This window comes from Mytilus trossulus, chromosome 14 (assembly GCF_036588685.1).
Source record: "Mytilus trossulus isolate FHL-02 chromosome 14, PNRI_Mtr1.1.1.hap1, whole genome shotgun sequence".
Taxonomy (NCBI): domain Eukaryota; kingdom Metazoa; phylum Mollusca; class Bivalvia; order Mytilida; family Mytilidae; genus Mytilus; species Mytilus trossulus.
The window spans coordinates 35,296,464-35,440,642 of record NC_086386.1 but is presented as its reverse complement, the minus strand read 5'-3'; the positions used below and the strand labels follow the sequence as shown (position 1 = coordinate 35,440,642).

The window sequence follows — 144,179 nt, the reverse complement described above, 5'->3', positions numbered from 1 at the left end:
AGCTTTTCTGCTCTATTTTACTAGATTTGATCGCCGTTTCTGTATCTTTATACTTCTCTTCATATACTCCTTTGGCAATTGTGCTTGCTTCATTCAGTTCGTTGATTGTTCTCATAAATAAATCAAAACTGCGTTCGGTATTTACAGAAAATTCAACACATTCATCTGCAATTGTTCCTATTTTCTTCAATGTCATAGGAATGAGCAAATCCACTTCGTCATTCGTTCCAATAGCCATTATTTTAAGTAATGTCTGAACGTGAATGTCAAGGTTAGAAGTGTGTAACCTTATGCTATCCATATTGATATGGGCGTCATTAAAAGCATCTGATCCCAGATTACCTAATTGAACTAACGATGCTCTGAAGGAATTTGGATATTTCAAATATTTAAAACCGTCTTTAGGAGCATTTTCAAGTAATGTGAAATCACTTTCTGTAGCTATTAACATAAGGTTACCAATTAATGCAATAGATGTAGGTGCTGATGTCAGTAAGATGTCCAAGTTTGAGTAAGGTGCTATCTCATTTTCTGCTATTTCCTTGGCTTGTTTTCTTACATCTCTTGTACCGGCATCTGCTATTGATGGCAAACTCCATAAATCCTATAACCATTATAACATGTATAAATATTAGATTATCTTACAGACAAGTGAACCGTTTCACCTATTTGAAAGACAATACAATACAAAAGCCATCTTAATGAAATAAATGCTTTGGTCCTTCAAAACCGGAAATAAAAAAATAATACTATAAACGGCGACAATAGACGTTCAATGCTGAAAACACAGGGTGCGCTATGTGATTGTAATAAGTAACATAACTTTTAAGGACCAAGAACCGTAAAAAGTAATGTGTTGGCGCAAAAGAGAATAAAAAATACAATTATTCAATAACTTGACCTTTTTTTCTTATTTATAATGGGAAAAAAATTATATGATCAAATTAAATTGATAACGGAGAGGCCTTCGGACAAGTTATGTATGAAAACAGGAAAGACATAAACAAAGATCTGTATTTGTATTCACAATATTTATATATATATATTTATGAAATTATACATTAAGACACTAAGATTATGAATAAATAATATCTTACCAAATAGTGCGTTCATAAACTATTAGGTAAACTAATAGGAGGGATACTTAAGAATTGAATGCTTCTATTTAAACTTCATTGGGGTGTAAAAGCGTTGACCGAAGTATATTTAAAATGTGCGCACGGTCAACCCTTTTACAACCATATGAAGTTACAAAAAGAAGTATTCAATACTTATAATTACATTTTTTTTAGCTATGATCATGAAAACACGAATTTTGTAATTGTTTTATTTAATTCACCTGTGCACTTTATTGTGGGACCACGTGTAATCATGAATGGAATGTTTTATTGTGGGATGCAATTACTTTAGGAATAACACGTGATGTTCAGTTAGCCAATCAGAATAAAGTATTATGATGAAACATACATCTAATGTAATTATCAAGTTATAATCTGTACACTTAGTAAGTTGTTATAGCAAAAATATGCAATGAAGATATTGTTACGTTAAAAAAATCCATTCATTGTACCTTGGACTATTAAGCCGTATTCACATAAAACGCCATGTACAGCAAACATGTTTACAATTAGGTTAATTTAATGTATACTGGTCTTCAACTAAATTTGTTCACATCTATACACCTGGTTTAATTACCTGTACATACGATTTGTGTACACTATATGTTCATTACATAAAATCACATTTAAATTTCTAGGACAACTTTTCCAGCAGTTAGGGAATAACCATTAGACTTCAAAAGAGAGCTAAAGGAGGGTATTTTTTTTCATTAAAAATATTCTGATCCCCAATTTGATCAAAAAATAATCTGGTGAAGAAGATGACAAACAAAATATTCTGAATCCATATTTTCCCATACTTAATAGTATCAAATATTGAAATTGTTTTGATTAATAGCGTTGAAAAACTAACGCACCCCTTTTTGCAGTTCAATGGTTTCTCCTTTATGAAAGCCATTATGGCTGAAAAAAAATAAAAACAGTTCGTGCAAATTAATGTGTTCTTTTTTAATTTCTAAGTGGATTTTACTGGATCTTTGATAAGAGCAAAACAATACAGTTTACATTTCTAAAGTAATGCATTAATGAGGAAGTCGTTGATTCAGGAAAAAACAGTGGCAAATATTTCTGTGTACGTCCAGTCGATTCGGGAAGACATTTTCTAATGAATAAATAAGTGTTTTGGCAATGATGATGCTTTGAGATCTTAATAAGGGGTTAATTATTCTGCCTTAACCTTGTATTTATAACAAAGCAATATATTAAGTTAAGACAAATAATTCTGTAAAGAACGTTATAATTAATTGTTATAGAAAGAAACTTAATTTAAAAAAAGGTTCTTTTTTAAATATACGTGGTAAAATAAACGTTCTTAACACCTTGTTTTGTGTACACTTAACCAACTTATGGCCTACATTGACTTTCGACTGCATTTAAATTCAACATGATACAGCTGCATGTCAACATTGAGTTTAATCGATGGTAACGTAATTGTGTGTAATTTACGTGTTGTAAAATTATACTAACACAACACCAAGTTAGGTCAGTGTCAACTCTTCATTATACTTAGTATAATATTCTCAGATTGTACAGTCCCCATGTTCACACGAAAACAACATGAAGTGGAAACTTCAATCAATCCATAATCACAACTGCCGATAAATAATGGTGAAATTATTTATTATCAAATTAGACTACTGTTATCAGAAACAACATATACACCATTTGAAATAATTGGTTTGAAAGTTAGCAATTTAGTCACACACTTCTCCAAATTAATACCTGGATTTCACCGTCGGAAAAGCTGGTTAGTTAAAATCAGAGAAACACCTCTGATATAGACAATATGATAGAATTATCATATGGCTTTCAACTAAGACTTTGATATTCACGACCCTATTAAAACTATTTAAAAATTTATACATGGCCATACAAGTGCGAGGTTTGGCATGCAACAAAACCAGGTCCGACCTACCATGTTTTCCTTTAAAAATGCCCTATACCAAGTCAGGAATATGGCTATTGTTATATTATAGTTCGTGTCTGTGTGTATTACATTTTAACGTTGTGTCGTTTGTTTTCTCTTATTTTTTTAGTGTAAATAAGACGTGTCACGGTACTTGTCTATCCCAAATTAATTCTAAATATAGAATACTTTTAGAAAGAAAAACTATATGAAAGCTTAGACGTGTCACGGTACTTGTCTATCCCAAATTCATTCTAAATATAGAATATTTTTAGAAAGAAAAACTATATGAAAGCTTAGTTTGGACAATTAAATAGCAATTCAAAATAAACAGTTCCCCTTCAGCATGGAAACGACTATAATACACCTATATAAACTGATAAACTCAATTTTGTCACAACATCATTAAATAAACTCATTATAGATACCAGGACTAAATTTAGTATACATCAGACGCGCGTTTCGTCTACAAAAGACTCATCAGTGACGCTCGAATCCAAAAAAGTTAAAAAGGCCAAATAAAGTACGAAGTTGAAGAGCATTGATGACCAAAATTCCTAAAAGTTTTGCAAGTGAAGTTTTATAGGATTGTAAGTATGTTTTATTCTATCACCTTGCACTTTCATGACTTGGCTGTGGTTTTCTACATCAGTTATTTCAAATTTCTGACCAGTTGAACAATTTGATTTTATAAAGCAAATTGCAATTTGGTCAAAATTTTGAATGAGTTGCAATTGGTGGAGAGCAACACTAACAGTCAAGTCACTGTAATGATGAAATTGAATTGAAAAGGATAGAAATGAAGATCGTATATTAATTCACGTCAAAAAGATCCATTTACACTCTGGAGAAGACCAAATTCAAAATTATTTGTTTTTTTCGGTGAATTGTGTCCGTGTTAGAAATCATCGTCGACATTGCTTATATCAACGATATATACATAAGTTTTTCATGGGTTTCATCAACGAATAAAATCGATATTTCACTATGTCATATTTAAAATTGAAAATGGAAATAAGTACTGTGTCAAAGAGACAACAACCTGACCATAGAAAAAACAACAGCAGAAGGTCACCAACAGGTCTTCAATGTAGCGAGAAATTCCCACACCCGGAGGCGTCCTTCAGCTGGCCCCTAAATAAATATATACTTGTTCAGTGATAATGAACGCCATACTATTTCCAAATTGTACACAAAAAACTAAAATTAAAATAATACAAGACTAACAAAGGCCAGAGGCTCCTGACTTGGGATAGGGGCAAAAATGCGGCGGGGTTAAACATGTTTGTGACATCTGAACCCTCCCCCTATACCTCTAGCCAATGTAGAAAAGTAAACGCATAACAAATACGCGCATTAAAATTCAGTTCAAGAGAAGTCCGAGTCTGATGTAAAACAAAATGACAATAATACATAAATAACAACAGACTACTAGCAGTTGTATATATATATATTTTTATCAATATTGGATCGACACCCTGTCGACATCATCGATATCGATAATATAGACATTACGATTGGTTTGAAAATGGATGAATCTTACGCATTTAACCAATCGTTCCGAGGTGTATTTTTATTCCAATCTTTAATGTCAAATATTGCTCGCTTTGATATCGGAGGTCGACGGTTCTGAGCAAGTACGACTTTGATAAAGCTACGATTGCTAATAATGGAGTTGAAAACCGACAAACAAAAGCAAAAGAAACTAATTGTTAGGTTTTTATTATTATCATGCGTCATTAAGAATCCTAACCACACGCCTATCAGTGCGTATCGGCAAAGAATAAGTCCAAAAGTCATTCAAAGTTTGTTCTAAATTATTAGTTTAGTAATCAAATATTGATAAAAGACAAAAACCAACAGTTCAAACTTCGGTACGTGCATAATTACTAATATAGTTTCAACATTTCTTTTAGAATACAGTCTTGCTTTGAAATAATTAGGTTTTATCATTCCTGAGGCAGATGATAACAGAATATCGTCTAAGACGCACGACATTTATAAAGTGATAATAAGTATACAAATTTCACATCTATGAATCCTAAATGATTCCTCAAAGGTATTTCCGTTGGTTTACACGTTATAAAAAGCGCAAGTTACCAAAACGACTTTTTGTAAGCAAAACCATATATAAAACTATCGGTGTCATTATGATCGATTCGTGTGCTATTTGCAAACATTGGATTTTTAATTCCATGCAATTGAAGTTGAGAAAAGTACAGAGCAGTATTAATATTTTAAAGAATTTAAATCTTGGAAAATATATAGATAAAATACTTTTTTCTAGAAATGTCATTTACATTTTGAAGCCGTAGCGTGAGAGAACATGACGTGATAATATTGTACACTCTAAAGCTGAAGATAGTTCTGCGAGAGAACCTGACTTGATTAAATTGTACACTCTAAAGCTGAAGATAGTTCTGTGAGAGAACATGACGTGATTATATTGTACACTCTAAAGCTGAAGATAGTTCTGCGAGAGAACATGACTTGATTATAATGTACACTCTAAAGCTGAAGATAGTTCTGTGAGAGAACATGACGTGATTATAATGTACACTCTCAAGCTGAAGATAGTTCTGTGAGAGAACATGACGTGATTATATTGTACACTCTAAAGCTGAAGATAGTTCTGTGAGAGAACATGACGTGATTATATTGTACACTCTAAAGCTGAAGATAGTTCTGTGAGAGAACATGACGTGATTATAATGTACACTCTAAAGCTGAAGATAGTTCTGTGAGAGAACATGACGTGATTATATTGTACACTCTAAAGCTGAAGATAGTTCTACGAGAGAACATGACGTGATTATATTGTACACTCTAAAGCTGAAGATAGTTCTGCGAGAGAACATGACTTGATTATATTGTAGACTCTAAAGCTGAAGATAGTTCTGTGAGAGAACATGACGTGATTATATTGTACACTCTAAGCTGAAGATAGTTCTGCGAGAGAACATGACTTGATTATAATGTACACTCTAAAGCTGAAGATAGTTCTGTGAGAGAACATGACGTGATTATATTGTACACTCTAAAGCTGAAGATAGTTCTGTGAGAGAACATGACGTGATTATATTGTACACTCTAAAGCTGAAGATAGTTCTGCGAGAGAACATGACTTGATTATAATGTACACTCTAAAGCTGAAGATAGTTCTGTGAGAGAACATGACGTGATTATATTGTACACTCTAAAGCTGAAGAGAGTTCTGTTCCGTTTACGCTTAAACTTTTAATATCATCTCATTTAAATGAAATGTGAGATAAACGTGTTGTTTCATTTTGATTCTAAAGCATAAATTGGGCATTTACTGATTTCAGCAAGTCAATATGGGAGCTTACTCAACGAAACCACATTTCACCTTTTGAGTGTAAATAGCAACGGTTACAATGACTAAGATTGTCATTCATATGGTAAATATAAATAGGAACGATCTGACAAAAAAAATCTACTGTTAATTTGCATTTTTGTCCTGTTTTAAAAGTTTTGACAGTTAGACTGATTGATGTAAGATAAACATTATTTCCGAATACTTTGCATTAATGTATAACTTAGTCTATTTTTATCTGTATATGTTATGTAAATGATTTTTGAAAAAAGATATTTTTAAAGTAATATTGTAAATCAAAATTGGTAAGTGTTTGGAATGAGAATGAGGATCACAAATTCTTCTACATGTTATTTCTTCTTTTACAAGGCAGCTAAATTACAAACTTTACTTCGGACTTGTGGAAAGCTTGTGAGTTCATCGTCCCTGTTTAGAGGAAAAACTATTATCACTAGATAAAATTGGTTCAATTCATTATACGTTACTTTCATTTATATTCCCTTGAATTCTACTTATATTTTCATCTGCTTATGTTTAATCCAAAGTTTTCGGTACCCATAATGAAATCAAACTTGCCAATTATATTTTATTCCAATTTGCAGTATCTCACATAGTAAAAAGATGTCTACCTAATTATGGTTTATATAACTGAAATAAGAATGCTACCTTACCTGTAAATTGGAGTAATATATACAGCTGCAATGATGTGAAAGAAAACAGTCGCATACATTTTTTTCTGAAACAAAATAAAACAAAAACGTTTAATCAAAGTACATGAACTGAACAAAATTATACGAGAAAATGAGGATTTTTCAATTTTCTTCGAAAAGGTTATGTATTAATTCTGCATCATATGAATGCAAACACAAGTCGCCCAGTAGTAGTTTTTAATAACCAATTAGGATACCGAATGTCTGTTGAAATTCACCAGTTTCTACACAAGGAAAACCTGTAGCAAGTCAGAAATGTGACAGTTTCCCATTCGTTTGTTATGTTTGAGCTTTGATATTGCTATTTTATAAAGAATTTCCGTTTTGAATTTTCTTTTGAGTTTCTTCTTTTTGGTATCTAACTCTTGTGTCCACTAACACAACACATATGTTGTCAATCAAAATATCCAGAATTTCGGGGATATCATATCAGACGTGTTTGCTACGGGAATCAGAGCAATTTTTATTTTTCATGACCTACTATTTCGCACGTTTCTCGTTTTTGAAGCAATAATCCTGATTGATGAGACGAAGTAGTAATACACTTGTTTGCAATAAACTCTTATCACAGAAGTAGCTAAAAAATTAGGATATAATAAGAGGGTGATCAAAACATCAGTCGATGTAAATATACCCCCCCCCCCCAATAAAAACACAAAAAAAGTTTTAACGACGATTTCCTGTTTTATTTCATATTTAGAGATTTAAAAAGAAGTATTAAAAGTTAGGTACATCATTATTTCCCCTGTAACCTGTATATTATCATTTTTCGAGGGTCGACCTAGTTGTGAGGCATACCTTATCTGAGATACGTCAATTTAAGTAGTAACCATTTGATAGAACCTTGTTAGGTCACGTTTATACTGTGATAAAACAAAGCATGGCCCAAGATATTCGGTGGTCTAATTTTAGGACAAGTTCGAAGTAGAGGGTGTTTGAAAATATCCTCAGATAACTAAAAAATATTTTATTTTGCGAAACGATTTTTACTTGATAATCTGATTATGTGTACATAGAAACATTTCGGGTCAATTCAAAACTGGTAAAAAACTTTGACAAAACCAAGAATAGACACGCTTATGCAAGTAAACACATTATACAGTCACCGCAATCAATTTACAAGTTTGACCGATGTTTCATCTTTTCAGTTGAAACTTCATTATAATGGCTAAATTTATTGGTCAAATGCGCCATCATATCCCCAAAAGAGGCTAAATAAAAAGTTGCGTACATATAAATTCAGATGCGGCCAGACCATTGTCTTGAAGGTCAATAATATATCGGTGATAGGATTTTTTTGACAAAATTAAGGCAAACTGACCGTTTATATACAATATTCAGTTTTTGTAATCGTTTAGGACACAAAAATCCTCCATAATATTTCATCTTATCCATTCAATTTTTCAAATATGATCAATAACAATTATTAGGTCGTTATGAAATAAAAAATATAAACTTCATTTAAATCAAACAAATTTGGCAGCTGGTAATGAACTTATTATGTTGTAAATCAAGGCACTCTATACTTCCTACAACATGTTTAATATGGGAGGAACCTTATATACAGCTTATGCCACTATGAGTCGTATATGTCTTCAATCGGAACTACGAAAAATGCGCGAACAATTAGTCATCTGAAATGAATAACATAATGTCAGTTATAGCACTAGAGAGCAATTTTATGACAAAAAAACACCTGCAATTTAATGATGTACAAAAATTGCTAAAAAAAATAAATGCTCCGCAGATTGGCAGAAAGGTTTATCGAATTTTCTGAAACTACGAACAAAAATCTGAGTACTGCTGTGAACATAACATGGAATTTACTCTTAACCGTAACGTAAGCTCCATAATAGCGCAACTCAGGTGTGGCATTCTTCCACTCAGGTAAGAAACTGGTCGTGTTTTAGGTGAAGACGAAGATGACCGTTTGTGTAAAATGTGTAGTGATAACTGTGTGGAAAACGAATTTCACTTCCTCATAAACTGTAACTTTTACATCAATCTGCGACTGCAACATTTCTCACAATTAGACAATGTATGTATAATATCAAATGAAGAACAGTTTGTATATTTACTATGTCAACATCCGCGAAAAACTGCTAATTCTAATATGACGTGCTTCTTTCGCTTTGTGACTAAACCCATGATCTATATCCAATAAAATTTGTTTGTACATGCGTATATTGATTTCTGCAGAATAATGAATTGTATCAAATTGGCATGCATTTAATATATTTCATTAACTTAAAACACTTTCAAACTCTTAAATGATGCACATGTTGTTACTTATTCATTTATAATGTCTGTAATGTGTTGTAAATGGAAATCGACATATTTGACCTAGATACGACAGCCGTTCATTCTGGCTGTTGAAACTCCTTCCTCTGAAAAAATCACATTGCCACTCGTTTGCTTTTTTACAAACTAAAAAGGGAGGTTCATGGAAGAGCTTACACACACGCTGTACACCTACATACATCGGACATAGATATTCCCTTAATTGTCCTAATCAAAATCGAAATAATTGATTCACGCAATACTTTATTGTAGTTTTAACATGGATAGGTATTATATTCGTGTTATTTTAGCTCTCACTATCGCCCTGCCAAAAATAATCACGAATATAACGCCTACCCATGTAAAAACTATAATAAAGTATAGCTTGCATTTAAAAAAAAATACATATTGCAAGCTTTCAGTATGATACAAAACAGATCTTTATTTTAATTAGATTGATTTGTGTATATAAGTGCAAACCAATCAATTAAAAATCACCAATACGCAACATAACAGAATTCAAATAGTCATCAATGAAACAAGAAAAATAGAAATGTAACTTTTCTGACAAAAACGTTGACAAAAGAATAGGAGACAATTAGTAATTTTTCTATATTTTAATATTTTGATAATAACCCACGACTCACTGGTTATTCCTGATATCAGTATTATATCACTTGGTTTTTGAAATTCATGTCAAATATTGGCAATACCATCTTTCAAGAGAGCTTGATAAAAGTGTCCATAACAACCGTTATTTAGAATCAAATCTTAGACAACTAAAAAGCAATTTCGATGATATGTCCATGCGTTCCAAAATTGATATATTGAATGTGCACTGTCATGTGTGTTGACGCTATTATATATCAAAACGTCATCGATGAAATGAGTTGTTTGTCATTGATAAGTTAATAGATATAAGAAGATGTGGTATGAGTGCTAATGTATCATCTCTCCATCCAAATCACAATTTGTGAAGGTAAACCATTATAGGTCAAAGTACGGTCTTCATCAAAGAGCCTGAGGTGTCTGATAAACTATACATACAGGTTTGGGAAAGACAAGATAATCTGGTTAAAAGGGTCGCTTGTCAGGGTGCGAGAACCAAGACAATGTTAGGAAACCGGTAGAAGCGGACTTTTCTGTTTACTTATCTGAATAACAACAACAAAAACATATAATTTTGTTTTATATCTTTTAATATTTAGTAAAACCTGTCATTCTTTTTCTGATTTTGGGATAAAAATGGTAATACTGAACGGAAGACATGCAGAATACAATTTTTTTTTTCTCTCTTCATCAAGTTTGATAATTCACCTTTTTGTGAGGTCTTTTTATTTATAAGCAAGGACTTCATTGAAGTAGTGGACGTTAAACTTACTAGTATTTGGTCTTATTAAAACTTTTTTTTTCAAGCGTCACTTATGAGTCTTTTGTAGCAGATGAATACACTTATCATTGTATAAATTTCGATATATATGAAAACAATAAATAAACAATCAATTATACGCAAACACCAGTCTAAAGCAGGTTTAATCCACCATTTTCTACATAACAAAATGCTTTTATGAAGTCAGGAATATGAGAGTTGATTACATCCGTTTGATTTGTTTGAGCTTTTAATTTTTTAATTTGATGAGGGACTTTCCGTTTTGAATTTTCCTCGGCGGTAGGTATTTTTGTACTTTTATTTTTTACACATATGCAAGGAAACTGAAATATGAGCTGTCCGAACCCAACCAAAAACACGGCACAATCTCTGGTGCTCCAAAGTCATTGGCAGATTCAGTTCCAAGTAAATGCATAATCGTCGATAACTTTTATTCGGCTATGTCACAATCAAAGGTAAAAAAGGAAATAGGCGTTACGACAATATGACATTATCTGTGGTCATCTGTGACAAGAAGTTTTCTTAAAGTAAAACTAACTCATGATGGCGTTCATTAAACCTTTGCAGGAATGGCTTCAACTTAACCATTTAGTCTATAAGAATCAAAACTGCAACCCTTTATCAAAACAATCATGGTTTGAAACTTGTGGAATATCGTTTCTAGTAGGAAATATGGTACATAGAAAAAAGTGCATAATTAGGTAGCTGATGTAACTCTTTTGTCGTAGGGTTTTGTGATTTAGAGACCGTAATTGCGATTATTTTTTTTTATATGTTAGCCAAGATATGAGCAAACCTAATTACATCTTGTCCATTATTTATAGTTTAAAAGGATAAAGCGTACAATAGTTATCAAAGGTACAAGGATTATAATTTAGTACACCAGACGCGCGTTTTGTCTACATAAGACTCATCAGTGACGCTCATATCAAAATATTCATAAAGCCAAACAAATGCAAAGTTTAAGAGCTTTAAGGATTCCAAGTTCCAAAAATTAGTGCCAAATACGGCTAAGGTAATCTATGTATGGGATAAGAAAATCCGTAGTTTTTCGAAAAATTCAAAGTTTTGTAAACAGGAAATTTATAAAATAGTTATCAAAAGGTACCAGGATTATAATTTAGTACGCAAGACGCGCGTTTCGTCTACATAATACTCATCAGTGACGCTCATATCAAAATATTTATTAAGCCAAATAAGTAAAAAGTTGAAGAGCATTGAGGATCCAAAATTCCAAAAAAGTTGTGCCAAATACTGCTAAGGTAATCTATGCCTGGGATAAGAAAATCCTTAGTGTTTCGAACAATTTAAAGTTTTGTAAACAGGAAATTTGTAAAAATGACTACATTATTGATATTCATGTCAACACCGAAGTGTTGACTACTGGGCTGTGAAAATGATACAATATATTCATACTTCTTAACATTTAAAAAAAAAGAAAATGCAAATTTCTTTTAATTTAATTCATTCTGATAACCTCTCGTATAAAGCCTGCCTCATATGAATAACAGATACCCAAATTAGGTTAGAGGAAAAAATATAAATCGGAGAACCTGGTGACATAATCTTTATTATGAGAAATGAATGATCTAGTAACTTCATTTTTGTCTATCCCGTATCCAGGAAAAAGTGTTTCAAACTTATATTATTGGTCAAGATTTAGCGTAAGACCATAATTTCAGTAATTTATATTTTTAAGGAAATTCCTCTTTATCTATGATGATAATGCCTTTTCTGTAAAATTCTCGTGAAAATGAATTTACTTTTAAATTGTTTTTTTAATGAGATGATTTTATTATAAAATAATATTATTCATTTCTGTAATCAGTAATCCATTATCAAATTCCTTTTTTGTTTCTTGACAGGTATTTCTTATAATTTTGAAACAAATTATTTTTTGGGGGGTTATAATTGTTGCTCGATTGTTTCATTTTATTTTATTTTGGCTATTCTTCTTTATTCTGTAAACTCATCTAGACCCATATATCTTAAGGCAAATAAGATGTATCTGAGAAGACAATAAGTGATGTTGTAGACTGCCATTTCTTGTGATCTGTTTTTATTTCACACACTGTTTTTACGTGTCCATTGATATCTTTTCGTCATTTTAATGAACAATTGTATAATAAAACATATTCTGCAAGAACATGTTGAAGTTCTATTCATATGTATGTAGTACTCTAAAGTTCGATGGTACTCTAAAGTGCGATGGTCACGTTAAAGTGCGATGGTCACGCTAAAGTGCGATGGCCTACGCTACAGTACGATGATTGATTGTTTGCTTAGATACGATGGTATATCACGCTGAAGTGCGATGGATCAAATGGCTAAAAACGAGAAAGAACGTGGATGTAAAAAAAAGTCTTTTTGCAAAAGCTAGAAAGCTAAATAGTGGAAGATATCAGCAAGTAAAAGCAAGGGAATTGTGCAAATAATGATACAAGCAAAAAAATTAGCACAAAACATCATTATTACATGCTTTTTTAAGAAAAAAACTACTGGCCATAACAAAATTCATTTTTTTTAAATGGCCACCACCTTTTCTATAATGGCTATTTTTTTCTGTTTGAAATACTTATTTTCCGGAAAACATTTTTTTAACTTCTATGAGTAAAAAATATTCTCAGGTTTGTACGGGGACATGCAAAGAAAAAAGAATATATTGTGCGCACAACTTAAATATATTGAGCGCACAAAATAATATAATGTGCGCTTGATTAAAACTGACGTGGAAAGGTAACACCCGGCCACCGAAAGCTTTATTTTGAAGCCAAGGTGGTCGTGTGGTCTTGCGGGACGGCTACAGTGCAGGCGCTTTGTTGTAAAGATATTTCAGTAGGATGGTTTCGAATCCCGGCGAGGGAAGAAAAAAAATTTGCGGGGCAACTTTACAGATCTAACTTTGTCGGGTTGATGTTTAGACGAGTTGTATAAACATTATGTACACAGCTTGGTATCACCATCACTGCTGGTGATCCGATGGATAAATCTGTTGTAGAGTTGTCACTGACTCAGACGTACTTATAATTATAATTATTTTCTGTGACTGTATCTTACATTAATTTGTAGGATCCTTTACTATAGATAATTTAGCTGATCTATAAAAATAACATCTCCAGGCCTTATATAACATGTACTGTAGTACATCGCTAGATTAAAACTGATGTGGAAAGGTAACACCCGGCCACCGAAAGCTTCATATTGAAGCCCAGGTGGTCGTGTAGTCTAGCGGAACGGCAACAGTGCAATATCATTTGAAGATTGATGGAAATACCTTAGATATATAGATCCGATATTCTAATAACTTAAAAACATAGGTATCATTAAATGGGGTTTCCAGAACAGCTGTAGATGACACATATCTATATCAATATGTATCTGTATATTAGAATTTTAATTGTATGAACAGTATGCAGTGGTGTGTAATTATCATTATTTCATTTTGCGTAGTTTGAAGTCACTCACAACTGTTAATTAAAAAAAGAAAAAGTACATCTACTTGACCTTGTAAAACGGCATGAGTTTTTCTGATTTTTGTGTGTGTGACTATTTCTGTGATATTTCTGCTGATATTGAGGTGCAACCTTTTTGCACTTAGCAATGCCTGACCTTTTGCTAATGTTATTGTTAATGATGTCAATACTATTAAAACAATACCTTTTATGATATATTATAATGGCATTTTCACAAAGATTACTTTTACATGAAATAAAATGGCTTAATGTTTATTTTTGTAATTTGATATATTTCTGGCGAAATGGAAGGGGGGACGGAATGACAAACAATTGAGCAGCCGACTGGTGAGTTTTCCTAATGTTTCATATACTGTTTGGGAATATGTAATATCTATAAGCTTACTGTTTACTTGTCTTCTTTTTTTATGCCCCAATCGTAGCGGAGGGGCTTTAAGTTTTACTCTTGTCCGACTGTGCTTGATTTTTCATTTCCTTTCTCTAACTTAAGTTTGCCTGAACCAAATGTTATGAAACTTATACACAATGCTTATTTCCACAATATACAGGTCAAATTTGAATTTTAGTATCGTCACTTCTACTGTTCTAGAGTTATGCCCTTAACAAATAGTACGGCTAAATTTTTCCTTTTTTTACAAATAACAATTAAGTAATTTAAAAAAAAGTGAGTTATCTTCCTTAATCCATGATTATAGTTGACTCAACTACAATCAATGCTTTATACAATGCAATGTTTAATTTTGCCTTCCACTGATAAATTAAAAGCAATTTTTGACATTCATTTCTAAAATTATTTTAAGTTGTCTTGAAAATTGGAGTTATCTTTCCTTGTCCAACAGTAGTTGAATCAACTACAACCATTGCTCTATACAATGCACTATTCATTTTTACTTCCTACCGATAAATTGAAGCAATCCTCACCATTCAATGCTTACAAGCACTTTGATAACCATTCTAGGAATATGCCCCTTAACAAAAAAAAACCAATGCTGAATTTGTCCTTAACGTTCTCAAATAAATGTAATGAAATATATATATATATATATATATATAATGCTTTTAACACAAAACTCAGTCTAAGTTAAATTTTTGGAAGGGTCACTTTTACAGTTCTTGAGTTATGTTTCTTTATAGTGTTATGTGCTGGCGGGGGCATCATCTGTGTCACTTTGGTCACATTTCCTTTTTATTTCCTATTTTTTTTACAAAAAAAATTTACATTTTAGCTTCTGATCCTGCTTCGGACAATGGATGCATGCTAGGGATATAAAAGGATTCTGTTTATTATCTTTTTCAAAATAATTTCTGAACTAAACAGAAACTTCGTCTTGAGATTTGAATATTTTTTGTTGTTAAACATTTATACATTTTACATAAAATAGTACTTTCAAGTGTTATGCATATTTATCAATAATATATTATTTTAGTGTCTGGTATATTTCAATTTTACATTTTTGTGGTGTGTCAGTTATGGGCATCATTTTCCAAAGTCAGTATCTGTGTATATACAAACATCAACTATATTGTATCTATATGTAGTTTATGTATTTGTAAAAAAATATGTAAGAAGAATGTTCCACAGTGAAGTTCATCATTTTAAGGCAAGATCAATTTTCATTGGTGTTAATCAGGTTAAAAAAAATATTGTGTTAAGAATAGTTTCAGGCTTGATATTCCCTGTTTCAAGATCAAAAGATCAATAGGTTATTTCATTGTTTTAGCTACAAATGAAAATAATGCCACATCATTGGTCAAATTTTCATTGGTTGGGATGAAATTAGCCAATCACAACAGTTTGGCAAATGCTTCTACAAATATTACCCAGAATACTGTCAATACATCCGTTTTTAAAATGATAGATTGCATATTTTGAAGGTTATACTGAGGAAAAATTGTAAATAAATGTTTAAAAGCAGTTATAGCTCCAGTCTGTTCCATGAAATCACTAAAACATTTGAACTTGAACATTTTTGTAAGTAGCAGTGAAAAAAACTTTGACATTTTTGACTGGATTATCCAAGAACTTAAATTATTTTCACAGAAATAAAGAAATGTACATTCCCCCCCTTCCAAAACCATCCTTCAACGATTTTCAAGTTTTCATACAACATTTTGGAAGCAAACTTTACAAACAACTGACATTGGCAATTTTGTAATATGTCTTATTTCACACATTTTGGTTGGTCTAACTGTATGCTGTTTTGTAATACCAAAGATTTCCTCCCGCCTAAACCATTGGTGTCAAAAATTATTTTCAGCCAAAAAAGTCATACACGACATTTTAGAAGCCCAGCGACGTTATGTTTTTATTCAAAGCATTAGTTCTGATATGTTGAACATACTATTCTCACAGTAAGATCTTAGATGACTTACAATATCTTAAAGTTATTTATTTAATAGGAAACAAAAAAGCTTTTGTACATTTTTGACAACCTAATGAATAATTTAATAGAAAATATGCTTCACATCACATATTTGATTGATTTTCAAATTGTATTAATATTTTTTGGGGTCCTAAGCTAATTGCATAGAAATCTTAAGAATGATTCAACATCCTTTAAAGATGACAGTGGAAAGAAAACCAGCAACAGATTTATTTTTAATCCGATTTCGATAATGAACTATTTGTGACTGAAAATTCATGTGTATTTATCTTATTCATATAGTTTTATAAAAAGGCCACTCTTTCTCTCCTGTAATTTATAAAGCAAATATTAAACTTTATTAATCTGACAGTTTTTATGCTTTATAAGAGAAAAGGTATTCATAAATTTACAAGTACATAAAAATTTCTATATATATATAATTTTCAACAGTGTACTGAAAGAAAAACTATTATTATTTTAGGATGTTTGCTGCTAATGTTTCAAAATAAATTACTTTTCATAAAACTAGTTTATATTGATAGAGGGTTATTTGAGGAATCAAAAAAGCATCAATGTGCTTGTTTTCAAGATATTAGCCATTGGAATTTTGGCGAGAAAATGTTTTCTCTTGATTTTCGATAGCTTTATGATTGACCAGTTAAAGTTCTCAAAAACTATTAAAAAACAAATAAGATTTTATAAGACTTTTACCAATGGCTTATAATTATACAGGTAAAAGATTTATAAAAAATAAAAATTGGGGTTCATGGGCAAAATTTTTAAAGCATTCAAATGGATAAAACCAGAGGATTTCGGAAATTTGACAAAAATTCAAAAACATGACAAGCAGACATCCTTAAGAACAAATGGCAATAATGAAGTATCTGTAAAGAATTTCAATTTTCATAAGTTATAGGGCAACATATTGGGTCTTGTCATACCTATGTGTATATCTAGATGTAAAACTGCAACTGAAATAAATAAATATTAAAGAAGAGTCTCGGAAAACAGGGTATTTCTCAGGTTGTTTTTTTCTTGACCTGAATATGTTTTTTTGTACATTACAGTATTGGAAATTTGCTTTTCCCAGAATGGTGACTCTAAAAAAAAGATACTGAAGGTACAGTCAAGCATATTGGGAAATTTAATTAAAAATGTGTACTGAAAACTGGAGAGTCTCAGAGGCTATGGATATGTTGAATCTGATTATATTTATTAGAGCTGATTTTATTTTTTCAAAAAGTTGAAAGGTCAAGGTAGCAACAGGTTGTTATTAGAGATTATGAAGCCAAGTAATATGGGGTGTTGGAATGCTATGTATGAAAAGAAAACTGAATCTGCTTTCTTCCTTACGTATGTTATTGTTGTGATAAATGCTCATGTTTTATTGTCAGAATGCAATTATTCTGTTCCATTTATGTTAACATTTTTTAAATATTAATTTTGTTTGTTCATTTTATTTAATTTTCTTCCAGAATTTTTATGATTTTTACATTTACTGTGTGTGATGAATTTATTGGTAAAGGTAGCATAATTTGGAGGGGAAAAGAACTTTCTATATTTAATTTTTATAATAAGAATCTTGTTGATTGAAGCTTTAAAAGAAAGTATTGTAGATGGTTATCTGTTACAAAGTATCATTATTTCTACACCTTTGATTGCTTGAAAGAGCATAACTATAATTATAATAGTGTTATTGGTTTTTAGGGAGCTTTTTTAAAATATGGAGACAAACTTTTTCATTTGTTTAAAATTTGACCTGCAGATTATTGTTATTTGTTACAAAGATTCCAGAATAATAAATATTGTCAATGAAAATATATTGTTTTTATAATAAAGCCCTACTTTGTTGGTGTTAGTTTTCTAATGCTAGACTTTTTGGCTTGAGTTACTGTTCTTTTCTGATATATTTGTGTATTTCTAAGATGATAGAATTTATAACACAATGTTCACCGATGTGCGAGGTTTAGCTAGCAATAAAACAAGGTTGAATCCATCATTTTCTACATAAGAAAATGTCTATATCAAGTCAAGAATATGACAGTTATTAAATTAAATCAAAATGAATCCTGAATTGAAGCCAGAATTGTTTAAACATTCATCATAGATATACAACACAACTGACTTTAAAATTTCAAACAAACAAACAAATAAATATAAACACAAGACACCAACAATTTCTTTGTTTTGGTGATTTATAGTACAGTATAGTGAAACATTTTGACATACAAACAAGTTCTTGAAAAAATTACAAATTAAGTATGATATCTATACAATGGTATTACTTTAGGTGTAATATGGTCAAATTATAGTACGTCATATCTAGGTGCATACAAAAAAGGGTTGTAAAAATATTCCTGTAATTTTTACAGTTGAAGGTAACTTATTCTACATTTTATTGCAGTTTAAAAAAATTCTTGGTCCTAAAGGTATGTCTTGGGTGTTTCAAAGCACCATTATTTTATTCTATTTGGGGTTTCTATAGAATATTTTGGAAACTAGGTTACATGGTTACCAAAGCTAGCACGCAGGTAAAAAAAAAGAGCTGACAATTTGATTAGTAAACTTTTAGTGATGGTTATTTTCTTATATGCAATGAAATATTAAGTGAAAGGTTGTCTATTGTGCTAAACAAGAAAAAGTTTTACTCATGCCAAGTATTTTTTTTATTTAAAACAAAGATAAATTCTGCACAATTTTTTGAAAAATTCATATATAACATAAACTGAGATGGGAATTACACCTATATAAAAACCACACTAAGAAAACCTCATGCATCATTGCAACTCGGTACCTACCCACATCAAGAGCACAAAATACCCTGTACATGAAAGCTGGAAGACGTACAAATACAGTAACCTCAAGAGTCAAGCAATTAAAATGAACATAATAGTACAAAGCCAAAAAAATGTTGATAAAAAATAATGTAAATAAAACGATACACATTGTAAGTACCTACAATACAGGACTTTAAACCATCTAGTAATATTGTAAAGTTGACCCTGAATATTTATTTATGAAGTCTTCTTACCGCCCTTTGACCTTTTCTTTTATCAAAAGGGCGAGACGTTCTTTTACAAAACCCTGGCTATTTCTTTTTTTTGCCCAGAAATCGGTGACGTTTTAAAAAGTATGAGTAATAGCTGCAAAATATCGAATATTGTATGATTTGAGGAATTTGTCGCACCAATTTTGTTTCCATACACTTGTGAAGTTGGGTTAATGCTGCTAAGAAAAAGAAGATTTATAAAAAAAGATATGAAATATTGTCTCGTTTGTCTTTGATTCGGGTACTGAAATAAGCGTTATATTCAAATTTGAGGTATTCTAAAAATAAGGCGCAGAAACCTGCGTTTGTGGGTCAACAAACATTACTATGTTTAGTTACTTTTATTTCTTTGAGATCACAAACATATTCTAATGGTTTCTGATGGTGTATAAATATAACAATACCGGTCTAACTTTAAACACACAGAAATGAATGACAAAACACAAAAATATTGATAAAACTAAATATGTAAAAAAAATAAAAAAATATTTTAAGCGATGCCAAAACTGCCTGTTTTCCAAGATCGCTGGATCAACTTTGAGTGCAAATGATTTTACCTCATCACTCTTCAGCATTTTTGTTTTGTGTGATGACATTTTTAATTTTTTCGCAACTTCATGGAACACGTTTAACAAAGGTTCTACAGAGATAACCTCACTACTCTCGCTTAAAAGTATCTTTGTAATTCTTACAAGTGTAGAACTAATATGAAGATAATCCCCTAAATTCATACGATTTTCGTTAAGTAGTTTTTGAATATATTTAAGATCGGCTACACTTGCAGTCTGCACCTTTCGTTCATGTTCATGAAAAAACAGAGTGTTTTTTAAACTCTCAATATTGGACCGTAACTCTACAAACTCCCGTTTCCTATTGTCAAGATATTTTTGATGATGCATATAATCATCCCATGCAATATCCTTTTCACGCCTGGCTCTTTCAATTTCATCACTCAATCCAGACAAATATGAGTAAATTCCACCAATTATAGGAATTGCATTAAATCCACTTTCTCCTTCTCTTTTCTTATGATAATATTCGTCATCTGCTCGGTCTTTGATCCACTTAGCATTTTTATGTTCTTTGTGTGCAATTTGAAGATAAATTTGTGCATTTTCAATTTCATCTTTTTTTTGTTTGATGTTTAAAGTAGTTTTTTCAATTTCCACTTCTAAATTCCTGATTATGTCCGATAAAACTTTTTCTTCAGATATTGACTTTTCAAATTTTTGGTTAGCATTCGATCTTAGTACCGATAAATTAGTGTCTGCTTTTTCAAAACCCTTATAAGCTTTAAGTACCAAATCATATATATTTTGCATTTCATTTTTGGTTAATTGCGCGTCGGATTCAATATAACCATTAGAAAGTATTGTATATGCCATCAAAAGTTCAAGGATTCCAGTATTAACATATGGTGTCACGTGAACATTTATACTAGAATCATAGTGTACCACAGATGCCTCCATTGCCCTTGCATCAAATTCCCACTTTACTTCTATCTGTGTCTCCTTATCTGAAACAAAAAAACAATTGCAACATATTTGTGTTTCATCGTTAAAAGGATTCTCCTATCTCCAGGTAATTGTTATATTTTGATGACTAAGGTGACTTACGTGTAGTCACAAGACTTGTATCATTCTGTTCCCTTGTGCAGACTGTATGAGAAACTGAGGAGGTTTCAATTAGTCCTTACGTAAAATTTAAATTGACGCCGCGTTCCAGAGAGGGATATAAAAGGCTTCTTTTTAAGTGAATAATTTGTTGTTACAGCATTTAAATTATTTCATTTACTTATAACTATATAAGTAGTTCATAGGAAAGTGTTCTATCTTAGCAGAATATAAGAAATAAGGAGAAAAAAGAACCTCCCAAAAACACTAAGTATGGCTTGTTCTGTCAACTAAATATTCATGGTAGAGTCCTATTTCAAGTAAATTTTTTCATAAAATGTGTTTTGGAGACTAAATCTACTCAGAATATTTATTTTTTTGTAATATTTCACTTAAATAGCAAGAGATTTTAACACATGAGATAACTTATAAGGTCAAAGGTGTATGTACAGCTTCCAATATAAGTAGGTGTAATACCACCATTGATTTCCATCTATTGCACTTTTAAAAAAATTCTGCAGAAATTACTTGTTTCAAATTAAGAAATACTTGGCATGAGTGAAGTTTTATCCTGTCCAGAAGTAAAAAAAAGAATTCACGTAACATTTCATTGCATATATGGAAATAACCATCACTGGAAGTTAACCAAACAAATTTCTCCCCTTATTTAACTTGTGTACAAGATTTAGTAACCATGTAACCTCAAGTTTAGAAAACATTCTATAGAACATGTAGAAACTCTCAAGAAAAAATTTATGGTGCTTTGAAAAACACTAGATATATGTTTATGAAACAGATTTTTTTTTCTGCATTAAATGTAAAATTAATAACATACAACTGTCAAATTCAATGGAATATATTTGCTCGACCTATTTTCGTATACAACCAGATGTGACGTACCATGATTTGTGACGTTGTTTTATTGTTGCTCCTAACGAATCGTTGCATTTTACATGTACGGTTCAAACTAATGCTTGTCAGATAATGCGACATAAACCAGATCTGACCAGGTTATTTTAATAAACGTAAAAGAACACAACTCCAATAAGAATAAATACAAAGCTAGTGATGAGGCAAAACAAGTTGTTAGTTTCTTTAACAACAGATATGTACTTTTTTTGTTTACAAATTGTAAGTATTTTTATCTGTACCAATTGTACCCTTTTAATAGTAGACTTGTGTATGTATTGTTTTGAATAACAGAGTTTGACCAGACTCAGTACAGAGTCCTATACAATCCTTTTAAAAGAAAAAAAGAACTGTTGGTGATAGTTTTGCCTTAATTAATCCATTTTGTAATCCTGTTGAAATTGCCCAAGGAACTAACATACCCAAAATACATTGTAGACATCTTTTAATGTCTTTTCTGGATTTTGATACATTTCATTTTTACACAGTCACTGGAAAATCTGATCAATTATTTGTTAGAAATGTACTTTGCTATTGTTACTTTCTTTTCAGTTTAGGATAACAATGTCCCTTTAAATTATTTTCCTGTATATATAAATGTTTTGGTAGTCTTTTTCTGTCAAGGTAATGTCAATTTGCTTTTGTTTATATCTTTGATAAGTATCCCTTTTGGTATCGTTCGCCTCTTTGTTTTAAAAATTTGAGAGATATCCCCGAGTGTGAACTTATATTCTAGATTTTAATGAATGAAAACGGTGTATTACTTAGCGATAGAGTATTATGTCATCCTTTATTTTGGGCAACACATAACTTGAAGTCTTATTTTAGTCTTCCATTAAGATAATACAGTATGTTATTTTCGCTTGGCGGATGAATGAAAGTCGCGAATATAAATTCTGCCAATCTTTTTGCATGTTTTCTGTACTTTCTAATAGGTAATGCGTTTTGTAAACGATCTATTCTTTTTTCAAGTCTGTAGGTCAATAACGGTAAAGGTTAGTTACAACTAAAAGTGACTGTCACGTGTGTATGTCCTTATCAATTTGTGTCAAATAGATTAAGAGTGTAATGTACATGTACTCTATCAGATAATTACCCAAATTAATAAATCTCAAATAACATAAGAATATGTTATAGATAATGCATATTTTAAGGTTTTTCTTGTCGTAGAACACACCGAGGGGTGTCAGGATTGATCAAATGAAAGACCGACCGGAGGGAGGTCTTTCTTTGAACAATCCTGATACCCTGAGGTGTGTTCTACGTCAAGAAAAACCGTAAAATATGCATTATCTGACTTATATACCGTCAAAAAAATATTAATTTCATAAAGATTTGTAAAATTTAGTATCCTACATGTCCTATTTTACCGACAACTCTAAAGTGGGATATTCCTTTCTAATGCGTTCAGGTTTTAATACGCCCCGCGGCTCATTTACAAAGTGAAATAAAACTCACTAAATAATTTAGATATAAACCTTTTAAAAATTATTTTCCATACACAATAAAAAAATATTACTTTAACAGCATGAAGTAAGACACAAATATAATGTTACAATCCGATAACGGTGTATGACAAATACAAGACACATTGTAAGTACTTGGCTTATGGAAAAGGGGGAAGGGGTATGTTTTTTTCTTCTATTTTCTATCGCGGAAAAGTGGTTATTTTTTTAACAATTTTACTTAAATCGAATGAAAAATTCAGAAAGTTTGTCTTTTGAATAGCAATACATTTTATTAAAAGATAATCAGGATATAATTATATACCCTCCGAACCCGACCCTTTCGTGAGTCACGTTAATGATATTCAATAGAATATAAGATTATCTTATTAGTTGATCATTTGGTAGAGTTAAAGGTATACATACATTTTAAAAAGTTAAGAACTGACACGAAGACGAATATAAATACATGTAGGTCACAGTTTGATTTCCTATTCAGTGTGTATCGTTCTGAACATGCATGAAATATTTGCCACTGGACGTTAAGCAAGCAACTAAAAATCAAACAACCTATTCAGTTTGACTCAATAAGATTTTCAAAATCTTACACACGAATATGTTAAATCTGGATTTATTTTATGAAAGTCTACATTAAAATTCATCTGACATAAATGATAATGTTTCTTTATTGTAGCGATAAATTAACGAAACTTCACGTTATTTGTCTCTAAAATTAAAATGCGGGACTACAATGACGGTTTCTTTTACACCTTTTGAACTTTAAAAAATAAATTTCCAAATCGGCAACAAAAAACTATTAGACGAATAAAGTAAATCATAGATTGCATGTTTATCAAGGAAAATAATGACCTCACACAGGTCATTATTCTATGCCATGGAGCATATATCATTGAAACATGGTATCTTCCGGGTTGATTCTGAAAAAGAATGACCTGTCGTTCTGAAAGAAAATAACTCCATATAGGTATATAAAAGTCACTCTTGATAATTTTATAAGATAATTAGTAAGTACATTAAAAGTCGGGTCAAGATAATTGCTTTTCAACATTTTTTATTCAACGAATTTATTATCAGTAAAGATATTTAATTTCGATTCAAGCATTCACCAAAATAAAAACCGCAAATGTTTTCCTGTACTTTGTTCCCATTTAACCGTGAAATTTAAACCCTAAAAAATAACCCGCTATACGGTGTTTAGATTTACCTATAAAAAACTTATTGCATACAGTTATAAAATTATTATGATATAAGCGATGATGATTATAAAACCTGTTAAAATAGATTCAATATGATAAAAATTCTTAGTGGTGATCAAACAATTGGGGAATTATTAATATTGTCTTATCCGGTACTGTTTTTTATGAACTAAAAGATAATTAAGTATGTATTGCTATATGTTTTGAGCATTCATTGCTATGCTCCTTGTTGAAACTGAATTTTTGACTTTAGACAATGTCATGTTTTCCCCATACTATTCGAAGCAGTCTACTAATTTTCATATCTTGTGTTATCGACTAAGAAGAGACAAATAAAGGTTACAAAGAGAACTTGAGGGAATTGCGTGCTAAGGGGGATAAAAATGGGCGCATCAACATGATATGTGTTTCTATGCATGCATCACCAGCAATTCAAACTAGACGCAATCAAAACATCTCATACTAGAATAGGACATATAAGGTAAAGTAATTGACCAAACGACTATATTGGTATCTAAGGATCCAAGGCAGTAAATAGTTATTAATGAGTTGAGTATTACCAATGTTTTTTCAGCTGATCGGGCGGACCTCACGCTTTAATTTGCATAAGGACAATCTATTTGAAGATGTGTGTGATAGGGATGATTGCCGTTATAAGTATTACTGATTTCTAATCAATTATCAGTATCATTAAAGGAATTTACAAAAGAATGACTGGACACTTCATTGATGAGTTTATCTTTAATATCTAGATGGACTTGTTAATATTGAGCAAACCGGTTAACTCCGCCCAGTCAAGTGAAATGAATCTAGTAATAAGAGACATTAATAAAGTGTAAATTTCAGTCATTCTATCTCTCATAATTCTATTTGCACTCATAGCAGAAGATGTTAAACATATAGAGACAACTAGTCTCATCCTGTTTGAGTTCATACACTTCCTCATTATAAGTTTCTCCCTCATCGATTTATCAAACTTGAACATTGGTAAACGATTGTTTCTTAATATTTCTTATCGCGTAAAATGGTTTACACGTATTATTCCTCTCTATAACACTATACCATCCGCCAGATATAAAAAAGTGGTATACACGTATTATTCTTCTCTATAAAACTAGACCATCCGCCAGATATAAAAAAAATCCAGAATAAAAAAACACAAAGGTCATGAAAACGTTCAAATAATTTTTCTTAGATACATGTAGACTTAGAATTTTTAACTATTTTATACGATAGAAATGATCCCTTTATTGCGTATTACTTTCGACACAACGTTGTCTTTGTCTTAATCTCCGAAAAGCAAAGCCAAAAACTCAAGCTTACTTCTTATTGGTAAAAAGGGGTATTTATGTCGTATCAATATGTAACTTTAATCGTTTACATGTTTTTTTAATAGTGTAAGGTTTATTTCGATGAAATAAAAATTTGAAAGAACAAATATCTCATTGAACAAACTTTTTTTCGAGGGTAAAAAAAAGTTATTCTGCATTAAGTTAATCCCAATCTCTATCGATGCAATATTGGTTGTCCAAGTGGCAGATAAGAAAAATCATTACCAGGCTTAATCATTCCATGCCACAGACCTATATTAGTATTAAGATTCAAAATCAAACGACTATTGACATTTCTATTTGGTTCTTGTTAGTATATATCTTACAGCGGTGTGAAATTAAAAAAAAACCACCACACTGAAATTCCTGTTTATTTTAAGATCGACCATTTACAAGTTTTTTTTTTATAGCAGTCTAACATTTCTGCAACAATGATGAAAATATCAATTTTGTATATTCGATGCAAATGTAAAGTCTTCTAGACGAAGTGAATTTAAAACGATTGCTAAACATACAAACTAGCAGTAAGTGTCATCGTCACTTTTCAAATTAGTTTTAACATGTGTTAGTTCATTTAGTTTTCTCTCAACTTTTGCTAGACGTTCCTGTCTTTTTTTCATTACGATTTTGCTTATTTCGTTTAAGGCATTTTGGCAATTTTCATTCAGCTCTTCTCTCTTCTCATTGATTTTCGTTTGTTCGGTCTTGGGATCTAAAGCAGCCAGTCCACCCAAAGCGTTCATCTGATCTAGTAAATGCTTTTCCGATATTTCTACGTAGGTTGATGCTATTTCGTGAACTGCATACGATAATGCACTCACTTTTAACATACTTTCAGAAACAAGTTTACGCGTTACAGCCGGCAAATCATTGTTCTTCAATTTCAGTTTTGTTCCTATGTTTGAATGTTCTATCAAGGTATTCACATTGACATAAAAATTCATTTTTATCATTTTTGATATCGTTTTAAAAAATCTCACAACTCTTCCCCATTCTTCACGAACATTTTGTATGGCTTCAATACCTTTTATTAAAGTTTTTCTGATTTCTTCAAAGTCAACCTTTTCAACCTTAAATTTAGCTAAATCCTTAAGGGTATCTTCCATTCGGGCATTATTTCTTCGAAGATTTTGAAACATTTCCTCCTGCTTTTTTCTTGAACCTTGCAACACTTCCTGTGCAGAATCGACTTTAATATGAGCTTTTATTAACTCGTTATGCACTAAACTAGAACTAAACATTGATTTGTGCCAACTCATACGAGGACCTCTACTATGCAAAAAAGTATCTGCCTCTGTAACAAATCGTTCTGACATACTTAATGCATCTTCTACTGCCATGATTAATGTTTTTATTCTGTCGTCATTAAGTTTCAAGTCTTTTTGTAATGCTATAAGTCGTTCGCACAACCGTATTGAATCTTCACAAATTTGTATGGCTCTCATATGAACCTCAGATTGCATTTGATCTCTATTTATGTTCCTTAGATTTAATTTAAGACTTTCTTTTGCAGAGCGCACTGAATCAATTTCGTTCCAGTTGGGTGTTTTGTCCCCTATTCCAAGTCGAGATGTCGCGACATCCACTAATGTTTGCACATGTCTATTTATTTCCCCAGCAAATCTGTAGGCCCGTTTGTTTGCTCGATCTTCTGGCGTTTCGGCTTCTTCTCTTGTCGTTTGAATTTCCTCAAACATTTCATCCCAATGACCACGAAAAATTGTTTTAGCTACACCCATAAATCCGTCAACGAGAGATAATCCGAGCAATTTAGTACTAGATGGCATTTCATCCAAGGTTTCCTCAAAATCATTCTGCATGTCTTTTATTTCTTTTTTCAGATCCTCTATCTGTTGTTTCATGGTTTCCCTTTCTGATATTGAGCTTTCCTGCTCTATTTCACTAGATTTGATAGCAGTTTCGGTATCTTTATATTTTTCTTCATATACTCCTTTAGCAATAGTGCTTGCTTCATTCAGTTCGCTGATTGTTTTCATGAATAAATCAAAACTGCTTTCGGTATTTACAGAAAGTTCCAAACATTCATCTGCGATTTTTTCTATTTTCTTCAGTGTCATTGGAACAAGTAATTCCAATTCGTCATTCGTGCCATCTTTCATTATTTCAAATAATGTCTTAACATGACTATCAAGGTTGGTAGTGAGTAACCTTATGCTATCCATATTCATATGTGCGTCATTAAACGCATCCCATCCCATATTACTCAACTGAACCAATGAAGCCCTGAAGGAACTTGGATATTTCAAATATTTAAAACCGTCTTTCGGAGCATTTTCAAGTAATGTAAAATCACTTTCGGTCGCTATCAGCATTAAATGACCAATTAAAGCAATAGATGTAGGTGCTGATGTCAGTAGGCTGTCCCACTTTGAATAAGGAGCTATCTCAGTTTCTGCTATTTCCTTGGCTTGTTTTCTAATATCACTCTTATCGCATGTATCTGCTTCTGATGAAGAACTCCCATTGATCCTATAACCATTATAACATGAATGAATAGCAATTTATATTGGAGACCAGTAAATAATTTCGCTTGATTGAAATACAAAATAATGCTAAGAAAGCTTTTCTCAACATCTCATATAAACCATTTGAGTAAAATTGATTATACAGTTCTCAATTTCTTCCCATACTTTCCAAATTAATATCTGTATTTTGCGGTCGGAAATGCAGGTAAGTTAAAAAGAGAGAAACACATGTCATATAAAATGTGATAAAGTCAACATATGTTTAAACTTAGTGTTTGATAGTCACAACCCTTCTTAAACTATCTAAATTTATCAATTTTTGTTCTTAAATTATATTGATTAATCATAAATACCTACATGGTCCATGCTTTGGTTGATTTGATTAAATACAAATCACTTTGAGTTTGAAAAGGATAGAAAAGAAGAGCGTATATTAATTCACGACAAAAAGATCCATTTACATTCTTGGGGAAGACCAAATTCAAAAGAAAAGATCGGTTATCAGTGAATTATTTTTTTTTTGCTTTCAAACTAGGAGATGTACTACTAGTATATCATTTTTTTAATTCGGTTTATATACACTTATTCAGAATAAATGTCAATAATATCAAGGGTATATACATGAGGTATTTGATGGGTTTCGTCAACGAATAAAACAGATATTTCACTATATCATGTTTGTATATTTTCATCAATATTGGTTCGATATCCAGTCGAGTATATAGACATCACGATTGGTTTGAACATGGATAAACCTTACGCATTTAAGCAACGATCGTTGCGTTGTGTATTCGACTCCAATCTTTAATGACACACTTTGCTCGATTTGTAATCAGAGGTCGAGGGCTCTGTACTTGCATAATTACTAATATATTTTCAACATTTCTTTCAGAATACTGTCTTGCTCTGAAATAATTAGGTTTTAGCATTCTTGATGCAAGTGATAACAGAAAATCGCCTAAGACGCACGATATTTAGAAAGTGATAATAAGTATACAAATTTCACACCTGTGAATTCTAAATGGTCCTTCAAAGTTATTTCCATTGGTTTACAAGTAATAAAAAGAGCATGTCACCAAAACTACTTTTTGCAAAAACCCATATAAAACTATCGGTGTCATTTTATCGATTTATGTGCTAGATGCAAGCATTGGATACTCGGACAAACAAATACAGTAGAGCTTGGATCAATATATAATATAAAATAATTTTCCTAGAAATGTCATAAATGATTTTACAGCCGTAGCGTGACAGAACTCATCGTGATACGAAAGTACACTCTAAAGCTGAAGGTTGTTCTGTTACATTTACGCCTAATTTTTTGATAACAACTCGTTAAAATGAAAAATTAAGATCAAGGTGTTGTTTACTTTCGATTCTGAAGCATAAATTAACAGGGCAATATGGGACTTACTCATAGAAACTACATTTCACCTAGGTATTTGATTGTAAATAATAACCAATGACTAGTATTGTCATACTTATGGTACATATATATATATAAAAAGGCAACAGTAGTATACTGCTGTTCAAAACTCGTAAATCCATGGACAAAAAACAAAATCGGGGTAACAAACTAAAACTGAAGGAAACACATTAAATATAAGAGGAGAACAACGACACACCATGAAAATGTAACACACACAGAAACGGACTATGCATTAGACAAAATCCAATGAGAATAACAAATATAACATCAAAACCAAATGCACGAATTTGGGTTAGAAAAGTACCGTGACACGTCTTTAAGCATATTGGAAAGATCTAACAAAACAATCTTCTTTTATTTGCATTTTTTTTTATTTTGACAGGGAGACTGATTGATATAAAATAATCATTGAAACCCTTTGTATTGATGTATAACTGTTTTTGTCTCCTAATGTGTATTCCAAAGCTTTTCGGTACTCATAAAGAAGTCAAACTTGCCAACTATTTTTTTTTTCTAATTTGCTTTATCTTAAATAGTAACAGATGACTGCACAATTTATGTTAACTGAACATAAGAATATATACCTTACCTGTAAATTGGAGTAATATATATAGCTGCAATGATGTGAAAGAAAACAGTCGCATACATTTTTGTCTGAAACAAAATATACAAAAAATTCAATCAAAGAACATAAACTGAACAAAATTGATAAAAATTAGTAAATATTTTTATTTGTGTTTTCAGGAAGGTTTGATATTAATTCTGCTTAATAAGAGTATAAAAAACAAGTCGGTCAGTAGATGTTCACAATAAATACCCGTTGGAATATCGACTGTCTGTTGCTATTTTCTAAAAACCTGAACCAAGTCAGGATTGTGACAGCTGTTTCCCATTCGTTTGAAACTTTTGAGCCTTTGGTGTTGCCAATTTACCAAAAAGCCAACTGCAACCTGGCGAATTCGAACTCACAACTTAAGTATTGACTAGATAGTGATACAGTAGTAAAACTTCTTACACCACTCAGACACCGAAAGTGGACTGAGTGCCCATACTAGTAAATAGAAAACTAACTTGGTAGATAATCGTTTCCTACTGAGGTTGAATAATAGGTTGCATTCATATATACCCAAATGATGTCAAACTATTGTCTTTGAGGTCAAGAATGCATTAGCAATTGGATGTTTTCTTACAAAATCGAATCAAACTGACCGTCTATGACGAATAGTTTTACAATATTCCGTTCTTGTAATCTTTTTAAGACACGAAAAATCTGCCTTTTATATCTAAACTTAGCAAATGGTTTATCCCATAAGTTTTCCGAAAATGGTCAAATACAATTAATAGTCCATTATGAAGTAAATAAAAACAATAAAATCACACATATTTAACGATAATGAACTTATGAAGTTGTAAAGCGACGCATTTTATACCATGTATATTGCGTTTGAAATGTGAGACATGTGATTAATCGCATATATATAAATATATATATATATATATATTGTTTAAATCATAGCAAGTGCCCCTAACAGTCTTTAACTGCTAACTTGTATATTTAGATCATATAACAATGCTTTGTTTATCACCTTCATTAATCGTCAATTTTTTTTTAAATAAAATTATGCAAACACAATAGTTTTTCAATTGAAATAAAATGTTTTTACTTTTACTTTCGTTTCTTAGAATTACAAAAATCCGAGGCTTTGACTATCATCGACAGTTATTCATGTTATTAGATAAAGCAGAATGTATGTAGAGTCTATAAAATATTGAAAACAACACGTTATTAATTTCTTGCGTCCGAAGCGCTTCTCTGGATTTACCTTCATCAGGAACGCTCAAAGCCAAACATTTGAAATCCGAAGATGTATAAGTACCGAAACCGTTGAAGAGCTGTATGTCAAAAAATACCTAAAATAAATAGCCAAATTCATCTAAAGCCAACTTTGCCTGAGGGAGTTGAAACCTTAGTTTCTCAATAATTTATAAATTTATAAACGGACAATAAAAAGGTTCATGGATAAACTAAATGTGTTCGTATGTATTTTCAACATGTTAAAATAAAACCGACTAACCTGATATTATGAAAGTAGAATGAATAATTCAAATGCAACATGCATGAAATATTAAGGTATAAGTGCAAATGTTAAAATTCAATACACGATAGTTACCGTTAACTACATAATAGTGCAATATCAAAGTGATTTTCTATTTATAGATGACATATTTGATTTTCGGAAAACGATCTAAATCATGCTAACACGCATGACGAATTCAGTCAAATCGATAGAGGGAAATAAAAATGATAGAATACACAATTCTATATATCTTGTTTATCCCTTTTTATTGTTTTGTATTGAACATGCTGAATCTGATATGATTAACAAAAATATTATCATATAATGTTCATATTTTTGATTGACATGATTAATGTTGTTTTCCAGAATTTGCACTTCAAATCAATAGAATCTTTGACTTTGACTTATTTTATTAAAATTTACCTACTAGTTTGTATTCTTCCTGGAAAGATAATTATTTGTTGACAATCGAACATAGTAAAGATGTTCTTATCTCTGACTACGTTTTAAAATTGTGAAAGAACTAAATACATGTTATAGTTATTGTGATCATTGAATTATTAAAGAACTACGTGTTGTGCATTGACATCTCGTTTGAGAGGACACATTAGAAAATTAGAAAGGGCTAACAAATATGAAAAAACGATAACATATGTAAAGCGAATAGTTATCAAAAGGTGCCAGACTTATAATTTAATACGCCAGACGCGCGTTTCAAATACATATGACTCATCATTGACACTCGGATAAAAATAGTTATAAAGCCAAACAAGTACAAAATGGTAGAGCATGAAGACCCAACATTCCAAGGAATTATGCCAAATACGGCTAAGGTAATATATACCTGAGATAAGAAAATCCTTAGTATTTAAAACAATTCATACTTTTGTAAACAGGATATTTATAAAAATGAACATATAATTGATATTGATGTCAACACCTACATTTTGTAATTGCTGATTGCTGGGCTGGTTATAAACTGGAGGACGAAACGTCCACTTGCAGTGGTATCGACCCAATGGGGTAAAGAGTTATCAAAGGTACCAGACTTATAATTTAATACGCCAGATGTGCGTTTCGTCTACATATGACTCATCAGTGACACGTTTTGATAAATGAAAATGCTAGCTTCTTTTAATTTAATTTATCCTGAAAACCTCCTATATAAAGTCTGCCTCGTATGAATAACAGAAGGGGTAAAAAAAATAGAGAAACACTGGTAATGTTTATACTTTATTTACCTGATGTTTATCTATGTTTTGGTGGCAAAATATATTTCAATTTTCGTTTAGTTCATCAAACTTGAATATTTTTTGGAAAACTTTTATATCGTTTTAAAATATGTTTGAATTTTGGTTTTCTGTTTATATACCTTGTACAAATGTATTACCTTTATAAAACTTACTCTTATTTGATTTCCGTGAGAACAAATGTTTACTATTAAAATAACGCATGAAATATCTGATACTTTGTGTTTTATTTGTATACAGTGTACCAATGCTCTTTTGAACCATCGTTTTGTTTCATTGAACAAGTTGCATTGCTACTTTATTTGTATAAATTACACACTTGATGGCAATAATATATAACTCAGTTGACAGGAACACTAAAGGTCACACCCAGATTTTGATGTAGTTCGTGATGCATAGTCGTTAGTTTTTTTTTGTTGTGTTTTGCTCTGTTTTTTGTTGGTCTTTTTCGTTTTTAGCTTTGAAGATGTCATTTTATTTTCAACTCATAAGTTTAAATTATTCCTTAATTATCTTTCGTCTCTCTTCTGTAGATTAAAACTCCGAGATATATACCCATGTCTACATGTGAACAAACATATTATTAATAGGTAATCAAATTAGGTTAGAGGAATCTTAGTAAATCGGTTAACCTGATGACATAGTATGTTTTATAGAAAATCAATGATTTAGTAACTTTTTTACTTGTCTATCCCGTATCCTGTAAAACGTGTTTCAAATTTATATATTCAGCCAAGATTTAGCGTAAGATAATTGAGCTGACATTTGTTTCTTTAATTATGGAAAATCCTCTTTATCTATGAAGATTACGCATAGTCTGTAAAAGAGGGACGAAAGATACCAGAGGGACAGTCAAAATCACAAATCGAAAATAAACTGACAACGCCATGGCTAAAATGAAAAGGACAAACAGACAAACAATAGTACACATGACACAACAAAGGCATTTTTTTTTTCCGGTGATGAGATGATTTGATTCAGCATGTTATTCAGTAATTCATTACCTAATTCTTTTATTGTTTCTTGAAAGTTATGTTTTATACTTTTGAACCCAACTTTTTTGGGGGGTTATAATTTTTGCTCGATTTTTTATTTTTTTTTATTTTGACCATTCTTCTCTATTCTATAAACCACATCTAGACCCATATATCTTAAGGTATGTAAGATGTATCAAAGAAGCCAATGAGTGATTTTTTAGACTGCCATTTCTTGTGAACTGTTTTTATTCCTTATACGGTTTTGACTATTGATATTATCTCGCTTTTAAACATTTTAATGAACAAATGTATAATAAAACATAAATTGCAAGAACATCTTGAATTTCTATCTATATGTATAGATGTATACATGGTAGATTAACATAAAAATTTTCGTATTCACCCTCAAACTCGTTCGGAAACATGAACATAGATTTTTAAACAGATATCAGGAGACAAACTCGCAACCATATCTGAAACCACGACAGAAGTTGCTCTACTAAGCAGTTCCATTGCGGTGGTTGTACCTTTAGTTTTTTTATCCGAAGACATAACCCACACAGTGTTAATTGAGTTAGATATTTTGACCAATATATTTGCTTGCCTCAGATATTTTAATTTGTGACCATTTTGAAAGAACCATTTCACTTCTTTGCGTATAACTCATGGCCTGAACAGATGTAATGCAGTGCGATTTTTTTCAGTGGCGCTCATATCAAACGTGAAAACCAACGGTCTAATTTATATAAAAACGAGAAACGAGAAATACACATAAATTACATAAACAAACGACAACTTCTATACATCAGATTCCAGAGACGACTCTCCACAAGAGACCAACATGACTTAACAATTAACAGCTAAAGGTCAACGTACAGCATGTATTCTTATGTCTAATCGTTTTGTTCACACATCGTTGTCAATATTATCGAATCTTATGCCACTTTCATACAATTGAGAGTTTTTGCTAGCTATAAAACCAGGTTACATCCACCATTTTATTCATAACGAAATTACTGTACCTAGTCAGGAATATGACCGTTGTTATACATTCGTTTGATGTGTTTTAGATTTTTGTTTTGACATTTTCTTAGGGACTTTCCGTTAAGAAGTTTCCTGGAAGTTCGATATTTTTTATAAAATATAACAGTATCATAATTTAATTTGATGCACTTAAAAGGTGTAACTTCACTTTAGCGTTACTGTATTGTAGAAGAGAAAGAGGCAAAAGACATTCAAACTCAAAGATAAAAAATGAAAACGCCATGGCTGAAAAGGACAAAAATACAAATAAAAGTACACAAGACACAACATAGAAAACTAAAGATTAAGCAACAGGAACCCCACCAAAAACTGGGGTTGATTCTATGTGCTCCGAAAGGGTAAGCAGACCCTGCTCCACATGTGAAACCCGTCGTGTTGCTCAGATTATTACAAACCTAGTAAATAGTAAGAACTTTCAAACGTTTTCAAGTTGGGCTAATGATGTCTTCTGGTACACTGTGATATTTTCAACAATGTCTTAAAATTATGTTCAGAAGACAATGTTCTTATATTTTTTTGTTTCCTTGAACCCTGTTTTTGTTAAAAAGTCACAATTGGTGGCTTACCCAAATGCCATAATTAAATAAAATATCACCATATGTCATACACATGCAATTTCGCTCACGTGAATTTCACATGAATCTCACATGCAATTCACATTTGATGTGAATTGAGATTTACATCATTTTTATGTGAAAAATTTCACAGAAATTTCACATGAACTTTCAAAAAAGAAATTGGTATTATTCACGATTTAACTTAAATTGGAAGAATTAGATGATGTTTGAATATTATTTTTTTTTAAATCATGTGAATTTTACGTGAACAAAATTCATGTGACTTTTACGTGAAATTCATGTGAGTTCCACATGAGATTCATGTGAAACTCACATGAACTGATTGCGTGTAAGTTTCACGTATAAGCTCGAGAATTTCAAAAGAGGCACGTAAAATTGATTTGAATGAAATTTATCTGTTTAATAATAAGAAAAATAATTACAAACACGTGTAGATAACCATATCTGTATGTAATAAAGTATGAATATTGGCACTATATTATTTCGTATTTTGCTTTTCTACTGATCAAGTGCTTCAGTAATAATATGAATTAAAAAACTATTCTAGTAAAATCTAGAATAGTACTGACTATTGCTTGACTAATATCCTGGATCTAACTTCAAAACAGGCAGAGGATAACAAAGGGATATTCAAACTAATAAATCGAAAACTGACTTCTCTATGGCATAACAAGAAAAACACAAGCAGAAAAACAACAATACACAAAAACAATATAGAATATAAAGACTGAGCACCCGAATACCTAAAACAACTAGGAATGATCTCAATGAATCCGGAAGGGATATCAGATCCTGCTATACATATTGAACATGTCGTGTTGTTCGTGTATGTACACAACCGGCAATAGGTATTATTCAGAAGATCACATGCGAGGGAAGGGATTGAGATTATAGATACGACAATGAGAACATATCCGTTGTCATCTGAATAACCGATAATGCATAATGGTCATCCATCTCGTGATGGCTTCCGTAAGTCTTACAAAGGTGGATTTACACTTCACCACTTTGAACTCTAGGTTTCATAACTTTCTTGTGAGCAAAGAAAAGCCGTTAAAAAGTAGGGGGAAATTCAGGTTCCTCCTAGAGCACATCTTGATATCACAAGTTCTTCTAGTAGATATAATATTCTAGATTCGACAATCTTACTTAATTCTAATCATAATATAGTTCGTTAATGTATGTGTTACGTTTTAATGTTGTGTTATAGTTGTGTCATAGTTCTCTTATGTTTGATGCGTTTCCCGCAGCATTAGTTTGTAACCCGGATTTGTTTTTTTAAGGATTTTGAACAGCGGTATACTACTGTTGCTTTTATTGTAATGCAACAAATATAACAGTGAATTTAATAACATGAATAAATTAAGGTAAATTTGTTCTGTGTTAATCAACAAAGAAAAACATATGATTGATGTGTTAGTATCTCAAAGAAGCTAATAATCAATTTTTATACCAAAGAGGAATTAGCACAATTTAACAACTATTGGTCTCCATACGGCCTTTGACAATGAGCAAAGCCCATACCGCATATTCAGTAATATACAAAATGGCGATGTAAAACAATTCAAACGAGAAAACTATCAGCCTTATTTATGTACAAAACAATGAACGAAAATTATATATGTAACACATAGACAACAGACAACCACTAGATTAAAGGTTCCTGAGTTGGGACAGACAGCCACATACAAAACAAAACAAAGGTCGCTTGGGTTTGGAATGAACAATTTAGCAAAAACACTTTTTGTGTAACATGGGGATTGGAGTGGGATTCAATCAGATTTCTTGGATTTTATCTTTTTGTCATTGCATTCTATGTCTTTTTCTCAAACCTTATGATTTTGATATGCTTCGGTATCCCAGCCACATATCTGAATGAGCTTATTCCATTATCATGATTAATGATCTATTTCTTATACTGTATTTGTGTCATTTTGGTCTTTTGTTGATAGTTGTCTCATTGGCAATCATACCACATCTTCTTTTTTATATTTGTATATATGATTTTAATAAAAGAATGTTTTTTTTTATAGATTTTTAAGATCCTTTGAAAGACTTGAGACTGAGTACTGTTGTAAAGAAATAAAATCATATTTTTTTTTATTTCTTAAATTTATTTTTTTAACTTTTATTCATAGTTGATTTCCTTCAAATTTGTTCCAGTCCACTCCTTCAGTCAATTCATATCCAACAGCATTACATCTATAGTACTTACTCGGATGGAATAGCTGCAAAATATTGAGCAACGAATAGATAAGTACTCATATATTAAAAGCCTCAATATATTGAAGCTATTGTTCATTTTGACATTTATAAATAGAAATAAATACAAAATCAGAATAATAAAGTGCAGTTTTCATCTTTATTTTACAGCACTGGGTGGACTTTAAGTCCCGAGGCATATCATCAGCTCAAGAGTCAATACTTTGGTACTATCATGATTTATAACAGACCTTCCTTAATAGTTATCAAAGGTATCAGGATTATAATTTAGTACGACAGACGCGCGTTTCGTCTACATAAGACTCATCAGTGACGCTCATATTAAAATATTTATAAAGCCAAACAAGTACAAAATTGAAGAGCATTGAGGACCCAAAAATTCACAAAAAGGAATGAAATCTCTAAGAAAAAACGATATAAAATCCTTCAGAATAGTTGACCATAGATGGTTTGACGATTAGTGTTTGTCAATGATTGTTTCTATATTTTATTGTGCTTTTGTCTATTTTTATCAAACCAAAGGGCGACTTGATTATGTTAATAGTATGGTCACTTTGGTATTTTCTCGACCATCAGTTTAAGCTTGCAAAAGAGGGTTATTGATTTGTCTGCGCAGGATGCATGAAAAGTATATATGTGCGGTCAGAATGGGGAATTAGAGTACACGACTCATGTAAGGATAGAGCCTGTCTGCACGTAAAAAAACCGCGTTAACATATCTTTGCATGAATTGTTGATAGGCAACATGTTTGGCTTGTTCTCTAAACCATTGTTAAGGGAATAAACCATGTGTACAAATTAATTTTAAAAGTCTACGTATAGTAGACAAATTAAACAATTGTCTAGATAAAAATGTTCCTCGTAAATATTGATTCTAGATGATTCTTACCAAACGGTAATCCCAAAGCTGCTTTAATGTTAAGTATTTTTGATGTCATGAACCCTCCACAGCCGCCCATATGCATCTCCCAGTCCATGTAAAAACTGTCGTCCATATACTTAGGATAGTCCATTACTGTCGACGAAGAGATCCATCCATGCATAAAAGTGTCCTTACTACCTGGCCTCCCTAATGTGCCATGTTTCGGATCGAAGAAAAATGATATGTAACTGTTGGGGTTGGCATCACAGTTTTTGAATGTAAAGTCCTTTCCTGCAGCCCTATATCCTTGTCTGCTACGTTTTTGAACTAACTTTATAGGAAGAAAACCGAGAAAAAGATATGGATGTAGTTTTGAATTTCTCAACTGTGGTCCCTGATAGTGTTGATGACCATTTAATTGAAACGTCAAAGACTGACCTTTGAAGGCTAGCAAATTTTCAACTTTTACTTCCCTCTGTTCTCCTTTAGACGTAATAAGGCGTACTTTTGCGAATGTATTTGTGGAATAAAGTTTTTCAATATCAAAAGCCACCCCAGAGGATTTTCTCGAAATGAATGTGTAACCATAGTCACCCTCAAACGAGCAGTACACTCTTACAGCATTTCGTAAAGGATAGATAACATATTCTCCGCTTGGACTCAGATTATTTTCTGTGTAGATATCTTGGCAAGATTTTGCTACCTTTGCTACCTTTAAACATGCTAAGAAGATGACAAAAGTTAAGATGAAATATAAAACAAGTGAAAACTAGTACTTTGTTTGTAAGTAGTTTGTATTATGTTAAAAAAATTAATCAAAAGTCAAACAAAAAACATCGTAACTTCGCAACTAACTTTCTAAAGAAAGAAAAAGTAAGTTATTCGGGTCAACAAAATGTACTTTTGACAAATCGAAAAAAAAAAAAAGGAAAAAGGAACTCATCATAGATACCAGGATTGAAATATTGTATTTACGCCAGACTCGCGTTTTTCCTACAAAAGACTCATCAGTGACGCTCGAATAAAAAAGAGTAAAAAGGTCAAAGAATCAAATGTTATACTGAAAATTTGTTTTAAACTTTTTTTCACCATAAAAAAAATGTGTTCATATGTTACTAGGAATTTGCGTCATGTCCATTTATTTTGTAAGAATAGGGTAAGGACAAACTGTTCGTTTTCTGCTGTTGTATTTTTTTCTGCATGTTTTCTCTTTAAATAAATCTTTCTTCAAAGAAATTCAAGATTCAAAATTGTCAGTTCCTATATTAAACAAAAACAAAATATTTCTTAACATAAATATGTTACATTTAGAAATTTGAAATAAGTGGAATGTCACTTGATAATTCTTTTGCTCTTTACTCTACCTTTTTCTTTTTCATTTACAAATCCTGTAATTTATAATATTATATTTATCTATTTATTGATTATTTTTTTGTTTACATTTTCTGAACTTTTCTCTCTGATCTATTCCATAGAAAATTTCAAATATTTCCAACTATGATGTATTTATAATAAGACATTGTATATATATCTTACATGTATTATATTGTATGTATGTCATGTATATGTTTTAATTGTTGGAAATAAAAATTACAAAAAGAAAAAAAGAAAGGAAAATAAAATAGATATGTCAATTCTCTTAAGAAATTTTTGTTACTTGGTATATGCTTCCCTGTTTTTAACTGATAAATTATGTTTGTTACAGCAGACGTGATCTTTGGAAGATGAATATGTTTATCAGCAGCAACCAATAATATCCCTTTGCCGCTTGAGAAACTTGAGTCACTGAACAAGCAAATTAATAAAGATGTTAACAGCATTGTTTTTGAGATAATAAACACAATCATTATAGTTGATTCTAAAAAAGAAAAGAAAAAGAATACCTTATTTTTTTGGTCCTTATACAACGCTTTGATGAAATTTATATATATGTAGACTCTCAAAATGACATGTTACCAATGTTATTTCGACTGATTGGACGGATCTAACGTTTTAATTTGCATAAGGACAGTCTATTTGAATATTGTGTGATAAGGATAGTTGCCGTTATAATTATTATTGATTTCTAATCACCTATCAATTTCATCAAAGGAATTAACAAATGAATGACTAGACATTTCATTGATGATTCTAAAACAACTATCTATAGATGGACCGGTACATTATAAGCGAACCGGTTAAACACCGTCCTGTCAAGTGAAACAAATAGAGTAATATCAACAAAATGGAAAGAAAAATTATAATGCATTTAGATGGTTAAATACAACGTACCATATATAGTTGGTGTGCATGATAATGATTAGTTTAAATTTGATATATAATATTAAAGGGTAAGTAGACCATCCGTCGTGTTGCTTATATAATAACAACCCCGGTGATAAGTTTTATTCCACCAGTCGTATTCAAGGAGAAAAAAGAAGACCGATGGTATAGTAGCAATGTTTCGAACATAACCTGAGTCATTTGTGAAACAGTTATTTCAATAGTTATCAAAGGTACCAGGATTATAATTTAGTACGCCAGACGCGCGCAGAACGGTAAACCAATCGTAACTGCGATCATAAAATTGTAAATTGAATGATTTCATCTTCAATTATTGAAAAACTTGGTTCAAATAATTTCTTTAAAGCAGCACTCCTCTATCAATGAAATCATGATAGGAAATGACAACTTTGGAATATTGTGTAATAATAAGAAAGAAATGAATGCAATTTATCCCAATATCTACATGCAGTTCGTTTTTGTAGTATTTGTTAAGTATTATCAAATTAATACAATTTTAAAGTAAGGAAAAATGAGCATAACTTAGATGATAAAAAACCAATAATGATTAAAAAACAATATATTTACCTGCATAAGCTGTTGCCCTATATCTATAACCATCGTTTCATTTGTTTGTTAATATAATGCCAACGTGTATTGATTTCAACTTATGTAATTGAATGATATGTAGTATTAAATAATCTTTCTTGGAATTTTTATTTGATCAAGGTTAAATACCTAACCAGGAATTTGACATGTTTCTGGGATTTTTTCAAAGACCATCCATATGACCAAATTTATTATGTTTCATGTAATATATTATTTGAAAAATGAGCAAGTACAAAAGTGTTCTCTTATAATTTGATGCATTTCTCTCAGGTTTAATTTAATTGTTTGTTTTTTCTCAATCAATTTATGAATTTCGAACAGCCGTATACTACTGTTACTTTTATCTATGTATTCGCAATCACTTTGTTTTGTTTTTTTTAGCATTTACTGGTAATATCCTTTTAAATGGTTTAATATTTATACATCCTTTGTTTTGTTTTGTTAGTGTGTATCGGTCATCTTTGCGTTAAAATTTTATATAACGCCACATATTCAGTGTGAGTACATACTTAAAGCAGTTTCACTAAACAGAACACATTCATATAACATACAAATCTTCGCAGCTGTTTTTTTGGAAAATAAATTAATTCTATCAATTCGTTTGTTATTTTATTTGCCAAATATTGTGTTTTTGTCCACTTTTGTCATATGCGTTTCAAGGAAATCATTCTTCTACAAATTGCCTGAAACTGAACAGGCAGTTTGTGGAATTTAGTTTCATAATTTCAGTCATTTTACAAAATGACTAGGTATATTTAGTTATTTTTTTGTATAATGTCTGTCAAGGTTATGCATTTGATAAATTGCCTGAAAATTCAGTCATTTTTCAAAATGACTAAATTTAGAAAATACCTGTAACATATACATTTGATCAGGAATAACTTTGTCTTGATTTTATTGATAACAGTAATGAAAAAAACGAAGAAAGAAAACAACAACAAAAACATTGAGACTGTGATACAAGTAAGTGGTTAAGCTATCAGGTTTAATCAAGGGAAATGCCTGTACCGAGTTGGAACAAACCAATGTATATTTTAGCCCTAAAAATGATTCAAAAGCAACTTTGTTGATAAAAAAGTACTACTGGAAACCCTTCACTTCTTTATTGTCACAACAATACGTAATATGTTGTATGAATTGAAAATATATACTTTATTTCCAAGTTACCTTGGCTTGCAATCATATTCTACTCTATATAAGATAGTAAAATCATAAAAATACTGAATATCGAGGAAAATTTAAAACGGATATGGCAAAATCAAATGATAAAACATATCATACGAATGAACAAATGTCATATACCTGACTTGGTACTTGTTTTTTCTATGTTTCATTTTGTAAATTAATTAATCAATGGTTGTGTATTAATCTTTTGTAAAACATATGCCTATGCTTATATTACTTCTTACTACAATTTAAACGTGATATGCATAAAATGTTGATGCGCAATAAAACAGAAGTTTTGTATGGAAAACTAGTTTCTTGGTCTCTAAAAAGTTCTAATAAATTCAACATTGACCATTTATATTGTTCCTCAAATCATCAAATGAGCTAGTATGGTTCAGATAATCTCAAACAATCATCTTCAATGACTTTTGTAATGTTGTTTAAACAGGAAAAAATACTTCTTCCGAGTAGCAGTTGGAATTTGATTTGAAATGTTGTGAGTTGACTACTGTATTCTGGAATGTATGTTGTGTACAATTTTTCATTGCGTTCAGGTTATTACTTGAACAAAAACTTTGTACGAGTAATAACTTGAATGATGCTATCGTACAAGTTATTAATTGAACAAGTAATTACTTGTACAATTTTTGTTAAGAAACAGATAATAACTCTCTTTGGGTTGTCTTTGCTTCCTATTTCTGTTTTTTTTTTAAATGTTTAAATAAAAAAAAACATATCCTTGGGTTTGCTATTTTGGATTATGGGAGAATTTTTTGAAATTTTGTATTCACTGTATAAAAGAGCTAAAAGCGTAGTGGCCTTATGTTTCTTAAAAAGTTAAAGTTCATCATACATATTCAAATTAATTTCTAAATACGATAAGGAAAGTACTTCTTCACTGTGCATGTAGAATGTTGGGCAGTGCTAGAAAATGGAGGAAATTATAAACAGGGCTATCATTATCCCTATATATATTGACTTGGAAATACAACCATGCCACCATTTATACCAGTCAAACTGTTTCGATTGTGTATGCTTTGAATCAGTAGATAAACACATAAGATCTACCAAATCAATGTACTGATTTGTTATGAACATCTATTACAAAATGAATTAGGCCATAGTAGAATAATGATTTGTTACAGTACAAGTTATCTTCTTCTCGAGTACAAGTAATTACTGGTGCAATTGTATTTGTACAAGAAATAACTTGTATGATGCCTTCGTACCATTTATATATTACTTTTACAAAACAAAGTGATTGTAAAAGTAATAATCTGTACAGAAAAATTACATGTAGGCAAAATATATTTTTTCTTTATATTCTTGTGGCTTGGCCTGAAGCTGGCGACAGTCATAAGTCAAGGCTGTGGAAAATGAAGATAAAAAGACCAAAAGGTAAACAACAGTATACAAAATACAACATACAAAACAAAAGACAGAGTAACATGAAACCCACCAAAAACCAGGGGTGATCTCAGGTGTGAAGCAACAGTGAGCAGATGCAGACTTTGGTGTTTTGATGACTAAGAATCATTCATTAAGATTATCAATCAAAACAGGTTTTTTCAATGTCCACTGATATGAAAAACTAATTTTAACTCATTAATGAATGTTGATTGTCAGGTATCTGTGTTTAACAAATTTTATCACAATATCTACAAAGATTGCTGATAAAGAATTGAGACAAGAGGTGTAGTCTACATATTGAATACCCACACAAATGAAATCAATCTTTAAGTCTATAAATTTGATATCCTACTGGCTGAGATTCAACCTAGAATCATAGAATCTGCTTCCATTACATAAATACACAAAAACAAAGTACAACTGCTTTATTATAAAAAAATATAAATCATTAGTACATCCAAAATGAAATTTGCAATTGGTAACAACATTGTATGATTTCAGAGGCAACTTTGTTTCCAGCTTTTTTTTCCTATGACTGAAACTAAAATGCAGCTATGAAACAATAGATGAATTACCATACACATTTTTGAAGAACAGCTCTTTACATATTCATTCAATAGGTGCAACAGTTTCTTTTGATAAAGAGATTTTTTTTCACACTAGGTTTAATTAAACAATTTATAAGAAAATTACATTACATTCATTCATAGTTTGAAATTTAAAAAATATAATCCAGCCAATAAACAACAATGACTTTTAAATTCTAATTGAATCGAGACACTCCTTAAAAAGTAACATTTGAGTCAGTTATCTGATAAATAGTACCAGCATTTGGATGAAATATTATACGAACAGAAGAAAAACAAAAAGTTCAGAATAAATCTACAGACATGCAATAACAAGTAAAAAGACTTTGTTCATAAATCATAATGTAAAAAATATTGTATACAAAGAATAAATATCAATAAAAAACACAAACAATAAAAATATGGATGGATTTAGTCATACTCAGGTCTTCAATGATTGAAGAGAAGAGATATAAAGCCTCTACAACTGAAATAAAGAGAACAAAACATTTAATTATAAAACACTCCACGGGCTTTATTTTCAGATCTTACATGCTTTCTCAAAGAAAATCTAACAGGACAATATAAAATTAAGTTAAATCAATGCAAACATAAATCAATATTCATTGTAAAACAGATAAGGAAGAAGGTTGGGTACATGTTTAAAGAAAATCTATCATCAAATTACTCTAATAAGTCCTATAATTCAATTCAAGACACTTGTATTTTCACTTTGTATCCAACTTAAGAACAGTTGCACAAACATGATATTTAATTACAACTGAAAGGTTATGAACTAAGCTTGACAAAATTGACAAACATATTTAAGTAAACCCATGTTTAAATATAAAAAATACTTTAAATATGACACAGAAGAAGAATCGATCGACATTATAAAAGTTTTACATTTGTTTGCATTGTAATCTATCTTGCATATACCCTGTACATTGTTACACAATAAAGGATTCATATATTTATCTAAAGTCATGTTTGTAAATTGTGGGGAATAAATCTGCATGAGTTTCTAGTAGTATTTAGAGGATTCTTTGGAAGTATGATTTGTACAAAACACAATTGATGTAAATAATGCCATGCACTAATTATATCAATATTCACAAAGAAAGCCAGGCCTGTTTATATTTCTGGTTTCCAATCATGTGGACAACATGTACATGTATTACAAGTTTTACAAATATGTAACATCTCTCAAATTACCTCACACACATGCACCAAAACACACATACTTAAATAATTTAACTGATTCGTTTCCCATATACATATCACATTTATGAATCACAACCTTTCAAAGCACTATTAAATTTCATGCAATAAATATGTCTGAAACCAAAAGAATATTCTCACTTTGACTATTTGGAAAAAAGAAATTCAACAAATTATTTTTTTACCTTTTGTCATTCAGTTCAACACATATAGCAAAATATTGTGCAATACTTAATTAAAAAAGAAACAACCTTACAGATCTAATAAAAAGTTACATGCCAACAAACTTTACATAACCATTGTGAGATCATTCACAGAGCTGTTATTTAAAATACTGTATATTACTTCAATTTTAAATCAGTGTGCAAGAAATTTCCAGGGAATTTTTTATTTCTATTGTATTTTTTTTTAATGTTACTTGTATGCATTTAATATTACTGTGTTATCAACAATAACAAAATTACAGGTATAGCTATTGTCAACCTCCTTTCGCTACTGTAAATTGCATAACATATTCTTTCAAAATGTAAGATAAAAAAGACCAACATAAATTATTTTATGATTCAATAAAGGTTGACCTCATGTAATTGATAAATAATTAAACATACTGTCCAAAATATGCAATAAACTTAATAACAACAATGGCTGCATCTAAGGTGTAAAGTTACTGTAACAGCTCATCAAGGTTGGAGGTGTAGAGTTACTGTAACAGTTCGTCAAGGTTAGACTGGTCTCTTTTCCTAAAAAATAAAAAATATATTGACCTTCACATGACTTTTCTTTAGTGTTAAAAACTAACATACATTTTTTTCAAAATCTAATCTAAAAAGATGTGGTTGGTTTTTAAAACATAAAGAACACACTGTTCTACCTTCAAATTTTTGAAATTTCATTTCAGCATAATTCATTTGACTGAATGAAAAGTAAAAACACAAAAATACTGAACTCCGAGGAAAATTCAAAACGGAAAGTCCCAAATCAAATGGCAAATTCAAAAGTTCAAACACATCAAAGAATGGATAACAACTGTCATATTCCTGACTTGGTATAGGCATTTTTGTATGTAGAAAATGGTGGATTGAACCTGGTTTTATAGCTAGCTAAACCTCTCACTTGTATGACACATATTGAAAATAGATCTGATCAAAGGGCTTCTAGTTTTAAGGACTTTTCTACCCATGCTACAGTTGTATAAATGACTATAGATATAAAGCGAATAAGAATCTAAGGATTAACGTCTTATTAGCATATACCTCCAATTCAATTATCTATATTCATGCATAAAGGATTTTGATATATGACAGGAATTATCCAACTCTTCTTAGAAAATATGCAGATTTATATCAACCGTTGCCACTGAAAGTCAATATGAATCTGGCAGGTCTTCAAAAACACTTCTTTGGACAGACATGTCAAATAAATGGAGAATATAACTCAAGAATAGTAAAAATGATGACACTCAAATTCAATCTAGATCTGTGTTTTATTGTAATAGTTAAATATAGGCAATGTGTATAAATGTCATATCATTATGTTGAGGCAAACTAATATTTGATAGGGAATCTAATTTTGGGATGTACATAAGTACCTACAGACAAGGGTGACACGGCAGTGGGGCCATAAAATGGGTTACACAGTGATTACCAAAAAAAAACAAGTATTCTGAGAGTATTGCCAAGTAATACATAGCCCCCTATCAGTTTAAAATTCATTGTACTGAAACAAAATCCTAACTTGATCTATCACTTGTCATGGTGTAAACTGTATAGCAAATATCAAGCTTATATATTCAAGCATGATGAAAAAAAGTGTAGAAAACTGATTATTTGAGTCAATTTTCTAAGTCCAAGGACCCTTACTCTGCAAAAATCATCAAACTGGAACATAATAAAAACTTGATCTGTAACTTGTCATGATATAACTATATACCAAATTTCAAATCAAGCACGAAGAAAAAAACTATTGAAAACTGATTTCCTGGTCTGAGACAAAGTGCAAACTGTCTCCTTCTAATTCGTCTGTAGGTGACAAATAAAAAATAAAGTGTTAAGAAATGCACAATAATAAAAGTTATACAGAACGAAAGAAGATTAAGAATAAAAAATTAAAGTCAGTTAAAAATGTGAATAAACTGGACATGTGTTTAAAACCACAAACAGACAAGTTTATGCAGATGTTAGCAAAAATACACACCAAATTCCTCCATTTTAATGTTTGGTCATACATAATATTTAAAGCCATTCAAATAGTGTTATATATCCCACCAAAATAAATAAATCATCTGTATACTAAAGGTACTGTTAACAGAACCTTCAAATCAAAACAGCCAATCACAATATTTTCCAAATAGCAAGTATAAAAGAAAAGGGGCATTCGGTCTTCCTATTTAATTTGATCCAGTTAAGGCTTCCAATTGATATTTTATGTGTCTTTCTAGATGTTGTGATGTTATACGACTGTTTAAGAAAAGGGAGAGGGTTTGGTAACATTAAGACGTCAAATCTTGCTGCAATTGTTTGCACCTGTCCAAAGCCAGGAATCTAATGTTCAGGGGTTGTCATCTGTTTATGTGGTTCATAAGTGTTTCTTGTGTCTTGTTTTTATATAGATAAGACCGTTAGATTTACACTATTATGTTTTGAGACCCTTTATAGCTTGCTGATTAGTGTGAGCCAGGGCTCTGTGCTGAGGCCGTAACAGGACTTATAATGGTTTACTTTTACAAATTGTTACTTGGATGGAGAATTTTCTCATTTGCACTCATACCACATCTTCCTATATCTGTAGTCCAGTTGTTGTAATACATTTAATTTCATATCATATATATTTTTTTTTAATCCAAAATTTTCCATTGGTGTAAGAGTTGTTGCCCCTTAAAAACTATATATGGTAACCTGTAGATTTATCTTGTGTTTTTGATGAATAGATGAATGGATGAAATTATTCCATATATAGTTTTAGCTTGAGGTCACAATATTGACTTTATTATATACATTTATTTCATGTTTACCCAGAGAACCACAAATTTTGACAGTACACAAAGTGATTATTAAAACAAAACTGTTTAAATCAATAAAATCACTCAGTGTATAAAATACATACTCTGATTCAGCCCTGAAAAGTCACACAATTTTAAAACTATAATTAAATCATTAAAATAAGTGGGAAACATGCTTTATCATTCAATGTGACCATGCTTTTATATACAGCATTGCATTCAGAATGAAAGCTTTATAAATTTCTAATACAAGTTGCCCAAAATATAAAATATACTGTGGATTCATTTATTTTCGTGGGCACCAATTGTTGTGGATGAAGGAAAACCTGCATGTTCGTGGACATTTAATTTCATGGTTTTGACGATTTCTTTATACAAGAATTAAGAAAATTTGTCATTCATTGAACATTTAATTTCGTGGTTCACCTATACCCACGAAATCCACGAAAATTGGTATCCAACGCAAAATAATGAATCCACACAGTAGGTTTTTTAGATCTTTATTACTGGTAGTGAATTTTAAGATGAATAAAATATTTTTTCTACGAGCCTAACAGGGCAACTTGTACATGTATTCTATAAATATTGCTATTTAAATACTATCAAATGTGTATCTGTATATGTGTGCCGCTGAATGTGGATTGTATAAATAAATAAGTGTTTGTGTGAATAATTCACTCATAAACATGAAAATGCTGATAAGGGTTGCATATGTATACGTCTTTAGCATAAAAATCTGTTCTACATAATAAAAGCAAATGTTTTAATGTTTCTAGACTAAGCAATAAAATGTAAGTTGTATATATCTGCTCACTAAGTTTACCTTCAAACAAAACATTTTTTTTTCAATATCTGTAATCAAATCAAACATATTGTGAAGTAACATTGAAACCCTTGCTAAACTGTTTAAAGACAATTACAATTCAATGCTATTTTCTATCTTGAAAAAAATGATATAAAATGATTCATTTTCTAGATCATCTCATGCGCAAACTTTAGGCGTCTTGCTGATTCGGATCCATTTATAGTACCTTTTTTTTAAAGAAAGTGTGCATGAAGCTCCTATCAGATATTCTTTTTATCCAAAAATTAAAATATCTACTACTGTGTGTCTTTAAAACATAAAGTGCATAAAGTATAAGTGTTCATTCCTTATCAAGCACTTTTATATACCCCACAACCTATACCCATAAATAATCTATATTTCAGCTATTTTTACTCACTTTTTGGAACTTTTAGGTCTAGCAGACTTAGGTTTACTAGATTTGGGTCTTCCCGATTTACTTGCTTTTGGTTTCATGGCTTCAGCTGCCCCTTCAGCAGTATAGGCTAGGTATACGTTAGACAAGTCTGGTTCTTTTAACTGTTGAAGAAAATATCAGATATTAACACATTTCTAAATTATTTTAATAGTGAAACAACTTGTCTAACATACTTTCATGTCTTAGAAATAAAGAAACTTTTGCTCCTTTAATTTCGTCTCAAGAATATACCCAGGTAGTAAAAATGCTATTATAAAGTATGGAATAATCGTTTTAGTATTCAAACGGTGTATGTCATTTCAGGGCCTTTTATAGCTGACTATGTGGTATTGGCTTTGCTCATTGTTGAAAGCCAAATGGTGACCTATAGTTATTGATTTCTGTGTCAGTTTGGTCTTTTGTGGAGAGTTGTCTTATTGGCGATCATACCACATCTTAATTTTTATAATTAAATTAAATCTTCTCCCTTTTAATATGTTTAAAAACCCTACTTCACATCCTCATTAAACAAATAAAATACAAATGGTAAAATTGCAATACTATAGCAAGAAAACCCTGTAGTATCATGTGTGAAAAGCACTTTTCTCTCAAGCTCCAAAACCTTTTCCTGTCAGGTTCAAACAGAAAATTAGGTCTCTGATGCTATTAAAATGCAAGCCCTGAATACAAACCTCATTTTTATCCTGATCTTTTTGTTGTGTTTTCATCATGTTGTTTCCAGTGTATGCGACACATTTGAGCTGCCATTCTCCAATATCATCATTCCAATGGACATGCTGTTCTATCATTTCCTAAGAAAAAAATATTTCTCATTCATTATAAACATATTTTTTTACAAGTCAAATACCAGTGCACTATCAAACTTTAAATCATCAAATAGTTGATCTTTATACCATTGTCTTTCAACTTTTCTTAGTTTTTGAAGGATCCTCCTGAAGTTTAAGGTTACTATGGATTCACTTATTTTCGTGGCTACCAATTTTTCTTGGATTAAGGAAAACTTGCATGTTCATGGAAATTTATTTTCATGGTTTTGCTGAAGTTTGCATACAAGCCTATAGAAAATTTGTCATTTGTTGAACATTTAATTTCGTGGTTCATCTTAAACCATGAAATCCGCGAAAATTGGCTGCCAACGAATAATGATGAATCCACAGTATTATGTTATATCAAATTTTAAGGTATGCCCAAAATCAGCCTTCAGCAGAAATATGCTATAGCACTCAGAGAGCTTTATCAAAAGGGACTTTTCATATTTTTTAGAAAGTTTTCTTATCATCAAAGCTAACCATTATTCACTCAGATGAAGCAAATTTCTTGATCTATGCAAGATAGGTTAGAAAATTACTAATACCAGAAATTGCTATGCATCAAATTTTTATCTATAATTTTTCTCAGCAATTCAATGTATACTCTATCTGACCAATTTTCCAGTATTCCATGGGAAAAATATATCATTTATTTTCTTATGTATGTTTTTTATATATTTCTCTACACACCATTCTGTACTTCAGTAACCACTTTTTTTTTTTTAAATATTAATGATAAAAAAAAAATATACCTGATATTCTGGAGGTATAAAGTTGTCTATAACTACCATTTGTAATTTCAACTCCCTACTCAATTGTCGTACATTCTCCAACAAACCTTCCATCTCTCTCTGATGTTCTTGCTGTAAATCTGCAATCTAGATATGAAACTTCACAATTATTTATTAATAAAAACAATTTATCTTTCTATTCATTGATTTTTACATAAAAGAATAAATCTGATGCTCAATCATGTTAAATGGGATTGAATAAATGACAATACTTAATTTCATTAAACCACATTCAGGAGGTCAGAATCAAATATTTATTCACACAAAATGAGGCTTGAAACACACATTTTTTTCAAACAATGTTAACAATGTTTTCTTCTTACCTCAGATTTGGCTTGCATTAGCATAGTCCAAACTTTCTTCAACTTTTTTGTTTTTCCAGCTTTTTCTTCTTGTAAATTGGAGTATTTTTCTTCTATGTCTAATCTTTCTTGCTAAAAGACATAAAAAAAAAAAATGACATTAATTTGGCTTACATTGGAGGTGTCATGTGTAGGGAACTTTTGTAAAGTAAAGAAAGGCTATTTAAAGATTGTGTACAGTTGAACGTGTAGTCAATCCTAAGGGACTATTACTGTATAATTTTCTTACTGTTGAAGGCTAAACAAATTACTCAAATCAACAGCATTTGAACTCTGTTTAAAATTGACTATTTGGCAACCATACCACATCTCCTTTTTGTAATATTATTCATAGCACACAAAATTTATGCTCTTTTATGACTTCATGTTTTGTTTTAGTTGAAGTATGAATTTGTACTGTCTGACTAACTATATCAGCAAACCGTCTTTAGTCATGTCAACAAAAAATGTTTATTTACAGTATGGATAACTGATAAATTTTCCTTTTTATTTGTTGATCTGAGGTCAATCTGTTGAAATGAAGCATTAAACAATTGGATCTTATTTACAATGTCTTGTGTACTGTTGTATCCATGGTGCTGTCACTTTAATTCTGACTTATGAGTTTGAAGGTCCTTTGGTATCTTTCACCACTATTGTTAATACTGTGACACATTAATATAGACATTGTGACATTGTAAATGTATAGAAAAAATGTAGGAATTTGAAAGTTGTCTGAATGTAATACCTCCTTTTCCTCTAAAGCTGTCCTTAATTCTTCTTCCTTTTCTTTCCTCTCCTGTAATTCCATGGCACTTTCCTCTAACAATCTTTCTTGCTCTTCTGCTTTTTCTAACAGATTTTCACCGCCAACAATCAACTTCTTCTCAATGGCTGCCAGTTTCTGATGAAGTTGTTCTTGTTCTTCTCTAAATAGGGAATAGGTAGAAACATATGATATTTCAGTAAAATATAAAATTGAGAATGGCAATGGGGAATGTGTGAAAGAGACAACAACTCTACCATAGAGTAGACAACAGTGGAAAGCCACCAATGGGTATTCAATGCAGCGAGCAACTCCTGTACCTGGAGGAGTCCTTCAGCAGGCCCCTAAACAAATATGTTACTAGTTAAGTGATAATGGACGTCATACTAAACTTGTATATGCTGCAGCTCTTCAAATTGAACTTCAAATAGATCTAGAAACTTATTCATTTCTGATTTATATCGATATACAAGTACCATGTCTTCTAAATAAAGCAACAATGAGAGGTGGATACTGGTAAGGTGTTAACAGATAGATTACTCTAACAAAAATACTTTTTTGATAATCATTAAAAATTTGTATACTGTAAATACAGAAATTATTGCGAGGTTTTTATTAATGAGAATTATATGACAGGGTAAACATAGCAGTACTAAGCAATTGCATTCTGATTTCTGATATACAGCTTTCATAAAAATTGCAATAATTAATCTCAAATGGGTTAACTTTGGTCATATAAAAAATCACAATGATAAATGCTCAGAATTATTTCTGAATCTTTAGTATGCTTTTAAACAAACTCCAAGTGACAGACTTTATTGTAGATACAAAACAAATACATTTAGAATGAATATTTAATGGTTAGCATAAGAAAAATATTCCAAACAATTTTAAAGGAGAGTTCATTTTAAAACAAATAAATAATGCAAACTTACTGGTATTTTTTAAGTTCTGATTCCCTAGTTTCTAATTCATTTTTAACTTTATTTCTCTCTTCCTCAGCCATGTCTTTCTTTTGTTCCAGTAACTTTCTGTCCTTCTCAATAATGGCCTGTATTTCTGACATTTTTTCTTTAGATATGTGGTTTCCTTTCTTACCACCACCTGTGAATAAATAAAATATTTATGAGATGAAAAGTTGGGTACATCATTGAAACAGTAACCGAATATCAACAAAAAAGTATAATATAATACATGACTAAAATAGTGTACATTTTGATTTATTTCATAGATTCTAAAAGTCTATACGTTTTCCACATGGGAAAACAAGGTCATTAAAAAACATCTTGTCATCGTTTTTTCATAATAACTAATATATCAATGGTTTTCTACCTTCCTTTTTCTTCCTTCTTTGTTTCTTCCTACGTCTAACAACTCCGTCTTCACCTACAACTTCCTCCTCTGATTCAGACTCGGAGCCACCCTCATAATCTGATCCTAAAAATAACAACAACAAAAAAACACATTCAACACACACTTAATACATTTAAGGGATTTTTTGACAATCATTTGAAAATTTAGGCTTTATTTGCTTTTCTGCTGTATATCATAATTGTATTTCGTTCTTAATTTTGTACATATATCAGACAATTAATTTTCTTGTTTGAATTGTTTTACATTTGTCATTTTGAGCCTCTAATAGCTTATTTTAATATGACATGCTTCATTTGCTTTGTAAACAACAACAGGATAAAAATCTTGATATATCTATACTTAGCGCAGACTCAGAGATATACATAATAATGAATGTTACAATATACCTCCCACATAAATCTACAAGTATTGGAACCTATTTTCTTACGCTTAGGATAAAACTCGAATATCACAGCTCAGGCAATGTGTAAATTTCTAACAAATCTACGACTTCCATGAATTATTTCTTAACTATGCAGAATGAATTTTACACAGTGCTGAATGCCGAAAGGTGACCTGTAGTTGATAGTTTCTGTGTTGTTTGGTTTCTTGTGGCGATTTGCCTCATTGGAATTACCCATTTTTTTTAGTGTGACTTGAATATCTGCGTTCAACTTCAATTTTTGTGTGACATTGGTTGGGATAGGATCTAAAGAATGTTCACGTCACTACACAATGTTGTTTTATTTGTTATGATACTCCATAGAAGATTCAAATAATAAGCCAGTAGCATAAGGGTTTGGATTGTGTTGACCCCAAAATTTGAGATTAAACATTTTTTTTGTTTTTTTTAATTTCTGCCAACCATTAGCCAGTGGGAAAATAAAAACCCTTTAAAGACAAAAAGGTTTACAAGTTTGTCCTTTACATGAACTAAAAAATATTGGAAAAGTGGTTGAATTTTCACAAGTTCAATGTAAATCATTCATAACCTTTCAAATTTAAATATGATATATATACATTTCTGGACAACAATATAAAAGCAGACTAATTTAACCTATAGATACAGACAGACATCAAATACCCAAAGTGTTACCTTCTTCAAGTTGTTTTCTAAGTTCTTCAATTTCTTTCTGGAATTGTCTGAGTAAAGCATCTTTAGGATCTTCATTAATCTTAGCTTTGTTTTTGATATTCTTGGCACGATTAGCATATCGTAAAGAACTGATAGATTCATCAAAATTATAATCTGCTGGACCTATGTTGGCTATCTGAGAAAAATAATTTTACATAGATATATAATTATTTTTATAATTTTAAAGCAAAAATGAAATGAATTAATATTCACATTATATATCTTATTCTGTGAGAGTGAGTTTTCAATTTAGCATTTCTATATATTATTCATAAAAATATGATTAAAAAAAAAACAAGAAATGTGTCCATAGTACACAGATGCCCCAATAGCACTTTCACTTTTTATGTAAAATTGAGATCAGAACTCTTACTTGGCATAAAAATTAGAAAGATCATGTCATAGGGAACATGTGTACTAAGTTTCAAGTTGATTGAACTTCAACTTCATCAAAAACTACCTTGACCAAAAACTTTACCCTGAAGTGGGACAGATGGACACAAAGACCAGAAAACATAATGCCCATAAATAGGGCATAAAAAGTCATTACCATATTTCTGTTGGCTGAAATATTTATATATGTACTTTAATTAATACAATTTCCTTATTTTGACATAAAAATGTAATAAATCATACTCATACCATAGCAGTTTTAGAGTTCCCGCCTAATGAATCCTGCAACAGACGTGTCAGTTTAGAGTTTCTGTATGGTATATGTGTACTTTTACCATCAACCAATGAGGATATTACATTACCAAGGGTAGACAAAGACAAATTGATTTTTGTGGCCTCTTTTAACCTTTGACCTGTAGCACCAGTCTTAGCTTGTCTCTCTGAACCCTGAAATGAAAAATATTTTTAATGTTTCATGCCTGAAGCTCTTTTCAGAATAAAACATATAAATTAATATAATTTCAAAATTATTTGCACTGTGGAAAAAGGCTACTGGATTTTATTGCAATATTGTTTTAAAAATTAATAAATTCTAGATTCACTTTACTATATAGCTGAAGATGAAAGTATAACTTAACATAAGGTAGATCTGAAAAGAAATCTGCTATCCTATAATGATCTTCAAATATTCTCCAGTTAAGTTCCTTAGTATGAAATAGTAATGACATTTCATAAGAATTTTTTTAATGTCTTAAAGGTCACTAACATTTTCAATTTGTGTGGTTATCAATTTTCCACTGACATGCATATTCTTCTTATGTCTTGAAATAAATGTGAATCATGGTAAGATGGTAAGATGTCATGGTAAGACAAAGTTTGTCAGAGAGAAGTCATACTTACTTGTAATAAGATTCCTTTATCATGTGTTCTTGGGCATAATATAATATGATTGAAACTTTAAAGTCTTGAATCATATGACTAATTACATACTGCTTTCAGCAAATTTAAACTCTATATTGTATGTGAATGGTGTATTTTATTAAAGAAATGGCCACTCTGCAATTTGCATTTATATTTAGCCCAAACAAACATAAATGCTACATTTCAGGAGTTGTGCTAAATTAGGCTTTCACAGTTTCCTAAACAAAATCTTGTTTGAAGGCATTTGCCCTACAATTCTGTAAATATCTGAATTAATACAATTGCTACCCTTCACTGATAGTGTGATATAAATATTATGATTGCATCAACTTACAGCCAAATCTACTAAGTGAAGTTTGCCAGCTCTGACATGATGCTTGCCATCAGGACCTTTCTCACTGCATTCCACAGTAACAGAAAATATAGCATGAGATCTAGAGCTGTGCATATTCATATTGGTAGCTCCTACTGAACCTAGAAATAGTCATAAAATCATTAATGAACAGACCATCAATGCATTATAATAAGTCTAAAATCATAGGGGAAAAGTATGCAGAGAATCATTCTCATGAAGTTTAAAATAAAACTTTGAAACATTTTAATTGCTCTGTAAAATCAATAACATTCAAAAAATTGTGTCCTTATGTAGGACACAAGGCCCTGCCCATTCTATCATTTTAATTTCGTGGTACACTTGACCCTAAAAACCTCAGTCATAACAATAATTTGGCATAATTTGAAAAAGTTCATGAAAATGTGACTAAAACTTCAAGGTGACTATCTTAAACCAACATTTGAAGTTGGTGTTGGATAGGTGGACCAACAAATGATGAAATCAGAAAACATAAACATAATTACCCTGCTATTGTAGGTGGGGTTAAAAATGTTTGTTTAAAGAGAATAAGCAATTGAAACAAGTGAAACTGCAAGCTACTGCTCACTGATGATACCCCGCCGCAAGTGGATAATATTAATAGTGTAAAAATATGCAAGTGTTCGGTTAACAGGAAGTTGTCGAGTGATGAATCTGAAAACGCATCACACAGTATAGCTGACTTATATAAATCCTAAAACCAAATTTCAGAAATTCTTGTATTGTAGTTCCTGAGAAAAATGTGACGGAAATTTTCAACTTGGCTATCATGTGTAAAATCATACAAGTGTTCGGTAAACAGGAAGTTGTCAAGTGATCAATCTGAAAACGCATCACACGGTATAGCTGACTTAGATAAAACTTGAAACCAAATTTCAGAAATTCTTGTATTGTAGTTCCTGAGAAAAATGCGACGAAAAATATTCATGGGACAGACGGACTGACTGAGGGACTGACGGAAGGACAGACAGAAGGACAGACAGAGGTAAAACAGTATACCCCCCCTTGTTTAAAGCGGGGGTATAATTATATTGGGATTAAATCATAGCTTTAATAATAATTAGCTGTAAGGGAACAATTGCTTTATTACAATGACAATGGTAACTCTAACATAAATTCTTACGATTTTTATTTCCCAATGTCATTATTCTGTCCATGTCATCTGCATTATTTACAGCAAAAGCAGATAAATCTTTGACATAAACACCTACATCTGGTCTCTCTTTCACCTGTAAATAAAAGCATGTTAATATGTTAGTTTTATTGTTTGAATTGTTTTACATTTTCATTTTAGGGCTTTTATTGCTGACTATGCAGTGTGGGCTTTGCTCATTGTTGAAGGCTGTACCGTGACCTATATTTGTTTATTCCTGTGTCATTTGGTCTCTTGTGGTGGAGCTGTCTCATTGGCAATCATACCACATCTTCTTTTTTCAATGAAAAGTAAAAAAGTATAGGACTGTTTCCAAATTTATCAGATTGTGGAATGGTAGACACCAGAATTCATAAAATATGAGTGGTGGCATATTCCTTCAAATTTTGTAAGAATTATGAAATAACAATTTTGATTTTATTGGTGTTTTTAATATAATGCCTCCACTACCCCTTTACTTTTATTCTGGAACAACACAAATCAATACTGTATCTTACAATAATCAGTGAACTATTTCTGTCTAACTGTATCTATCTAGTGTGGCTTTTATGGTACATGTATCACAAATACATGGTTTAACGAAAATTGCAAAAGCAAAATATTATGATTTTATCAAAACAATATTTCATTTTTGTAAAAATAATTTATTATGTGTCAATTTTTAAAGTCAATATATTTGTTGAAACTTTGTGACCGGTGATAACTATTAGATTTTTTTATGCTGGGTACATGTATATCATCTACATGATCTAGCATAATTACTTTATATTTAGACATATGTTCATACTTACTTCTAATCTCTGATTTTGGTCTTTATGTAGCAGATCTCTCACCTCTTCATTGTAAATTTCCAAATATGATACCCTTACTAAAAATCTGTAAATAAGGTTTTCATTAACATATTTATTTCAATGGGTTTATAGAGGTAACATTTGAAGTGTTGATAAATACTTAGAGAAACAGGCGTAAATAATACTGACAGTTTTAACTGTATAATTTGTAAAATTCACTAGCTTCTGTGGATTCCTTTATTTTTGTTAGTACCAAAATTCGTGGTTTGAGGAAAACCTACATTTTTTTGTGGATATCTAACTTCATGGTTTTGGCAAAGTCTGCATACGTTCATTAGGAAAAATTTAAATTTGTTCATCATTTAAATTCGTGGTTCCTCTGTACCCATGAAATCCATAAAAAATTGGTATCCTTCATTTATTAATGAATCCACAGTACTTTGTTCATATAAGTGATCATAATAATACTATCATAGTATCAGCATATCCATGTCTTTAACACAGCGCAAAGTGAAAGGGATTCTGTTAATTTTCAGCCATCAAATTTCATCCATATTGACTCCTTATACATTAATTTAAGTTGGTTCATAGGTCTGTTATTGAACATTACAAGTTGTTTAATTTCACGTTCTCCTTGCTAAATGTGTTCACAAAATGTATAAACACCAGTGTGTTACTGAAGACTCTTAACTACATATCAGTTGATGTTCTTTTATTTCTTGTGGTTATTGGGTAGCTGTTTCTATGATGTATACCTGACATCTCCTTTCGGTCATTCATATTGGTCAATACTTTTTAAATAAATCAAACATTTGTACATATTTTATTTATTGCAGACACACTTTTGCTTGATTTTTCCTATCCCTTCCATTCTTTAACAATTAATTAAATTCTTTGTGTTTCACTTGATAAAATAGATCATGTATGTATTTTAGATGGTTTAAATTTTCAACAATTGTAAGTCCAAATCAAAATATCATTTTTAAAATTGCAGGAAGGAGTAAATAGAATTCAAGAAATTAGGCAATTTGAAAGAAACACAAGAATGTGTCCATAGTACACGGATGCCCCACTCGCACTATCATTTTACATGTTCACTGGACCGTGAAATTGGGGTCAATACTTTGATTTGGCATTTAAATTATAAAGATCATATCATAATTAACATGTGTACTAAGTTTCAAAATGATTGGACTTCAACTTCATCAAAAACTACCTTGACCAAAAACTTTAACCAGAGCTTCACACTATCTTATTCTTTGTTCAGTGGACCATGAAATTGGGGTTGATACTTTAATTTGACATTAAAATTAGAAAGATCATATCATAGGGAACATGTGTACTAAGTTTCAAGTTGATTGGACTTCAACTTCATCAAAAACTACCTTGACCAAAAACTTTAACCTGAGCTTCACACTATCTTTTTCTTTGTTCAGTGGACCATGAAACTGGGGTCAATAATTTAATTTGACATTAAAATTAGAAAGATCATATCATAGGGAACATGTGTACTAAGTTTCAAATTGATTGGACTTCAACTTCATCAAAAACTACCTCGACCAAAAACTTTAACCTGAAGCAGGACGAAGGAACGGACAAAGGAACGGAGGCACATACCAGAAAACATAATGCCCCTCTACTATCGTAGGTGGGGCATAAAAATAAAATTACAATGCTTATTGTTTAATTTGACGTACCTTGTGTCTCCCTCCGCTTTTGCTATTTTACCAAATATATGAGCAAACGAATTAGGTATTATTCCTCTTAGTTCTGGTACTGCTCTCACACCTTCCATAGTAAAAGTCTTCCCAGTACCAGTCTGACCATAGGCAAATATAGTTCCTAAAATAAATCACCAGTTACTAATACATTAAATTGAGTTTCAATAGCTTAAGTCAAGCTTTTACATTGGGTAAATTAAAATAGCAGTGGTTTAGCTTTAGTTTCTATATTAAAGAATAGAAAGAAATGAACGAGCAGACCTGAAAACCTTAACTAGTCTTGCATTATTGTATGAACATACATTTAGAACCTGCTAATTGATACCTTTAGGTCACTGTGTAATGCAGAATATAAAAAATACAGAAACAACATGGATGCCTAAGTGGAAATATAAAATTTATGAATTAGTAGTATATTAAACAGAAAACATTTGCCTTAATTTTAAGTCTACTGATTCTGCTGTACCAGTGACCTTTAACTAAAAGATCTAAAATCATTTGAAGTCTTTAACAAAGTTGTTTAATTTTTCTTGACAAGTGTAACATCATTTTGAGCCTTGAATATCTGAACATATATAACATTGATAAATTTCTTTTAATGTTCATGAATAGGATTTTTAGAATTTTATGATCAATGTACTATATTTTGTGTATCAAACAGGTAGTGATAAGGCTTAAAGGATTTAGATATCAAGTCAGTCCCATAAAGTTTTGATTGCATTTCATGCACTCATTACCTAAAAACCAATACAATGACCCTGTAATTATAATTACAACTATTAACTAAATTATCCTACCATTGTATCCCTCCAATACGAAGTCTACAATAGGTCTTGCTGCCTGATTATACAAGTCCACTTGTTTAGAATTTGGACCAAACACCATATCAAATGTGAACTTTTTGGGAGGTTCTCCATTGTTACTGTTAGGAATTTTTACCTCAATGGATCCTCTCACTTCATCAACCTTAATACAAATGTAATTACGGTAGATAATTAGGCATATTTATAGTTTTATCTTAAACTTTGGAAATACTTTTATTTTTGCATGGTAAACTTTTTTATGCATTGGATTTCTCAAAACATAATTTGCACTCATCTATATCATGTACATGTATATCTAACACATGTCTAATTGCGATACACATTTTTTTTAATCATAATGTAATATATCTTTAGTTAATTTTCTACAGAAATCAGTTTTAGATAATCCCAGCATAGATTTGTAAATAGATAGTTTATAAGACTGTCCTTTATTTATATAGCTCATTTTAAATTTTTCAACAATTGAAAGAAATGTACTAAATAAACTTCTGTGTGTAGTCGACTTATATACAATAGTCGTGTTTTTAAATTGCAATCACTAGCTATAATTATGTAAACAATAAACATTAAAAGTACCACACATACATTGACATAGTAAATGGAGATGAATAAACAAACATTTCACAAAGTACCCTACCTTCACACACATTACACATCCTTGTTTAACTTCTGTGTCATTTAAAGGTCTACACCTTACACATACTCTAACACAATCATCTTGCTTCTCCTAAAATATTAAATGATAATTTTAGTACTGACAAGGGACTGCTACATGTAGTAGATTTGGTCCTCAGTCCCATAACTCATTTTTATATATGGATCCAAAACTTAAGCATGATTTTCAAGCTACAGTAATATCAATATGGCATGAGTTTCAACTTTTTCTAGTTAGAATGGTTATATCAGCATGATCAGTATCTAGAAATTTTCAACATAACCACTGTATGACTGTCCTCAACCATGCATACAGCGTTGGCTCAGTTAATGTGGGAGGGTGGCTTTTTGAGTCGAGAATAATTAATTCTTTCCCTGGTCTGGTTGTTTGTGGTTATTTTTTTTTAAAAAGAATCATGTTGTGTAACCATGGTAAGATTTACTGCTCCTGTGTGTATAAAATAACCCAGCAGAGAGAATTTGTTAAAAAAATCATGGTTTTTTGTCAATCGTTTCCGTAAAGTTTTGACTCTAGTGCAACAGAAAAGGTTTGATGCACTAAAGAAAAAGTGATTGTTGTCAATGGTTCATGTATGAAAACAAATATTTTTAAAGGTGTTGCAGATTCTTAAGGCCAAACAAACAAGTATGTATGTATGTTGACTGTTCCCCTACCTACCCTTATTTTTTTTTGCTAATTTTTGATTAAGCACCGTTTAAGTCACAATCTTGCTTACATATAGACTGGTTTAAAAAATATTATCATAAATACAAAAAATCCCTACCTACTTACATGACCTACCAGCTAGTACCCTATTCTTATCAGCATGTAACAGTACAAAACACATACTTTTTGTTTGGTCTAATTGCAATAAGTTTAAACATCATAGGTCTGCCATTTTTGTTCTTCAAAAATAATGATGTCACAACTAAGAGAAAACGTCTGATGCAAAACAAAATTTAAAAGTGAATAATAAATATCTATAACTGTCTATATATGTTTGCATTTGCTTAAATAAAAGTGGATTGCTATGTCTGGTCCTAATGGCTAGTGGTATCAACAGGTTTAATGTACATGATGAAGTGACTACAACAATTATGTGTATTATTTTGTAGGAGATAACAGGTCTGTATCAGGGATGGGGTCAATTACTTTAAAATGTATATAATTGATTAAATTACAATTACACCCTATTTCATATGTAATCGATTACATTAGATTACTTTTCTTTAAAGTAATCATGATTACTTTAGATTACTTATGATAACATTATATATTGCAAATCAAATTAGTACTAAAAGAGTTATCTCCCCTTAAATGTCTCATTTGATAAAAATGATTTAAGAACCCCAAAAAATGATATTTGTTAAAATAATTTGTATAATACAATTAATTAACAAGTTTTCTTAATAGCAGTCTAACCATCGAATTGCAAATCTCTCTTTGACATCGCAGTAAATTTATTTTGTTTCATTGACTAAGTTTCATTCCCCTAATTCTTATGAATCTGAATACGTTTTTTACCTCCAAAATAAAAGATGAATGAAAATCTTTAGTTACCATATACTTTCGGTATTACCGAATTCATTCAAATTAGTTTCTGACTTTCTGATTTTTTTAATAACAACGATAAATGTACTTATTACGGTGAAATTCCATCTTTAAAAATATATTGATAATGAAAATTCTATAATAACCTGGTAATTTTACAGAATCATTTTGTTTTTAAAAAGATAGCATTCTGCCCACAACTGGAAATAGATACATTGAAAAGATGGTAGTTCAAGTTTTCGACATGGTTTAGTGAATTGAGAGTAGATTACCGTGAAGAGGAACACTATGGGAATTATGAAATTAGTTTAGTGTTAAAGGAAAATATTCACTGAATCGATTCATATACGGTAGGGATTTTTAGCATTATTTTAAAGGGTAGAAAAAGCAACCCAACACCTTCTTCTATTTATATGGATAGTCGACCTTCCTATGGATAGAAACAAGTGCCTGTGTTTTTATAGCTGACTTAGTGACTATGCAGTATGGGCTTTGCTCATTGTTGAAGGTATTACCGTGACCTGAAATTGTTAATTTCTGTGTCATTTGGTCTCTTGAGGAGAGTTGTCTCATCGGCAATCATACCACATCTTCTTTATAGTCTCATATTTTATTTCAGAATTGTTACATTTTCTACTAAATTATGTCATAGAATTTAGTAGCAAACGTGACCATTCTGGAAAAAAAAACCAGCCAAATGATCATGATGGGCTAATTTACAATGATTACCGGCATTTTTCTCTTGAGGTTTGTCCTACATATATTTCCTAGAATAAAGAAAAACAGAACAGTTCAGCTGTCAGTTGTCAGAAAAATGTTGATTACATTCGATGTGAATGTTATTCTTCTCTCTAATTGGTTGAAATCACAGGATAATCTGAGTTTCTCTAGAATTATCACATACCAATACGAATCTTTCGAGGACACCGAGAAGCTAATTATACTGGTTTCCTAATTTTTCGAACTATTTTGGTTTTGAACGGAATGCTGCAGAAACAGCTGAACAAGATGTCAGCGCCCATGTTTCATAACAGGAACATTGCATAGTTATCTTTTTCTGCTAATTTATAAGTACAAATTTATGTAAAGGTACGAATTATGAAGACTAAGCAATTTACAATATATCATGTTTTGTCCAAACACATCATTTTGGAATATTTCCTGTATGAGTACTCAATCTGACCTCAAGCACTTTATCATGTTTTGTCCAAACACATCATTTTGGAATATTTCCTGTATGAGTACTCAATCTGACCTCAAGCACTTTAATAGTCTTTATAATAAAAATAAATATAATATTTTCTAAACAGTTGAAAATGTTTATCGATAAAACGATGATGATGCGGACCAACTTGGCCCTAAGACAAATCGGACCAATTTAAATAGGACATACTCATTATTCACATGACAACTCACACCATTATTACGTCAACTCGCACAAGGCGAGCATTACCTGTGTCAGAAAGGAGATGAAGTCGAGATCTGCATGAATTTTGTTTTTGTAACTTCCAAAATTATCTGTAAAAAAAGAAACAGAAATACCGTAACGTTTCAGATTTTGGTTCTCTTGCTAGGGATTTTACTTGTGATGTCATGTTCAATTTGAACAAGGAAATGCTGGGGCCTTGGGACGTCAGAGCTCGTCCCATATCAAAAAGTGGATATTTGCCAACCCAAAATAGATGCGCTGCTTGGTCGTTTTAACAGTTTTCATAGTGATCCCTCCATTTCAGCATTTTGACTTTCACTTTCAAATATGGACGTCAAGTTACGAGAGAGTTCGTGGCCTCGAGACTCAAATATGCAAATATTTATATTTTTTACCTCCTTTGTAGGAGATCGATGTTTAACATCTAGAAGCAACCACGTTTTTTCACCTCCTTTAGAGGAGATCGGTAATAAGTATTTAGCTCGGACCACAATAACAATCGGAAGCTCTCTGACATTTAGGTAATTGCATCGTAAATGAATGAGGTGTTACATAATGGTCATTTGCACTGTTTTCTTGTGGTCACGTGATAATCTTTGAAAATGAAAGTCAAAATGCAGAAATGGAGGGGTCTCTATGAAAACTGTTAAAATATAGAAAACTAAAGGTTGGCAGGTAGTTGGAACTTACATAAATGAAGAGATAAATGAAAAATGAAGAGATTGATGCCCGATTTACAAAATTCTAAGGCCCCCAGTCGGCACCAGAAGCGATGAAGCAGTGCATCTATTTTGGGTGGGCAAATGTCCACTTTTTGATATGGGACGAGCTCTGACGTCACACTGCCCCAGCTTGTCTGGCTAAACCGCCGTCAGACGTCAGAAAAATCTCAGACTAGCCTAAAAGTCATAACAATATTTCTGGTAAAATAATTTCTTGTGCCCCTCACCCATTTTCACAAAATTTTGGCTAAAAAAACTGACTTGATTAGTAATAAATAATTAAATTAGAAAATATTGCTCATTTATTATATAAACTACTTATTGAAAGTACACAATTTTTTCACAGATATCACTTTGATTATAACATATTTTTTTAATTGATTGCTATTTTCCACATGTATTACATGTTTTGGAAATAATTCATGAACAAAACCTCAGAAGAATACATCCTTAAACTTGTTAAATCAATTAGTTTAAAAACATTTTAAAGTATGAATAATGAACTCATCACAAGAAGAAGGAAAGGTTTTATATGTCACATTTAAAATCAAAATGATGTATAAATTTAAATTCACATTAAACAAACAAATTTGAGAATGCTCTTCAATTTCAATTTAATTGTAATATAGCAACAAATTGGTGTAAAGTATACGTTTATGTGAAATATAACATCTCCCTTTAATTTGTTTTATTAGGTGATTGGAAGATAATTTTTCAATGGCTGATGATGATGGTAAATATAAGAAATCATGTGACAGATTACGACATGAACTAAGAGATTGTCTCGTATACAGTGACTGTGTACAAAAGGTAAAAGTTTAAACATTATGGTAGATTTTAACTGGTGATTTTTTTTATGCATTTCCAAATGATAGAGTAGATATGAAAATAAGTAAATGTGGTATGATTGCAAATGAGATTATCCCCCAAAGTTCAAATAAAGTGGATGTAAGCAATTATAGACAACCATGAGAAAAAACATTCCATATTTTTTACTGTAAAGGCCCTGACATGAAAATACAAAAAAAGGTCAAAAGAGAAAACAAAGGCTTAACTTATAACAAAACAATTGAGACAGACATAAACCAGCAACAATCACTAAATTACAACAGGCAAGTAAATAATGTGGTCTGGTTAAACATGTATGTAAGTGCTCAACCAGTACCTGGAACAATGTTGTAACAGTAGAATTTCAAAATATTTACAAATGTATTTATATGTGTTTAAATAGTACTGCATGCTCATTTTGTCATTTAATTATTTATGTATTATACTTCTTCTTCTTCTTCCGTTAAGGAGTTGACCTCATATTTGAGTGATTAACTAACTCCGCTCGGTAAAACAGGAGGCTTCTCCATTGATTAAAAGTGAATATTAACAAAATAATTAAAACTATTTACACTGTACAATTTGGCAAACTGACGTCTAGTTAGGCTGCATCTGGGTCCAGGGCACACTGGCTAATCTGGCCCTGAACTCTTCGAGTGTTGGTGCAGCTGCTACTGTGTCTGGCAGAAGGTTCCAGTCCCGTATAGAGCGTGGGAAGAAGGAGTTGTTGTAAACTTCCTTAGTAGCTCTTATCTGTCTAAGTCTGTGGCCACCCCTTGTTCTGTTGTCCCCAGGTGTGTAGTAGATAGCTGGTTGTATCTCCACTAGTTGGTTCTGTATCTTGTAGCATAGTACGAGTCGCTGTTTAATTCGTCTATACTGTAGTGGATCCCACTGGAGTTGGTCTAATAATCCAGTGACGCACCCTGGTGAAGTGTCTGTGTACTGGTTGTAGACAAATCGTGCTGCTTTACGCTGTACCCGGTCGATGTCTTTGATCAATGTGGTTTGATGGGGGTCCCACACTGTGGCAGCGTACTCAATCGATGGTCTGATGAGAGCACAATAGGCTGTGTTTTTAACAGATGGTTTGCATCGGCCCAGGTTTCTGCGGAGAAAACCGAGGGTCCTGGTTGCTTTTCCTGTGGTGTTAATAATGTGCTTATTCCACTGTAGGTCTTGACTAATGGTAACTCCAAGGTACTTTCCGCTATCAACAACTTCTAGTTGGTGTCCGTGCAAGGTGTATGTTGTTTGCAGGGTGTTGCGCTTGTTAGATATCCTCATGACTGTGCACTTTTCTGGATGGAAACACATCTGCCACTTGTGTTCCCACTCTTCCAGAGCAGTGAGGTCTCTCTGTAGAGTTGCAGCATCATCAGGATTTCTAATTTTTCTGTACACCAGGCTATCGTCCGCAAACAACCTTACATCTGAAGATGTACAATCTGGCATGTCGTTGATATATGTCAGGAATAGTAGAGGACCTAAGACTGTCCCTTGTGGAACTCCTGATAGTACATCTAAAGGAGATGATGTATGTCCTTCTAGTACAACTGACTGGGTTCTACTGCTTAGGAAGTCCTTTATCCAGTTCAATGTTGATCCTTTCACCCCGTAGTATGCCAGTTTCAAAAGCAAGCGTTCGTGTGGTACCTTGTCAAAGGCTTTTGAAAAATCCAGTAAGATGATGTCAGTCTGGTGCCCCTGGTCCATGTTTTTGGCAATCTGGTTTAGTGTTACCACTAACTGGGTCTCTCAGGAACGTCGACTTCTGAAACCATGTTGTTCGTCGCATAGAATGTTATGTCGATCAAAGTGATCCATGACTGTACTATGTATAATGTGCTCTAGCAGTTTGCATGCTATGGATGTTAATGACACAGGCCTGTAATTAGAGGGTTGGTGTTTCTCTCCTTTCTTGAAGATTGGCACGATGTTTGCCTTCCGCCATTCGTCTGGAATCTTACCCTCGTCCAGGGAACGCTGGAACATCCGGGTAAGATATGGAGCTAGTGATTCAGCTGCCTGTTTGAGAATGTTTGCTGGAACTTCATCAGGGCCTGTTGCTTTGAATGGTCGTAATCCCTTTAATAGTTTGTAGACACCTCTTTCATGTATGACGATATTGTCCATGGTTGGATGTGGACTTGTGCCTAGGTCAGGTAGCGTACTGGTATCTTCTTTGGTGTACACTGACTGGAATTGCTGGTTCAGTATAGATGCCTTAGTATCTGTGTCACTATGTAGGAAGCCATCTTTTGACTTCAAGGTCACAATCTGGGATGCATCTTGTTTCCGGCTCTTCACATATGACCAGAATCTTTTAGGGTTTTTCTGCAAGTCGTCGCTTACTATATCTTCCATGTAGTTACTGTGTGCTTGTCTAGCCTCCTTCTGTAGTTGCGATTTCAGAAATTTGTATTTCTTTATGTCTCTTGTTTTCCCACTGCTTTTGGCAAGGGTATAAGCCCTCTGCTTTTTGTTACTGAGTCGTCTAAGCTCTGAGTTCATCCATGGGTGGGAATGTTTTGTTAAGGTGTTCCTGGTTGGTACATGTTGGTTGATGGCATCTAAAATCAAGCCTTTTATGTTGGTCCAAAGACTGTTGACATCATCAAAATCTGTGTTTTTAAAGATGTTGTATTTTTCTTTGAGGTGTTGATTAATCATGGCGATGTTAGCTTTTTTCCATAGATATATTTTTCTCTTTTGCTGTTTGGGTTTTTGTAAGCCGTGTGAAAAGTCTAGAAGAACAATATCATGGTCACTGTTCCCGAGAGGTGGTATGGTTTTACATCTATTGAGTTGGCCTGGATGGGATGTAAAAAGCACATCTAAGGTGTTATCTCCCCTGGTTGGTTTGTCTACCAACTGTTGTATGTTTAGGTTGGCTGCCATTTCAAGAAATGCATTGTTAATATCTCTTGATGTTTGAGTACCCTGTATTGTGTAGTTTTTCCAGTCAATGTCTGGTAAGTTGAAGTCTCCACCAAGGATGAAAATACTACTTTTGTGTTTTTTGCGTAGATCAGTGATGTCTTGTATTGCATTGTTTGCAGTTTGTTGATCAAGCCTATTTGGTGGTCTATATAAGCAGGTTATTATGGCTTTCTTTTTCTGGTGTATGTTGATGCTCCCAGATATGAGTTCTGTATCTTTCCCTGACTTAAGATGACTAAGTCCAAGTGTTGTCTTTGCTGCTATGAGGACTCCTCCATGGGCGTCTGTTTTCCTGTCCCTGCGTATGACATCGTAACCAAGTTCTGGGGGGAAAATTTCACTTGTGTTGATTTTGTCGCATAACCAAGTTTCAGTTCCTAAGATGATATCTGGACGAGCGGACTCCAGCATAACCTGGAGATCATTTCTTTTATTCTTTACGCTTTGAAAATTGATAAGCAGTACTCGGAGTTGCTTCTGTGACTTTTTGTTGGATTGTTGCTGGCTTTTAGTATGGGTGTCTGAGCGTTTTGGTGATGATGATGCTATAGGGTCACCTATACTAGTGTCAATTTCAGATGATATATTTAAATCAGTCTTGCTCACTTCTGATGTACATGATGATAATACTGAGTAGGTGTTGCTATCAGCTGAATCAATCAGATCATAGAGAACAGTTGAGTGGTTAGGAGCGTTACATACTACGCAATACCATGAAGCTGATATATTTGCAAGGCTTGAATATTCCTTAGAGTCAATGCCTGTACAAGGTGCGTGGTACCAATTATTGCATTCATCACATGCAAGAGCTTTTTGTCCCCACCGACAAGCTTTGTCGCATATGGCACACGGGTATTTTGGAGTTCTTGGGCCTGGGTTTCTTTCAATACCACCTATTAATAATAACAGTTTTATATATGCAGAGTTCTTATCTTTAAGTAACTTCTCGTTACTCCTGTAATTAGCTGTGATTTTAATCCAGTGATATAAACATGTGTCTGTTGATATAGTTGTTACAGGAATCAGAGAGATTGAGTATTCTCTGGACGTATATCTAGTTGTTTGTATATGTAAGGGGCTATGGTGTGTTTGTCTTACCGTCGTAGCCAGGTAGAAATAGATGACTGTGAACCACACTGACATTGTTTATGTTTTGAACTAAACCGGAAGTGGTATTCGTGATGAGTTTTCGATCTGTTTGAGTTTCGAATCAAAATTGAAAAAAGTTCATTTTCCTCCTGGTGGTCCTGGGGTAAGTATTTACAGATGATTGTGTTGTGAGATGATATGTGACACTTATCTGATCGTGGAAATGTACCAAAGATTGTAATAAATAAGTGTTTTAGGTAAAATTTTCAGGTAGTCAAGAAGAAGCGTCCTGTTGCACCGAGCATGCGCAAAATGTGACCTTATGTTGCACAGTTATGTGTCTGAGCGATATCTACAATTCTTGAATTTTGAATACATTTTGTAGATCTACAACATGCACTGACATAAGAAATTCATAATAGATCACATTAAAAAAAAATTCTTAAAATTCTGGCAGCTAAATGCTCTGGTGATATTAGATTTGTTAAAAAGAACAATGGCAATAGTGCTGGAATGATTTTTTTTTGTATTATTATTTAGAAGATTTCTTTTATATTAACTTCAACATTTTCGTGAGTATATTAATGTGTCAGCTCATCTATGTTTGCAATGGTTTATCCACCATTGTACTTGTAACAAATTTCACTGCCATATTGTATAAAATACTTAAACTGAAATAAGTCTAATACTTAAATAACTTAAGATAAAAGCATGTGTCAGATTTTTTGGTAATTTTGTAGGATAAAAAGACACCCAGGGAATGTTTAAAATTAGGAACACACAATCCTACAGTGCCAATGGAATGTCATGAACTTAGATACAGATTTTTTCAATGTAAAAGATCAATAGTGAGTAGATTAACTTTTATATAAATCAAACAGTATTTTTCTAAATATTGGAAACATTTAAATCACATTTTAGTCTAAAATGACAAATCACAATCCTAAATACATACAATAATTTCTGAATTACACTATTTAATTTAATTCCATTTTGTGAAATTGTGAAAAGTAAAATCACAAAAATACTGAACTTAGACATGTTCATGTTAGAGGAAAATCAATTCGGAAAGTCCATAATCACATGGCAAAATCAAATAACAAAACGCATCAAAAATGATTTTTAAACACCAGAAATGTACTCAAAAACAAATAGCTGTTTTTTTTATAAAGTTGTTGATCTTGTAATCTGTCATCTTGTAATCTTGCAATAGTGTCATATTCTGAGTTGAAAAAAAATATTTACTTATTTGATCAGTGTTTAGCTTTAAGATGTTGACACAGCCCAGTTGTGCATAACTTTAGAACTTTAGAACACAGCATACCTAATGCTGAAGTCTTGTTCTACCAATGTCATTTTAAACAGATTTTGATTGGTAAATTCATTCTGAATATACAGTCCCAACAATATTTTTTTAATCCGATTAGTTGCATGAAATTGTTTTTATTTTAGAAGTTTTTGTTAAAATGATTTTTTTTTCAGATTGACATGAGGGCAAGATTCCGAGGTATTAAAGATTAGCACAATCATGGAATATTTTTAAATCTAAGTGTGACTGTGTATGGCAGTGGATAAGGATATTATAGTTGTGTTTTCTGTGATTTTGTATTAATGAATACATAAATATGTATAAATAAAAAAGTATATATGATAGTGAATATTGAGAAATTGTCAATTATTTTTACTGCTAATAGAATTGTAAAGATCAAACGAAAAAAGTTTTGATCAATATCTGGAAATTTTTCAGTCAATGTTTGAACAAATGAGTGACCTATGCTTTACAAAAACCTTTCAGGAATCATTGTAATGGTGGCCTTATAAGAATTGCTATCTTTCCTGAACTGCAGGAGTTCAGGAGTTCTATCCTAGCTTGGATCAAAACACACACTTAAAAATTGGGTTACCATTGACAAGAGTTGTAACAGTACACTTAGTAAATCATGAAATGCACACATTATGTCTTATGATATTTTCTGTCGAAGGGTTTGTGTTTCATTGAGAAATATTTTTTTATCTCTTTATATTTATAGTAATTTATGTTTAATTTGTATTTGCCATAAATATTTCCTCATTAACTTTTTAATCTTACCTGGCTTATCACTTGGCATCTATCATGTCCATTGTCATCTGTCGTTGTTGTTAACAATTTCCATTATCTTCTCCTCTGAAAGTACTAAGCTAAATACCTTCAGACTTTTAACTGAATATTCCTTAGGATATCTTTTTTATAAAAGAGGGATGAAAGATACCAAAGGGACAGTCAAACTCATAAATCTAAAACAAACTGACAACGCCATGGCTAAAAATGAAAAAGACAAACAGAAAAACAATAGTACACATGACACAATATAGAAAACTAAAGAATAAACCCCACGAACCCCACCAAAAACTAGGGGTGATTTTATAAAGTGTATCCGAAATTTCCATCTATCAACAATTCTACCTGCCATGGCTAAAAATAGAACATAAGGATTAAATGCAGAGCAAACCTGATGGGTAAAAATGTCTATCAGGTTACTGCCACTGAATTGGTAATTTTAAGGAAATTTGGCAGCTTTTAACCAGATTTCAAAGTTATGATTTGAGGATGTATGGAAGAAGAGTGGTCAGGCAGCTGCCAAATAGTGTCTGTTATTAACAATTAAAACAATGACAGAATTAAGATAGGTTGTTTGATGTGACTAAATGAAGGTCAAGTTTATTTTGCACGATTTAAGCTGTTCTCGTTTTTGAGTTTAACATTTTCAGTGGTAAAAGCACTTGTCATATAAAAATATGATTTATTCAGTTTGAGTTATTTCCCTTTAAAACAAAAAAAGTATAACTAATTTAAAATTAGTAAATGGGTAAAACTAATTTCAACATAAATTGAATGTATATAGAGTTCTTTCAAATGATGAATCTAAATCTTTGTTTAAATATTTGATTTATGGACCTAGTTTTCAAGTTGGTTCAGATCAGGGTCCAAAAATTCAACTTTTTTTTTATTTCAACACAAATTGCATGTATAGGGTTCTTTGTAATACTGAATTTAATCATTAAAGGTGAATTTTCAATTTCAAATATTCAGTTCTTTGACCACATTCAACTTGTGTCACAAAACTATGCTGTATCAAATATTTAATCACAATCAAAATTCAGTGCCGTTTCAGGCTTAAATGTAGCGTCCATATTTGCTCAACTGTTCATGGTTCGATCTCTGTAGAAAAATCTTGGTTTCTGTCAGCCTAACTTCCTCTTGTAAAGTTTTCTAGGTACACAAATTAAGCATTTATAGTTAGATAGTACATAAAACCAAAAAGAAATTGATATTTCATCTCTTGTCTTCGATCTATAAGACAAGTATCCATCAGAGAACAAATGCCAATGTTGTACTCAACTATATGGTAATGACCTTGTTGCTTGGTCTTCTTCTCATTTATAGTCAGGCCTATACTCTGTGCTGTTTCATTCAGTCTTGTGGTTTTGTTCTGCAAGCAAGTAGTTCTTGTTAATGGAAAGTAGACTGATATCATCAACAAAGTCTAAATCCTCTAGAAAGTAATTCATGGTCCATCTGATGCATGTGACTACATTTCCCAATGCTGTTCTCATACACCAATCTCTTGCTGTGATGAATAAGACAGGAGATATTATCAGCATTTTAGCTGTTATAACAAGTAATTTCATATTCTTCAGTATTGCCTTCCTGATCTCTTCCCCAATTTGTTTACATCTAGTTCTATTCCAAACTTCAAATTGGAACAGCTTCCTGGTGTTCAGTGTTCATTGCTTCTTTAGAAGAGTAACGAAAGATACCAGAGGGACAGTCAAACTCATAGATCGAAAATAAACTGACAACGCCATGGCTAAAAATAAAAAAAATACAAACAGACAAATAATAGTACAGAAAACACAACATAGCAAAATAAAGACAGCAAAACGAACCCCACCAAAAACAGGGGATGATCTCAGGTGCTAATTCGCAGGTCACATTCATGAAAAGGGAAGGGTATTGTAGTTACGACATAAGGAACTAATACAATATCATCTGTGAAACGGTTATTCGGTTATTAAAGTGTTCAGTCCACTTTTCCAGTTGTTGACTTTCTGAGGCTTGTACTTTACCATCCTTGGACTAACATGGGACACTGCAGTTTGAGTGTTTACAACTAAGTTCTGTTGTGATTTTATAGACAGCACTAATTGCCCCACTTAGAAACTGGTGTCTCTGCTTTATTTGGTAAGTGACTAGCTATATTGCCTTATATAATTTGGCTTAAGTTTTACTCCTTTGTCTTTGACTGAATGTTCTTATCTTAAAGAAGTTTGGATTCGTCATGATTTTCTGCTATTTAGTTTTATCTTCATATCTTTGTTCTGCTGAATGCTTATCCAGGTGTCATAACTTGTCCATTTTTGTCGAGCCTTCGACTTTAGTCGAAAAAGCGAGACTAAGCGATCCTACATTCCGTCGTCGTCGGCGGCGTCCACAAATATTCACTCTGTGGTTAAAGTTTTTGAAAATATAATAACTTTCTTAAACTATACTGGATTTCTACCAAACTTGGACAGAAGCTTGTTTATGATCATAAGATAGTATCCAGAAGTAAATTTTTCAAAAATAAAATTCCATTTTTTCTGTTCTTTACTTATAAATGGACTTAGTTTTTCTGCGGGGAAACATTACATTCACTCTGTGGTTAAAGTTTTTAAAATTTGAATATCTTTCTTAAGCTATACTGGATTTCTACCAAACTTGGACAGAAGCTTGTTTATGATCATAAGATAGTATCCAGAAGTAAAGTTTGCAAAAATAAAATTCTAATTTTCTGTTTTTTGCTTATAAATAGACTTAGTTTTTTCTGCGGGGAAACATTACATTCACTCTGTGGTTAAAGTTTTTAGAATTTTAATAACTTTCTTTAACTATCATGGGTTTGTACCAAACTTGGACAGAAGCTTGTTTATGATCATAAGATAGTATCCAGAAGTAAATTTTGTAAAAAAATAAATCCAGTTAACATAAAATACAGTCTGCACTTAAAGTTTTTAAAACATTTATTCGATTCATAAACTATCCTGAAATGTATACCAAACTTGGACAGAAGCATCTTACAATCAAAAGATAGTATCAGTAGTATTGATTGTTTTCCTCATTTTTGTTGAGCCTGGGAGTTACAGCAAAAGTAGGCGAGACACTGGGTTCCGCGGAACCCTTACGAATTTTTTTCTTTCACGTTTCTTGAGTCCTACATTGTTTCTTGATGATTCTTTAAACACAGTTTTGATCTCACACCATCCCTCTTCTAAACTTTGGTTCTCTGATCACTTGGTGTGTTTGAGCTTTTGTTTTTGCCATTTTATAAGGGAGTTTCCGATTCGAATTTGCCTTGAAGTCAGGCATGGGGTAATCGTAATCAGTAATCGTAATCAGCTGTTACAGTAATCGATTACATTTTGCAGTGTAATCCTATGTAATCAGTAATCATGCCATTTCTGATTACAAGTAACCGTAATGTAATCGATTACATTGCCAAAAACAGGTGTAATCATGATTACTTTTAGATTACTTTAAGATTACATTTAGATGATTACTTACTGATTACAATTTTAGATACATATATATGAAAATAGTTTTTGATAAGCAAGATGAAAACAAGAAAATGTAAAGCTTGAATGAAAAATCATGAAACTAGTATTCACAATTTTGGAACCTTGTTTAATGTGATGAATTGTATCATCTTCATAACAAATTTGTATTACCGGGTGTTTTATTTTGTTAACAGTTTACTAAAGGAAATTGCCTCTCCAATATTTCTTTGAGAGATTCAGCTCTTATAATACAAAAATATGCCTTGAAAGCATTTTTTTCTTTGATTGAAAATTTCTGATATTAACTCTAATTTCATATAAGTTTACCAAATATTTTAACATAAAAACATTGAAATTCAAATGCAGAAAACATTTAGTTCGAATTTGACCTTGATGGTCGACATAAATATATGAGCCCACATAATTCAAAATGAAAGTTTAAACCAGATTTCATTTATTGACAAATTGAATAAATTTTGGTCTATAAATTCGTGTATAATATGTGCATTCTAATTTTTATTTTTTCTTAACTTTGAACCTTACGGCTCATCAGTATAAACAAGTTCATGTACAGTGTTTACATATGGCATAATATTACAAACAATACGCATAGTAAACAATAGGTGAAGTCAGAAGTATCATCAATACAAAATATCGTTCATTACAATAAACTGTTGTTTTAAGAGAAATGTATATACTTTCCTAAGTTACAAACTTAGCTGTTTTGTGTTTTCACCTGACAATAATTCTATTAATTATTAATTAGATCAAGTATTAAAATTTTTCAAACAAATAATGACAATCAACCACTTTTAACTTTATTGATATTGTTATTAAGACAATAAAATTTTAATACCCAAGCTCACCTATTCTTTGTTAAAAAAATGGAAGTAGTGATTAACACCTGTAAAAACATTAATGGATGTATCAATTCAATTTCAATTCTTTATTACTTTAAGCACATTATGCTTATCAGTGCAATAAATACAAATACATTTCTATAACACAACATAACATAATACATCAGAGAAGCAAATAAATATCAAGTATTGACCAATAACAGTTTGGTCCTATGATTATGTGCATTAAACAAGAATTTACACAAATTACGCAAATCTTTTACATTTTCAGTGCTGAGAAGTTGCACTAATTTGAACGACGATGGACGTCTATAATAATAAGGTTTAATAAACTGTCTCCTTAAGTCTCTATAGCTTTCACATTGTAAAACAAAATGGAATTCATCTTCAGTGATATTCAAATTACAAAGAGTACATTTTCTATCTAACCTATTTACTCCATGATAACGGCCTACTTCAACAAACAAATTATGAGATGACAATCTAAGGCGAGTTAAATACACTCTAAAATTCATATGTTTAGTTAGATAATTCTGTAAACATACATTATTGACAATATATTTATATAAATAACACTTAGATGAAACGTTCAGTTGATCATTCAAAGTCTGTTTTGCTTGATCATATATCCTTGTTTTTACAAATAATAATAAATTTGTATCAATAATCAAATTGTCTTGGTTATACCAGATCTCATTTAAACCCAAGTTAAATAATAATTGTTGTAGTTGATAAATCCAACTGCTTCTAATATTACAGAAATTATACAGTTGTTCCCTGTAGCAGTTTTTAAGAATACAATTGCTTGTGGATAATAATTTGAACCAGTACTTCACTATGTTGTACATTCTAAAATATATCAAAGGATATCTACCCAATTCAAAATAAACCATAACATTTGTTGTACATTGTTTGACACCTAATATGTTTTTGCAAAAATCAAGTTGTATTTTTTCAATATTTGGAGCTTTATGGAAGCCCCATATTTCACAACCATAACATAAAATACTGCTAATGTAAGTATCAAATAAATTCAAATATGTAAAAACATTCAAATACAATGACGAAACCTTTGACTTCAAACCAAAAACAGCTTTTCTACTTTGCTCAGCTAAATGTTTTTGAGCTTTAACAAATTTACCGTTAAAATTTAACAGTACACCAAGGTAACAAAATTCATCCACTATGTCAATAGCATTGCCATCATAATACCAAATTTCTTCGTCTTTTACAAAACCTCCGTTTCTAAATACCATAATTTTTGTTTTGGCAATGTTTACAGTCAAACCCCATTTACAAGTATATAATAATAATGTGTCTAACATATCTTGCAAGCCAATAACTGAATCAGAAAATAAAATCATATCATCAGCATACATAAGTAAAAATAATGACAAGTCTTGCACTTCATATGGTATATTACTATTACGTAGAAATTCCATTTCAAAGTCATTTACATATAACGAAAAAAGTATAGGAGAAAGAACTTCCCCTTGCATAAGACCAACTGAACTTGTAAACTGCTCAGAATAAAAACCATCAACTTTCACACATACTTTTACTGTAGAATACATTGATTTTAAAACAGAAAGTAATTTGCCTGTTATACCAACTCTTGATAGTTTCAACCATAAGTTAAGTCTGGTTACAGAGTCAAATGCCTGTTTGTAGTCAACGAAACAGCAATATAAACGTTTTTTCTTGAAAAGTGCTTTCTGAACGAGTGTCAACAAAGAATAAATTGCATCAACAGTGCTGCTACCCGGGCGAAATCCAAATTGCGCATCTGTAATAATATCATTATTCTCAGACCATTTAATTAGTCTTGAATTTATAATAGATGTAAATAGTTTCGCTAAATTACTGACTAAACTGATTCCACGATAGTTCGATGGATCGGACGAGTCGCCTTTTTTAAAAACAGGAATTAACACTGCGAGTGCCCAAGATTTCGGAAAATGTCCTGATGCTAATATCTTGTTGAATATTTCCTCTAGGAACGGTAGCAGAATATCCTTAAATTCAATGAATAACTCGTTAAATGTACCATCAATACCATGACTTTTGCCACGTTTTAGGTTTGAAATACACTTCAAAATTTCATCTTGTGTAATAATTTGATCAAGTTCATCATATGTTGTGTCGGAAACGGTCTCTGGAGTTTCGACTGTCACATTAATACCATCATTTGTGACCAAATTTCTAAAATGTTCGAAGAATTCAGAAAGTGACACATCAGAATTTTTGGCTCTCTTCTTTTGAAAAAGTTTATAATATTTCTTTGGGTCGCTTTTACGCAATGTAGCTATCATATCACCCTCTTGACGCTTATATTTTCGTTTTAGTTTATTTTCTAAACGCTTGTATTGTCTTTTAGACATAATTAATATTTGATGATTTTCAACATTTTTGTCTCTATTAAATGTATACAAAGAACTAGTATAGATAGATCGAAGTCTTTTGCACTCGTAGTTAAACCATGGTTTGTCATCTTTATCTCGGGTCGTCTTACTACCGGTACGGTCACAAATATTATTTGAGCTATGTGAATTACAAAAGAATGGTGAAATAATGTTCATCAAATTAGAAGTAAACGATTCAACATAATTGTCAATACCATCTTGGGATTTTTCAATATCAGAAAATACTATCTGGCTAAGTGAACCACTGTTTAAAGTTAAAGACTCATAACACTGATCTTTTAGCTCTTCCTTCCATCGGTAACTATCATATGAGTTGTTTGACGTACCACTGTTACGCTTAGGCTCTTGTGAATCGTTCAATATGCACCGCAAGCGAACATGTAAAGGCGCATGGTCACTAAAAGAAGTGAAGTTACAAACAATAAACTGGTCTATAATGTGTAAAAAGTCATATGGAGCCAATAAGTAGTCTACAACACTCATTCCACGGGAACCACAAAATGTATAGTCATTAGCTAAGCCATCCTTATGCCGACCGTTCAAAATACGTAGACCAGTGCTTCTACACAGATTTAACAATTTTAATCCAAACTCATTAGTACTTTGATCTGGATTTCTTCTTACTGGTAGATTTGTGTCACTTAAATACCCAAAAATATGGTTGAAACTATCAAAAATTGGGCCACATACATTGTCATTTATTAAAAAATCATTAACTATAGCAGTTCTTGCATTCATATCGCCTAGTAAAAATACTCTTGACGTTTCTGATGAATATTTTATGTCCCAACAGATGATAAAACAATACTTAATTAATTTTTCCTTATTTGTTCAATTTTTTTGTTAATTAGGCAGTTGGTTAAAATTTGTAGAAAATATCAGCTATTTTTTTACATAGAGTCACTTGTTTATAGATATTTTATGAAGTTACACACAAGTTTCACTGTACTTGTCTATAAATTCTTTTAAATAAGATAAATAAATTGAGGGTTTTAAAAAGATCACTAAAATAAGCTTTTTGTGAGGATAAAAAGTTATAAAAGAGAGTTTGATATTGCAATAAACAATGTAATCATAAATAATCTAAAGTAATCATGATTACTTTAAAGAAAAGTAATCTAATGTAATCGATTACTTATGAAATAGGGTGTCATTGTAATGTAATCGATTACATTTTATTAGCAAAGTAATTGTAATTTAATCGATTACATTTTAAAGTAATCGACCCCATCCCTGCTGGGAGTATGGTATTATTTTATTTCATTGTGTATTAACTACTATAATAAAGTTAGACATAGTCGGTCCTTCGAAGAAAATAAACTGCAACTTTTTCTCTGAAACACAAAACAAGTCCATCTGCATTGAAAAAATCCATGACATCTGTATCACATGAATATATCTCTGTAGTATAATATCTGCTGACCTTGAAAATAAACAAAACAGATCAGCAGCTTTCAGATTTGAAATTTTGAATTTGAATTTATTTTTTTATATTATTTTATCATGAAAAAAATATGTGGATTTGTCCACAAATGCGGGCATCCTTTAGTTCATGAATAAAGGACGCTTCATATTACGAATGGATGATAAAATACGAATCGATTAAGAACTATTTACTGCACAGAGTTAGTTTTCACTTTAAGGGAGCTCGCGGGTCTAAATCAATTTTTTGTATTTAATATAGGATTTCTATACATTTTTCTATAAATGAACTTTTGGATAATAGCTCTTCATCTTTTATATAAGCTTTGGATTTGACATATTTTAGCCACGAGCATCACTGAAGAGACATGTTTTGTCGAAATGCGCATCTGGTGCAGAAAAATTGGTACCGTTAATGTTATAACATGTACTACCGCTGGGTCGATGCCTCTGCTGGTGGACTGTTAGTCACCGAGGGTATCACCAGCCCAGTAGCTAGTACTCCGGTACTGTCATGAAAATACGGATATTTTTGTGTTATTAAATTTGCTGTTACAAAATATTAAAAATTATTATAAATTAAGGAATGTATCTCCCTCATGCAAAGCTCTGATTCCTTTCACAGATTTGGCTATACTTTTTGGAGCTTTTGGATAATAGCCCTTCATCTTTTAAATAAGCTTTGGATTTGACATATTTTGGCCACGAGCATCACTGAAGACAAATGTATTGTCGAAATGCGCATCTGGTGCAGAAACATTGGTACCGTTAATGTTATTATCTTATACTTAATAGAAAAATGAAATAAAAAAATGGGGCCACCGTTCATTCACGCTCACAATCTGCCTTTGAAAGAAGCATACATTTTTGTAATTGTAATTTTTATTCTGTTAAACTAATAGGAGAAATAAAAAAAAAGAACTAAATTACAGAAATCGCTTTATTTTACAATTATTTAGTTTATGTACAGCTTATTCGAAAACAACAATAAAAATTATAGGTAACCGATGAGAAAAAAAGATATTTCAATTTAAATGCAAAAAATGGCATTCTTGCACCAAAGGGAGATAATTTGGAGCTTTTTCAATAATATCTACATTTCAAAAGTCACTTGGGGCCAACACGAATTGATTTTTTTGAATGATTTTTGAAATAAAATATGATAAAGTAACAACTACATAAGGTTATACAAAAAAAATATTATGAAAAATTACTATTTTTTTTTTTCTGAAAATCTTATACCCGCGAGCCTCCTTAAATAAATATTATTTTTCTTAAAATTACCAACTATATTATCAAATTAAGTTTATCATGAAAAGTTAGTCAAGAGGATTTTTTCTGGATTTTTGTTGCTGTTTCAAAATTAGTAAAGAACGTATCAGAATTCTCATTTTAGTGAACTGCAAATGGCTTTACAGTGATTTTGATCTGAGCGTCATTGATGAGTCTTATGTAGACGATACGCGCGTCTGGCGTATAGAATTATAAGCTTGGTACCTTTAATAAATTCCTGCTGAATCAATTTCACATTTCGGTACATGCTGAACCATTACAAAGGTAAATACACAAGTTGATTTTCTTTTTGTGTGTAATAGGACTCCTTCTCCGATGATACATTTTGCATACATTTAAGTTAGAAGCAACTGTGGATAGCGTATGTTAAAATTCGTTAATCAATAAGATAAAAAATTTAACAAAATCATGTAGTTAGATATATATTTTTTAGTATTGATTGACATAAGAGATTGTAAATATTTCAACAGATTCACGATATATTTTGGAAAATATTGACTCAAATCTTTACTTGCAATCATTTGACTATTATCCGGTTTCCTGTTTTCAGAAAATGTATGATAAAATCTTTGTGTTCGACTCAAAACAGAAATTTCTGGTAATGAAGCTATTTCCGTATACAATATACTTTGTTATGTTTAAAATAGAGTTACTTTTAAGAAATTTTCCGGTTTCGATGAAGGTCCGATAAAGATTTATTTAAGTACATCTGATGGAAGGTTTTTAAAAGTCTTTAAACACTTTTAACGTGTATACTTAAATCGATTCAATCAATTGATGGTAAAAAAATTAACAGATTTCGTCAGAACAGACACTCAAATCAAAGCTTAAATGTGAAAAAAATTACCATATATGTCATAAACCGTCACTTTTCAGAAGTTTTGTGACCGCATTCGTGAACAGTCTCAACCTTTATAAATGTTATGTTCTATTATAAAAAAGAAAATATATTTAAATAATAAACATGAATACTAATCCGGCCACTTTCATTTTAGACAATAACGTCTACAAATTCTACAAATGCTAATATTGTAAAAAAAAATAAAAAAAAATGCATGCATTGATGATACTTTAACCTAATTAATGTGCATTCTATTTTCAAAAACTGCCCATATTTATGTTACAAAAGTATTTAAATTTCTACTTAATACTAGTAGCTTAAAGTTTACACTTTAAACGATTTTTTTAATTTTTTTTTTATTATAAGCAAAAACACAAAAGCTAGTATAAAATCGTTTATTATAAGAAGTCAGACAATGTTTTTTGTCGTATTAAACCTATTATATATCCTGAATAACGATTATTTTTAAAGCAATAGTTTCTACCTAGTAATAAAAATGTTCAAGAATGAAGGTTTCACTGGGAAATAGTAAAACAAATAGTATTTCAAGAGAAATAACCCTAAAAGAGTCATATTATACTGACAATAATATGGGAACAATACAAACAAACATAATCTATCTGATGAGTTAAGCCCTTTTCAACTGATTTTTATAGTTCGTTCTTATGTTGTACTGTTATACCACTGTCCCAGGTTAGGGGGAGGGTTTGGATCCCGCTAACATGTTTAACCCCGCCACATTATTTATGTATGTGCCTGTCCCATGTCAGGAGCCTGTTATTCAGTGGTTGTCGTTTGTTTATGTGTTACATATTTGTTTTTCGTTCATTTTTTTTTTTACATAAATAAGGCCGTTAGTTTTCTCGTTTGAATTGTTTTACATTGTCTTATCGGGGCCTTTTATAGCTGTTTATATGCGGTATTGGCTTTGCTCATTGTTGAAGGCCGTACGGTGACCTATATTTGTTAATGTTTGTGTCATTTTGGTCTTTTGTGGATAGTTGTCTCATTGGAAATCATACCACATATTCTTTTTTTTATATTATAAGTTAACATGTCAAAAATTAAGATACAGCATTTAACATATTATAAGCTTATTATAAATCCCTTTTTAGAAAACAAATATTTCTACAACAACAAACCAAATTTGAAATATAAGTATACACATGAGCAGAGGAAGCCGTGAATGTTGTTTCTTTAATAGAAGTTTTTTTTTGACATATTAATGAAACTAAATAAAAATGTTGGGATTGTTATTGTCCATTTGACTTCTATATATTTGCAGAAAAAATTTCTTAAAAATTCATTTTTATGAATTTATATTTTTTTCCTTGATGTATGTTAATATATGGTATAGACGAACTCTGACTATAATTTCATAATTTTTGGTCAATATTTAAAAAAGTTTCCCATAAGGTCTCTATGTTAATTTTATTTATTGAAGTGTCGATTACCTGATGGAGTAAGTATAAGTAGTGTAACAGCCTTCTAAACAAAACAAAAACAACATACATGTGCTTTTAATGTTTGTTTATTTGTACCATGAATTTTTAAGAAGTTTTTTCTGCAAATATATAGAAGTGAAATGGACAATAATGTAAAAAAACATCATCAATATATCTGAATACGACGCAGGTAGGTTAAGGCACTTTTAAACGTAAAAAGGGGCAAAATATGATATTTCAAGAATAAAATTGTTTTATCAACAATTCATAAATCTTAGTTGTTGAATTTATATATTCATGTAGTAAGGATTCAGTAAACCGAAATTTTGGTCATGATCGCCTAGGTCACGTGACTTCCACAGGGGTAAAATGCCTTAATCAAATTGGCAAAAAGCGGGTTACTACACTGAATAAAAATCAACAAACTTTTTTTTAAACGAATCCCTGTGCTTTCCCGTTGCTTAAAAGTGCTGCGCGATTTTCCAAAAGTGAACATATTAAATTAGAATAGTATTTTTAGTTTGCCCGGCAGCATATAACGTTAAATTTGTACACAGTTTCGTTCTTAATTTGATTACAGTTTCATATTCATTAAGCGCGCAGCACTTTTCTATTAGGTTATAACTATAGCTTTCTATTTCAGTTGACTTTTTTGAGAAATATCGTCTCTGGCAACCCGCTTTTTGTGAATTTAGATTTCGTTTCTATGGTTTCGATAAATTGTCTATGTCATTCAAGCGCACTGACGACTCGAACAAAATCATCAAAGAACCGCAACTCTGTTGTTACAGTTGACGATGCTGGAGTATTTACATTATTAAACCTGTCAACATAAATTGATCTTATTGACAATATCCGTTGAAATCATTTGACCTTTTTAGTAACCGACGATAGTAAAACAAGTTGTGCGTGTTTGACGCACTTCTTCAGGTTTCAACTGTATGTAGAATGTCGAATTTTCCTGGAAAAAGAGACTGACAAAAGTGCAGTTCCACCTTCATAAATAATTTGTATTACCAATCTCTAAGCAAATTTAATCGCTTAAACTTAAAAAAGTAGTCTTATGGTGTATATGTTGGTTGTCTGAGTTCTATATATATATATGTCAGGGGCGGATCCAGCCATTTAAAAAAGAAAGGGGGGTCCCAACCCAGAGTAAAGGGGACTGGGTTCCAACTTACTAGACAAGGATATTCATTTCCAAAATTGATGTCCCAGTCAGTACTGGCATGCAATTACATTTCATCCATCATGTATTTTGTGTACATATATCAAACATCACATTTCATTTTGTGACCAAAACAAATATTTTGTGTTGGTGTTTTACAGTTTTAAAGGTACAGTGGCTTGCTTTAATTTGGTTCATGTCTGTTGACATACATGTATCTGTTTTTTATACATTAGACTGTCAAGTTTCTCAATTGATTTTTTTTTGTCCAATCCATATTTAGTCCACTATTGACACTATTCAGTATGAATTTTTTCATTGTCAAAGGAGGTATTTTCCTATAGTGTAATTACTTAATTATATAGCTATTTCATTAGAACATGCGATTGGTGGATAGTTGTCTCAATTGCAATTATACTACATCTCCTTATTTGATATACAAGACAAATTGCATTAAAGTCTTTTGTGTGACCATGTATTGCTTACACATAGGCGGATCTAGGGGGGAAATTTGGTTGCTTATATATGGAATCACTGAAGCGTGACTGGTACTGGCCCCCTCTTAGGTCAGTCAGTGGGCCCCTACTTATGAAAATTTCTGGATCCACCACTGTAACATGTTTCTTGTTGACTCGGCCCCTCTTTAAAAAAATGTGGATAAACTTAAAATAAAATCAGTTTATCATGTTTATAAAACATGTAAAATCAGGATACCCAGCAATTTTTTTTAAAACTGTAAATACTAGTACTGAAAGTTTTGCATTCATCTAATACACTATTTCCAGTATATGATCATTTATTATTGCAATTATTCAAGAATGGATGTCTTAGCTGTTATTTGCTCTTTGGTTGGGTTGTCGTATTGACATGCATATTCCCCTAATTCCATTCTCAATTTCACTAAAAAATATTTATTTATTGAGATTTCTAATAATTCCTCATAAATGTGCATGTTTCAGTTACAAATGTTTAAGAATGCAAGTTCTTATTATTGCAATATTTACCTAGCCACATTATTCACATTCAATTATTTCTGAATTTTCAGTACTGTACATGTAGTGTTTGAGTGGTTTACAATAGGCAATATGTGGTATGGAACTTTACGGAAGAAAAATAAATAAGCAAAGACAATGATAGAAGTCTCATCTGTGTCTTATTGTGATAATGGAAATGGCAATATTTTATGATTACATGTACAATGTATCTGTATATTTACCACGACTGAAAGTATGTTTTCTGCCCAAATACAGTCTAATGGAACATACTTCAAGTTCAACTTTTACTGGGATTCATGTTTAGTACATGTACCAGATTGTTGCTTTATATATGTTTAACTTCTTTAAATATTTCTTTATGAGTCCTTGTGCATGTTTTGTGTGTTTTACACCAATCAAGTTTGATTGAGCTATTAATATATATATTTTTTTTCTTTTTTCTGCATTGTCTACATACATGACTGAGTTTGAACTTTGTCAATTGCTGGTATTCATTGATATCTACATGTCATTCATGTTGACAGACACCCTTTACCATATAGTAGATTCTTTTAAATACAATGTATATTACAAGAATATAAAAATCCTAAATTAAGCTGGTGAATGTACATGAAACTTACCGTAACATTAGACTTAAAAGTACATGGTACCACCTTCTATTGAACAACCTGCATCTCAAACTTTGAACCTGTATTCACCATTGCATGTTATATTTGTCATTATTTACATAATTTTCTAAGGATTTCTCAAGGTTGATTTTTTTTCTGGTTTCTTTTTATTGAATGTTGTACTGCAACACCCTCAATTGTTAAAGGCAGTACAATTTTCAAGGCCGAGCATTTCAGCTAACTGACTATGTTGTATAAAATTTGCTCGTAGTTGTAGGCCTAACACTGACCTTTATTTTTTTTATTTTTACATCATTTAGTTGCTTGCCCGTGTTAGGGAGAGTTGTCTCATTAGCAATGAAACCATGTTAATTTTGTATGTACCCATACATGTAGATCATATGCCCTTTCTTCATCTGATATACATGATATATGTTAATTTCACAGAAAAACTCTCAAAAACAGGTTTACTATCACATGACTATTGTCACATTGGCAATCATACCACATCTTCTTTTTATATTTACTATGTCACATTTTATGTGCCAGTCTCTCAACATGCTTGAGCTAAAGCTTATGTTGTCCTTTTTAAGTTGCTGTCTGTCATTATTTGTTAATTTGAGTATTCACGGTAGCATAACTCATGTACAAATGTAATTGTATGTATAAATGCAAATGATAAAGGGTTTTACTCATTGTTGAAAGCTGTACAGTAACCTATAAATAGTTGTGATGAACATGATGAAACATCCAAGAACTTTCATAAAAATCTGAAATCAAACTGGCCTAATTGCTCATGAAATTGTCATGTAAGAACATTGCATGAATAGAAATATTTAATCAAATTAATGTTTTGATATACATGCTTGACAAAAATTTATGGATGATGTTACTGTTCAAATGTTGATACTGCTGTTCTTATGAACATAATGTAAATTTACAGTTATCTATAACATTTAGCCCTGTTTTGTTGGTCTTCTGTCCGTAATAAATTGCACATGTAATTTTTCCACTATACAGGTACAACACTGTACAAAGTACATGTATAAAATGTATGTGCACACATTCTTTTTAATCAAATTGTAATTGTTGAGATTAATCTCTGTCTGACATGTCTGTGTTCATGTTGAAATTAGAACTGGTCACCTTTGACCATCCTTTACTGCTGTGGAACGATCTCTACGAGGCTGCTACAAGATGTTGAATTACTTTATAGATTACATGAGGTTTTTTCTCTACACATGTTTCCATCTGTCATTCTGTAGGTTCCGTTAATTTTACAATTTAACAGTCACTTTCTGCATTCTATTTAAATGGAGGGTTTTCTTTCTGTCCAGAAAAAAACAGGCAAGAAAAAGTGGGTGTCAAAAACTGGGTCCTCCTTTCACCTTCAAGCTGAGTCTTACTATATTGTTTTTAATCATTTTTAACATGCTGTTTGACATCACCATGATCACACTGTGGAACTTCTGGTTGGAAAGTTATCTTTACTCAATTTCAAAAAGTTATGTTGCTGTGAATTACACATTGTTGTCCATGTTTTCTGTTCATATATCCTGCAGTCATGTATTGCAATGTAAATGTAAGGCAAGTATCCTTTCATTTTTGTTCTCATCATTGTCATCTTGAACCTGTAATACAAAAAGTTACAATTGACAATTGTGTACACCAAAAAAAATCCAGTAAGCATGCAGTACATGTATAACAGTATTACTGATAAAAATATTTTTCATATATAAATATGAAGGACTAATTATCAATGATTATATTGTAATCCAAACTTACATGCAAAACTTCTGTGAAAAGAGATGTGTTAAAAACTTAACAATATCCACCTAACATTTTGTAAAATACTCACCAACTATCAAAATAACAAGTTTTTGCAAAATAAAAATAACTCCGCTACATTATGTGTGTATGTAAATATATGTGCCTGTCTCATTTGAACATGTTGAATTGTTTCACATTGTAGTTTCGGTGTCTTTTATAGCTGACTATGCGGTATGGTCTTTGCTAATTGTTCAAGGCCCCTACCGTGACTTAAAGTTGTTAATTTGTGTGTCATTTTGTTCTCTTCTGGAGAGTTGTCATTTTTGCATTCATACCACATCTTCTTTTTCATATTAGATAATTTAATTTAAGTCAAAGCAAAATGAATTTAAATTTATGTATGCATGTTTCCAGTCTCCGATTTGAAACATAAAGGTTCAGGTAGGTAATTCGCCTTTTCCCGAATCTATATATAGGACTATATGGGTAAATGGTAAGCTCATTGTTCGTACACCAAACTGAAAATAATGCCACATCATTGGATGGAATTCAAATATTTCGTACGTGTGAAGCCAATCACAACTTTTTGGTGAACACTTTTGAAAATATTAGCCAGAATGCATATAAGAGTTCGAAACAACAAATCTATTTTACGTCTTATTTTTTAAAATTATTATACAATTACATTTCAGAACAGTGAATGTTCTAATTTCCAAGCCTATACCAAATAAGCATTAAACAACATATATACACATGTAGCAACCCAGTGTTGCAATTGTTTTAGGCGAAGCATAAAATATTAGATTTTGACAATATTCATGATATTAAAGCTTGATTTACCACAAGTTTGTACCCTGACATTTTTTTAATTTATGACGTGTTTTTCCCTGTACACCAAAAAATAATTGAATAATAGATGTTGTATATGTGCGCCAAAGAGACAAATCACCATCAAAGTCATAATCCAGTTGGGAACCACCCCACAATGTTATAGAATATTATATATAGTTATTATATATTTTTTTGTAAAAAAAACCCCACTTTTTAGTACAAAACGCCTTATATTTTCTGAAAGAACTATATAGAGGGGGACAGGTCTTTTATCAGGACTCCGGGATCGGTGTTTTTAAGCTCGGGATTTTGGGATTGACCCTTTCAGGATCCGGGAATTCTTTTTTATGAATTTGGGGATTTCATTTATTTTAAATTCAGGACCTCGGGATTGCGAGTTTGTTTAAGCCCGGGATTTCGGGATCAGGACCCCTCCTACCCTCCCTCTATACAGCTATCTGGTATTAAATGGTCAAAACTTGTCCATATGTTTTGTTTTACTTCTGGACTTAACATGTTTAATTAACTAAAAAATATCATTTACTTTTATATTATTCAGAAAGTGTGGACGCCTCTTTTAGAAAAGTTGTTTCAAATATGATGTAGTTTTCCTTGTTTTAAGTAAAACATTCTAAGCTTTTCCAAGGATTTTTATAGTAGCACCATACAAACCCTTGCTTTATTCTATTTTTCTTTTCTATAACAGTAAAATAACCTCTTACTTGAGGAAGGGTTCTTCCCAACCTGATAATTACAAATTCATTTATTGGCCTTTTACACAGGCTAGGGCTATTAATTTACCCAGACTTAAAAGCATGCTATAAGGGCATAAGGGACCCCAACATAACTAGTGTACACAATTCAAACAAGAAAACAAACAATCTAATTAAATATATATATATACAAACTGAGAAATTACAGGCTATGAACCAAATCAACAAACTACTGAACGACAAGCCCCCAAATCAATCCTCACAGGTACATACACATGCAGCGAGTAATCAGTATGGGTTGTTTTGTTCTGCTGGCATACAATATATTTGCAATTCTGACAACGAACATATTTTGTAAGTAAGGGGAAGGAAACAAATGTTCAGGCATTTTTTTCTGTTATATATTTATATCGTAGTACTCTCACTTGGGATATATAGCATGTATAGGTTTAATTATTAATAAAAAAATTGCACAATATATTTATACAGTGTGGTCGGGTGCTTATAGTTTTTAAACAATAAATACAGGTAAGACAGTGATTTGAAAACAAGTGTTAATATCTTTTTATAATATTTACATAAAATGATGTGGGAAATGGACATGATTGCATTTCCAAATGCAGTACAAATGCAGTAAGGGTGATAAAAAAATAAATAACAAATTTCCTGTTATGAAACAAATAGTTGGGGGCGGGTTGGTTGGTCAAACAAGGAATAAAATTGGTGTGGCCTATACACATGTTACTTATCCATAAAGACTGACAAGTATAGCAACACAATAAACCTTATTCTGGTAGTACAAAATGTTGAACATAAAGAACTTCTGTAGCTGTCTCTTAATATATGATTATGTACACAAAAAATGTACAAAGTCAAATGAATGTACACCCTACATCTCCTTTTATTCATATACATATTTTAAAAGAACTAAAACATGTATATATGTACAAAGAAGCATACAGAATAAAATAAGGGTATATATTGTATATATAAGATTTACACTTGGGTACAGGACAAACAGAGGCGGATTTAAGGGGGGGGCTTATGTTTTTTTTACACCAACAAGTGAAACTATAGCATAACAAATTTCCTGGACAGCTCATGGGTATCTGTATCTGTATGGGTACGTCGTAGCTACCAATTCTGGCTTTTATACAACGGGAGTGAAGGCGCCGTCGATTTATTGACGTTTCGCGAGAGCAGATTTAAAGCTCTCTACACTAGTTGCGCGTACAATAGTGTCTTCTAGATGGTTCCAATTTACTATTGTGGACACAAAGAATGAATTTGAATGTTGCGGTGTTTTACTAGTAGGAATGTCAAAACACCTGGTATTTTAAACTTCACCTAAATTGCACATAAACACTGTGGACCATAAAATGACTTGCAATTAAGACAGTTCATGTTTGGATGGAGAGTTGTCTCATTGGCACTCACACCACATCTTCCTATATCTACATACATGGTTTACTATGCAATTCCTTGGTTCAGGGATAATTTCTAAAACAGATGGAAAAAAGGGGGAGAATTTCAACTTCAAGGGTAGATTTTTGTCAAAATGAAGATAGTCGGCTACAGAAAACAGCAAAAAGACGACAGAATACTTACTCATAGTCAAGTTATGGCGTACAATTCGGCTTGTAAGCTGAAATCCTTGGGTATATGGGCCATTATTCGCCTCTTGCAACAAAAAAAATCCGTCCGTTCAAAACATGTGGATTTCAAGCTTCCTGTTGAATCGGTTTTCCAAATAAGGAAAACAAGCCACGCCTCCGTTGCGAGATCGACAAGTAGGATTTTCATACAATACAAGTTATGGCTTGAAAAATAATGTGACATATAATTTTTATTTTCAACAAATTATCATTATTTATCTAATTCTACATAGTTTATCAATAAAAAGATCAAAATACAAGAGCGATTGACGACCAGAGAACTGAAGCGGACAGCGTCGTCACTATGGAGACGCAACGTTACTCATTAATATTCATGAGCATCACAAGAGTTATTTGCCCCTGAAAAAAATGCCTTAACATACCCGCGGAAATTAAATAATCTGGCTTCTATAATCTTTTATTTTTGACAAGTGTTTGAAGAAACTCCGTTTCATAGGAAAATAAGAAGGGGTCGCCAAGGAAAAGTGTACAGTTGGTTCCATTATAATGCCGACAATTTGTTGAAAACGTCTACCTCAACATTAAAAAAAATATTGTCATAAGAAACTCCAGCATACTAATCACTTATCCCTCTGGGTAGCTTGTTTTAACAATTTTGGTCACTATTAACAAGATATTCAATACAACTATGAAGTGTATATTTTCATATTTCAATTCCACATATTAGGATATATAAACACCTTAAGACATTCAAGAATATCACTGTCCAAAGAAAGGAAACAATTAGGTGATAAATAAGAATGCATTTAGCTATTTAGTCGAAAGATCTGGATCTGACCTGCTAAAAGAGATCAATGAAATACTCAACCCCCCCCCCCCCAAAAAAAAAGGAGACTCACAATATAACACTACTTAAAGCAAATGTCAATACTTTTCATTACTTTTTACCCGAAGCATTTCTTTATTTCCTTGGTTTTTAGGTGAAGCAAATATTATAAACTATTACTTCACTTTAAACTATTCTGTTCATCATTGTTTCAGTGGTTTCGCCTTTTGAGTCACAAAAAAAATTACATACTTATCAAGATATGCTTTACTGTACTGGATGATTGTCTTCACGTCTATTGACAGGAATTCTTCCACTTAAACTAAATTATGAAACAGGAATAGGTGATCACTGCTCACAAGGAAGCTATTAAACCAAGAGTTCCAAATGTGAAGTTGAAATTATCCCTTCCTAAAATTATTTACGGACGCCATCACGAGTTGGTTGACCGTTATGGAATAACCGTTTCACAAATGATATCGGATTTGTTCCTTACGTCGTAACTACAATCCCCTTCCCTTTCATGAATATGACCTACCGAATTAGCCTTTTTACCGGATTTGATATCACATAAGCAACACGATGGGTGCCACATGTGGAGCAGGATCTGCTTATCTTTCCGGTACACCTGAGATCACCCCCAGTTTTTGGTGGGGTTCGTGTTGTTTATTCTTTAGTTTTCTATGTTGTGTCATGTGTACTGTTGTTTTTCTGTTTGTCTTTTTTTCATTTTTAGCCATGGCGTTGTCAGTTTGTATTAGATTTATGAGTTTGACTATCCCTTTGGTATCATTCGTCCCTCTTTTATATTTGTTTTGGCTGAGCAAATTAAACTTGTTTTTTTTGTCATTCTTCTTAACCTCATAGTTCGTGGGTTGTCCCATGTTTTTGCTTGTGTAGACGTTCTATATTTTACAAAAGATTTGTACATATGTTATTGGCTCATTTACAATCTAAATGTCGTACCTTGTACCCTTTGTTCTATGACCATCCTAGAGATAGGGGTCATGTTGAATATGTTTATGTCGCTTGGAGGTTAAAGCAGTTAGTCAATAGTACGGTTATTCCAAGAATGTATGTATTTTGTTTTGATTTCCTCAAACAAAAATTTAATAATGTTTAAAAAGTACATTGAATTTTGCTTAGATTTGATCATATTATTTATTTATTTAACATCTTTAAAAACCTTAAACAGGTGTTTTCGGTGGACCAGGATTTGCTACCATTCAGGAACACTTGCAGTTACAAAGTTCAGTCTTTAGTATTCTATGCAATTGTTTGGTAGACTGTTACTTGTCTCTATTACGCCGTTTTCCGTTGATTTTGAATGATCTCTTTCGTATATTTTATCTTTTAAAAAAATTAAAATCAGACAATCGGGATATTAACACTTTTAACTTATTAACAATAAATCATTTGCATCGATCATCCCGGTGGGAAGTTGTCAAGAACACAGTATTATTTTATCTAGGGGTTTCACTTTATAGACGCAATTTTTTATTAGTCTTACATGTCTTAACTTCAAGGTTAAGCGAGCAAATTTATTTAATAATTGATTTTTACTTTTTTTTTACTTTACACCTAGCTCATGCGGGTCTTTTATATATATCTGATCTTATTGCTGTGTTCACAATTGATACTCTACGTATTTCACCTGTATCGGTGTGGACAATTCCATGTTTATATCACATGACATTTCCGCGGGAATTTCTTCTATTGAGACCGTACCAATGGATGCAGTGGCGGATCCAGAGGGGGGGTTCCGGGGGTCCGCACCCCCCCCTTTATTTTGGCCGATCAATGCATTTGAATCGGGACATATGTTTGCACCCCCCTGCACCCCCCCTTTGCCCTGGGCTAGCACCCCCCCTTTCGAAAATACCTGCATCCGCCACTGGGATGTGTATTGTGAAATATATTGTTCTCTGTGTGTATATTTTTGATGAATTGATGGTCACGTTTTCTACAACATAGTTAGATGTCAGGTTTGTACACATTTATAGTCTCTACACTAGTCTATATTCAAAACTGAAGCCAGTGAACCACAGGCACTTGTCTCAGAATTTTTTTTCCCTATATACCTTATTATAACGTGTTATAATAAGGTATATAGGAATTTTTTTTTCTGAGACAAGTGCCTGTGCAGTGAACTGGTGCAGGGATACATGTGCTGCATAATCCCATCACAGTTCAGGGACATAATTTTCAACCAACAAATTTTTTTTTAATATTTTATCACCTAAAATATTTTTTTTTGGATCTAATGTCATTCGTACCAACTGATAACATTTATTTTAGGTGGGCAAATATCCACTTTTTGATATGGGACGAGCTCTGACGTCCCACAGCAGCTTGTCTTGCGAAACAGCCTTTGGACGTCAGAGTAATCTCGGACTAAGATGTGAAAAACTCGACTATCAAAGTAGAATCAAGCAATAGGGAGGTACACTCAAAGGTACACCCCACCCCCATCCTTATTTTTATCTAGAAAAGGACTGGGAGCCGGAGGGGTATAACCTACATGTATGGTAAATGAACGAGGTGTTACATTATTGTCATTTGCATAAATCATCACTGTTTTCTCGTGGTCACATGATAATCTTTGAAAATGAAAGGCAAAATGCAGAAATCGATTAGTCACTGTGAAAACTGTCCAATAATGAGAAAATAAAGGTTGGCAAGAAGTTGAAACTTACATAAATGAACAGAAAAATGAACAGATTGATGCCCAATATATATAATTCGAAGGCCGTCAGTCGGCACCAGAAGCGACGAAGCAGTGCATCTATTTTGGGTGGGCAAATATCCACTTTTTGATATGGGACGAGCTCTGACGTCCCACAGCTTCATTTTGTCCGGCAAAACAGCCTTTGGACGTCAGAGTAATCTCGCACTAAGATATGACATCCTCGACTATCACAGTAGAATCAAGCAATAGGGAGGTACACCCAGGCAAAGGTACACCCCACCCCATCCTTATTTTTATCTAGAAAAGCACTGGGGCGGGGTGTTTATAAGGTCGTTCTATGTTAACGAATTTCATTCATATTCACATCGATAAATTAAGAGTAAACGTCAATGAGGACCCAATGGCTCAGAAAACAAAACGACATATAGGGCAATAATCAGTCTTCATGACTATACTATATATAAAAATATTAATTTTTGCGAAGCATTTAGGTCACGGAAATTCCAAAATATGGCATCAGTAAGGAGAGTTGTAAAAAAATGTGAATACACAGAACCCCAATCCAACTTATCTTTAGCTTAAAGTATTCATCATTTTCTATTTTATATGAACTAACAATATTCCATTTTTCTAAAATTCCAATTAAAATGTGACAAAATCTGAGTTAAAATAGGTCGAATGCCCTTAATGAACATTCCCTGATTAGTTGAAGTACTGTGGCGTCGATGTAAAGCATAAAAGCCTTGATGTGAAGCACACGCTTCACGTGAATAAGGAGAGTTTTTCAAATAATGGGAGTACACAGACCCTCAATCCAATTTTATGTATTGCTGAAAATAATCAAGTGTTCATAATTTTTTGTTTTAATTTTGCTATTAACATCCCTTTTTAGCTCACCTGGCCTAAAAGGCCAAGTGAGCTTTTCTCATCACTTGGCGTCCGTCGTCCGGCGTCCTGCGTCTGTCATCTGTAAACTTTTACAAAAATCTTCTCCTCTGAAACTACGGGGCTAAATTTAACCAAACTTGGCCACAATCATCATTGGGGTATCTAGTTTAAAAATTGTGTCCGATGACCCGGCATACCAACCAAGATGGCCGCCACAGCTAAAAATAGAACATAGGGGAAAATATCGTTTTTGGCTCATAACTCAAAAACCAAAGCATTTAGAGCAAATCTGACATGGGGTTAAATTGTTTATTAAGTCAAGATCTATCTGCCCTGAAATTTTCAGATGAATCAGAGACAACCCATTGTTAGGTTACTGCCCCTGAATTGGTAATTTTAAGGAAATTTTGCTGTTTTTGGTTATTATCTTGAATATTATTATAGATAGAGATAAACTGTAAACAGCGATAAAGTTCGACAAAGTAAGATCTACAAATAAATCAACATGACCAAAATGGTCAATTGACCCCTTTAGAAGTTATTGCCCTTTATAGTCAATTTTTAACCAGTTTTCGTAAATCTTAGTTATCTTTTAGAAAAATCTTCTCCCCTGAAACTACTGGGCCAAATTAAAGCAAACTTGACCACAATCATCATATGGGTATCTAGTTTTTAAATTGTGTATGTTGACCCGGCATACCAACCAAGATGGCCGCCACAGCTAAAAATAGAACATAGGGGTAAAATGCAGTTTTTGGCTTATAACTCGAAAACCAAAGCATTAAGGGAAAATCTGACAGGAAGTGAATTTGTTTATCAGGTCTACATCTATTAGCTCTGAAGTTTTAAGATGAATCGAATTACCGGTTGTTAGGTTGCTGACCCTGAATTGGTAATTTTAAGGAAATTTTGGCGTTTTTTGTTATTATCTTGAATATTATTATAGATAGAGATAAACTGCAGACAGCAATAATGTACAGCAAAGTAAGACCTTAAAATAAGTCAATATGACCAAACTGGTCAATTGATCCCCTAAGGAGTTATTGCCCTTTATAATCAAATTTTAACAATTTTCATAAAATTCATAAATTTTCAATTACATTTTCCACTGAAGCTATTGGGCCAAGTTCTTTATAGATAGAGATAATTGTAAGCAGCAAGAATGTTTATAAAAGTAAGATAGATCTACAAACACATCCCCATCACCAAAACACAATTTTGTCATAAATCCATCTGTGTCCTTTGTTTAATATTCACATAGACCAAGGTGAGCAACACAGGCTCTTTGGAGCCTCTAGTCTTCTATAATTCCGATTTAAATATGTGAAACCCCATAATAAAATAATGAAAATAGATGGCCTCAATGATTTAAAAGCAACGCAAAAAATTCCGTTAATATGTTGAAGTCATAAGAAACCTCAATTCAAAAAAATAATGCATATGTTTTTTCATAACTCAATGGATAGTTTTCATTATAAAACTTAATCTGTACATATACTTTTTTCTGAAGAAAATTCTTTAATTTATTCATATTTAGAAGAAGTTTACTTTATTTTAATTGGTTCCTTTCAGGAACCAATTCCCCCCCCCCCCCCCCCACACATATTTTCCGTATGCAAAGTGACCTCAGTGTGACCCATCTCGTAAAAATCCGGTGATTACAATACGCTGGAAAGTAAATCAAACTGTGTTAAAATTAGATTTATTCATATACAAATTATGATTTGTTGTTAGTTTTCATTAACACAAGTCTGTCTACACTTTATCAGTCTGTCTACATGTTTATCAGTTTATGTTCTAATTCACTTGTTCAAACGAACATAAAGTATTTATGTGCACATCGCTACTTATTTTCTAAAACCTTCTTCAAACCCAAACTGTATACTATATATTTTGTAATAAAATAAAGAAACACATTTCTGATTTTGTCCAGCACGGTGACCATGTCCATTTTATTAAACATTTATTTATACAAACTAAATCATCATTAATTTTCATTCTCCACCAAAACATTGGATTCACTGAATGCAAATGCGTAACGTCCACTAAATAAAAAATATTCATGGTACCCTGGCCTTACAGAATATCTAAAAATAAACAAATATCATAATTAATACACAACCATCCAATTGATCTCTGAACTACATAACAATTCTACACTACTGTAAATATGTCTACACTGTTGTAGTAATCAACGTAGTGGTCACCGCCTAACCTCGATAACTGAAAAACGTGCTCCTTTACTTGTATACTACCCGCCAAATCTAAACCGGTTCTTACAATAGGTACTACGAGTCTAAAAATAACTACGCGTAGAGCACATAAATATATTTATTACCGTATTACCGTATCACCATGGTGATACGGTCTGATTAGTCAGAGGCTAAACGTCAGGTTCGGGTAAATCTGTTTACGGTATTTCTGTTATTTCATTGGTTATAAATACTATCTAATGGCTGCTTCGTGGCTGCTTCCGGAATGATTCTGGGGGAAATGAAGGTCATTTTAACGTCTGATTGGCTATTAATGAGTGGCATGCATTATATGTTCCACGCGTCCGTAAGTGGGGTCGGATTGAAATCATGATATTAGGTTATAGGTACCTGTTACCTAATCTGTAAGTTCCGCCTCTGTCAGGCGCACCACCATACGGTGTAACTTGGGAGTTGCTATATACAGGGGCTCAATCACACCTTAACTACATGATTTATTATGGTTTCATCAAGAATTTTATGTTAACCATGTATAAACAAATAGTAACCATAAATGGGAAGTTAATATATACTTTAATGGGAAGTTAATATATATTTTAATGGGAATTTAAATTTTCTTAAATCACGGGAAATTTAATATATAAACTTTACGGTAAATATGTACATGACTCCACTCTTGGCTTATTCATAGTTCTACTTGCACAGTTCAAAACAGTTCATCACATGGAATTAATCACAGTTTCAAGATTATTGTCAATTGAATAATGATGATAACTAGGTAATTTGAAGTAGCGAAGCTCTTCTTTGATGTAGTCTATAACAATAACCTCTAGATACACATTCAATTTTAGAGATGTTGGATTCGTCTAGGAATTCAAAGGATGAACAGTCAATAATAACTTTGAGTTGTAAGTCTTCTGATGATAATATTTCATTATACACTTCCATATTAACACAGTCATATAGCTTTACTAGTATAATATTTAAGAAATGTTCCTGTATGTCTCTCAATTTTTCACAATATAGAAGGAAATGTTTAATGTCTTCACTTCCTTTGCCACATAATTTACATGCTGAATTAGTTCCACCAGATCTGTCGAACTTAGCTCTGTCATGCTGTAAGGTATAAGTTCCACACATGATTTTTGCTTTTATGCTGGCCATAGTTGAAGTAAACGGCTCTGTTCCACAGCTATCCCAGACATTGTGGGTTTTTCCTTGAGTGATATTATTGACATTTAAAAACTTTAGAGATGACTTTGATTTTACATCAGATTTTAGAAGATCAATCCAATACGAAGAGATAGATTTTCTTACAATATTTTTCCACTCGATTTTCCCCGGAGGCACATTAATAAGATCATGTGGTGATGGTAAGCCATACTGTTCTGTCAAGTCAATAATTTTGACAAACCAACTATTTGAATCCCTTGGCATTACAGCCAATTGTCTTATAGCAACATCACGCTCGACAGAACCATGGTTTCTGATGATATTACCGAAAAAATTCAGCATACGCTTATGCAATTCAGCCTCAACTGGAATTTGACCGAGAAGTAAGTAGACAGCACTAGTGGAAGTGCGCTCTGGCAAATGCTGGATCTGCTTTAAAAGCTTGGTGTAATATACGGAGAGTAATTTCATATCGGAGACAGAAAGTATTATGGAGTCTAATCCATACAAAAGTCTGGGTAGCACATAAATTTTCACCAGGTGCATAGAGATTTTAGGGTTAAGTCCATTCAAACCATGGAGCCCAGCTCCCATGAGGGCATACACTGTTTTCCTAGCTGTCTGAATTCTATTAGGTACACAGTCTTTCACACCATATTTAGAATTGACATCATGATCAATACCAAGATGAGTCGCTTTAACAGAATTTTGAAGAGGTTGACCATTCAGTGTAAATAAATGTTCAGTTTTACTTCCATATTGTAGAGTACATGACTTCTGGCTACTAATTATGTAGCGATGTTTATTTGCATAATCAGACAAGACATTTAACATTGTTTGCATCTCATACGGGTTGTTGGAAATCAGAGTAACATCATCGGCAACAGTGGGTATTCCACAGTAAATAGAACCCAAGTGAGCACCAAGACCATTCATTTCAAATGTTTTCAGTAGTGTGTTTATGAAGACCTTATAGGCAGTCGGGGACCAAACTCCACCCTGGCGAACACCCTGGAATTCGTGAACTGGTTTTGATTTAATACTTTGCCACATTACAGAGGACTCCAAGTTCTTATACCACTCATTGAATAGTAACCAATTGTCACCGGTCATTCCACCTTTATACATCTCTCTCATTAGCCCAGAGTGCCACACAATATCAAAAGCTTTTTGAGCATCACTAAACGTTATAATTAATTGTTTTTTTAATTTCTTAGCTTCAGCCTTGAGTTCAGTTAAGATTAATGCTGCTACCGAAGGACATTCCCCAACTGTGAAGCCTTTTTGCAACCGACTTTGCTTATCTTTAATAATGTTCACATTTTTTGATAGATGAAGTTTTTCCACAACTTTTCCAATAGTACTTGTTACGGTAATTTTACGATAAGAGTTAGGCATTTCTCTAGGTTTGCCCCCGTTTTTGAATACTGGATAACATATACCACTTTTTAAATTAGATGGGAGGTTAATATGTTGAAATATAAAGTTTACTAATTTCACTATAATTTTAATAACAGGTTGACCACCATATTTCAAATGTTCAATGGTAATACCTTGTTCATCAGCTGCTTTTCCATTTTTGAAAGACATTATACACTTTCCCACATCATCCTCAGATAAAAATTCTAGGGGTTCTTTATTACTGTTAAAAAGATCCTGTAGTATTTTTACATCATCTTCGACCAATTGTTTATAGCTGTTATCAAAAAATTCATTGTCAAAAGGGGTAGACAGCTCTTGGAAATAGTCAGCCCATGTTTCACAAATGGCTATAGAGTCACTAAAAATCTTGTCATTATATCTAAGAACAGATGTTGATATATAGTTGTGGTCCCGTTGGCGTTTAATAAGTTTATAAAATTGTTTTTGATCAGTTTCACGAAGTTCCATTATATTGATAAGGTTGTCTTGACGTTTAGATGCTTCAAGCTGTCGCTGAGCCGACCCGAGATCTTTTTTCGTTTGTTTCAATTCATTAAAATATTTGTTATCTTTGCTTTTTGGTTGACCAGCTTGTTTCCATTTCCAAAAACAATGTTTCTCTTTCCTAATAATATCCACAATATGTGGAGGCCAAACTCTGCCTTTCCTACGAGTACGTGATCCAGAATTTTGTTTAGATGGGACAAGCTCCCTAGCTGTGTCAGTAACAATTTCACACAAATTATCTATAAAAATATCAAGCGATTCCAAATCTAAATTTTGGAGTTCAGAGTCAAGTTTATGGCTCAATTTTCTTTCATATTCATTAGTGTCAATTTTATTCCAGTCAATTTTCCGCACACACTTGTTATCTGAGTTAATCGACTCATCAATAGACTTTTCCATTGGAACAGTTATAGTAATTGGATCATGTGTAGAGGTGTTACACAGCTCTCTTGTCAGTACGTTATAGGATGTCACAATATCAGTATTAAGAATAAAGTAATCAATTTGTGAAGAGTCTTTCCCATTAAAATGAAAAAAAGTATCTTGTTCTTTACAAAGTTTAGGTAAAGAGAGATTATGTTCATTGGCAAATAGTTTAAAGATATTATTATGATAAAGTGTTCATTTGCTATAGTGATTAGTTATGATGATAACTCGCGACAAACTGTCAATTTGGTGCAGATTATATAATCATGTGACAATGTGATGATTTTATTGTGAAATAATGTTGCTATTTTGGTAAGAAACTGTACATTTATGTATTATTGCTATTCTCTAAAAATAGAACAGTCATGTGTATAATTTACACTTTACACTGCGTATTAAAACGGTTAAATGATTGGGATACTTTTGTGTTCGATTTCTTCGTATAAAGCTTATATTTTTAATAGTAAATACACAACACGTATGCTCTATGTATAAAACTAATAACCATTTATTTTTTCATTGCTTGGACATATTGATTAGAAAATATTATTATCACGGAATTTACCGAAGATGTAATTTCGTTTTCAGCACTTTCATCGCTTCATTGATTTCTGGTGTAAATAAACAAACCCGACGATATTGATTGAAAAATTACAAGGTGAGCAATGTGTGCAAAGAAGCCTACACCAAGCATCAATGATCATGGTATTGTTATTGGCAAGGGTTTCAGTGCACTATAGGATACTATAGTGTCAGCTGTTGCAAATTATATAATTTAGCGTTTTACAATGCACAGCTTCATATTTGACAATGACCCCCAAGGCAATCATTTATACGATCCTTCCAATCCCAAAAATCTTGCAACACAGTGTACCCAAAAAGATGTTTGCATGTTGGGGTAGACAGTTTGATGATCTTTGATGTACTCGTACATGATGATTTATTCTTTGGAGTTGTCAGGAGGCAGATTTAGAAGGGGGCCAGGGGGCATGACATCCTTTTCTGGGAAATTTGGTGGGCCTGCATTATGAAAATTTCTGGATCTGCCACTGGTTATTGGACCATAATAGTCCCAGTAAGGACACAGTGGTGATCAGCAGTCATTATATAAAAAAAAAGATGTGGTATGATTGACAATGAGACTATTTTTATTTTTGTATTATTCACTGTAAAAAAAAAATATATCCCACGCACGCGCGGCATGGTAAAATCAGTGCCCGGCACGTTATCATCAGTATGTTGATGGAGTGCTGAATTATAAAGAAGAAGAAGAAGGTGAGACAACTGTCTACAAGAGACCAAAATGACACAGACATTAACAACTATAGGTCACCGTACGGCCTTCAACAATCATCAAAGCCTATACAACATAGTCAGCTATAAAAGGCCCTGAAATAACATGTAAAACAATTCAAACCAGAAAACCAACTACCTGCTTCATATAAAAAAATTGAACGAAAAACAAATATGTAACACATTAACAAACGACAACCACTGAATTATAGGCTCCTGACTTTGGACAGACACATACATAAATAATGTGGCGGGGTAAAATATGTTAGCGGGATTTCGATCCTCCCCCTAATCTTGGACAGTGATACATGTATAACAGTACATCATAAGAACAAACTATAAAAATCAGTCAAAAAAGGCTTAACTCATCAGATACCCATTGATATACATGTATTAAAAGCACTGAAAACTTCATTTGATATGTCTGATTTCAATTTATTCACATCATCAGATCTTACACTTAATATATTTTTTCATGATGAACATTACTATTTGGTTGATGATGTAGGGAATCACTGAAGCATGACTGGAGAAGTCGCCCACCTCCCCCACCCCCACTTATTGTCCCAGCTGACCTCAGAATCAGTCCCTCTTTAACCATTAACGTCATACAACAATTACTTTTCCATTGTGGCATCATATATTTTGTATTTAAACATCAAATTTTTACATGGAATATTTGTGATGTTATCATGTACATGTGCAGTTTGTAAAGGCGGACATATACATATTTATATTGTAGCAATAAGGTGTATTCAAAGCAAAATAATTAATAATAAATCAACTCAATGGATAGAAGCATACTGGTAAGTCAGTGGGGTTTTTTTCACACAGCATCTGCATAGAGTGATGAGATGTAAATCAGGAGATCAATCATTGGTTTTAGAAGTCAAGAATTTTTATATTTTACTTATTTGGGTAGATACATGTACATGTAACACAACATTTATTTTGTCATAATACCTGTACGCTCAGTGTTCTTCATGAAAACTATCACACTGATTTTAAATCATTATAGGAAAGCACAGTGTATAAGCAAACATTTCAGAAGGCAAAGAGTCTTTTATAGGCTGACTGCAATAGTCTGTATATTATTTGAAAAAGCTTAGTTCTTGTCAACTTTCTTATTATTTCAAACATTTTAATAGATGTCTCCAAAATTTGGTGTATTTCTATTAGATCTTTTCAAAGTCATTTTCATTTATTTTTCAACCCGGCCCAGAAATATGTTTAATATAGAGAAAGGCCACCTGGGTCACCTCTAACAAAGGCTATATATATTTATTGTCAATGCAAACATTTTACCTGTTCAACACCAAATGCTGTCAAGCTTAGGGCCCCTGGCCATGGCTCTTTTTTCATATTTCATCTTACATGTACATCTCCTTTGAATTTGTTTGCTTATTTGTTCTTTGGTCTATCTATGCATATCTATCTATATACATGTACATGTACCACATTTTCATGGTCCCACAAAAAGGTTTAAAATGTATACATTTTACTTTTTTTTAGCTTCTCTCATGTGATAGCCGTACCTTTTTGCTCACTATTTATGTGTTGCGTTTAAATATGAATTGTAACACTTTACAGTGACTGAAAAGGTAAAACAAATACTTCTCAAGAAACAGAAAAAAGAAGACAACTTGGAACAGCACCAGACTACATGTATGTATGAATAAAAACTCAGATCAGAATAGAATGAAGGATATTATATGTCTTTGTGAATAAGCAAGGAAAACTTTTAATTATAGTGCCTTAATTTACTAGATTTTTCATTCATTATCTGTGCAAATTTCAACATAATATGTCATAAATTAAATTGTTATCTAACTTTACTCAAACTTTCAGTGGTGGATCCAGAAAATTTCATAATCGGAGCCCACTGACTGTCTTAGAAGGGGCAAACTCTAGTCATACTTCAGTGATTCCTTATAAAAACAATAAAAATGTTCCTACAAAAGGGGTAGTCCATATCAATCATGACAATGGCGTTTGGGGTTAAACATGTTTTCGTAGGTAAATAATATTGCCATGGAACTTTTTTTCATGAGAGTGTTATAGTCTATAGAGTATTACTTCCTGGTTGGTGGAATAGTGAAATAGTAGTCAATATGTTCTTGCTCAATCCTATGTCGCTTTGAAGGTGTCATGATTGTCATCCTCAGCTTAAGCAATGTGATACTGTAATTTGAATTTCAAAATGACTGAGCGACTGGCGAAAAATATCTTTTTAAGTAAAGAATTGTCGCATAAAATAAAATAATAGAGGACACAGGAAATGGCGAAGTTCACATAGTCTAGTATGGTAAATCATTTAAAAAAAAAAAACATGCAAAAAGGGGGGGGATGGGGCGTACGCCCTCTACGTCCCCCTCTTGATTCGCCACTGCCTTCTGTTGTTGTCCATTTTGTCAAGTAGTAATCCTCAAGAGTACGGTTACTTTATATGCTATTTTTATCAAGTTGATTATAGACACAGCATACATTTTATTATAATATCATTCCCCATTTCCATTCTCAATTTTATTAAGTCTCCTTCCATTATAACACGGGTCCACCAATAATACAACAAAAATGACTTATTAGTAGAAAAAAGCGCTATGTTTTCATATTGCTTGAAGTGCAATATTCCAATAAAAATAAACTACTCACAAACCACTGATCTCAATATAATCAGCTAAAATACGGCAAGCTTTTTAGAAAAGCTATTACTTGTGTTCTAATTCACTTGTTCAAACGAACATAAAGTATTTATGTGCACATCGCTACTTATTTTCTAAAACCTTCTTCAAACCCAAACTGTATACTATATATTTTGTAATAAAATAAAGAAACACATTGCTGATTTTGTCCAGCACGGTGACCATGTCGATGCACAAAGAAAACCAAGATTTTTTGTAATAGATAAACGCTTTTTCATATCTTCCGACACATAACCATCTTTTGCCATGTTTCTACCGTTTTCACCGTTTCTAGCTGCCATGGTAGCACCACCTGAACGAAAGCAATGTAAGCCGAAATCTTTTTCGGAACATCCGATACTATGAAGAGCCTCTTTTATCACTTCTCTTGCTCGTGTATATGATAATTTCTCATTTTTAGAGCGTAACATAAATATATTGGATTTTCTAAAAAATGTTAATGACCTGAAAATGTACATTCAGAATTCATCTCTATTTTAGCTTCCGTCAAATAAGACTTAAAAATATTTAGAGGACACAGAGGACTATCTAATTTAGCAATATAAACATTCTTTTCTTTTCTATAACAATCAGTTTTACTCTTTTCTATAAAAATATCTGCATATTCGACAGTAAAAGAAATATGTTTGGCCTTAATATTACATAGTTCATTATATCTGAAAAAAAAACAGTGTAAGCTACATCACACATGCACAATAAACGCAAATCTTTAAGTGATCTCGACTTCTTGTTATAATTTTTTTTTTTCATAATCTCTGGATCCACTGGTGTCTTTTTCTGAATCGGTCTAGATAACATACGTTTAGATGCATCAATTATACTTCTTACAAAATCTGAATCACAAGGATTCTTTACACCTGATATATGATGTGCCCACTTAATAATACCGTAAAATGCGGCCTCAACGACACTGTAATGACTACTGTTATCTATTAGATGTTGCAAATATAAACTGACATGTAATTCATTACACGGAAGTATCGAAGTTATCTCTGAATATTTTCGTGTCCATAATACAAATCTTTTGAAATACCAAATGTACTTTGATACTGTAGTTTTAGCCCTTGAATCTAGTACTGTTGATAAAAGTTTTTGAAAAAGCATTTTCAACTGTGGATGAGAAATTATGTGACTCTGTTTCCAAAAACCAGTTGTAAAAATTTTCTGAAATAAAAGAAAATTACGAAAATAGTAATTTTAAAACAGTAATAATAAGACATATCTATATCTACCTTGTAAATTCCGAATCCATTTCGTCGGTCCAGTGACCTTAACTGCGTAGTCCAACTACTACAATACTCTTGGTCCAGTGACGTTCCTATGCCGAATCATTAACAGTCCAGTGACCATCATTACCAAATAAAAACTGTTGTCCAGTGACCAATATGGATAATCTGTAAAATATACATATAATATTACATATCTAAAGCATTTAATCTCACTGCTAAAACAGTTCCTTTAAAATCACCTTGAGCAAAAATAGAATTTACGTTATGTCCAGCAACAAATACTCTATTTGCTTAAAAAAACCTCAAAAACATCTTCAACATATGGTTTATAATGTAAACCTTCCTCAAACAGTAACGGCCAAAACGGCGATGGGGACCACTTTGGAACTATTAGAGTTCCAACAACTCTACATTTGACTAAATGATTAATGACTTTAGCTGCTAGTGTTACTGGTGGTACTAACCAGTTATTTTCTTCATGCCAGTTACATGTAAATGAATCTATACTTTCCGAACCCGGATTCCAATATAAAGAATTAAATCTAAGCAGTTTTCTATTTTCCATATTGGCAAACCTGTCAATGGAATGAGGACCCCATTAATTATCTACAAACTCAAAAAAATCATCTGAAGTCCCCCAATCGTCGATATGAACGATTCGACTTAGATAATCTGCTTTCTCGTTTTCTTCTCGTGGAATCCATTTTACGTTTATAGAAATACAATTCACAATACAAGTATTAAAAATTGAAAGAGTCAAGTTTTTGAAGTTATAATATCTTGCTACCTTTTTCAATAACGCTCACTGCATTCTGATTGTCAGTATAAACAACCACCGAACTGTTGCATACTAAATGTCAAAATGATACTAAGCACAGCTCGATTGCTTTTACCTCTCTCCACGTGTAGCTTTTGACTTTTTCTAAATTCGTCCAGGATTTATACATTACATGCGTTGAGTTTTGTATGAAACCTCCTGCACCTACATCGCTAGCATCACTAAAAATACTAGCCTCATTGGCCTTTGGTAATAAAGCTACAGGCATTAGCAATTGCACATTATTTTTCCAAAACATGAATTCAAAAATTAAATCACTATTGAAGTTAATGTCCATGAACTGATCCCAATTATCTCGTTCGTTAATCACAGCAAATGTAGCTCTTGTCATTATCTGAGTAACATTGCCGATTGCTGGAGTAAGAGATATAACCTTGCCACAGATTTTTGCAAGCGTTCTAATCTTAACTTTATAAGGATTACTTAAAGCAATGCCTATGCATTCTTGCAAATCCAATATTTTGGACTCGGGAATTTGCAACACACATTTTCGTAAATCCCATATAAACCCCAACCATTTCAATGAATAAGAAGGGGACCAGATACTCTTCGCCCTGTTTGGAACAAAACCCAACATAATTAAATCTGATTTAACGATGTCTGCATGTAATTTACATACCTCACTATCATCAGCTAGTCCTAATCCGTCGTCTAAATAAACGACAATTTTAATACCCTTTCTCCGCCAGTGCGCTACTAATGGTCGTAATACCTTTCTAAATACATAACCACTAGATTTCAATCCAAAAGGTAAAACTGTAAATACATAATATTTTTCAACCCCTTCAAACTTCCACGAGAAACCTAAATACTTTTGATGTGGAGCAAATATATCAATATGGTGATAACCTGCCTTTAAATCAAAAAGAAATCCAACAGATTTGTTTGTAATATATTGTTAAGCAACTTTAACATCTTCGAATTTACGAATTTAACTTTGTTTACCAACACCATATTGTTTACGTGTCTCAAATCTAGTACAAGTCTATGTTTACCTTTTGCACTGATTGCTACGGTCAGCGGGTTCACAACGTGCGGTCTGTTCGATACCTCTTAAACTAAACCGCCTTTGAGTAAATCTAAAATAGCTTCATGTACAAAAATACTATTTTTTAAAGCAGACCTATTATTTTTCAAAAATACAGAAGTAGGCTCTTGTAAAAAAGGAATTTCATAACCTTCTTTGATTATATTAAAAACGAAATCTGTTGTACAAATCTTAACCCAAAAATTTAAAGAAGCACTTAATCTGCCTTTTACATTTATATCAGAAACATCTTTTTTACATTCAAAGTAAGTGTCAATATTAAATTGTTCATGTACCTGAAAAATATCTTGATTGTTTTCTTTAAGAAGGAGGTGCTCTGGGTACTCTGTTCTTGCTTTGTCTGCGACATTCTCTCGCCCAATGCCCATAGATTCCACACTTATAACAGACGTCAGAAGGTTTTGCTGGGCTCTGCTGGCCTAGGGCTCCGCCGGCAGATGCCCCTGCACGAGAGGGCTGGAGATTCAAACCATTACCGCCAGAATTTCCACCACCGTGCGCCTGTTGATATGACGAACCAGCCGCCTCTGCGGGTCTTTTTCTACCATGCTGTTGTTTTTCCGTATTAGCTGCCTTGAGTTTCTTGATTGCCCTGCTGTCCGCGGCCCTAATGCGTTTCTCATCTTCGGAATCACTCGCTAGCTCATCAGATAAGTATTCACTGACCGTCTGCCAACCCCCTTCGGACTTATCCGCGATCCTTATATGCTTATTGCGTTTGTTCAGCAGCTCTTTTTAATCTTCTAAGTACGAAATGGCTTTATTCGGGCGTGTCTTCTCGATACAGGATATAGCTGGGTCTAAATTGTCCAGCACATCTATGTTAAGGTCAAACTGGACCTTGTTACCTTTGAATTTAAAGTTGTTTTCTGACTTCTTTACCTCTTTCGCTAAACTATGGGTCGAATCGTTTAAATTCTTCTCGAGTCCGGCGATTTTGTTGTTCATGTAGGTCTTCATTAGCGACAAAAGATCAGCATTTGACACTTCTTCTCCCACGGTATCTTCCACTATATCTTCATCCATATCTTCACTATGAGAATTCTTTTCGTTGTCGGACATGTCTACACTGTAGTAGTAATCAACGTAGTGGTCACCGCCTAACCTCGATAACTGAAAAACGTGCTCCTTTACTTATATTCTACCAGCCAAATCTAAACCGGTTCTTACAATAGGTACTACGAGTCTAAAAAAAACTACGCGTAGAGCACATAAATATATCTATCTACATGTGTATCAGTCTGTCCATATGTAAACTTGTCTGTCTTTCTGTTCACCAGTCCTGCCATGTGTCCCCTAGGTTTATTAACTATTAATTGTCTATAGATATTAGAAGGTGTAGTATGAGTGCCAATGAGACAACTCTCCATCTAAGTATCAATTTATAAAAGTAAAAACCATTATAGTTCAAGGTGTTTAAGGCCTAAATTAAAATATTGTTTGTTTCCCCAATCCTGACCCGGCCAAGCCAGGTGTGGGTAGGTAGGTAAATAATTTAATTTTTCTAAAAAGCTTGAACATTATCGGACGATTCGGCAAGCCTGACAATCCAAAATGAATAAAATAATATTTGACTTTAATAGTTTTGACAATAAAATTTTATGAGTAGCACCAATTTTGCAGGGTCGGTCGGGATTTGGGAATCAAACAATATTTTATTTAAGGCGTAAGGCCTTTAACACGGAGCCTTAGCTCACACCGACAGCAAAGTATAAAGGGCCCCAAAAATTACTATTTTTGTTAGTCAATGATACCAAGGGTTCACACAAGAGAATGGATGTAATTACCACATCAGCATGTGCTTCACGTGTATAATATAACAGGTATATATCTATAAATACATATCAAATGTATAATAAGCTTTTGTAACTTTAAACTAATACCAAAAAGTTACCTTTTTTTCAATTCTAGCCGACGTCTCCGACGTTATATTACAAGGCAAAAAAATAAAGCTTCTTGCGCTACTAAAGGGGGGAATTGGCCTGGGCCTGGGTCCCCCACCCAATACGCTGAGGGGAAAAAGTTGGATCATGCCAATTTTTCAGGGGATTAGAAAAGCTCACTTGGCCCTGTGGGCAAGGTGGGCTAAAATCTAGATATTAAATAAATAACACTACTAATGCTCAGATTGGTTGTCATCGTGCAACAGTTAATAACACCATATAGGAAAAACATAGAACTCCTTTTTTCATAAGACATTGTCAAACATCCAAACATACTATCCACACTCATCTGTGTCCACACTTGTTTAAATGAAATAAAAACTTTCCCGGTAATACTAAACAAATATAAACCACATCTCCTTATTTGTTTTTGTATATGCCTTCCTAACAGATGACACGGAAATATTTATCCAGAACGGATTAAAGAACATAAAAGTAGCTATTCAAGGTAAGAACGCTGTTCAAAATATACTGTACAAGGCATTACAAAAATCGTAACAAATGATATTTCCGGTAAGAATATCTCCTCTATCATTCATTGATATTTTTTAAAGGCAGAAACAAGTATTGACAAGCATTTTTAGTTACTAAAAATGCTCTAACCAGCCGTTTAGGAAAGTTAATTTTGACGTATGTCTAATGTTTCTGGCAAATGAAAAATATTGCTATAAATTATTAGGAAAAAATAAAATGAAAAGAACCTAAAATTCCTAAAAGGAGCATGATAATATCATGCTGAGTTCCTGGCATACGTAACTGAAATGAGAACAAATATGATAAATGATTGCAATAGTAAAAAGTTAACAACTCTTTTGTTGTTGAATATAGTAAATGATATATGGTGATCGATACTTATTGTTTTAAATCATCTTCAGATGCATTTACAAGTACGGACATTCTTTAATCGGAATGGAAACGCCCTGGTAAATTAAAAGTAGAATATCAAAACAATTATGGCTATTCTGAATTAGATAGTTTATGTCTGAAACATTTTCATTGTGTATGATAAACATGAGTTTAAGTGTACACTACCATTAAACTTTTATATACGTATTTGCACCAGGGAGAAGTTTTAAAACAACAAAAACAATATGTATACATGTATAATGCAATACACTTAAAATTTATCACCCAACGAAACAAGATGTATTCTGACAGGTTCTTAGTCATACTTTTGAGTCATCATTGTGTAAGTACCCATTGTTAAGTAGGCGAAGATGCACACGCAGGGTTTCCTTATTTACTATAAATAATTATTTTTAATCTAAAGAGGAAACAGATATATACTGACACTTCCTTAGTCATCATTGTGTAACTATCCATTTTAAGTAGGCTAAGAGGCACACGCAGGGTAAGTGAATAATTCGTCGTGTAATTGGATCTTTTAAAAAGCATATACTATGCATACTCGCTTCTATTATACATCCCCTTATTATGCAATTGCAAAACTTATTTGTTACTTGTATTTTGCTTTATTTTTTGTCTATATGCCTTTTTATGTTTCGTTGTTACATATATGACGTGTAAATGTACAATGGTAAATTTGCGTATTCTAATCTTTAATTTTTGTTAATACTATTTTATGCTTCTTTGTTAAATATTTGGTTTGTTATTTTAGTGATTAAGATTATAACACAATGTTGACTGCTTTATATTTGACATTTTATTTTTTATGTCTGTTTGTTTTGTTCACGTATCGTTGTTTATATAATGGTATATGATGCAACTTTCATGCGAGTGAGAGGTTTATCTAGCTATATAACCTGGTTAAATACACCATTTTCTACATAACAAAAACACTTACTATCAATCCGTTTGATGTGTTTGAACAATTTGATTTTACTATTTGATTAGGGATTTTTCTTTTTGAATGTTCCTCAGTGTTCATTTTATCTTTTCATTCAAAATTTGAAGTGGTAAATTAAAAAAAACCATCTTCCAATGTTTACAACATGTTCAATGGAAATCTATTTCTTGAATACAATTTACACCTGGTTGTCCTTTAGGAATCATTTATTAATTAAAAAGTGTTGCCACATTTGTGCAATGATCAAAACATCACATATATTGTGGTTTTGCAAGATGTCGCTTAGATTGTTGCATATGATATCGAACATTTATTTGGCTTTTAAAACTGACCCTGTTTAGGCAAACGCTTTAAAAAAGTAATCACCCAAAAGCACTATATTTTGTGTACGTGTGCGGAGGTCCTTCGTAACCGTTAAATACTACGAAAAAATTATTTCCCTAATTTGCTCGTCAGGATCTTAAAAAAAATCGACCGAAGCGGGACGGAGTCTCCACATAAGAGTTATTTTTCCTTTAATATTTTAAATAAGCAATACGTAATTGTAAATGCTAGTGGTCCGCCAAAAACGAATATGGGGTTTAGGTCAAAGATCAAGGTAAGACTCAGATATATTTTCGACATAACGTAGCATACATAATTTGGATCAAAGGGTGCCTTGGCATTCGATAGGAGTTCCTTCGCCTCTTATACTCATAATAAGCTGTATTGATTATCTTTCTAACTTATTTCAAGCGAAAGCATGTTGAATCATATATATTTTTGAAGTCGATGTGACTTAATCTATCATATGAGACTAACATGACTAAAAGGGACATTTAATGTTGAAAAACCTTCATGTTCTATGAACACTTTGTTTTTAATTTAGTTTCTTTTTCTTAATAGATGGCTACCTTTTCGACAGATGAGGAAACAAATTATCTTCGAATGGTGGCATTGATAATTGGCGTTTGTCCAAAAGCAGTGCGCACCTATTTTGATGGTATATTTCCTCCGGCAAATCTGGCTGCTGATTTACATACACAAACCCCAGCACTAAATAAGATAAAAAAGAAGAACGTATTGACTTCGTCTCAATGGGCACTTTTATTTCCTACAGGTAATTATAGTATGCAAAATACATAAAATCATCATACACTAGATCAAGTTTTGTTGCCATATCAATAGAATATACATGGAATAATGATAATGATATGCCATACTCGTGCACATCGTGAAGAACTCAACATACAGGGGTGTCGGCTATGTTTATTAGGAGGTACCGCTTTTGATGCAGAGAGAAACGATCAAGGAAAGTATCAAAATATCTTTTTTGAGAATTGTCAATACTATCTAATGTTTTGCACAACAAGAACCGAAATATATATTATATTTCCATCAAGTAAAAGTAATCTTTTAGTGGTTTGTTTTCTCAAAAAACACTCTCTTGGGGTGTCAGATTTTGCATCTCAAGGGGTAGAATACCTTTGAAAAAATGTAAATTTGCATATTATTTGGCCTTTGTAATTTAAGCACATCTTATCTATTATGATGTTAATACAATCATATGTAGTTGTTTCCAACAATTCGATTTACGTTGTCTTTAACAGAGTAGGTACGAGCTAAATAAAATTTGATCTGATGGAAAAAATATTAGATTTCGTTTTAGAAAAATCGCTTTAAAATTAATATTTTTTCTCTGAAATATAATTGTACAGGTTCCACAAACGTAACTTCTACCAACTTCGACTTGACGCTACTGATATGCCTGTTAAGGAACATTTCAAAAATAGGCAAACCCTTCAGAGGCTTTGATGTCCTTCCCGCTGTAACAGATATTAGTCCAGCAGACGATCTTGCAAGGATAAAGTATTACAGGAATATGATTGCTCATTCAGATGACAGCAAAATGTCTAATCAAACTTTTCACGACGCTTGGATCGATGTTGTTGAGGTATAACCATCGTTACTCTTTTTATCTTATTTATTCAATAATGTTTGGTTTTTAATGTTTAAGACACAGTGATATAATTTGTTGAACATCTCAATTACTACAATATCAATAGACAAATATCATCATTCGTGATTATACTTGTTTCGTTTTCAAAACCTCCTTATAAAGTTTACTATACATATACGCCAGCCATTGAAACTGTGACATCGATCCGAACGCTGTTGTCATTCTGCAAATCTGAATGAATGCGTGTGATGTTTACTTTGGAGACTAGTGTGAATCAATCTATGCCATCGAACAATTGATAAAGAATACATCATTTAAATCTGTTTTTCTTCATATACATGTAGACATTTACAATAAAGTTCGGCTAAAAAACAAAACTTTACGACAAACGAGACGATTTCAGCTTTCTAATTGTGAACATTAAATTTCATTGCAGCTAATCTCCAGCAGTGTCTTAATACGTAGTATAATTATATATCCCAGTTCTTACAATACTAAATGGCTTGTATCTCCTATCATGAATAGAGGATTGCTTCTAATAAAGGAGCTAAACCAAGAGTTCCCAGTGGTGATGTAGAAATAATCTTCGTATATTTTTCGGACACCGTCGTGAGATTGTTGCTCGTTATCGAATTTCCGTTTTTACTAACATGAGGACAAAAACAGGTACCACCGAATGTAAAGGCAAGATTTGTTTACCCATCCGGAGTACCTGATATCGCACCTATTTTTTTGTTGAGTTTCTTTTACACAATCTTGAGTTGTTTTTGTGAAATGTTTTTTTCTCGTTTATCAATGGCTTTGTCAATTCATTTTCAACTTAAGAATTTTGATGTCCCTTTTGTATCTGTCGCCTCTCTTTAATAAATACTAAGGCTTTTCTACCTCAGAATGGAATACCTTAGCTGTATTTGGCCAAACTTTTAGACATTTTTGATCCTCAATCCTCTTTAACCTCGTTCTATATTTTAATATTGTTTTATTCGAGCATCACTGATGAGTCTTTTATAGACGAAACACGCGTCTGGCGCAAAAATAATTTTTTAATCCTGATATCTTTGATGTTAAAAAAGAAGATGAGGTATGATTGCCAATGAAACATCTATCCACACTAGAATCTATTGTTCTCATTCTCTACCGATTGAGTATGTGATCCGACTAATTTTCCATCGAGTTTGAACTCTTAAAATACTTTAAAAGCTTTTTACAAAATATTTTTTAAGTTTTAATACCTTGGTTTTGATTAAAAAATTAAATGAAGTTTTATTCGGACACCTTTCATTATTGTTGTTCATAGTAATAGTCATTAATTAATAAAAAAAATAGCACCCTTTCTCCTGTCAGTGCAATGACTTTAGATCGATAACACCAATCTTTTAAAAAAAATTGAGAATCTGTTTTTGAACACGACAATGATTTAGATTGATAAATTCCATTTCATTATGTCACATATCGATAAATCGCGTATGTTCACGTGTGTTCACGTCTATTTAAATTTTAATATGCAGTTTAACAATTTATGTCAATGCTGTTCAGGAGTAAGGACACCTAAACGTAAGAAAAAACACAAACGTTAGTTTTGGTTTTGACAGACACCTGTTCCAATTGATGAGAACACATTAAGAAATATGTTATCATCATTACAAGAAAAAACAAAATCTCAAATCTGTTGACGTTAAACATATTATTATCTGATGAAGGCGACAACAAGACTTGGTGGATCACTGTTTCAACAGAAGTGTGCCGATTTAAAAATTGCCAGTTTGGACAGAGAGTCATTGGAAGATTTGATGATCAACCTGAAGCAAATCAATGAAGACAGATTTGAGGAACTTACTAACAAAGTTCAAAACGTAGAAGCAGTTGTAGTCGATCCTGTGCCTGTGCACAAGAGAGGTAGATAATTCATTACTTTAAACTTATAACAAATTCCTCTATCTATATATTTTCATATTCTTTAGGAAACGTGGGATTATTTTATATGAAGAACACCATGTATAATTTCGATGTTTCAGTATTTTCGAAAATCAGAGTTTAGAATACCATCGATTTTGCAATACTTCAAAGCTGAGTGCTCTTCAACATTTCAATGACAACAATGTATATACAGCAAGTTATTTTTATTATTTGAATAATTTTGTTAAGCACTTCTGTGTTAAAGAGAGTTATTATTGATTTGTTCATACTTATAGATGATTTGTTTCGAAATACCAATCATTTTCTATTGATTGAATAGATCTGTTTTCGACAACATTATTTTTTTCTGGAATATCTGGTCTGTCTTTAATGCTCTCCAACTTTGTTCTTTATCTGATCTTTGAAACTTTGTTGATTTGAGTGTAACAGGTTAGTGTTTTGTAGCCCAAAACATGTCTGGCATATATAGTTTTAGTCCTGGCATCTTTAATGAGTTAATTTATACTAATGTTAAAAATAGCTCTTACAATTGTTTTGAAGTAGGATAATAAAAAAAGGATCTAAATTGGAATATTCGTATCAATGTCATATTTATGATAATGTAATATCGGATATTGCTTATTTGTCATTGGAAAACTATTGAAAGCGTTCAGATCATGTTTTGCTATATGCAAATTTATTATAATGTAATTGTTACAGTAAGCACATAAGCTCCCGTGATTATTCCGGTTCACTTTTTGTTGGGGAGGGAATACATTTTATTTCTATGATAGTTTAATGTCGTGTGTACTGTGTGTTTCTTTTTATACGAATATGCATAACATATAAAAAAAGAAGATGTTGTATAATTGTCAGTGAGACAACTCTTCACAAGAGCCCAAATGACACAGAAATTAACAACTATAGTTAACCGTACAGCTTTCAACAATGAGCAAAGCCCATACCACAAAGTCAGCTATAAAAGGCTCTGAAATAACAATTATAAAATAATTCCAACAAAAAAAACCCAAAAACTAACGGCCTATTTTTAATACAAAAAAGGTTGAAAAACAAATATATAACCCATCAACAAACGACAACAACTGAATGACAGGCTCCTAACTTGGGACATGTACATACAGAATGTGGCGGGGTTAAACATGTTTGCGAGATCAAAACCCTCCCCTAACCTGGGACAGTGGTCTCTACATTACAAATTAAAACATCAGTTGAAAAAGGCTTAACTCTTCAGATGGATACAAACAGAAATACTAAACTGACTGGACGTGGCCGAGTACTTGTATATCCTTACAACAAAAAGACAATAAATACTCGCAGTTTCTGACAGTTAGTTCAAAGCCACTAACAACTAATAAAACAAACCATGCATCTAAGACTAAATATTTCAATATAGAATAGAATATGATAATTCATATGAAGTGTCGCATTAATTCTATAACATAAAGATGAAAATCATCATTACCCAATTTTCACAAGGCGTTAATTCTTACTGTAAAATTACATTCCTTCCATGCATACTAGTTCGTGTTAGTCCTTGAGCAATTACTATGTCTGTCGTTTTTATAAACTAAACATTCTCATCTGATATCAATCATTTTTATAATTTTTTTTCTCATCATTAAAAAGGGCGGAACAGGTTTGAGAAAAGTCACTTTTCAGTTGGAATTCAAAGTATTTTAAATGTACGCCTTGTGAAAAATAGTTATTGATAATTTTCATCTTTATGCTATAGGATTGATGCCACAATTTATATTAAAGACAGTCATGAAATAACGAATTGAATCCACGACTAAAACAAATCATTTAATTGAAGAAACTCCTCAAATTCGACGTAAACTTGACCGCGTACCTAAACATTAAAAAATGTCAAAAGGTGAACGATCTTATAAATAAATATATAATAACTGATGCAGCCGGTGGTGAACTTCTGTTATATGCCAATTTCTCGGTTGTCAACCCCACTTAAACTTGTTGTGTCGTAAAACTAACCTAATCTTCACAATGGTGTATAACTACTCTTGTTGTCGGAATTATCCGTAGCAAGCCTCCCCAAGTATGTCAATCAAAGGATTTCGTCTATCGACGATGAATTAGAAATAAACGTATCGTCTCTTTATATATCTCGGTCTCCGATAGGTCAATTTTATGGGAAAGTCTTAATGATTCTCGGAGTTATCTTGTTTTGTTTCATTTCATATGTAAGGTCAAGAGAGAGTCTGAATGACATTGACGTCATGGGAAAATTGGTGTCTAAAAAGGAAACTCGTGACTTATTAGACATACCACAAATAACACTTGTTAGATATACACCCTTATGAAGATAAATCAATTTAGATTCACGACATAACAAGTTTTAGTGGGGATGACAGCCAATCAATCGGCATATAACGAAATTTCGCCACCGGCTGACATTTTTCTAAATCGCGAATAAATACCTTTTGTTATATAAAGGTATATATGATTTTTTTTACTGAGCCTTTGCTATGACCTATGGAGGCCAAATTCTGAGCATTCTGAATTTTATGAAAATTAAAACTTTCGCTTTTAGAAAACCCTTTGATGGGTCTAGATATTTGTCTATACCATTTTACATCATGTCTGTGTATTTCTATCTTACATTAGTATCTTTGCACAAGTTTATGTACACAAAAACTTATATATTTGTAGCTAGAATTAAAAAAGTTATATCAGATTGGCAAGCTGTAGATGAAAAATTTGTGGAAACAAATAGTTCAAAACAATTGTACAAGTGCTTAAAGGAGAATGATTTTGTGTCTGTTACTGGAAGTGCAGGAATAGGAAAGTCCATAACATCAAGACACGTGGCTCTCCAAATGATGCTTGAAGGCTATGATGTAATACCAGTTAAGTCTCCAAGTGAGATTTTTGTTTCTAAATATAAAACCTTATATATATGTGACGACATTTGTGGCAGGTATGAAGCTATTCAGCATGAAATCGAAGATTGGGAAAGACATATTGACGTCATTTTAGACTGTTATTCTTTATCACCGATAAAAATATTGGCCAATTGCCGACTTCAAGTTTATCAAAGTCCTAAATTCCAAACTCAAGAACTATTAACTAAATGCAAGTTTGATATGTCAATCGGAAAAAATGCAATATGTACAGACGACAAAAGAAAAATTGCCCTCAAATACATTCCTGTCATCTATACAAAACAAATGTCTAACGAATATATAGAACAATATGATTGTTTTCCTTTATTATGCAGCATGGTTGAAAATTTTGATGAGAGTAAGATAATGATTGTTTTGGAAAAAGGACCTTATGACATTTTTGAGAAAGAGTATGATAAAATGAAGAACATAGGTAGTGAAATGAATTACTGTGCGTTGGCAGTAACAACTATTTTCAACAATAAATTAAACGAACGTTTATTAACTAACGAAATATCAGAAAAAGAAAAGGAAATATTCACAGATATATTTGAAGCCTGTGGACAAAATACTTGCACGTCTCGAATATCTTTAAAAACACACCTTGATTCCTTAATAGGATCCTTTATTTCAAAAGAAGACAACGTTTATAGTTTTCGTCATGAAAAACTTTTTGATATAAGCTGCCTTTATTTTTCTAAGAAATTTATAAGCTGTATAGTGAAAAATTGTGAAATTGTATTGCTATTCGAACGGTTTGGTTTAGAGTGCTCCAGAAAAGAAGATCAAAGTGGAGATTCTATAGTTCTACCAAAGAACCTTGAGGAGCTATTTTTTCATAGGCTAATTAATGAAGCAACAGACGAAACTATTTTAGATATATTCGGATGCAAACAAATGGAAAACTATCAGTTTAGAGAACGATTATTACATTCTCTTAAAACGAAAAATGAAGAATTCATATCGAAAGTATTGCACATGAACCATTTTGGAAAAAAAGTTTTTCATTTGATGTGTCAGCTAGGATTTACAGATATCCTATCATTTTGCATCAGTAAAAATGTCGATATTGATGATTACGACGAAATAGGAATGACACCCCTTCATTATGCCTGTAGATATGAAACTGAATCTGTAGTTGATTTTTTAATCGAGGCAGATGTTAAAATTAACATTTACAAACGTCGGGGATTCACACCACTTTATGAGGCTTGCAAGCAGGAAAATATAGATATAGTTAAAAAACTTCTTCAACATGGAGCATGTCCGAATTTATCTACTCAAAGGTCGTCAATTCCGTTAATTGTATCAACAGAGAATGGTAATCTTGAAATCATAAAAATGCTAATTGAACATAAGGCAGATGTAAATAAACAAAACAGAGATGGACGATCTGCCTTACATTATGCATGCTGTCTCGGTCAAAAGGATATAGCAGATCTCCTTATAACACATGGTGCCGATATTGATTTAAACACAAAACACAATGAATCTCCTTTACATCTTGCTTGCATTGGGCTTCATGGTTCAATTATTGATATACTTGTTTCAGACACCACGGATATATTTCAACGTTGTAAAAATTCAAATATGTCAACTTTTGCAACAATCGTAGAGAAAAATGAAAAAGAAATTCTTAGAAAACTTCTTAAAACGGTATCAGATAAAAATATGTTTTACCCTGAAATAGAATTTGCATGCACAACCAAGAACGTACTTGTTCTTAAAGGGATTTTGGAAGTAGGTATCGATGTTAATACACGTTTATCAAAGGGTGATTCCGCTCTACATATCACATGCAGGAATGGATTTTATTTAGGTGCTGAAATGTTAATAGGAATAGGGGCTAATATAAATGAATATTCTAAAGACGGACTTACAACAATTCAGCTTGCTTGCGTGACACCCAACAAGCAGCTTGTTGATTTACTAATTTCAAACGGAGCAAGTGTGAATAATTGGCGCAAAGGAAGTGCAATTCCACATGCACTCCATATAACATGTATAATGAAAGAAGATGAAATGGCGATAGCACTTATAAATGGAAATGCTGATGTTAATCAAATTGCAGAACTTAAAAGAAACACTGTGTATAAGTCAGAAAAAGGACATTGTATAACAAATATTTATGATGAAGTCTATTCTCACACAAGATTGATGATAAGCCCGCTTGAAATTGTGTGCATCGGAAAAATGTTAAATCTTAATCTTGTCGAAGTTCTTTTAAATAACGGCGCAAATTCGAATATCAAAAGCTTAAGCGGCATAAAACCTTTACTTATTGCAAGTTTTTATAAATATGACCCGTTGGTTATACTTCTTTTGAACAATAAAGCGGACGCTAACGTGTGCGACAACATTGACATTTTGTGCTTGTCTAACATGCATTATAAAGGAGATGAAGACATAAGCGAATTTTTATCGTATGGTAATGTTTGCTTCAACAACACTAAAACCACACCATTACACGTAGCCACCATAAATAATTCGCAATCGATTGTAAATGAATTACTACAAAACCGTGCAAGAAATGACATCGCGTGTGATATTTCGCCTTTTCTGTTCGCTATTCAGAACGACCGTAGGAATATTCCAACAGATCGCCAGCAGATTATTGATTTTTATCGCAATTACAAAAAAATTGAAAATATTCTTCCTCTCCATGCAGCATGTCTGTTAGGATTTAGAACTATTGCTGAAGTTTTAGTGAAGAAAACATTGCCACATGATAAAGAGGCAGTTATTCTAATTCGTCCATTTCAAGTAGCCTGCATTAAAGGACATATAGTCGAAAAATGGCCTTACATTACAAACAAACCATTTTCATTATCTGCTTTACAGATTGCATGTCTAGGGCAATATTGGGATACATGTAAAATGTTAATACAGAACGGAGTTGTTGGAAAAAGCACATTCGAGGTGTCAGACCTGTTAGTAGCTTCATTTTTGGGTGACAAGAAAAATATAGAATCAACTATGTGCGAGAAAGGAACATATATAACATCTGTTCTTCGTTTCGCTTACGAAAACAAAGGAATAGAAATTGTTAAACAATTGCTAGAAACCAATAAAGAAGATGAATGTGGTGATGATTTAAAAAATTTGTTTTTCATAGCCTGCTCAAAAGGAGACACTGAAACTGTTTCTTACATTTGTAGTATTGCACACAAATTAAATGTTAATGATTTTGTCGATGCAACACCATTGCATACTGCTTGTGAAAATGACAATGTTGAAACTGTTCAATTCCTTTTATCACATAATGCATATGTAGATCCAATTTCCATAGAAAATGAGACCCCTCTGCATATAGCATGCAAAAAAGGTCTGAACGATGTTGTGAGGTCATTGCTACAAAGAGGAGCAAAGTCTTTTTTAACTAATAAACATGGAGAAAATGTTTATCATTTAGTATCAAAGTATAACTTTTTAGACTGTGCGGGAAGTGTTTTGGAATTTAGAAAAACATGTTTGACAAATACAGATGCTGAACACAGTGTAAATAGTCGTACACTGGACGGCAAAAATGCTTTGTACTTCTCATTTGAAAATAAAAATAAGAATATGATGAAACTTTTTCTTAATTTTGGTGCTAATGCAGATGAAATATTTGATGATATTGAAGAGCCATTATTGTTGAAAGCTTGCAGAGAGGACAGTCTAGAATTAGTAGAAGTACTACTTGAATATTCATCCGCAGTCAATCGAAAAACGTTTGATGGAAAAGATGCTTTGTATTTCTCTTACAAAAACCAGAATACAATTTTGATGAAATGTCTCCTCAGATATGGAGCAACAATAAATGATTATTATGGGACAGAAGGGGAAACATTACTATCCACAGCTTGCAAAGAAGGTAATATAGACATTGTTACCATATTACTAGATGCATGTTGTTATGTCAATGCAAAAAACAACAACGGAGAGACTGCTCTTTGTATTGCGTGTCAGTGCAATGAAAATGCAATCGCAACCTTATTGATACAATACGGTGCAGACATAAACAAACAATCGTACGAAGGATTGAGTCCCCTTTATTTTGCATGTATTAATGAAAACGAAAACATAGCAGATTTGTTGTTGCAGAACAATGCTTATACCGATATAATGTTTTCTGATTCTCAAAGTATGCTCATGAAATGCTGTACGAACAAATTTTACGGCATCGTTGATCGTTTATTGAAGCATGGAGCAGATGTGAATATTTGTCATTATGCCGGAGAGACTGCTTTGTATAATTCATTTCAAATGGGAGATGCTAAATTAATGCTAATTTTGCTAAGTTATGATGCTGACTGGGATGTATGTTGTCATGAAAAAGAGCAATTTCTGTATGAGGCTTGTGAAAGAGGCTTAGAAGAAATTGTAGAAATAATTTTACAGCGAGATCCAAATATAAACGTCAATGCAATCCTTTTCGATAATAAAACGTCGTTATATGCGTGTTATAATGCGATATCAGATACCAGCTCACCTCAGTATAAGGTATACATATCAATAGGATCTTTACTTAGACGTCATGGGGCCAATTTATTTACGTTAACAAAAGCAAATGATTCACCTTTTCATCAATTATGTATGAAATGTACACCAAACGACATAAAAGTAGCGTTAGAAAGCTGCGTTGCTGAAAGAAATGCTTTGGAGATAGTATTCCAGTATGCTTGTTCACAAAACGACCAGGATATAGCATTGTTATTGTGGGACTTCTGTAAACAACCATTCATATCTGAAAATTCGTTAATAGGAGCTGGCAATGAAAATAATCATATCACTGCTTTGCTTCTTTTATTACAACTAGATGTAAGTATGACGGATAAAACCGGCAAAACAGCTCTTCATACTGCATGTTCGAACGGAAATAGCTATATGGTAGAACAACTTTTACAATCTTGCATCACAGATGTTGAAATTCATGCAAACAATGGATATACTGCATTACATTTTGCATGTTTTTATGGACACATTAGAGTCATACATATGTTGATAGAAAGAGGAGCTAACATACAAACACGTACATATTCCGATGAAACAGTAGTAGAACTGGCGTTTTCTCAGTTAAAGGGTAGTGTCATTACTTGTTTGTTAGACTTAAATGAGTTCGAGACATTACAACAGTGTAAGGAAAAAATGCAACTCTTTTTGAAAACATATAGATGTTCAAATGACATGAAGAAAGCAATCAGGCGTATACTTACTTTAATGGACTCTAATTCGTACATCGATACCATTGATTATCCTCTGCACTTTGCTTGCAGGAAAGGCGATGGTGAACTTATTGATCAACTGATTGAAAACGGTGCAAATGTAGACTGTATATCATTATACGGGGAGAACCCTCTTATAATTTGCATATGTAACAATGATTTACGAAATGTTGAATTATTATTGCAAAAGGGAGCATCGGTAAATGAAATGACAAATATATCCGAGTATGGAATCGATCAAATATTCGGAAAAACAAGTATTCATATGTTGAAAGATGTAACTCCAATTTCATTCGCCTGCTTTTTGGAAAATCTCTCTCTTATTCAAATTCTGATTGATCATCATGCTAAAATCAATACACCAATCCATATTTGCTATTGCAATACGAATGATTGTGCTTCTAAATGTGAACAAATGACACCTTTATTTATATCTGTTATACAAAACAATTTACATGCAGTGCAACTATTAGTTGGAGGTATGCTGGATTCAAATCTAAACGATCTAAATTTTATCCTTCTTGGCTCACTCTACCGTGACATTGCTATAACGGAAGACACCTGTCATAAATATGAAAGGCTAGTACTCACACCATTCCAAGCAGCGTGTGTCCTTGACCAGACAGAAATGGTATCATACTTTGCTCAAATCAACATGGTAGATGTAAACCTAGCTTTTAAATTATCACCTGTGCTATTATCTTTGTATTTTCAGTATCCAAACTTAATGATAAGTGTGTTAGATAAATATGAATTAGTAAACAAAAATTGTGAAACTCAAGTTACTCCATTAATTTTCTCAGCTCTTGTTGGAAATTTTAGATTGATGGATATCCTGCTAGACAATTCTGGAAATCATGAATGCTATGCTACAATATCTGTTTTGATAATTGCTGCACTAAGTGAAGATGTTCTCCGTATATTTGATTGTTATTCTGGTGATTATTTTGTTTACTCAGAATGTTTTGTAAATCCACTAGCGATATGCCTCTTGCAGAAAAATATGGAAATGGCTTCTTTATTGTTAAATGAATATGCAAGTACTTCCTGTATCTCAGAAATTGATGCTTCTCATGTTATTTGCTTTAGAAAACAAACAGAACATTTACGCCTTATTTTTGAAAGCCGATTAAATCTCCGTAGAAAATTCAATATTCAGATGTGGCATTTGCTTATAATGGAAGACGATCAAAGTGTGTATTATACCTCTAATAATATCAGTGCTCTAAATCCAATTTATTTGTGTGTCACATTAATAGAGCTTTCATGTTTCCTCCGAGATACTGATTTATTAGAGCTTCTGTTTAAGTCCGAATATACACTTGACGGTGTAATGGAAATTTCCCCGTTATTATTATCCTTATTATTTATGAATAAGCCTATCGTTTTATCTAATGCACTGCTTCAATCACTTGACACAAACTCATATGGCAGCTCTTCGAAGTTATGTAAATCTGCTTGGATGGTTATAGCAATGATTTCAAAGAAGCATGCTTTAGATATTCTTACTCTCAGATTGACAGAAGACTCCTTTCAGATGACAAATTTAGCAGATTTGGGTTTAGCTATGTTAGTTGTCTTTTATATGCACCATGATCTTGTTGAAAGACAACTGTATGACATGAAATATCTATCAACAACAGACGTTCTCTGTGAAGTCAGTTTAGCTGAAATAAATGCAATTGAACTTCTTTTTAACGAATACGAAAACAATTATAACAATGAAATAGAATACCAGGATATGAAAAACATTCACAACAATGTAATAGAATTCTTAGGTATGAAACTGGATAGATTCAAGATAAATCTAGCATTCTTAACATTGCTACGGAATAAGAAATTAAAATGTTTACCGGTACAGGCGTATAATGGATCAACCAATTCTTTACCGTTTTTGGCAGTGGAAATGTTTTATTTGATACAGCAACGAATACCAAGATGTTTGTTATCAGTAAATCAAATTTCTAATGACAAAACAATTATCACACAACTGATGGTGGCTTGCTTGCTTGATAATAAATCCAATGTGAATTTTTTATGTTATATGGGAAAAAGCGTCCAACTTAATGAAATGTCGTTTTGGCACCTGGCAAGTATACACGAAGTGAAAATTTGGGATTCATGTCCAACAATATTTGAAATTGCTTGCAATAACAATTTAAAAGCAACCTTTAATGAGCTACATTTATCTTGTATGCAAGAAAAGATGACAATTGTAAAATATCTTTTAAAAAATAACTGTGACGTGAATGCTTCAGCTTGTCTAACATCGTTCCATATGTTCCCTATTATACTCAGTCATCAATTTTATTTAGAACATTCCCATTTAATAGATAAGTTCATTGATATTATTGATTCTCTGAAGAGTTCGAGAAGCAACATGGATTTTTTAGTTTTACCCGCGGAGTTTAATGCCATTCATTTAGTGATGTTTTCAGACGATATAGAATATATGAAACTATTGATTCAAAAGAGATGTGATCTGAATGCAGTAGCAAAATTATCAACCTTATCCTTATATTTGCTACATTTCTTTGAAGATGATAGTTTAATATCGTCTAATACAGTAAATGCCATATCAGAGATGACGGCACTGCATATCGCCTGTATTTTAGACAAAAGTGATTTCGTTGAGTTTCTTTTATTAAACAAAAGTAATATCAACTCTAACGGATCAATTCATCCTTTGCATTTAAATGCGTTCCACTGCGCGGATATTTTGAAATTGATAACTGACAAATCTCTTTTTACGTTGACAGTCCTCCATACTGCTATTTTGTGCCGAAACACACATATAGCAGAAATTCTTATTGAAAACGAGGCAAACATTGAAATGAGTGCATCATTGTATTTGGAATTGTGTATGAAAAATGACATGCACATCTCTACTAAGTCATCAGTTAAATCGCTGCACTTGGCGTATTTATTTGAAAATGAACATATTTTCAGGACAGTTCTGTCTCAAACTTTACCCGGGAATATAAATGAGAAAGTATCTTTATCAGCATGGCATTTATTTGACAGCGACTCAATTCAAGACATGACTTCACATTATACATCTAGGGGAGATATTCAATTAACACTGAACATTCTTCACATAGCTTGCATTACTGGGGATAGTTTTTATGCAAATGTGTTGGTGAATCGAGATGCTAATGTAAATTTAGAAGCAGAAATGTGTACAACTGATTTTATAGGAAACGAAATTATAATTACAAAATATCCTCTGCATTTTGCAGCGGAGATAGGAAGTTTAGATTTATGCAAGATATTAGTAGAAGGTGGAGCTAATCTGGATGTCAAAACTAATATAATCGGATTTCTGCCATGGCATTTGGCGTTATATCATGGATATGAAGATGTTGTTTATTTCCTTCTTACACATTGTCAATTAACAAATTTTAATGGGAAACAATTTTTTTTAGTTTTCATTTTATACTTACTACGCAAATATTTCAGTAGGATTATTCTTCCGTTTATAGCAAAATCAAAAAACTTTCTTATACTTTTATCATCCTATAAATATTTGATGAATGTAATTGGATTTACCGGTGATCCTAGTTTTCACTCAAGCAGAATAAGCACTTCGGAATATATTTCACTCTCAGAAATTGACAATGGGTCGCAATATGAAGAGTTGATGAGTGTATATGAAGCAATAGACACAAACAACAGTCTTGAAACGTCCGAAAATTATTCTGAATGTGAAGATGTGTATTCAGAAGCGCCTATGTCAGTGGAATTGTCCTCCTAAGTAAAAATTAAACTGTTTGATGTGCAGTTAGTGCCTAATTAGTAATCCAAATTGAATGTGATCAAGTGATTTATTTTTTAACTTAAAGAATAAGAAAATCATATAATATTTATTTTCGTTGAGATAGTCATCTCTTATATTGCATTTGATTACTTATTACACTGTGTCATTCACTACATAACTTTATATTTCCAATTGGATTTTATTAGAATTTAGATAAATTAGCAGTGTTGAATTTGAATTTGATTTTGCATAGCTAGTTGATCTCATGTACAGACCTACGCTTTATGATACAGTTGTAAGGATTATACGTCATAAGACAGCAACCAAAAACAAAAAAAATTACAAAACGCGTATAGATATCTAGCGGTTAACATAATATAATAAAATAAAGTGGTATGAATACCAATGAGACAAATCTCCCAAAGAACCAAATTGACACAGAAATTAACAAATTTCGGTCGGTGTACCGCCTTCAAAAATTAGCAAAGCCCACAGCGCATAACTGACTATAAAAGACCCCAAAAACACAACGTAAAACAATTCAAACGAGAAAACTAACGGCCTTATTTATGTGCAAAAACTGAACGAAAAACAAATATGTAACACACAAACCAACGACAACTACTGAATAACAGGCTCCTGACTTGGGACAGGCACATACATACAGAATGTGGCGTGTCTACACATGCTTGCTGAACCCCATCCCTCCCATTGACCTGGGACAGCGGTAGAACAGTTAAAAAAAGAATGAACTATACCAATCAGTTGAGAAATGCTTAACTAATAAGGTGATCAACAATAAAAAATTGTCTATACATTGTGTCAAATAAAGGCAACAGTAGTATACCGCTGTTCAAAACTCGTCAATCTATGGACAAAAAAAAAATTGAGATAACAAACTAAAACTAAGGGAAACGCATTAAATATAAGAGGAGAACAACGACACAACATTTAAATGTAACACACACAGAAACGGACGCAGCATTAGACAAAATCCGATGAGAATAACAAATATGACATCACAACCAAATACATGAATTTGGGATAGAAAAGTACCGTGACACGTCTTATAGTTATGTGAATTCACACTCAAATATAAGAGAAAACAAACGACACAACGGAAACACAACGTTAAAATCTTACACGCACAGAAACGACCTATGATATAACAATGGCGATTTTCCTGACTTGGTACAGGACATTTTAAAAGATAAAAATGGTGGGTTGAACCTGGTTTTGTGGCATGCCAAACCTCGCACGTAAATGGCAATGTTAAATATAACATTGAAATGGTAACATAATATTACATGACTACAATACAAATAACTAGGAGAAAGTATAAGACAATGAAACACATGATCAATAGATAACAAAAGGCATCAGGTTTAAAAATCAATACGCCAAAATCGCGTCTCGTCCACACAAGACTCACCAGTGACGCCCAGATATAAAAGATCGAAAGTGAAAAAAAAGTACAAAGTTGTACAGCACTGAAGATCAACAGTTGAAAAAGGTTGTGCCAAATACGGCTATGTTTTTCTTATTGGGATAAGAACATGCTTATTATTTAGAACAATTTATGCTATTGCAAACAGTAAATTTTATCAAATGAATATAAAAGATATACATAATGAAACTGAAGTATTAACTTATTACAGAAAACATAACCTGAATACATAATACAAAGACCAACACAGAAAAATAGACACACCAGACTTAGTCCAGGCCTCAACGCGAAAAAAATCATCAAAATGACGTCACATACGAAGTGGTAAAAAGGTACAAAAATTACGTCACATTTGAATATCTGAAACAGCACATAAATGACGTTACATTTGAAAAACTTAATCTCAAAAGTAAGATAGAACTAGGATTGATTTCAGATTATAATGGAACTAAATACTTATATTACATTTAAACAAAATGCACATTGCAATATTTATTAATAGCAATTACCTATATTACATATATGTCCAGTTTGTTTGGAATCTAACTTCGAACGTAAAACATCGTACAGCCTACGTTGAACAAAATCAAATCTAATAAATGAAGGCAGTGATTAATTTTCTTTACCATAACACATGAATATAATAGAAAAGACGTCAGCAAATATGCTAAAATCCGATGAGAATTACAAATATAACATCAAACTAAATACATGAATTTTGGATAGATAAGTACCGTAACACGTCTTATAGTAATGCGAATTCACATTTAGCAAAACAGTCACAATCGGGAATAAGTAACGTTTGGTAATTAAAAGATTAGACGACGTAATGACAAACCACAATCTACCCTGTGATAAAAATGTCCTTAGCTAGTTTGGTCAAAGACACATCGTATGGATCAACTAATTCGTGATGGTGTCCATAAAATTTATTCCTGTATATGAAGTCCGTATAGTGCGAATAAGCACGAGAATAACGTATCAATTGTGATACTTCGTAAAACGTTTTGAATAATTTTAAATAATTAACTGAGGTTTAAGTTTCGAAATTACAAAAATAACAGAAAAAAACATAATTGAAGACACATTCTGTAAATTAATTTTCCTGACTTCAAATAGGCACATGTGCTGTTGTGTCAATGTTCGGAATCATATGAGTATTTAGACCATACGCGTATGGTCATGACCATATGGGTATATACTCATATGGTCCGACCATACGCGTATGGTCGGGGTAATTAACAGGTTTACTTCTAGTTGTCACGTCATTAAACAGACACTACCAAAGGTAGATCTATATAAAATTCAATAATAACAAGATTAACACAATGAAATAAGCAGTTTCACACAGTAAATTCCATCACTAGTCAATGTGTTATTACGAGTGAATGGCAAAATGTCGACCTGGGAAGATAACTTCCAAAATTATCTTAATGAACTGTTACACAGGAAATCAATTGTTTTACTATAAACTGACGTAAAATTCGACAGGATAAAGAGTCTTATAATTTGCTTACTTTTGCAACTTTATATAATTAGCATTTATTTAGCAGTGCAATATTCAGAATATTTTCTAAGTTGTCTGGTGATATGATGCACTTCAGTCTTGTTACGATATTGGAGATCTAGAGCTTTTTTAAAACATGGAAGACACATCGGAATGACCCAGGACCCATGAATAGCTATGGTACCGTATGGAAGTAAATGTCACCCTACGCATACAAGCAAGCATACCATTAGCGATGAAAAGTAGCTTTGGCATAATTATTTAATGCTATTTGAATTGTAAATAATACAATATTGCATGTAGAAGTCATTGTTTTTTATAAAGTTTTCTAATGCATATTATTGAAAAACAAATACCTATATGGTCCAAATACTCATATGGTCCGGCCCGTTAAAAACCAAACGAGTATTATACACATATGGTCCGACCATACGAGTACGGTCGGACCATACGCGTACGATCGGACCATACGCGTATGGTCGGACCATATGAGTATACACATATGGTCATGACAATACGCATATGGTCCAAATACTCATATGGTCCGGAACATCAATACACGTAATATCGAGCAAAATCAAGTGAAAAACAGAAGAAACAAGAATGTGTCCAAAGTACACGGATGCCTCATCTGCACTGTCATTTGCTATGTTTGGTGAACCGTGAAAATGGGATGAAATCTCTAATTCTTGCATTAAAATCAGAAAGATCATATCATCGCGAATATATTTACTAAGTTTCAAGTTGATTGGACTGCACCTTCATCAAAAATTACCTCAAACAAAAACGTTAACCTGGGACGAACGGAGGGACGGACGAACGGACGCACAGACCAGAAAACATAATGCCAATAAATGGGGCATAACAAGAAGGAGAGCACGACGAAAGTGATGGGAAATAGTAATAGGCAACAGTAGGTAGTATATATTCAATAGTTAGTACGCCAGACGGGCGTTTCGTCTACATAAGGTAGCAATACACAGTTAGAAGTTTAGTTTCGCATTATGGCCCCTGTGAATTTTTCAAATAGGAAAGTTATTGTGTAATAAAATTCATTTTTAGACAGATGAGTGCTAATTTAGCCTTCAAAGGTGGTTTATAAGAGCATCAAGATTATTTTTTACATGTTTTATGGGCTGTTTTCTGTTTGGCAGTCCGTATTTTCATAGCTAGACCTGACATCGGTCCAGAAATTAATGTACTGTTTACAAACACTCTTTTTCTACACGAAGTTTTTGACGCAATTTTACAAAAAAATGAGACGAAAGACATATGATTTTCATTGGAATTGCTGAATGATATATGTACAGTTTCAGAAAAGGTATTACTTCAAGCGATTGAAATTCTACTTTTAGCCAAATTTTGGGGAAATATGTGACATTTTCCCCCCCTTTTTGCAATATTTCACAACAAATAAATGCAGATTGTTGCCATGGATACACCAAAAAGAAATTATATTTTACCATTTTATATACTGGAAATAAAATCTATGGAAGATTATGATTACATACATATGCCCATATATGACACAAACAGTAAGCTTGATATTGAAAGAAAGCAATGAAAATGGAATGGTAAAATTCATAAGGGCAAATTTTAGTATTTTTTCCTAACTGTTTATTGCTACCTAAGACTCATCAGTGACGCTGAAATCGAACTATGAATAAAGCCAAACAAGTACAAAGTTGAAAAGCATTGAGGATCCAAAATTCCAGAAAGTTGTGCCAAATACGGCTAAGGTAATCTATGCCTGGACAGAGACATGTATACTGTATTTTTATGTCTCTGGCCTGGAATAAGAAAATCCTTAGGTTTTGGAATAAAATCAAAATTATCTATGCATTCGGATAATACAATCCTTGAGAAAAACAGATCGGGAAATCGGTAAAGTATAAATGTCTTTCAACACGTTTGAACTCGTCTTCTCTGATCAGGTACTAGTGTTTAAGAAATGACGAGAGAGGGAGCAAATTAATAATCATAATCAGTCTTAAATACCACCTACATTATTCAGAATTAGTATCACAGTTAGAGACACAATTTGTCTTGTCAGAAAAAACGTAGAATATACCAAAACTAAAAAGAACTTGAATGTCTACCACTTCAGGGTTACCTATATCCGGTACATATTTTATTGTTGTTTACCGGAGTGATATGTTTTGAATTATGAGGTGTTTTCGTCGACGTACGCGGTCAGCAGTCTGTTTGATTGTACACAAAAATTGAATAGAGTGTTTTTGTTTCCGATGGTGTAACTGTGTTACCTTTGATGAATGAAGGAGAAGCAATATGACATTGCACGATGATTCATGTCAATGAGTTCGAATAACCCAAAAGGAAAGGAATTTTCTGATCAGAATATGGTGAGAACAAATTGCAATCAATATTGAAGTAATGTTTTGATTTCTGAAGATAATTATATAAAAAAAAAAATGAATGGGAAAAATACGGATATAACACTAAATTATGTATGGAAAAGGCAAACGATGTCAATATGGCACGGTTCTTGCAACTTTATGTTCAAATGAACCTATTAGGCAATTCTAATAATTTGTCAGTTATTTCATGTTTACTGTTGGATGTTTGTATAATTTCATTGATGTGTTAAAATATGTCACATCAATCTTTTGTCGTGGCAGATTAAATTATGATTGTACTATTTTTTGTTTTGTTTTATTTAATAAATATAATATTGAATGATTTTGTATACTAGTACAAATTAATAAAATTTTATTTATAGTTGAATTTTTTCATTTAAATTTCTCTGTCTACAACTCGAGGGACACTGATTCCCTATTGGCTTTCCACGTGGATTGTAGGCAAAGGGATTTTTCCTTTTCAAAGTGTGACTAATGCTGTCTGAGTACAAATAAACATCATAATCTTTATTGTGAAGAATCAAGTGGAAATACAATTGTCAATGTTCCTGATTAGGAAGTAAAAAGTGTGTTTGATTCAACAACAGTAAAGAAAGAGACAAGCCAGCATAGTTTACAATTGGAGGGGAAGTCCCTTTGCTTACAAGCTTTCCATATGTCGAAGATGTTATTAAATATATGAAGATGTCAATGTTCATTTTGATATGAGTTCATTGCTTTAACTCAATTTTTAAAAGTCTATGTGGTCAAATTCAGGAAAATTTATTGAATTATGAACTATTTGTAAAGAACTGTGTACATGTATCTTGAAATCTTAGAAGTGTTTTAAAGTAATTAAGGAATGATGTTGGATATAAAAAAGAAGATGTGGTATGATTGCCAATGAGACAACTATCCACAAAAGACCAAAATGACACAAACATTAACAATTTTAGGTCACCGTACGGCCTTCAACAATGAGCAAAGCACATACCACATATAGTCAGATATAAAAGGCCCCGATAAGACAATGTAAAACAATTCAAGCGAGAAAACTAACGGCCTTATTTATGTAAAAAAAATAACGAAAAACAAATATGTAACACATAAACAAACGACAACCACTGAATTACAGGCTCCTGACTTGGGACAGGCACATACATAAATAGTGTGGCGGGGTTAAACATGTTAGCGGGATCCCAACCCTCCCCTAACCTGGGACAGTGGTATAACAGTACAACAGAAGAACGAACTATAAAAATCAGTTGAAAAAGGCTTAACTCATCAGATAGACAAAAAATAAAAGTGGACGTGACCGGGTACTAATACATCCCGACACAAAAAGACACAATGAACAAATCTGAGAGTACTCGCAGTTATCTGACAGCTAGTTCAAAGCCATTAACAACTAATAAAACAATCATGCCTCTAAGACTAAACTGGAGATTTGCCTGCAAACATGCTGTATGGACTATAGAGTGTTCTATGCCCATAACTTAACATGAACTGGATGCAAGATTATATCAATCACTGAGGATCTGTGTATAACCTCATTGGTTGATATCTTTGGCGCTTGTACATGTGATACATCCTCATTCTTTCAATATCAAAGTGGTGGTTGGTTTAAGGGCTATGTTTGGTCTGGCAATACATATTGCCTGTTTGGGTTGATGAGGTTCTTGATAAGTTCTCCCCTCTCCCACCCATAAGTACCAACATGTGGATTTGTTTTTATATTTATATTTAATATTGGTATAACATGTATGCATTTTGGGTTGATGAGCACGAGACATTAGAAAAACATAAGCATTACCATGGGATCATGTTGATGGAAAACACCTTCGCTTTATCGATTTTCAAGGGAAAGGTCAAATAGGGCAAGTGTAGTGGTATGTTTGTGCTTACTTTTTTCATTACAATGGTAAAAATACGATTATATATCTCGGATGACTATAATAGTGATTATAATGCTTCATTTTATGAGCTCCAAGGTAGTTTCCTGTAAGAAACAACTGTGCACGTTATTCCCTGAGCTTTTGTGCATTGCATTGTGCATAGTAGTCCACATTTTGGTTTCTGAAACGTATAGATATTATCTTGTTTTCGGTTCTTTCCTCTAGAGTTTTCTATGCCCATAACTTAACATGAACTGGATGCAAGATTAAATCAATCACTGAGGATATGTGTAATACTGGAAGTTGACAATGGAAAACACTAAATAGTTATGTTTACGTTCGTACGTACGTAAGACAGTAAATAAGTAGATTATTTTTGGGAAGTGGGCGTATATCATACATAATAAAAGATAAAACATGAGCTCTGATTAGCTCTTTACTTTAACCGAATATCATATAAAAATCATGCAGCTGCATGCAAATACTTATAAATAAAAACTAAAAAACAACAACATGCAAACTTAATTAAAAAAATACTGATCTCCAAAGAGGAAATTAAAAAAAAAAGTCTAATCAACTGGCAAACTCAAAATCTCAAACACATCTCACAAATGTTTAACAACTGTCATATTCCTGACTTGGTACATGCATTTTCTTATGTATAGTGGTTTGAACCTGGTTGAATATATAGATAAACCTCTAACGTGTATGACAGTCGTATACAATTCCATTATTTTAACCATGATGTGTGAACGAAACAAACAGACATGATAGATATGTATGTAAAAAATATGGGTACAGCAGTTAACGTGGAGTTATTATCGTAATCACTATAAAAACAAGCTGATAGTTAACAAACATTTATCATAACACAATGGCAGAAAGAGTAAATTATAGGTAAACATTTCATTCCATAAAAGAACGAACAGTGGTGGTGACTCTATTGAGAATTGATATAGACCGTTCTTTTATTGCAGTGCAAATATTTACGTGTTCAATACATGCATAGCCCTCAAAATGTACTAAAAGGCGAGTGACATTTTCAGAAAAGACGCTTAGTTCGTGACTTTAATGCACCCACCTAACACACAGCTGAATTTTTTATATGTTATAATATGATATCTGAACTTTCTTTTTTGGTCGGTCGTAAAAAAATCGTACGGTGCAATTTTTGTAAAAATTGAATTTAAATCGAGAAATAATTCCAAATTGAAAAATGACCAACAGTCTTGAAGCATCAACAATTAAAAAAGTAGGTTCATTTTCTGTTGTCACAATGCAAAAATTATGTCCGTTTAACATGCCAATGTATAAAAACAATACTTTTCAAAAATAAAAGAAGTAATTTTTGCGAAAAAAAAAGATTTTTGTAACAATTTTGGATTTTTTTATAAAAATGGTGCCAATTTTCATATCTTTTTTTCATTTCTTAGATTTTTTCGCCTTAAAGCCCAAATTAATGATGTTAGTATTATTCAAAAGTTCATTTATTCTTTAATACATATCGTTATCACTGTATTATTCTGGATTTTATACATTTTACACACTCCCCCTTTTCAATCAAATTGCCGAAATCGATTCTCTGTTAATTTCCCTCAAGTTAACGGACCTAAACGCTTCAAAAAAGAGTGTGAATAACCATGAAGGAATGTTGTTTTGTACAAAATTCACGCAAAGTGTAAAAAAAATAAAATAAAAGGACCATAGAAGCTAAGATGTCAATGTTTTTTTTTCTTGGTAGAAAACCAATATCTTATTGTTCTTAGCCAATTTGCACTTACAAAAGGCAGAGATTACGAATAACTATTGAAAAATACTTCTTTCTCAATTGGATCAATGCACATTTTAGTTTTGCAACTAAAAGTACGCAAAAATGTGTCAAATATGACATTTTCTCCACGAACTTGAACGTGAGATATGTCCACTTTTTAAATTTCCTACCGTATTAACCATCGCATACGGTAGACTTACTGATGCTGCAAAGTTGGTCAGTATTTCAGTGGAAGCATAGTGTATGTGCTAGGGCCACGTCACGAGCCAGTAGGTTGACATGCTATAAATACTTTAATATATGGGAACATCTATTCATTTTGAATTCTTCGTAGATATTTGAAATACATCAAATGTTCCACCTCAGGGGGTATATATTACATAAGCCGTATTTTTAATAGGATTACGTGTTTTTAAATATTCTTTGAAGTTTTACTTGGTTCGAGCGTCACCGATGAGTCTTATGCCGACGAAACGTTGGTCTAATTAACGTAAACAATCAATCATATGCCTGATATCTTTCAAATTGATATGTTATTTATTATGGTTAACGTTAGTTGCTTTTTATGATTTTTGCTTTTGTTTGTAGTTTTGAGCATAAATCAAGCTTTTGTGTATCTAATTAAAATTGTTTTAGAACCTTTATAGCTTATTATACAGTGTTGGCTCTTGCATCTTGTTTTAAGCCATACGATAATCTATAGTTGTTTACCTCAAAGCATTTAGTCTCAGGTATACTTATCAAAGGTATCGGGCTTATAATGTGATATCACCAGGCTTCTTATTCTAAATACGGATTAATAATTTAAGAGGAGTAATGTCAGGGGTCAACGATGACCTAACACTTCGTTCTATTCTAGACATGGAACTTCTGTGTGTGTTATGGTTGGCGCTGCACCATGTTTAGTGTGCATGTATAGTTTCTTTTATTAAATATATGTACCTTTACCAGCAGTTCATGCTCTAACATTTTCTAGAGCTCATCATCTATCTTTGTTCCTGAGAAAACTCTTTTTTAACGCTTTCCAAATCATCAATAGATGGCGGGTCTATCACAAATTTAAAAAAAAATCATATTGACACGCAGATCGGCGCTGCAAGAAAACTCTAGAGTGTCATAAACCAAAAAATAAGTATGTATAAGTCTAATCAAGACGATTGGAGCAAGCTACATAATATCAGACTACCAACCTAAAAGATTGTCATCGTGTCACGCCTACCACCAAGTGCATCATCATTCAAACTACATGTTCTGAAAGCTGACAAACAAAGACTTTGCATCACAACAAACAAATACGGCAGTAGGTTTACCTAACTTTGAGTACGGATGACAAAAGTGATATATTTGTTCTTGTGAAGGAAAAAATAATGCATTAGGGAACTTGTACATGTACTGACATCATTGTAAGCATAATTGTTCCAGTAAAGCAAAAGCCTCACAGGCTCAGTTTTAAAATATGAATTTCGACTGTCTTATATTGTTAAAAATCACAAAATAGAAAATTGCATAATTTGTTATAAATTAGATTCATTTTGTTTCTTTTAAAGAAATAGATTATTGACAGAAACACCTCCAGAATGACAAAAAAACCCACCTATATATAGGTTTAGCCGAACTATATCTCTATTATTAGTTGATAAATATCTATATGTACATGTATCTTAGTTTTGAATACTGGTAAGACATTAATACTTGCCTTTTGACTGCAAACCTTTTGACTGCACAAACGTGAGTGAAAATAAATGCAGTCGTAATTAAAATACACGTTAAGAAATTACAGTGTTTGTAAAGTATATAATCCCAAATGTCAAAATAAAGGTCACCGTGGAACTTAACTTAAGTTTGTAAATCACTGCATTCTAATTTTGCATCTGGGGTCAATTAACTTAGCTGAATTTGGCAAAACTTTTAGGAATTTTGGTCCTCAATGCTCGTCAACTTCTTACTTTATTTGGCCGTTTTAACTTTTATGGATTCAAGCGTCACTGATGAGTCTTTTGTAGACGAAATGCGCGTCTGGCGTATTTACAAAATTTAGTCCTGGTATCTATGATGAGTTTATTTTCACAACAGATCATACGACTTAAGCTGGTCGTTAGTCATGATTAGATCAGTTCACTTACGATTAAACTTGTCTTAAGTTTTTTTGTGAAACCGACTTCTGTATCTGAAGCTTAGTAAATCTTAGTTTTGCAGCTATATATATCGCGGACAGGATTCCATTATGATTGTATCCATATCACAGTGACCTGATTTTTGTTTGTGACCATTCCCTGTTATATAATGTATATGCATACTTAGTTTGGAAAACCCAGGTTCAACGGTTCAAAGATATGGACCGGACACAAACCAGACAAGAACGAATCAAACAATGTTTGAAAACTTGACGGCTCAAATGTCAATGCCAATGTCAAAATGAACTGATTTAATTTATGAAGAACCTCGTGCCATCCCATAATACATCTCTGAACAAAGTATGTTTAACATCAGTTCTATAGTGTAAGGCATTGCATTTTATATTTGAAATCCTTGGTTTTTGTATGAACTGTATATCTGTATACGTGTATAAGTTACCTGATTTAATTCGACAAGGGCCGCAAACAAGTGGGGACTGACGGACGGACAGACTTAAAATGATTCATATATCCTCTTTAACTTTGCTTGTGGTTGTATTAAACATGTAAGATAGTGATTTCCGATCTTGACACGGTATGTAGGCTGTTAACAAACAGGAAACTATTGCCATGCTGTTGTGACAAAGACGTCTACTTTTTACTCTCTTTTATTGCGTTGTTTTCTCTCCCTTATACTCGTCCAACTTACAAATATTTCATCATGTTTTTTCAATTTTGCATGACAGACAATCAATTATAGTAAATATTAACACACTTAAGGTCAAATATTTGTTATTATACGTCGTTTTTGTAGAAAGTACCGTTTTACATATAGCAGAAGGAAAACGTAAAGACGTCAATTATCGCCAAACCATGAACGATATGCAACTTAGAATCAGAGAGACGTTATCATTAAGTAACACATATTTATATCCTTTTGAAAAGTTTTATTACATTCATTTATAGTATCAGCAAATCAGTTCTGATTTCTAAGTCTCCAGGGTCAGAGCGCAAGCGGCAATTACATATATGTGCATTCAATGAGGAAACCAGAAATCACCGAAATATCATTAAATACTACAGAGTAAAAAGCATGGATTACTTTAATTAAGCTTTGATCAGCAGGTACATGTATATCTAAAAATGTATACACGAATAACATAGCACTTATAATCCTCCAATTGCACCCCATTTCACACAGGCACGTCGATTGGGAATTTTCAACACCTTCAGGCTCTAGTGACGATAAAGTTGAGACTGTTGGTATTCTCAATGTCGTATCACCTGCAGCTCATTGAACGCAGTGACTGTTTTCTTGCCTGCTTATTGTCGTAGACGCAGTCATAGTCGTCTTTTAATGGTGTTCACACATCACCTTATCGTCAAAATGTCTATCTAAATGATATACAACTTTCACAGAAGCCATTATGTGCAATGAAATTTATTCCCTGTCCTTTTTGAAACTTTATTTGTTGTTAAAGATGTTTAGATAATTCTGGGAAATCATTGTTGCAAAATCTATTTAAGTAAAAACAAACTAATAGCTGTCATTTCAAATTATGCATGCATAGACTTTGCAGATCGCCTGGTTGTGTGCGTTGTTTTGAACATAATGAGGCCTTTAGGTATCTCGTTTGAATTTTTGTTCATTTTCATTTTCAGGTCTTTTGTAGCTAAATATACGGTGTGGGTTGTTGAAGGCCGAACAAAGACCTTTACATTCGATTAGACCTTAAGGATACGAAATTTCTGTTTTTGTTATACAGATTTATATTTGGATAACTCTATGTTTCAATAAATCTTACATTTTGAGTTCATGTAAACAAACGTTATAATTTCATTGTATCAATAAAAGTCTAACCCTTAATTAAAAACATTGGAGTAAATACAAGGATTTATATATTACGAATACAAAACATTTTGGAATACACAAACACAAAAACGTGGAGAAAAAACAAATCAAATATATCTATAAAAGGGACGAAATATACCAGGGGGACTGTCAAACTCATAAATCGAAAATAAACTGACAATACCATGGCTAAAAATACAAAAAAAAAAAGACAAACAGACAAACAATAGTACACATAAGACAACAAAGAAAACAAAAGAAAAAGCAACAGGAACACCAACCAAAAACTAGGGGTGATCTCAGGTGCCACAAGAAAGGTAAAAAGATCCTGCCCCACATGTGGCATCCGTCGTGTTGCTCATATTATAACCAAACCGGTAATTCGATATGGGTCACATTCTTTAAAGAGATGGATTCTAGTTACGACGTAACTAACATATCCGGTATCATCTGTGAAACAGTTATTCCATAACGGTCAACCAACTCGTGATGGCGTCCGTAAAATATACAAAGGGGTGATTTCAACTTCACCATGGAACTATTGGCTTAAAAGCTTCCTTGTGAGCAGCAACCCTTTATCAAGAAAATTATAATAGGAAATACGAGCATGGGAATATAGTATCAATTTGGAGATATATACCCCGTATGCAGGTTCTGCTGGAATGTTGCTACTTAGAAATGGAAAGTTCACAATTGGAAAGCTGAAATCATTCAGAACATTAATTTTTAAATCAATTTAGAATATGGCAAAGTGTTCTCGACCAATAAAGTGTAGAATTTGGAGTTCCTTAGTTGCGAAGAATAAATGTAAATCATATCATCAGCTATAGTAAGGGATTGTCCTTTTGTTTACGCCTATTTACAGTTCAAAACCAATAGTTTCTATACATACATCACAACTGCCAGAAGCACATTTATTCGTATTATTAATTAACTGTTTGGAAAAATATGAATTATTCGAAGTACGAATGATTTTCTTATCCCAGGCATAGATTACCTTAACTGAATTTGGCACAACTTTTTTGAAATTTTGGGTCCTCGATGCTTTTCAATTTTGTACTTGTTTAGGTTTCAAATTATTTTGATCTGAGCGTCACAAATGAGTCTTATGGAGACAAAACCTGCATCTGGCGTATTGAATTACAATACTGGTACATGTACCTTTGGTGACTATTTACACCACTTGGTCGATGCCACTGCTAGTGGACGTTTCGTCCCCGAGGATATCACCAGTTCAGTAGTCAGCACTTCGGTGTTGACATAAATATCAAACATATGGTATATTTCATGAATTACTCTTACTCTTTAAATACTGTTTTTGAAAATATGAATTATTCGAAATACAAAGGATTTTCTTTACCTAGGAATAGATTACATTAGCTGTATTTGGCACACCTTTTGGCAAATTTTGGTCCCTAATGCTCTTTAATTTTGTAATTCTTTGGCTTTTAAATTATTTTGATCTGATTGTCAATGAATAGTCTTAATGTAGACGTACCATCTTACAATAGACGTTACTGTCGTCACATATGACATACACACGCTAAAGATATGAGACGTTTGGGCGAATACTATTAACCATTTTCGACCTCGTTTTTGGAGAGTAAATAACCAGATTCGTTTGGGGAAATGTGTAATTATTGGACACGTCAGGAAGGATGCAGACTTTAGAGAGAGTAACACAGATACTAGTACTTATAACGTCATATGCAGAAAAAAATAAATGTTTTTGAATAAATTAGGATTATGATAGTATCATTGTTCTGAGTTTTTATAAAGGTAAAGTGTCAAGGCTTCATGCA

The 144,179-nt window shown here is 32.2% G+C and overlaps 5 protein-coding genes and 1 long non-coding RNA gene across 8 annotated transcripts; 2 read left to right on the top strand and 4 right to left on the bottom strand.

Annotated features, from left to right (window-relative positions):
* Positions 1-26,494: 26,494 nt before the first annotated feature.
* LOC134696378 (uncharacterized) lies at positions 26,495-32,244 on the bottom strand. Its single transcript, XM_063558114.1, has 3 exons — positions 32,132-32,244; positions 30,646-30,710; positions 26,495-28,631 (listed from the first exon to the last, which is right to left on the bottom strand). The coding sequence occupies exons 2-3, from the start codon at positions 30,702-30,704 to the stop codon at positions 26,660-26,662; spliced, it is 2,031 nt and encodes a 676-aa protein (XP_063414184.1). The 5' UTR covers positions 30,705-30,710; positions 32,132-32,244; the 3' UTR covers positions 26,495-26,659.
* A 5,883-nt stretch (positions 32,245-38,127) lies between these two features.
* Positions 38,128-40,908, bottom strand: LOC134696651 (uncharacterized). Its single transcript, XM_063558561.1, has 3 exons — positions 40,726-40,908; positions 39,096-39,791; positions 38,128-38,211 (listed from the first exon to the last, which is right to left on the bottom strand). The coding sequence occupies exons 1-3, from the start codon at positions 40,886-40,888 to the stop codon at positions 38,195-38,197; spliced, it is 876 nt and encodes a 291-aa protein (XP_063414631.1). The 5' UTR covers positions 40,889-40,908; the 3' UTR covers positions 38,128-38,194.
* Positions 40,909-44,926: 4,018 nt separating this feature from the next.
* On the bottom strand, positions 44,927-65,005 carry LOC134697090 (kinesin-like protein KIF3A). Its single transcript, XM_063559126.1, has 17 exons — positions 64,870-65,005; positions 62,572-62,661; positions 61,908-62,076; positions 61,087-61,231; positions 59,390-59,474; positions 58,569-58,674; positions 57,407-57,546; positions 56,401-56,598; positions 55,720-55,894; positions 54,603-54,707; positions 54,206-54,374; positions 53,253-53,433; positions 52,487-52,597; positions 52,125-52,250; positions 51,235-51,354; positions 50,525-50,664; positions 44,927-47,043 (listed from the first exon to the last, which is right to left on the bottom strand). The coding sequence occupies exons 1-17, from the start codon at positions 64,873-64,875 to the stop codon at positions 47,004-47,006; spliced, it is 2,106 nt and encodes a 701-aa protein (XP_063415196.1). The 5' UTR covers positions 64,876-65,005; the 3' UTR covers positions 44,927-47,003.
* LOC134697091 (cytochrome c oxidase assembly factor 5-like) lies at positions 64,980-72,809 on the top strand. The gene is made up of 4 exons (XM_063559128.1): positions 64,980-65,229; positions 66,987-67,101; positions 71,892-71,999; positions 72,634-72,809. The coding sequence occupies exons 2-4, from the start codon at positions 67,009-67,011 to the stop codon at positions 72,670-72,672; spliced, it is 240 nt and encodes a 79-aa protein (XP_063415198.1). The 5' UTR covers positions 64,980-65,229; positions 66,987-67,008; the 3' UTR covers positions 72,673-72,809.
* Positions 72,810-88,603: 15,794 nt separating this feature from the next.
* LOC134696049 (uncharacterized) lies at positions 88,604-93,119 on the bottom strand. Its single transcript, XR_010102889.1, has 2 exons — positions 92,703-93,119; positions 88,604-89,411 (listed from the first exon to the last, which is right to left on the bottom strand). It is a non-coding gene; the product is annotated as an uncharacterized LOC134696049 (long non-coding RNA).
* A 2,314-nt stretch (positions 93,120-95,433) lies between these two features.
* LOC134697249 (uncharacterized) lies at positions 95,434-129,643 on the top strand. Of its 3 annotated transcripts, none has more exons than XM_063559400.1 (5): positions 95,434-95,521; positions 114,600-114,813; positions 115,412-115,647; positions 117,354-117,549; positions 120,238-129,643. In XM_063559400.1, exons 2-5 carry the CDS (start codon positions 114,600-114,602, stop codon positions 129,429-129,431), a joined length of 9,840 nt encoding a protein of 3,279 aa, XP_063415470.1. In that variant the 5' UTR covers positions 95,434-95,521; the 3' UTR covers positions 129,432-129,643. The 3 variants fall into 3 exon arrangements, with proteins under 3 accessions (XP_063415470.1, XP_063415468.1, XP_063415469.1); XM_063559398.1 differs by lacking the exon at positions 95,434-95,521 and adding an exon at positions 112,230-112,355; XM_063559399.1 differs by lacking the exon at positions 95,434-95,521 and adding an exon at positions 113,184-113,258.
* Positions 129,644-144,179: the final 14,536 nt, after the last annotated feature.

Coding starts and splice junctions, on each gene's coding strand:
- LOC134696378 (XM_063558114.1), bottom strand. CDS start 30,704: ATGTATGCGACTGTTTTCTTTCACATCATTGCAGCTATATATATTACT. Junction 28,632..30,645: donor TATATTACTCCAATTTACAG/GTAAGGTATATA, acceptor TAATGGTTATAG/GATCAATGGGAGTTCTTCAT.
- LOC134696651 (XM_063558561.1), bottom strand. CDS start 40,888: ATGCTGTTAACATCTTTATTAATTTGCTTGTTCAGTGACTCAAGTTTC. Junction 39,792..40,725: donor AACAGGGAAGCATATACCAA/GTAACAAAAATT, acceptor TCATCTTCTTAG/CATGTTTAAAGGTAGCAAAG.
- LOC134697090 (XM_063559126.1), bottom strand. Junction 61,232..61,907: donor CGTATTGGAGGGATACAATG/GTAGGATAATTT, acceptor GATTTATTTTAG/GAACTATATTTGCCTATGGT. Junction 54,375..54,602: donor AAGAAGGAAGAAAAAGGAAG/GTAGAAAACCAT, acceptor ATTTATTCACAG/GTGGTGGTAAGAAAGGAAAC.
- LOC134697091 (XM_063559128.1), top strand. CDS start 67,009: ATGGCTGATGATGATGGTAAATATAAGAAATCATGTGACAGATTACGA. Junction 67,102..71,891: donor ACAGTGACTGTGTACAAAAG/GTAAAAGTTTAA, acceptor GTAATTTTGTAG/GATAAAAAGACACCCAGGGA. Junction 72,000..72,633: donor TTCAATGTAAAAGATCAATA/GTGAGTAGATTA, acceptor TTTTTTTTTCAG/ATTGACATGAGGGCAAGATT.
- LOC134697249 (XM_063559400.1), top strand. CDS start 114,600: ATGGCTACCTTTTCGACAGATGAGGAAACAAATTATCTTCGAATGGTG. Junction 115,648..117,353: donor CTTGGATCGATGTTGTTGAG/GTATAACCATCG, acceptor TATCTGATGAAG/GCGACAACAAGACTTGGTGG. Junction 117,550..120,237: donor TGTGCCTGTGCACAAGAGAG/GTAGATAATTCA, acceptor ATATATTTGTAG/CTAGAATTAAAAAAGTTATA.